A 135,923-nucleotide genomic window follows, 5' to 3' on the forward strand; every position below is an offset into this window, starting at 1 on the left:
ACTCCTCCCGCCCCAAAAAAATTTCCATTTAATTTCTTATACTGACCATCAATATGTCAAAACTGAGATGGGGAAAAATGGGATGTGGAAGGGATAACTGTACTTAGTAGGTGCTTTTAAGATGTTTATTGACTAACAGCTTTCATTTAAGAAGCCTTCTAGGATTGACTCTTCCTACTGATCTCATTTATTCTTTTCCTCTCAAGCTTATTCTGTATTATATTTACTTCTACTCCCTGGCATGTTGTTTTGGAAGAATTCTTAAACATGTGTATGTGTTTTGTCTTATAAAGTCTTTCAGGGCAGATACAATGTCTTTCATCTCATTAATCCCATCCCCTACATGGGACTCTGAAGAGAACAAGGCATTCACCAACCCAGCAACATTTACCCCATGCAGGCAAAAAAGGATAGGGTTTTCCTTAATTAAAACTTGCTATGATGAACCATGATGCCAGTGGACTGGAGAGGAAGCATGCCATCCATCTCCTGTCAGATGGACTTAAAATGCATTTAAGAATGAAACTTACATTTTGGGGCATGACCAACTTGTGTGAGAGGCGGTTTTTTGTTTGTTTCTTTGAAGGATTTTTTTAGGAAGAAAAGGAGGGAGGGAGGGAGGAAAGAATGAAGGAAAAGAGGGAGGGTGGGAGAAAAGGGAAGAAGGAAGAAATGAGGGAGGGAAGGAAAGAGGAAAAGAAGAAGGAAGGAGGGAAGGAAGGAAAAATAGGGAAAAAGGAAGGAAGAAGGAAAGAAGTAAGGAAAGAAAAAAGAGAGAGGGAGGAGGGAAGAAGAGAGGGAAGGAGGGAGGAAGAAAAGCAGAGAGGGAGAGAGGAAGAAAGGAATTGAAACTGTCCTTGAAACTTAATTGACCTAGAGCACTAAGGCTCAAACCATAAACATAGCTTCCTTTTCACCTAAATACAGGAGCCAGCTCATGAGGAGTCAAGGGTTCTTCCCACAGACCTGAAACAAGCTATTGACTGGCGCACCACCATTGCAAGAAAGTGCACCCAACTAAATCAGTGTTCAATCCTTACTAAATAGCTTTCCATTCTGTTGTTAAGTAAACTTCTTTTTGTTTCCATCCAGTCTACAAGTGTTTTATTTGTTTTCTAGTCTTGAACCTATGTCAATAAGCTAGCCCCCATCTTGCCTGGCCTAGAATATTTGGCATATGTTGGCTGGATCAAAATGGCCTTTGTGGCTGAGTGTGAGAAGGGTAATATAGAAGAAAGGGAACTCCAGATAGTGGCCACCCTGATGCCTTGGATGCTCTGCGTGTGACGCTTCTGATCATACTTTGAGCCACATACAAGGGACTCCCCATTGACTCAAAGGGATGTTGGTATTCAGCAATCAGAGATAGTTGTGAATATTCTCTGGATCCTTAAGAATCATGCCCCCAAAATGATAAACAATGTAACCTGTCATTTTTATAATTTCTGTAACTTTGCATTTAAGACTAACGGTGATCTCTAAGCACACCAGTTTGAGAAGTCCTGGGTCTTCCTTGAGGACTATTCATTTGAGGATTATCTAGGATCTGTACTGAATAGATTGCTTGGGACTTCTTCATATGGTATTTGAAGGAGTATTGAGAGCCTTTCACCTTTACTTTCTTGATACTCTTGCATGCAGAGTATTTGGAAGAACAACATTCCCCAAGACCTCAGAAACCTTTTAAGAACTGGGGAAAGTAAGCCCAATATCTCCCTATCTTTCTCTCTCTCTCTCTTCTTCTGTCCCTCTGTATATCTGTAAGTCTGTCTCTATCCCTCTCTCTCCTTCCCTCCTTCTGTGTCTGTCTGTTTCTCTCCGTATGTGTGTCTGTCACCTGTCTCTTTGTGTGTGTGTGTGTGTGTGTGTGTGTGTGTGTGTGTGTCTCTTCCTGTGAGGAAAGAAAAGGTGATTTCTTCTATCCCTTCTCCCACCTCAGCATGTATGAAGAAGACTTTAAACATAAGTGATGCTTACCTGGACCTAAGCCTAGATTTTGGGTCCCTGGCAGTCTCTTTTGATTTATTCCCACCCCCACCCCACCCCTCAATTGTAGGTAATTGAACAAAGATCACAAGATGGATATTTCCAGCCCTGGAGAAGATCTCATGAGTTTAAAACATTGGAAGTTCCCGGGCCCCTCAGTCATTCTGGGAATGACTATTATTCTGTAGGAGAAACCCCCTGCAGCTACAGTCATGACTGTCTGCCCTTCCCTGGCTTGCCCAGAAAGCATGGACCTTGAGGGAGTTGTTCTGTCAGCACATAGCCTTGGTGAAGCTAAAATGCCTATTCAGCAATCTCACTAAACAGTCCTTGTTAATGTTTTAAGTACCAACCTCCAAGAGTGTAATAATAATTATGCTACTGCTTCTTTATATTTAAGTCTTTATCAATGAGTGATGCCTTTTGGTTTTAAGCATTTCTTTCGTGTAGAAGAAATAAATAGCTGTCCTATATCTGATCTACGTTCTATATCAAATACTTCTCCTTTTTGGGAAGCCCATAAATCAGATCTATAAAGTTTAGATCTAGCAAAGGGTCCAGGGTGTGGGTATAAACATCCAAAGGATTTTAAAAAAAGAGCTTTATCTCTCTCATTAGGGCCATGCTCCTCCAGGACTAAAGCACGTCTGTGCAAGTGAATATGGAATTAGTGTTCCCTTTAGAGAAGGGAGTTTAAGAGTCACAGTAGCCTATCTATGGACTTATATATAAAAAGAGCTGATACCTGCTTACCTCCCTCACAGGATGCAAATAACACACTGGATATGCAAATGTTTTGTAGAATGTAAAAGACTATTCACAGAGGTCACAGAATCCCTCTCTTCTTTCAAAATGCAGCTCAAACTCCCACCCTTTTCGCATGAAGCACAAAGTTTTGATAAAGATGTTTTTCCTGATCTCACCAAGTTTGAGTGACCTCTCTCCCTAAACACTATTTTAAAATTTTACTTTCTTTTATTCTCTTTAAATACTTATAGAAGCAGCATCAAGTAGTGTATAAAGAGCCAGCCTTAAAGCTAGGAACACCTCGATTCATGTCGTACCACACACATTACAGTATGAGCTCCTTCAGGGACTGTCTTTCCAGTCTTTTGGTATCCCCAGTGCTTGGCACAAAACCTGGTACTTGGTTATTATTGTCCTCATTCCATTGTTTCAGTCATGTCTGACTCTTTGTGATCCCATTTGAGGTTTTCTTAGCAAAGATACTAGTAAGTGTCCGAAGCCACATTTGAACTCGTCTTCCTGACTCCAGGCCTGTGCTCTATCTACTGAGCCACCTATCTACTAAATAAATGTCTCTTAATTGATTGATTGATTGATTGATTGATTGATAGTGTGACCCTGAGCAAGTCACTTAGCCTCTCAATGCCTCAATGTTCTAGGCAACTCTCTAAAACTATAAATTGCAGAAAACTTGTTGACCATAACTGGTAGAAAGAATTTTCTCAACTAGGAGTCCTTCCTATTAATGAGATCCCCGATCTAGGATTATCAAAGGATTGAGCAGTGGATAGAGTGCCAGGTCCGGAGCCAGAAAGACTTATCTTGCTCAATTCATATCTGACCTCAGACAAAGCTGTGTGACCCTGGACAAGTCATTTATCCCTGTTGTCTGAGTTCCAAATGTGTAAAATGAGCTGGAAAAGGAAATGGCAAACCACTCCTATATCTTTTTCAAAGAAACAATAACAATTGCAAACTCTTCCTGAGATAGTTGAAAGAACAGTCTGATGTGTATATAGAAGGGTAGGATGACCTCTTGGTCACTTCCAGGCTTGAGATTTTAGGATCCTTAAGGTTCCACAAACTCTGAAATCCTAGCATTTAAGGCTTAAAAAGTCTTTCAAGGCTTTCTTCTTGTATTCACGTGCCTTTGCTCCCTCCTGTGGCCATTTGCCCTCATTACTCCTATAGTATAGAGTAGGTACCATTTTAGAGCAGAAAGAGACCAGAGAGGTCACCTACTCCCACCTACTCATCATTCAAGGGCAAAAATTGAGATCCAAAGGAAATCATTTGTCCAAGGTCACATAGCCGGAAGTTGCCAAATCTGGACTCAAATTCAAATCTCTTGTATTCAAATTCAACCTGTGCCGGAGGTATTATATCTCTCAGTATTCCCTTAACTCAGAGACTTACCGCTAGCATACCCCTGCTTCCATTCAATTTGACAAGCATTTATTAAGCACCTAGGATAAAGAAGACACTTGAGGTGCTGATAGAAAGACAAAATATGACAGACCCATGATATTTAAGAAGTTTGGTGGGGAAGGGGGATATGAAGTGTAGACCGTTAATTATAATACAAGATTATGCTATCAAAATACTTTGTGAGACACACTGTCCTTCATCAGAATTTGGGGCTTTTATTTCCTTGTATTCTTCACCTGCTCTGAGGGGAGTTGCAGGGAAGATCCCAGGTTTACTAAGAAGTAGCAAACCATGGCCCAAGTTGGACATGGATCAGGTGAAAGCTCCCTTGATAACTGGTAATGGAATCAGGCCCATAGGTAGCCACTGCCCTTCTGGCCTGGGAGAAATAGGGAGCCCCAGTCTCAAAATAATAGTCATGATAATAATATCTTCAATCAAACCCTTCTCCAGCCCCTCCCCCTCTTCCCTAGTCCCAGGCAGTTTTTTTTTCCTCTAGGCCTATTATGTCCCTGATCATCAGCACAAGCCCAGCTTTATCTCCATAGTGGTAAGCATCAAACAGAAAGATATAAAGGAATTAATCTCTAATGACACAATTCCAGTCCCTATGACAGATGGTGAGAAAGAATTTTTTTAATTTTGTGAGAGAGGAAAGGGATCTTTCTGGCACCTCTCAAATCACACCATGTAGGCTTCCGGCTACTCTGCCTTCTTGTAAAGCTGCTAGTTGTAAGTCCAGTTCCTGTCTTCTAGCATCCTCATTAGTCCAGAAATGAGAAGGGTGAATAATTGGCAGTGAAACAGTACAATGCATGCCTGAGGAGAAGGAGAGATCCGAGAGGTGCCCGCCCCTCTGCCTCCACTCTCTCTGTCCTCCTGGCTCTCTGAACAGCTGAAGCCAGCCAGTATCCTGCCAACATATACCAATCCTGCCAGCTTTCAGTGAACCTCCAAGGAAAGAGTCTCATTTTCATTGTTACGTGATATCATAAAAGTATGATCTCTTTGAAGGCAGAAACCATTTTGTTAAAATCCCAGACAGGGCCTAGAGCCATTTCTAGCCATGAAATAGGTGCTTGGTAATTGTACAACTTTGAGAGACTTAGGAACTCTTATGGATACAATAACCAACCACAATTCCAAAGGACTCATGATGAAACATGCTACCCACCTCCAGAGAGAAACATAATGTTCAGAGTGTAGACAAATAGATACGGGGTGGGTGGGGGAGGGGGGGAGAGAGATGGCATTGTTAATGTGGGATTTGCTTTGCTTGACTACATTTTTGTATCAGGTTTCATTTTTTTTTTTTTTTGCTTTCTCAATGAGGAGAGAAGGGGAAGGGGAGAGAGAGGGAATTCAGACCTGAAAATGAAATAAAATAAACGACTTTTTAAAAAGAAAGGAGCGTACAATATGATGATTTGACTTGATTGGCAAGAGAGTAGCCATGCAAAGAACAACAAGCCGTGTCTGTACTAGCCGGGGCAAAGTTAAGGAGTGTTTTGTTTTTTGCTGGACTTTGAACAAGTCATCTCCCTTCCGTGATCCCCAGCTTCCTTCTCTGTTGGAGCAGATGCTTTCTTGTGTTTTTCCCAGTTCTAAAGTTCTCTGTGGTTTCCCAGTTGATATATTCTGGGGTCAGTTCAACTCCATCTCTCTAATGTTCATTAGCATCTGCTTACTATTACCAATACTGATAACTATTAATAATTAATTAATAATTTCTTAATTATTCACTTAAGCTATAGGTTTGTAAAGTACATATAAATTGCCTTTGGACTTCCTTTCTACTGTGAATTGGAGCACCAGATAAGAAGTGCACAAGGCATCTTCAAATTGAACAGTGAACTAAGATGTCTTCTCTTTACTTTCCTTCCCAACAGCCTTCTCCTTTTCCCCCTCAGAGGGATCATGAACGTGTAGCAAGTATTCTTGATGGTCTCCTTTCAAAAGTTTTACAGAGAGAAATAAATTACTTGAGACAGTAGGGAAGGTAGAAAAATATTTGTGGGGAAGGAAGGGAAGGAACAGAGTAAAGTGTAATGAGATCTGAAAGGTAGGAAGGGACCAGTTTATGAAGGGCTTGAAAAGCCAAACTAAAGATTTTATATTTGATCCTGGAGACAACAGGGAGCCACTGAACCACCAGAAGGTGATACGGTCAGACTCATGTTTTAGAAAGATCAATTTGACAGCTAAGTGGAGGTTGGACAGAGATACTTAAGGCAGGAAGACCAGTCAGCAGGCTATTGCAATCGTCCAGTTGAAATGATGAGGGCCTGCACCAAAGTGGTGTCAATGTTAGAGGAGAGAAGGGGGCATGCTAGTGATGATATAAAAGTAGAATCAATTGGAGTTGGCAACAGATTGGATATGGGGGTGGGATGGGAGGCAAGAGAATGAAGAGTCAAGGATTATGCCTAGACTGAGAGCCAGGGTGACTAGGAGGATAATGGTACATTTAACAGTAATGGGGAACTTAGGAAAAGGGAAGGGTTTTACAGGAAAGATGATAAATTCAGTTTTGAACCTATTGAGTTTAAGATATCTCTGAGACGTATAGTTTGAAAGAACTGGAACAGAGATGTGAGCTGCACACAGAGACTACTGAACTAGAGGAGTCCATGTTGGCAAGATAAGTCAGGTTTGGTACAGAGACAGATTTTGGGATGCTGGGACTAGAAGCTTCTGAGAGCCATTACCTTCAGTAACACAGAAGGAAGACAAATTCCCCTCCTACATTATCTTGCCCTCAAGTTGATATAGGCCCCTAATGTTTTAAAAAGGGATTCCAGACACAAAATTGTTTCCCTTAATCCTTTCACTACCTGGGGAAAGCAGGAAGGGCTAAAGAAGATGGGTGATCAGGCTAACATATAGCTTTCTGGGAAAGCTAGGTAATATAGTGCATAGAGTATGAGTCAGGAAGACCTGAGTTCAAATGTGGCTTCAGAGACTTACTATGTAATCCTGGACAAGTCATTTAATCTGCATTGCCTCCAAAAAGAAAAAAAAGTATAGCTTTTGAAAAGCTCTTAATCATTTTCTTTGTATGGTAAAATATGTGAGGCCACAGTATGGATTACTTACATTCTAGTATATACTACTACCATAACCACTATTACAATAACTACTTCTACTATTACCACCACCACCACCACTACTACTACTACTTCCTGCTTTCTGTTCCTTTGAACTATCTCTTTATCTGAAGCATACTTCTGTCTGTTCTGACCTCCCAACTCTTTCCCTCTCTCTTCTACTTCATATACAATTGTCTCAAAAACACTCTCCTGCTCTTTCTCACTTTCTTTCCTCCTTTCTTTCTTCTAACTCTCTCATCTCCCTTTGTTCCATTTGCAATCCAAAAGTTAACCCTAATCAAGCCCCATTTGGTCGTTGCTTGGACCCTGATTGGCTCAGAGTGACCGTTAAACAGCAATTGTTTCTGTTTTGGCCAGAAACCCTAAGGATCTTCTCCTCCCAGACTGATTTTTTTGGGGGGCTAGGTAAAAGAGCCCATTCTCAGTCTCATTTCTTACCTAGCCTTAATCACTGAATGGATGTTGCCTCAGTCAGACTGAGACTTGGGAAAGGTCAAGGTCTCCCGCAGCATCCGGGGCCATCTCCAGTCGTCCTGATCTATATCTGGCCACTGGACCCAGATGACTCCAGAGCAAAGAGTGAGGCTGGTGACTTTGCACAGCCCTGCCTCATTTATATCCAATTCACTTGCATGTCATGACATCACCTCCCTGATGTCATGGTCTTCTTCAAGAACGAATGACAAACGACAAGAAGATTAGTGTTATCAGCACATACATCAAGAAAATAAAGCCACAGAATTTCCGACCCAGGGTTATGAAGGATTTCCAGTACCTGCACTTACCTTCTATAACATCCTCCCAAATATCCCCCCGCGCCCCCAGCATCTCGTTGGAAGTCTCCAAGGATGAGGAATCCATTACCATCCCAAGTAGTTCATTCACTTTTTGACATCTCTAATTGTTAGAAGGATATTTCCACTCAAAGAGCTGAAAATCTCCCTCTCCAGAACCTCAACTCATTGCTCTGTTTGGCCCACTGGGACCAAGCAAAACAAGTCTAATCTCTCTTCCACATGACAGCTTTCAAATACTCAAACACAGATATCTTGCCCCCTAATATTATCTCTTTAATCTGACACAATAAAGTGTCAAGGCTGTCAGTCTCTAAAGACCTTGGCCATTCCCCAAAGTCTCCTTCAGGATTTTAATCAGCAAACATTTAGCCTACTATGTGTCAAGTTGTTGTCCAGTGAGACTAGTGATATCATGGGATGATGTCTTGACACTTTCTTGAATTGGATTTAAGTGAGGTAGAGTTGCACAAAGTCATCAGTGTCAATCTCTCTTCCTGAGTCATCAAAGTCCAGCCAAGATGATGTCCTGGAATGCCATGGATAACTTTGGATATCTTTGATATCTGACCAAGCTCTAAGTACTCCACAGCACCTGCTTCAGACACTTTCACGACTGTTGAAAGAAAGTGTTCTCATCTGCCTATTCTTCCAGGGGAAGTCATCATAACCTTGGGGTAGACACCACTTTAACTCACTGACAAGTCTAAGGCCCTCAACCTGGATTAGCCCATCTGCTGAAACACTTTACTGAGGGGTGGCACCTGCCGTGCTACAGTTCCTGGAGCCACAGGTGAGAGTTGGATGAAGTTGAACACCAAAAGCAGATGAGCATCCCTGAAAAGGACTCAGCAAGCCCTCACACAAGAGGTGCTAGTCCTCCTTGAACACCCCATATACCCCTTGCATGTCAAATACTATACTAACCTCTACAGTTCTTGCCCTCAAGGAGCTTATATCCATATATGTAGACAGATAGATAAATAGACAGACAGATAGAAATACATAGATAGAAATATAGACATAGATATTTTGCAATGACATATAAAAATACTTTTTAAACATTTTTTAACATTTTTAAAAATTTCGAGTTTCAAATGCTCCCTCTCCCTCACCCTCTTATTGAGAACACAAGCAATTTTTAAAAGTTATACAGGTTCCATAATGCAAAATATATTTCTATATTAGTCATGTTGTGAAAGAAAACACAAATAAAAAAATAAAGTTTTTAAAAAGTATGCTTTGATCTTCAGTCAGACGAGGGGTTATAATCTAATGAAGAAAGAAAAAATGGACATATTTAGGTATGTACAAAATACATACAAGCAGAAATAAGGTAACCTTGATAATGGAAGGCACTAGGAACTGTGGGGGCCAAGACTGGTGTCTCTCTAAAGATGATTGTTAGAGTATTAGAGGAAGCACAGATTCAAGAAGGCAGAGGAGGGGTGGAAGAGCATTCTAGGAATGGGGGAGAGCCAGTACAAAGGTCCAGAGATGAGAGATGAAGTGTCATCCATGAGAAACAGCAAGTATACCAGTATGGCTGAAATTCAGAGAGAATGGAGAGAAGTAAAGGAAGGAAGGGGATAAATTGTGAAGATCATTAAATGCCTCAAAATGGAGTTTATATCTGATCATACAGGTAATAGGGAGCCATTAGAATTTATTGGGTAGCAAGGGAACGTGATCATACCTGTCTTTTATGAAATTATTTGGCAGCTATGGGGCAAATGGACTGGAGAGGAGAGAGGTTTGAGGCAAGGAGCACCAAATAGGAAGATACTGCAGTAATTTAGATAAAAGGAAATGAGTGAAGAGAAAGGGGTGCATTTGAAAGAGGTTATAGAGGAAGAAATGACAAGATTTAGCAACTGATTGCATATGTGGGATGAGGAAGAGTATTACGGATGACATTAAAGTCACAAATCTGGGTGACTGGAAGGGTGGTGAGAATGTCATGTGTTCCCATATGGAGACCTCTAAGATTGACTGTCTCCCCCAAAACAAGAGGCAAGGCATGTACTGATTATGTGATGATTAATTGAGATAATATATGCTAAATGTTTTGCAAACCTCAACAGAAATGTCAGTTATTAATAACTGGTTGTTGTCTGCCTTTCTTAATACAACTTCCTGGTCATAAAAAGTCCCAATCACAAGTCCAGACCTCTCAGATTTAGTAAGGACTTCAAAACCACGTGAGTCTACCATATCCTACCAATCGGACCAGATACATTTTCATAAGGAGGCAAAAAAGGCTGAGTAACATTGTATCCTTGCTGATAAGCTATGTTATAGTAGTTCAGTAAACCCCTTTTGTTAACTTGTGACCTATGAGTATCTCATTTCATTCCAACAGTCAAACCTTAACAGGGTACCACCAGTCTTGTGTTCCTCCTTCGTTCCTGGAGAGATCATGCCATCAGAGAAATGATGACACGACTTGCACTTGACTGTGTTTTGAGTCTACCTTTGCCCTCGAGGCTATACGCAAAGGAGTTCAGCTGGGTGGGAAATGAAGAGTTGACTAGCCTGGGCAGAAACTTAAAGGAAGGATCTGGGAGTAACTCTCCTTTCAGTCTCCATTCAGAGGCACTTCACAGGCAGAGGGTGCTGGTGAGGTGTTAATTCTAAGACTGATAGGATCCTGCAGGAGGAAAAGGTCCCTGTGTGACATGATGGAGAAGTTAAAAAAAATACAGCTGAGTGGGAAATGAAAAGGGATCCTAGTCCATGGGATTCTGTCTATCTTTCTTCTGGACATTTTGAAATCTCCTTTCTGAAAATCTAGGGTGTGTGTTAGACCGTGCTTAGACTTCCTCTACACTTACAAACTCTAAAATGGAATAGTCTTTTCTCCCAAGAAAATCACCAAGCATTTACCAAATGCCTGCTTTGTGCTAGGGATCGCACTAAGTAGTGAAATCACAAAGCTATGGAGTTCACTCTCCCCTTTACCCAAAGGTCTCTGGCCCCCAACTCACACAAGTTGGTGGCAGAGCTAGAATAAGAACCCGGGTGTCTCCACTTCATATCAGTGGTCTTTCCACTACTCAGTAATCAGGCAGTAGAAAATAGAATAGATGAAAAGGGGGAATTACATTAAACTCTGTTGTTTGTTTGTAAGTGCACACTCGTTTCAACACGGGTAAATCTGAATTCCCTTTAGAATTCTGGAGCACGCCGGATCTAGACAGACTGAGGGGAGGAAGGGAAACGCAAGTCTATAATGTTTGACCCATCGCGGATACCGTACCGCCGGGTTACTATGGGCGGTCTTAACTGGCCGGAAGTGGGAGCTCATCCTTTTCCGTCTTCTTCGGCCTCTTGGCAGTTGTGAGGATCTATCCCGTGGTAAGAATCCGGTGCCATCCTCCGGGCGTGGGGTGCCGGGGCTGCCCGGGTCTTCTCCGGAGGATGGGGTGGGGGTAACTGGGTTGTAAGCAGGGACTTTATTCCCGGAGCGGTTCGGGGATTCGGACTGGGGACGCAGGGAGGGCCCCGGCCCCCGGCGCGCTGACTTCATGTTCTCCTCCTCTCTTGCAGGCGCGATCTCTCCAGCCCCACGCCGCTCCTCCTCCCTCCGCAATGGTGAGTTCTGGGGTTCGCGGCCCCCTAAGCGTAAATAGCCCCCTCCTTTTAGAGCTGAGAAAACGGAGGTGGAGTGACTGAGGAGTAAAAGTAACCGTTTCCAGAACGCTTCACAAAGATGCCATTCTCGCAACCCCCCTGGGGGACGGGGGGTTATTATACCCGTTTACAGACGAAGAAACTGAGGCTAGTAGTCACCTGCTGTTAACTGCACGAGGCTACATTTTAACTCCCACTTTCTGACTCCCACCTGCCCCCTGACCTGCTGTGTGACCCACGCAGCGAGGGACTATCTGGGGTGGGGTTTGAACCCCAAGTCCTTGTTCCCTTGCCCAGCACAGGCTCTGTTTGGAGCCAGACTGCTTCCTTCCGTTTTTGCCATAGGACCCTGGGTTCAAAACTTAGTTCTTGAGACTTTAGGCAGGCCACGTCTTTGAGACCTGGCTTTAACTCATCACTAAAATGAAAGTGTTGGAATAGAGCAGGGGTTTTTTAACCTGAAGTCTGTGAACCTCTATTTTAAAAACGTCTCGATCGCTACTTGAACATAATTGAATTTCTTTGGTAATTTTTGCATCATTTCGTGCATTTTTAAACCTTAATCATGAGAAGTTCTTGCTTAGCACAAGAGGTTAAGAATCTCTGAGCTAGATGCTCTCTGAAGCTTTTCCTAACACCAATTGTACAAGTAAGCTCTTAAAGATTGTTTAATTCTTTGTAGTTTATGGCCAGTGCTTGGTACTGGTACTTGAAGAAATATTTGTTGATTAATTGGTTTTGTCATTTATTATGGAGGGTGGGAGAGTCTTCACCAGCGAAGAGACCTAATTAGTGTTTTGATTGCGTTGCAGCCCCGAAAAATCGAGGAAATAAAAGACTTCCTGCTCACAGCCAGGAGAAAAGATGCCAAATGTAAGTTATCCTTCCTGTTCCTTTAGATATTTGTGGGAGACTTCCCCCACCCCCAAATGTCGGGCATATTTTAGAGAAAAATTCATTTAGAAGGAATCAAATTCGGTGTATTAAGCTCTTTGTGTCATTCATGATGAAGTCTAGAACTTAGACCTGTTCACATTCCCTGGGATAAGACTCCTCTTAGTAGCATGGTTTTGTTTTGGTTTGGTTTTTAAATAAACTTTTAATTGTTTAGTACTCATACATAGTCAGCCTGGATCAAGGGTTCTTAAGCTAGGATCAGAAAATTGGGGTGGGAGGGCTGGCAATATAATGGCTTTCCTATGTAGTTCAGTATGGTCTATCTGTGTGTATTTACCAATATTCTGAGAATGGGGTCCATTAGGTATCCATAACAAAAAAATGTTAACCGATTGTTTAGAGCTATAAAACTAAGAAGTTTTAAGGGAGACCTCCCTTGTTAATGGCAGAATAGGGACTAAAGAATTTCAGGGCCATTGTCAAGACTAAACAGTGACTTAAAGCAATACTAACTAGGAATAAGAGAAAAAGTGAATGTGGAGGAGGAATTACTGTGTTTGAGCTAGAACGTACTTCAGGTCATCTAGTCCAGCCTCCTTAATTTTACACAGGGTAAAACAGAGCCAGTGGGAGGGGGAAAAATAACCTACCTAAGGTCTCACTATTTCAAGTAGCCACTAAAATCTGAACCTAGGTCCTTTGTTTCTAAATCCATCATGTTTCACTATAGGCATGTTATAAGATTGCTTACCATGTATCAGCTCTCACTTGATCCTGCCAGGAAAAGAGAGGAAACTGAGGCCCATAGAAGGGGAGACATCACACATAGGGTGGGGGGTAGCCAGGGTTTGGAACCAGTAATGGGCCCAAATATTAGCTTCTAGCCATCAGATTCTTTGTCTTCTTTCTTGCTTTTCACTCCTATCCTCTTCTCTCTGTCTCTTATCATCCTTTGTTAGCACAGCCTCTTTTGAGTTTTGGTCCAAAGGAAAGCCATGCACACTTAGCCCAATGTGGACCTTCCTGTTTTGTCCGTATGTCAGCATCCCCCATAAGTATGCTCAGACTGTACCTGTGAAGGGGGAGAATTAACTAGGGAACAAGGAGTTGATTGATAGTGGTAGTTGTGGGGAGGGGAGGTCAATAAAACAAATTTTTATAGAAGGAGTTTCAGAAGAGACTCAGACATATCTTTCCTTGGAAAAATTACTGGATCTGTAGTTAGAGGAACTAGGTTCAGATCCTGAATGGGAATTTCTGCCTGTTATCTTAGACAGGTTTTTAGACTGAGTTTTTCAGGTCTTCATTTTCAGAAGAGAGTTTGACTTCATGATCTTTCCAGCTTTAAGTGCTATCTGTGATTGCAGTTTTGTAATACTTGATACTTAGATTACTTCTTAAACATATCCGGTTTTAATTAAAAATATAATAAAATCTAAAAATGGAATTATTGTTCTGTCCAACACTGTGACTCCATTTGGGATTTTCTTGGCAAAGATAACTGGAGTTGCTTGCCATTTCCTTCTCTAGCTCATTTTTTTTACAGATGAGGAAACAGGCAAACAGGGTTGAGTGAGTTGCCCAGGATCACACAGCTAGTAATTACCTGAAGTGGGATTTGAACTCTGGTCTGCTTAACTCCAGGCCTCTCATTCTATGCACTGTGCCACCTAGGTGGCCTAGAAAATGGAACTAGAGAATGGTGTATTGCAAGATAGCAAATAATGACATGTGGGGCCATATGTGGTACTATTCAGTGGAAGGGGTAAAGGAAGTATGGATAAATAGGTTTGGGATATGGAGATGAAGAAGCTGTGGTTGTCATTTTTTCCCAGAATCACAAGGCCGAAAAGTGAAAGAACCTGTTTTCTAATTTTTAACCCAGTACTCAACTTGCAAAAGTAGTAAATTATGTTACCTGCCTACCAATGGGTACTTTTGAATTCTCTAGTTCATATACAAGCTATTTTGCAGAAATTCATTTGGCATCCAGATTTTTATGAGTACATCTGTTATGCAAAGTAGAATGTTTAGTAGAGATGTTGGGACATAAGAATTTGCTCATTTGAATGGAAATCTAGATTACTGAGTTTATGTGAAGTTTTGGTTGTGGTCTCAAATTACTGGAATGCTACTTCTTGTAGCGTGCCAGCACTTAACATCCATATCCCCTAAAAGTGTTGAAATAAATGGAGTTGCAGATTTTGATGTTGAGTTAATTTAATTGTGAGTCTACTTTCCTCTGGAATTTTTTGTGTGGCTTTTTCTCTTCATTCATTGTGCTTGAGTACTTTGACACAAGTACCTAAATTCAGTACTTAACCACCTGCTTCTTACTTGTTAGCATTCTAACAGCTTTTGTAATGATAAGCTCTTGGGGTTTTCTGTATGCTGTTTTTAAAGTGCAAAACAAGGAGTTTGAAGATTCTGATGGAATTACTATAACTTGATCCTAAGAAGCAGATGTGTTCTACCGATCTTAAGTACCTCTAGAATGTGTGGAAATATGCTGACACTTTTCTCATTAGTCTCACCATTATGTAGATGTAAGATTATGTAGTTGTAAGATGTAAGGCAAACAGATTAGTCTTTAATTTGAGATTTTGTCTTAAAACTTCATGTATGGTTTTATCAAAAGCTTTGCTCTTGGGGGGAAAGACCTACGAATATTAGAAAAATCTGACCTGCTTTTTGGTGAAGGCCGGGAAAATGATAAATCTTGAAAAGTGACTAGTAGGCAATGTAGCTTCCTTCCTATCCCCCAAATTGCTGCCTCCACTACTTTTAATATTGTCATGTGTCTTTCTCTTAATAATTTTAGAGCCTTTTTCTTATAGCTGTCAAGATCAAGAAAAACAAGGACAATGTGAAATTTAAGGTTCGCTGCAGCAGGTACCTGTACACATTGGTCATCACAGACAAAGAGAAGGCAGAGAAACTTAAACAGTCCCTACCTCCTGGTGAGTTAGTCTAAAAGTCTCGGGCACTAAGTCTGAAAAGGGAACCTGTTTTCTAAAAACAGAAAACATGAGAGAATCCTAGATTATGTTTTGATAGTAAATTATATTTATAAAATGAGTGCTTCCAAGATACCTGCTATTAAGGGTCTGTCACTTGGATTTATCTGTAAACTTTTGTGCTTTAACTCCTGCCTACCTCGTAGTTTGGTGGTGGTGGGAAGTGCTTTATGAACCTGAAAGAGATGCATACATGTGGCCATTTGCCTACTTGAATGTTTCACATAAAGCACTAATACTTTTCAGTGTAAGGGCTCACAACCTATTTTAACTTAGTATCTGAGTCTGCCCATAGTTACAGAAGTGGGGTTTGAATCCAAGTCCAGCACTCTATCCATGACGTTGCATGGTAGGTTGATCCGTTATCATCATATGTAGTGATTAGTGTTCTGGATGATTCTCCTTTGGATATTCTTTCATTTTACCTGAAATGCTTGCCTTGGCAAAGGCATGAAGTCTTCTGTTATCAGTTTCTTTCTGATTAACTTGAATGAATTGAGATTTTCAGCTGTGCTCATCTCAGCTATACTGTGTGATATTATTCCACTTTTTTTAAAAATGGAGTTGAATAGGAAGAAGCAAGGGTGTTTGCCTTATCTGCAAAATGGGTGTCATAGTACTTGACACAGGATTATGAAGAAAGTCTTTTGTTAACTGTAAACTACTAGGGATCTATTGGTAGATCTTCTTGGTTGTATTGGACCTGCCCAATCTGTGGCATCCAGATTTTACATTACCTGCCCAGATAATAGAAAACACCTAACAAAAGTAACTGTTCTAGTATTCGCCAAATGAGAAGAGCAGTTTGTGAAATCGGCTGTAACTAAGCTAAACTGAAGCTTTTGGAACCCTATTTCCCTTTGGGGTGGGGGGAGGGTGTTAGACGGTGTAGCATTGGATTTGTGTGACTTAATTGGAATCTCACTGTCTGGGTGTGTGGGCCCATTTCCATTGTTTCAGTACAGTCAGTCTTAATGCTTGTTTAAACTAAATCTCTTTGGGGACTAATGATGTTTTCTAAGCTTTGCCAACTCTTCCCTTAGCTATGCTACAAATGTTAAAAGTGTTTTTAGACAGGCAGTGGTAATTGGAGTGAAAGTCTGTCTTCTGGGTGACTCATCTTTCTGTCTACTTCCCTCTAGGTTTGGCTGTGAAGGAGCTGAAGTGAAACAATCATTCAATGTTCCACCAGTATTAAAATGTAGGGAAAAAAGAATTCTTGGGTGTCTTGTCTTTTCTTGGGGGTAGGGGTGCTGCTTGTGTTGCTGCTTCTGAAGAATTCATGCATAGAGATGGTTTGGCATCCTCCCCCACTCCTTTTCTTTTGGACAGCCTTACTATAATCAGATTTTCCATTGTTGGATAGGACATTTTTTTTCATTCTGATTCTGAACATGAATCACAGGAACCAAATATATTGACTTTATAGTGTTGTGTTAACCCAGTCTAGGCATTTGAGAAGACTAAGGGAAAGAGTATCTTGGACTGATACTTGGTGGTTGGGGGAGCTATTTTACTATGAAAGCAGGTTCATGCTTGTCAAATAATAAACACTGGTTTTAGTGCACCGAAAGAGATGCTGTAAATGAAATAGGTACTCATTTTCACAGTTTTCTATAAGAGAAGACAGCATGTGTATATGAGTATGTATAGAGTAAATACAAGATTGTTAGGGTGAGCATTTGAGAAGTCAGATTCTGACAAATAGAAACCAGTTTGGCTGAACTGCAGAGTTTGCAAAAGAGGGCAATATATAAGGCTGGAAAGATAGGATCAGGTCCAGTTGTGAGCTTTAAAAGCTAAATAATTTAAATGATCTTCCACAATATTTACTGTAACCACCTTCCTCCCAGTCTCACAACTTCATTGGTACCCTCAGTTCTTCACTCCTTCCATTCCCCGTATCCAATCAGTTGCCAGGCCTGTGGATTTCACTTTGTAACATGAATGCACCATACCCCCTTCTCAGTGGTGCTGGCACCCTGGTGCAGACCCTCACCCCTACACGCACATCTTTAGTGACTACCCTTAAACAAGGCATTCACAACTCAGCATTTTCATTGGCTGCCACTGTGCCTGAAATGTGTTCTCCCTTATCTCTAGCTCCTGGAACCTTCCAAGTCTAAGCCAAAATCCCACTTCCAGGAAGCCAATCTTAAACTCTCAATTCTAATGCCCCTGTTGATTTTTACCCATTCTGTATATATAGCTTGTTTGCAGAAAAAGTTTTGCATGTTGTCTCCCCCATTACACTGGGACTCCATCAGAGGAGGGACTGTCTTTTACCTTTGTATCTATCCCCAGGACTTAGGACAGTTCCTAGCATATAGTAGGTGCTTAATAAAGGTTTATGGACTGAGTCACAGTCAGATATGTACTTAAATAGGCAGGCTGCCATGGGGAAAATAGAGAAGTTGAAGATAACATTGAGGTTATGATTCCGGAAATCAGAAGAATGCTGGTGTTTTTAGCAGGCATAGTAAGGTTTAGAAGAATGAATTGGGGTAAGGGGAAAATCAGTTGTTTTGGCTACATTGAGATGTGTCTCAAACATCAGTTTGAATTGTCTAATATTTTTACTGGTAATGTGAGGCTGATTTATAGGAGAGACCAGGGCTATACATAATTATGTATTTGATTAATGCATATAGGTAATTAAAACCATTGAAGTTAATTCAAGGTTACCACAAAAGAAGGGAAGAGAGCTCAAGAAAGAATTTTGGGGAATACCCACAAAGGAAATGGTAATGGATGAACAGTCACAGAAAATCAGGAAAGAGTCCTTAAATTTTAAGTTGTGATCTCAAAATTCCTTTAGGATTTAGTAGCATTTTAATAATCTGAATGGAAAAAGAATTAAGTGTCTCAGGGTATCTATAATTGCATTCTTAGGAGTCAATAACATCCACAGATTCTCCCCTCTGCATCAGTGTGTTCAGAGCAGGGACTGGTATTGACCCCAAGGTGGGTGTGATTGATATGAGTGTGGGGATGATCATTGCATCTGACTCTGTACATTTGACTTGTCTTCAACTGATAGCTTGGATCAATATTCACTATCTCCTTCCCATGGTTATCCCTTACCCCTCACTACGTGACAAGCCCATATCCTTTTCCAGTAATCTCCTTCAACGTAGGAACAGCTTAGGTTTTTTTTGTCTGTCTCCAGTGTCTAGCACATAGCTGCATAACATCTGTTGATTTTTTTTTAAGTCATTGATGATATGCTGCAACTTACGCAAACTTATCTTTGCCTTTTGGATTACCTGTGATTTTTTTTTTTAATATGTTTTGAGGTCACAGTGACTATTCACAGCTATGTGTTTTTGATAGTTAAAAATTGGTCATTCTCAAGTGGGATCCCACTTGAACCCTCCTCAATTCTGGACCTAGTGTGTTTTCTGTTTGCAACATTTGTCCATGTTGACTAACTCTGGGCTCCCAATCAGGTCTCTTAATCTAGGCAATACGTGCTCTTCATATGATTTTTTTCCTGAATGTGTATAGTTGAACTGTTCAAAAAATTTTTGTGTTTTACATCATTCTGAGTTTCTGGTTACATACCCTCCCATAACCAGGGGAACCATCCCTTGTGGGAAAACCAATTAAAACAACCAATAAGTACCCTGTTTGAATACCATTCTCCACCCTCACATCTTTCTCACCCTCCCTTTCCAAGGAAAGGAGGGGAATACATTTCCTCATCTCTTCTCCAATGCCGAGATTGTTCATAGATTGTACAATATTCAAGTTCATTGTAGTGTCATTTTCATTTATTTTAGTCGAGTATATTATTTTCCTGGCTTTCCTTGCTTTTCTCTATCATTTCAAAGAATTTCCCATGTTTCTTTGAATTCTTCATGTTCCCCAAATTCTTTTGACACAATATTTGATTAATCACATACTATAATTTGTTTATTTTCTAATCAACAGGTTTCCACTTTGTTTCTGGATTTTTTGCTACCACAAAAAGTGCTGTTTGTGAATATTTTGGCATATATGATCCCTTTCCAAAAAAAAAAACTTGAAAATAAGTGTTGCAGTTTTGATAACTAAGATCCTCAGTGCCTGTCATGGAGGCTGAAAAATAAGATTGTTACTTTGATATGTGTTCCATAAGAAAAGCCAACAAAATAACATCTAAACAGATATGTGACCATAGTTTCTGCTTTTATTACCTAGGTTTGGGCATTTGATATGATATGGTATAATAGTCTTAAAAACTGTTTTTGATCATACACCATTAAAAACATTTTTAACATGCACCTCTAATATTTATAAATTTATTATATATACCATTGCACATTGTACAGTATTGAAAAACAAAATAGAAATTTTAAAAGGTGAAAATTTTAAAATAATCTTGGCCGATGGTAGATCCTTTCAGTCTTGTTAAAATATTAGCATTGTTTTTATTAAGAGCAGAGTGATTGGGTACGTTTTGGTTTTTTTAAATCTAACACTTTAATAGCAATTCAAAGATCCAATTCTAAATTTATTTTGATACTTGGTTTTAATGATTGTCAGTAACTGAAGACACATAGATCTAAATGGAAGAAATGCACCATTGACTGCATTTACTAAATCACAGTATTTGTTTTTCACTAATTAAGGCAAAAGTTCTTGAAATTCAGCTAGTAAATTTCCATCTTTCCTGTCAATGAGTTCATGCAAAACAAAAGTGTTGCATTTTTATATTTTTTAACAAATTAGTTCAAAATGCACTGTGCCTTGGGAATGACACTTATTTTGCATAGATTTGGTTGCCCCTTTTAAAGTTCTAATATTTTCTTACATCCCAGTGGATCACCCTTGGCATCCAACTTCGGGGACACTGATCTAGAAGACCACCCCATCCTCTATTTGACAGCAAGAGAAGCGTAAGCGTTTGGAAGGTCACTAGGTGGAGCTGTATCACAATGAATGAAAAGCAACCCATGGTTTGAATTTAAAGTAGAATTGTCTAGAAATTAACTTCATCCAAAATAAAAACTCTGTAGTTGAAAGCCAATCAGAAAAGTTTATTATAGAACCAATGGAATTTATTAAATATGAAGAGTAACTTGGTCAAACTTGTACTTTAGGAAGATCACTTGGGCAGTTGTATTAGGGAAACTCAAGTAGTCTTGAGGCTCTTATACTGTTATCCCTTACACATCATGATTTTATCTATTGCAGTTTCGATATATTGTGGGGTGGCATAAGAAATTAAATGGGAATTTTGCAGAAGCTGTAGATGACACATGAAGGCCAGCAGATGACACAGAGTCTATCATCAGATACTCCAAATTTTACAACAAAGTACTATGAGCACCACATAAAAGAAAATTCAGACTTCTCATATGTGAAGGAAGAGCCAAAAAGTTTTATGTGGATTTTCCAGATCATGCAGATTGTTGTGTTTGTCCTTCGTTAGTGAAGAAGACCATGCCATCAGAGAAATGATGACATGACTTGTACTTGACTTTGTTTTGCATGAGGGAGGGCTGTGCCCTTAACCCCAACAATGTGGCAGGGATAACTGTAGAAGTAAAGGCAGGAGGTGATGAAAACCTTGACTAGGTTTAATGACCTTGTCAGTAGAAGATAAATGTGAAAGATTTGGAGGTATTGATCACATGGAGATTTGGCAACTTATTGAATATGTGGAGTGAAGGAGAATGAGTAATCTGGGATAAAAATGAGTTTGTAAAAGCTGAGTGACTGAAAAGGATGGTGGTTCCCACGACAGAAATAGGGACCTTCAGAAGAGAGGTAGGTTTGAGGGGAAGATGAATCCAGTTTTGGACATACTGAATTGGAGAAGTATAACTGGCAAGGGAGAGAGTAGGACTAGATAGATTATAAATAGATTTAGGTGTCATCTGCATAGAAATAATTAAACTCAAGAGAGCTGATAAGATCATCATATGAGAGAAAATAGAAGAGAGCCCAGGCAGAACCCTAGGGTATATATACAGTGAGCTTGATATGTATAGGTGATAATCTAGTAGGAACAGACAGGACAACCAAGAGAGACAGCATTGGCAGTGTCAAATGCTACAGAAAGATCAACTGGAATGAGTTTGAGAAAAGGCCATTATGTTTGGCAATTAGATCACTGGTTACTTTGGAGATTATTGAAAGATGATGGGTAAGGGATATAACCACTTTAGGAGTTTGGAAGAAAAGATTTGCAATAATAACTTGAGGAAATGGTAATGGTCTAGTGAAGGGTTTTTTGTTTTTTAGGATGGGGTAGGTAGAATGTTTGTAGGCAACTGGGAAGGAACCAGTAAATAGGGAGAGTCTGAAAAATAAAGGAGAAAATGATTACGGAGGCAGTCTACTGGAGAAGATGGGAGGGGCAGGACCAAGGGTACATGTAAAGAGACTGATGTTGGTAAGGAGAAGGGTCACATTTTCCTCAGAAACTGGAGTCAAGGGAAGTATAAGCAATGATAACAGGGTAAAGAAGGGGGACTTCACAGTCTCTCTTTTCTCAGTAACTTATTAGCCCAAGTTCTTAGCTAAGATAATCAGGATAGGGAAGGGTTTGGGAGTCTTAAAAAAAGAAGCCATTTGGGGAGTAGAATAAAGAACCAGTGGAGGAGATATAAAAAGACTGGTGAAGACTCAGTTGAGGGTAGTTAACATAAACTTGTAATGACCCATTTGACTGGCTACATAGATAGTAGAAAGTTGACTTAGTTAACTAGAGGGTTAAAATTGGGAATTGAGGAAAATGAGGTAAGATCAGGGAAAAAAAACTGATTCTAACCTCACTTCAGCTTCTTATAATCTTCATTTCCTCCAAAACTATTCAAGTACTGTCTTCTAAATAAAGTCTTTTCTGATTTCTTCCCTCCAGCTTTAGTGTACTCTCTCCACCCCCCAAAAAAATGTTTCATTGCATTTTGAATGTATTCCATATATACTTAAAGGCATATTGTCTCCCCAAGTAGAGAATGTGAGCTCTTTGAGGACAGGAATTGTTTCTTTTAGCCTTTATATCCTCCACATCCAGCCTTGAACAAGTCATTTAACTTTTCTAGGCCTCAATTTCATCATTTGTAAAATGCAGGTGTTGGAGTAGCTGGGCCTCTAATGGCCCTTCTTCCTGGAGAATGATGTCTTTTATTTCTTTGGTTTTATCTCCCAAACAGCCAGTACAGAGTAAGCATTTTAGGGCCTCAATCAGTGTTGAATGAAGTCACTATGAGGTCTCTGGAAAAGACCTGAGGGAAGAAGTAGAATGAAGATCCCGAGGATTTCTCTCATTCCTTCAACAAAAAGTTGGAGAGACATGGGGCATTGGATTTATTGTACACACCTCTTTTATTTAAAACTGCCCAATACTTTGTCTGGAATCTTCAGTCAACAGATATATTAATAATACTAATAGAACTTTTGGAATTTTTCTGAATGCCACATTATAAAACAATGACAAATGACTTCAGAAAGAGGTCGAGGCAGCTAGGTGGCACAGTGGCAAGAATGCCAGGCCTAGAATCAGGAAGACTCATCTTCCTGAGTTCAAATCTGACCTCAGACACTTCCTAACTGTGTGACCCTGGGCAAGTCACTTAACTCTATCTATCCTTATCTATAAAATGAGCTGGAGGAAAAAAAAAACAGCAAATCACTCTTATATCTTTGTTGAGAAAACCCCAAATGGGATCACAAAGATTCAGATGGGACACCGACAAGGATGCAAATGGAAAGTGGAATCTTAGGAATGGGGAAGAGCTAGCAGGTCAGTCTGCCTGGAAATGAGCATGTGGAGGTGAATAATATGAGACTGAGCTAGAAAAGTAGGTGGGAGCTAGGTGGTGGAGATCTTTAAATGTCAGGCTGAAGAGTTTGCATTTCACCATAAAGACAATTGGATATTGAAGATTTCTGAGCAGGGGATTGACATGCTTGAATATGTGTTTTTAGAATGTGAGTTAAGTAAGAGAAGGGACAGCAGTTAATAGATAGTGACTTACTCCCTCCAGAGGTGATGAGGGCATGAACTAGGGTATGGACTGTGTGAATAGGAAGGGGAGTCACAGGATGTGGAAGAAGGAAGGACAAGATTAGAAATGGGGAAGTAGAAAAGGAGGTCATAAAGACTTGTTCTGTATTAATGTATTTAAGTTCTCAAGACATTCCATCTTTTGACTAGGAATTTTTACTGGTTGTCCGTCATACCCAGAATGCTTTTCTTTCTCAGCTCTGCCTCCTAGATTCCCTGACTTCCTTCAAGTCCCAGCTAAAATCTTGCCGTCTATAGGAAATCTATACAGATCCCCCTTAATTCTGGTGCTTTTTCTATGATTATTTCCTTTTTTTCTCCAAACCCTTCATTTTATTTAATTTTGGTTTTACCTTTTTTACATTTTTAAAAAAATTTTTAGTTCCAAATTCTCCATCCCCTGCCTTGAGAAGGCTAGCAATTTGATATAGATTATACATGACATGATGCAAAACATTTCCATATTAGCCATGTTACAAAAAAAAAAAAAGTAAAAAAAGCATGCTTCAATCTACATCCAGACTCCATCAGTTCTTTCTCTGGAGGTGGATAGTATTTTTCATCATAAGTCCTTCAGAATTGTCTTGGACTATATCAATTATTTCCAATTTGTCCTCTTTATATCTTGTTTGGGCATAGTTGTTTCCATGTCGTTTCCTCCATTAGCTTGGGAGCTCCTTGAAAGCAGGGAGTATCTTTTATCTTTCTTTATATTCCCCAGCACTTAGTACATGCTTAATAAATATTTATTGGTGAGGAAAAAAAAAACTAGTTCTGTTACATTCTTTTTCTTCTACCACCAGCCCCTACACCCTGTTTCGCATATGCAAATACCCTTGGTGGGAGGTTTAGGAAGGGGAGAGAGATTTTATTCTACTTATCATGGTGATTGTATTGATAAAACTTATGGATTCCACCAGATTTGGATGTACTTATGCGCTGGGGAGACTTAGGAAGAAGCTAGAGAAACCACCAGCACACTGTTCTCTGGGAAATAAATTTCTGTTTTCTTTGGGCAGGGCTGTCATTAATCACTGCCAAAGCCCCTCTGTAGCATAGAACTCTGAGACCCTGCTTAACTGGTGCTGCAGAGAAAGCCAGATACCATTTCCTCATTCTTGCTCCTTCCCTAGACTTGCCGACCCTGGAATATTGACAGCAATCATACGGAAGGGTTGGACCCTGGGACCCTTCTAAGGCAAACCGGTGGAACAAGGAAGGAATCTTTGGGAAACCACAGATACCTGTTATTCCTATTTTCCCCCAAACTAATCTCCCCCCACCAGCCATCTAATATTTATCGACTAGGCGGTACTTTTGCAAGGGATTCCATCAAAGCCAGCCAGCTGATAGCTGATCTTAAATTGTCTCTTCTGCTTCTACAAGGCTGGCCAGGACAGAGATGTATATATAAAATAATGTAATCTTAGAGGTGGTTGGGGTCCCTTTTTTAAATCTATCCTTCACACAGCTGGCAAATTGATATCCCTAAAAAACACAGGTTTAACCATGTGACTGCCCTAAATCAAAGATCTTTGTTTCTTTATTGCCTCTAGGATAAGATACAAACTCCTCAACCTAGCATTTAAAGACTTGCACAATTTGGCTGCCACTTAACTTTCAAGTCATTTCACATTTTTCATCTTCATACCCTCTGTCTTAGTCTACCTGATCTATTAGCTTTTCCCTGCATGATGTTTTTCCTCCCATCTCTTTTCCTTTGAATAGATAGTTTTCCATGCCTACAATTTAATCCTAGTGCTCTAGCCAGCGAGCTACCTAGCTGCCTCACTTACATGCCTTTGTACAAATGGTCAGCCATGCCTAGAAGGTCCTTTCTCATGTTGGTTCTTAGATCCTCCAGCTTCCTTCCATACATGACTCAGGTGGGGCCTATAGAGGAAGCCTTTTGGGATGCTCCCAGTTGTTAGCCCTCTCACTTTAAGTTACTTTCTTTAAAATGTGTTCATTTGGAACATGTATTCTCCAAATAGATTGTAAACCTTGAAAAGAAACTGCTTCCTTTGTATCTCTGATGCTCCAACACCTAACATAGGGCCTTCCATAGAGTAGACACTTAGTAAATATTTGTTGAATTTTATCATAGACTCACAGGCTAGCTGGAAGGGTCTTAGAGGTGATCCTAATTAAACCTCCTCATTTTTTGGAGAAGAAACTGAGAAGTTACAGAGAGGTTAAGTCATTTGTGCAAGGCCACCCAGCTAGTAAGGGCAGCTAGGTGATGGAGTGCATCAAGCGCCAGGCCTGAAGTCGAGAAGACCTGAGTTCAAATCTAGCCTCAGATACTAACTATGTGACCTTGGGCAAGGCATTTAACCCTATTTACCTCAGTTTCCTCAACTGTCAAATGAGCTGGAGAAGGAAATGGCAAACCAGTCCAGTATCTTTGCCAAGAAAAGTCCAAATGGTATCAGACATGACTGAACAACAACATATTTAGTAATTGGCAGACCCAAGATCCAGAATGAGGTACTTTGATTTCAAATCCATATCCTACCACTGTTTCATGTGGGATGCACTGAAGTGAATTTCTGGCGTACCCTCCAGTGTCTATGGAATTCTGTTTCCAATATGTCCTGATAAAATGACAAATGCCTTTGATTCACCCTTCCCCACCTGGTCCCTAATCCAGTTAGTGGCCAAGTCCTACCTGGTCTGTCTCTACACCATATTTCAAATCCATCCCTTCTCTCTCTGCCTACTGGCTACCACCACAGAGTGTTATTGCCTGCCCTAATCTCACTCCAGAATTTTTGCAATAGCTTATTAAATGCCTCCAATCTTTTCCCTTTCTAGTCTATTCTTCACCAGGCTATCAAAATAGTTTTCCTAACGTAGGGGTCCTGCTACATCAGTCCCCTGTTCAAAATCCTTCCCTGGCTTCTTTGTGGCTTGAGGATAAAATACAAACTCAGCCTGGCATTTAAGGTTTTTCACAGTCTGGTGCCAATCTGTCTTTGCAACTTTATTATACTTCCCTCCAGTCAAACTGGACTCCTAACCATTAAAAAAATTTCCTAAATTCACCAAGAACTCTTCTGCTTCTTTACTTCTCAAGGAATATCCCACATTCCTGGAATATATTCTCTTCTGGTGTCAGCTGGTAGAGATCTTTTTCTACCTTCAAACCTCAACTTAAGTTACTATTCAATTCAACATTTATTAAACCCTTATATAAAAACAAAACAGATCCTCCCATCAAGAAGTATAGATTCTACTTTTTCTTTCCCTCCCCTCACCCCAACCACCAAACTCCAAAGAAAGTGAACTTTCCTTTCTCAAATGTTTAGAACACCTTGTTTGAATTTCTTCTTTGTCTAGCATTACACTTAATTGGTGTTCATATAATACTCCCCCCTGACCCCGTAGGTCCAGGGCAGAATTTTGGTGTTTTTCTTATATATAGGTCTAGCATCTAGCACAGAGCCTTGTACGCAGTAGGTGTTTATTAAATACTCTTTGACCCCATTTGGAATTTTCTTGGCAAAGATACTACAGTGGTTTGCCATTTCCTTCTCCCGCTCATTTGATAGATGAGGAAACTGAGGCAAACAGGGTTACGTGACTTGCCCAGTATCACACAGCTAGTAAGTGTCTGAGATCAGATTTGAATTGAAGATGAGTCTTCCTGACTCCAAGCCCAGCACTCTATGCACTATGCCACCTAGCTGCCCTAGTAAATATTATCTGAATTGAATTAAGCTCTCCCTGATTCCTACCTCACCCTGCCTCTAATTACTAGTTCAATTTCTTCTTCTTCAAAGCATTATGTACTTTTGTGTATTTAAAATGTAAACTAATTGAGGGCAGGTATTTCACAGAATTCACTATTTCACAGAATCTTGTCCTTGCCTTTGTATTTCCAACAGTGCTTTGGGCCTAGCTGACACTTGTTAAAATGTTTTATTGACTTGGTTGGAGGTATATTGTCCCCTTCTCCCACTAACCCCCTGCTGTTAGATTACTAAAATAGGGGCTAAAAAGTGAGGTATTCCTGAATGCCTGCTGTGGAACACAAACTGGCTTTTCCAGGAGAAAAAGGAGGGGGAGGGGAAGGAGAGGGAGTAGAGGAGAGAGTAGGGACCAGAGAAAAGACTTCTACCCTTAACCAGCCCTCTGAAAGGAGATAGGAAAGTCCTGAGAAGGATTAAGCTTTGCTCTTAATCCAGCTGGCCAGAAGGCGCAGAAAGGATTGAGTGTCCTCAGGCTGCTCATTCTACACTCCTCTATTTCAGCTACCCCAAAGGGTAAGGACATGGATTCCATCCTGGCCCTGAAACTATTTGGGTGAATTGAGGCAAATTATGCACTACTTAATCCACAGTTTTATTATGAGGAAGGTGCATTATAAACTTAAAGTGAGATAAAAAATGTGAATGCAAGTTATTATTGCTAATCAAGAAGGAAATTGACTTGAGGTTGAGGAATGGGAGTAGAGGGTCTGTAGACTGCAAGAGTTAGCAGCCTATTAAGCACTAAACAACACCCTCAGGTGGCTAAGAGCCTAAGAAGAAATAGGGGGAGAGAATCAGGCTGCAATACTTTGCCATGGTTCACATGTACTGCTTTTTGTCCACAAGGAAAAAAAAAGGAGTGAAGCAGTTGGGAGTGGGGGAATGGGGAAAGCAACATACTATACAACCTTTGTGGTAGAGAGTGATTCACTGTCATGGAATCTTCTCCATAACATTCCTGGATGGGAAGATGGTGTCTGGACAGAGAGGAGGGCAGAGAATGAAAGAAGGGAGAAGAGTCTATGTGATGAATTTTTTATTTCTGCCTGTTCATACCTTAATCTGTTAGTCCTTCAGTCTCCCATCCTTGTAGGATCACTCATAATATGGAGGAAGTATCATGGATTAGTAGTTTGGAGCTCCAATTCCAGTTTTAGAATTTAATAACTGTGATAACAGTAATATCCACTCCTCATAGGCTATGCGAACTTTTCCCTAAAAAGTGAAAGTATCTTCAAAACTTAATTGATCATGGAACTAAGGCTCAAACCAGAGGTTCCAAATTTATTTGACCTACCACCCCTTTTAAAAAAAATTATTCAGTGCCCCCTGAAATCTATTTTCTTTAACCCTTTAATGGTTTTCTTTTTTTGAAATTTGCATCATTTCAAAAAATAGATAACATTTTTTAAAATGACACATCGTAAATTTAATAACTAATTGTAAATTTGTGGAGTTTTTGATGATGCAATATTGTGTCATGTAACCATATAGTATCGTATTGTAAACAAGTCATTATATGCACATATTCCTGTGGACCATCTGCCAACACTTGCTTGTTACGACCTGTTGGCAGATTTGACCACTGATCTGTTATAACTTGCATTTTGTGGGTTTATTTGGAAAATAATGTAATCACTATGATTTTAACTGTTACATAACAAATGAAACATGTATGAATGGTTTTTCAAATTTTTCTTCTTTTCTTTCCTTATGCTTCCACCATCCCCTTATTTTTATTCAACACACGCCTCCCCCCCCCCCCCCCCCCCATTGTACCCAAGGCTACTACTACTCCCCTGGATTGTTTCAGTGCCCTTTAGGGGGCAGTATTGCCCACTTTGGGAACCTATGGTTCAAAGCAAAGTGTCCCACTCACTAAAGGCATGAATTGCCCTGTGGAAGTAGCCCCTCAGGTTGGATGGACTACAACCCACCTACCTCCTGTAGTGTATGCCCTCCTGATAAGGCTAATCCCCATATGTAAAGGAAGGGAGCAGCATCCTCCTGAATTAACACTGTATCTTTGCTGAACGTCTTCTCAGCTACTTTATTTAAGCAGCTTCCTTTAGTCAGATGTTATCTAGCCTAGGAATGTCTCCTGATTTTGGTCTCCAGTTTGAACCATCTGACTGTCGCGTCTCGCCCAGAGTAATAGCTATGCAGCTCTGGCCATCACTTCATCTTCAAATCTCAGTCCCCTCATCTGTAAAATGGAGATAAATAAACCACGCATTACGTACCTCACAGGGTTGTGAGAGAAGATGCTATTACCGTGGTTAACACTGACTGGATGCTCACCATGTGTTAACGCTCCTTCTGGACGCCATCCCTGTCCCCGGGGCCGAAGGGCAGTCGGTCCCTCCTGGGTCTGGCTAGCTAATAAGTATAATCTACAGTATAAAATAATGGTGAGTAAGAATGGAAGGAACGACAAATGTCTGCTAGCAAACCCTGGGAGCGGACGCACTGATGACTAGGGGGCGATAAGGCTTTGGAGGAGTCAGCGTGGCTCAGAGTGAACCCGGCATGGGCTTGGAGTGAGGCAGTCATGAGCATGAGTCCTGCTGAGCCAGGAGGGCAAGTCACGTACGCGCTCCGTGCCTCAGTGTCCCCATCTGTCACTGGCTCGTGCCTCTGCACACTGGCGGCGGAGCCTCCCGCGTCTGACCCTCGGGCCCTGTACAGACCGGACAGTCCAGCCCGCGATCTCAGACCCGCATTCCTTCCCAGAGGCGGGGGCGGGGCAGGCGGCCCGGGGGACTCCTCTTGGCTCCCATCCCCTCCCTCCCGGAGCCGCGCGGGAGAGCCGAGGGGCGAGGCGGGGCCGGGGGCGGGATCGCAGGGCCTGCGGGGGACGGTGTCGGGAGCGCGCCCCGGGCCGCGGGCTCGGCGGGCTGGGCTGCCGCGGCTGCTGTGCTGGCCGGCGGGACGCGCGGACCGACGGGCGGAGGGGCCGGAGCCATGCCGGCCGCGAGGGTGGACTACATCGCGCCCTGGTGGGCCGTCTGGCTGCACAGCTTCCCGCACCTGAGCCTGCGCCTGCAGCCCGTGGACAGCGCCTTCAGCCCGCAGGACGCCAGGTACCAGGAGGTCAGTGAGTGCGCCCCAGCCCCCGCCTGCCTGCCTGTGCCATCCCCGCCGCTGCCTCCCTCCCGTCCTGCCGCTGCCCCGTCTCGGGTCTTCCTCAGCCCCCTCCACCTCCCTTACCTCCCTCTCTCCCCCGACTTGCTCCCCTACTTCCTCTCGGCTTCCCCCTTCCCACCTCCCCTCCTGCTGGGAATCTTCCTGAAGTGGGGAAATAGGAAATAGCGCCCGGGAGCCTGAGGGGACGGCGTTCCGAGAGGCACGGCATTTTAGAACTCAGCTTCTCTCCGCGGGCTTCTTGGCGATCAGTTTAGAAGTGGGGGGTGCGGGAGGGCTAGAATGTGAGTAGAGAGGGGCCTGGGGAATATGAAGGAGCCGGCTACCCCAGCGTAGTTTTAAACAGCCGCTCCGGGCTGGAGATCAATGACTGGGAGGTCTTTGAGAGTTTATTTTCCTTCCTGCTATCTGGCCAGCTTGGGTGGGAGTAGGCTGGGCTTTTAGAGATTAGATGGCCCTCTGGGCTCCTCAGTTCCCTCCTGTAGTCCTACTACCTCCTTATCTTCCCCACCTTCCTTCTTGAGGTCCCACCACCCCCTAATCTTCCCCATCTCTCTTGCGGTCCCGATCCCCTAATCTTCCCCACCCTTCCCCTATCTTCTATCCTCTAACTTTCCCATCCTCCCTCTTGTAGTCCTACTCCTCCCCCTTTTATCTTTTCCATCCCTAGCTTTCTGAAAAAGGAACTTGCTGTCCTTGACCTTCTTCCCAAATCCCTGTTTGGATTGATGCTTGCTTCTTTGGGCATTATTTGAATTGAAGGCTCTTCTAATGAAAGATATATAGTAATAAGCCTGTCCATCCAACAAGCATTTATTAAGCTCCTACTACGTCCCATGCTCTGTGCTTGGCACTGGGGGTCCAGAGACAAATAAGGAAGGACATTACAGTGATAAGATTATCAAACAACACTCATTTATTAAGCTCCTACTCTGTGCCATGCTCTGTGCTTGGCACTAGGAGTACAACGACAAAAGTGATGCAGTCCCGCCTTGCTCCTCAGAAACTTCAGTACTGTTGGGGAAGAAACAGCTTGGCCAGCTACCACGATATACAGAAGAAATACAGTGTCGTTTTGAAAGGGCCCTGGGAGCTGAGAGAGTTAGAAAAAGACTTTTTTCTATGCAGAAGGTGGAGCTTGAGCTGAGTTTTCAGGGAAGTAAGGGGTTCTAGGAAGTGAACATGAAAAAGAGAGTTTATTCCAAGTATTGGAGCCATGCATTGCAAAGCCTGGAAGATGGAGGGGTGTCCCATGTCGTGAACAGAAAGGAGGCCAATTTGGCTGAACTGTTGAATGTAGAAGGGGAGTAAGGACCCTGGAAACATAGCTGTGGGCCAGGTTTCAAAGGGATTTAAAATGAGACATAGGAATTTACATTTTATCCTAGAGTCAATTGGGAGCCATTGGCATTTATTGAGGAGGGGAGGGGAGAGTGACTTTGTGCTTAAAGGAAAATCCTTTTGACTACTGTGTGAAAGTTGGATTATCGTAGGAAGAGATTAGGGGCCAGGAGACCAATTAGGAGGCTGTTGTATTTGTTTTGGACGTGTGGAGAGGAGGAGAGGTGATGCTAAGCCTAGCTGACCTTAATGGAGTTTCAGGTATGGTACCTGTTATAGGAGAGCTATAGGTAATAAATTCCTAAACCTAACCATGATCTTTAGCCTTTATGGTCATCCTGCAACTCACTTCCTTATCTATACAGGAGTTAGCTCTGGGAAACTGCTTGGGACTGCTTCTCCTTTCATTAACATAGTCACTTCCTCCTCTTCTCGCTGTCCTCTTTTATTTCAGGCCTTGGATCAGAAAGCATTAAAGTTGGCTGGAGGCTAATGACACTTAAAGTTCTATCCCCAAGATCCTTATCCCCGTGGACAGCTGGTGTTACCCATCCTTTTTTCTACCTGTTTTCCTATTAATTTCCTTTTATATGTAATGTTTATTTTTTTTCCCCAATTACATGTTTAAAACAATTTTTTTTGACATTTAAAAAAAGTTTTGAGTTTGAAATCCTATACCTTCCTTCCCTCTTCTCCTCCCTCCCTGAGACTCTAAGCAATCCAATGCAGCTTATACATGTGGAATCATGTAAAACATTTCCATGTTAGTCATTTTGTACAAGAAGACACAAATCACCACCCCCACCCCTCAACATCCTTTCCTCTCCCTGTACTTCCCCACCACCATCAACATCTTTTTCCCAAAAGAGAGGCTGATGTTTAAAAATACTAATCCACAGCCCCCTTTTGTCAAAGAATCCTGTATCTAGTCAGTCAACAAGCACTTATTAAGTGCTAACTATACCTTAAGCTCTGGGGATGCAAAGAGTCTGTAAGACAGCCCCAGCTCTCAGGGAGTTTGCTTTCTAATGTATGCATGGAAGCTATGTACTGTGTGAGTGAAAGGCAATCCCAGCTGAGAGGCACCAGCATTTGGGATGGGGGTGGGGAGTAAGGAAAGACCATCTGAAAAAAATGGAATTTGAGCAGTCTTGAAAGAAAACTGGGAAACCAGGAGGTGGAGGTGAGGGAGAACATTCCAGGAATGAGAGACAGACAGTAAAAAAATATAGGGGAGATCGAGTGTTGTATGTGAGAAACATGTGGAGGGAAGCAACGTGGGAAAAGGTTGGAAAGAGGCCAGGTTATTTAGGGCTTTAAGAGCCTAACAGGATTTTATATTTCATCCTAGAAGTAACAGGGAGCCGTTGGAGTTTATTGCATGGGGGGGGAGGGTGAGTGATGTCAGACCTGAGTTTTTTAAGATCACTTTGGTTTGGTTTTTTCATAGATTTCATACATTTATTTCTTAAATATTTGTAATATTTTTTCATAAATAAATCCATGCTTTTCTAATTTTTAAGCACATCTTCTATCCTATATGGGTGGTACAGCCATTTAAAAAGTCTTTAATCTTTAAGATCCACTCAGGTAGCTAGTGGAGGATAACCTGGAGTGAGAGCCTCCAGGCAGAGAAACCAACCGAAAGACACTTGCAGTAGTTTAGGTGGAGGTGATGAGGCCCTTGCCTGAGGAAGCTGTCATGTGACTGGAGAGAAGGAGACATGGAGTGAAGATGTGGCAAACAGCAAACAGCAGATTGGCCATGTAGAGTGACTTCATGTGAGAAACTGAGGATGACAGCAGGGTTGTGAGCCTATCTTACTAGAAGGGTGGTGGTTTCCTCAACAGGAATAGGGAATCTGGAAAGAGGGGAGGACTTGGGAGGAAAGATAATGAGTTCTTTTTGGACTTGTTGAGTTGGAGATGTCCAAGATACAGTTGGGGATGAAAGTCTGGGAGTCTCAGAGAGATTACAGAGCTAGATAAATTGCTTGGAGGAATCATTTGCATGGAGATGATGATTGGATCGATTGGAACTGATGAGATCACCAAGTTAAATAATCTAGAGAACAGGGCCTAGGACAACCTTTTGGAGATAGCTTATTAGTGTGTGTAACCAGGATGAAGATATAGCAAAGGAGACTGAGAAACATTTTTTTTTTCTTTAACCATCTTGAACTGACTCAGATAGTGTTTCTCCTGCCTCTTGGGACTAGGCTGAATCTGTTCCTTTAGTTGGACTAGTCTTATAGGGATGGGAGGGAGGAGGGAGGAGCAATAAGGTGGAGCTTTTGATTTAGCCTTAATCTCTTTAATCAGTGCTTTCTTACCCCTCTAATATGCCAGGGACTTTGTCCTCAAGAATTGCTTCCTCTCCGAGGGACAGTGTGAGCTGCTGGCATTGAGAGGGTACTGGAAAAAGCCTGGGTCTTCCTTTAGAGACTGAACCAGAAGTTAGATAACTCTACTTCCTCCACTGACCCCCATGCAAGGCCTGTCCCTTTCTCTTCCATGGTTGCAGGGAATGTATATGCGTATATATGTGTGCCTGCACACTTGCTCACCTTTCCTTCCCCCACACCCTTGGTTTGGCTTAGCCCTGTGAAAAGAGAGTTTTGGCATCCTCTGGACCCCTGAAAGTGGGGAGAAATGTGTTCTTCCCTCTTTTAGAGGAAAAGAGGAGGAAAGAAATCTTTGGGTGACTGAGTGGGAAACTGAGGCAGAGAGCAGAAACTGGTTTAGGTTCACTGGCCAAACTCTCAACCTGCTGTTCCAAGAACCAGTTCACAAAGATGTCTCTCCCTTCTCTCCTCCTCCCCCAGCTCAGTCTGTATTCAATCTCTTCTCTTCTACAAGAGTCCTAATCCGGTCCCTCATCATGACACAGAGGTTATCTTCAGTTCTTGGAGGCTCTGTCTACAGACTGTGAGCTCCTAAGCTTTGAGCAAAAGCCTAGTGACAGGGAGGAAGGAACTCATTACCAAAAGATTGATTACTATTCTGCCAGTTTCATGAAAACCAGTATATGCAAATTGTAACCCCTTTCTGTCAGGGTAGGGATTTCACACTGATGAAATCAGAGATCCTTGAATTATTCGCTCAGGAACCTTCCGTCTGGGGAGAGCTCCAGGGAATCTCCTGCTCTCTGTTTATGGATGAAAAAAGGCAGCTCTGGTGATCAAAAGTGATTTCCCAGATCAGAAGAGAAACCCTTCCTGGCAGACTTTTCCATGTATGCCCAAGAGAGAAGCCAACCACTGGACTCGGTCAAATAGCACTTAGCTGTTTGCCTTGGTTTTAGGAGAGAGGATGACAGAAGAGTGGCAGCCGGACATTGGCCTCCACTTGCCTCTACCCAATTTACTAGCACCAAAATACAGCCTTTGTCTGGCCAGCACCTGTTACTATCAGTATTGAGGCCACCCCATTCCCTATGGCCAGTTGTTCACCTTTGACTACAGATCCAAGGCTGTGATAACATAAGACTTCCCAGAAAGTTAGGCAGTGTCTCTCATAGTCAGACTTCCTTACTTTGCCCTCTGCCTTCCCATGTTCCTCCATTGACTGAAATTTCCTCATGCACATTTGTGCTTGGTGATTGGATAATTCTAGTATGAATCTACTACTGGTTTAGTCTGTGCATCATTATCTAGACCTCCCCTCTCCCCTTCCCTGGCCTTCCTCCTACCCTTCAAAACATAAACATACGTATGCTATAAAAGTCTAGACCACACCAGTAGTGCAACCTCTGGCTATCAGTGCTGATGTGAAGTTTGGGATAGCCTGTCCCCTCTGGTCCCAGAGCCTCCTGAGGATCTTGTGGCTCGATAGCTGTGAAGTGGATAGAGTGCCTGAACTGGAGTCAGGAATGACCAGAGTTCAGATCTGGCCTCAGACACTTACTAACTCTGTGATCCTGGACAAGTCACTTAGCTCCATTTGTCTTAGTTCCTCATCTGTAAAAGGAGCTGGAGAAAGAAATAGAAAACCACTCCAGTATCTCTGCCAAGAAAACCCCAAGGGGGTCACGAAGAGTCAGACACAACTGAAATAACAGAACAGCAGGAAAGAAGAGTGGTAGCTTTGATGTGTTCATACCTTAAGTTGTTAGCAATTGATTGTTAGCCTGTCCCTATACTGGTCATTCTTCAACAATTTGGTCTAATTTGTCAGGATGGGACATAGGATCGTAGGTCTAGAAGTGAGAGACCTCAGAGGCCATCTATTTGAACCCCGTTTTTTGGAAACTGAAGCCCTGGGAGGGTTGATTATTTAACCAAGAGGATGCAGGTCATGAGTAGCAGAGGCAACACGAACCCAGGATTCTCCATTACCTCAGAATCTGTGCTAAAACACCTGAACAACGAAATAGCAAATTATTATTACTGTCATTAAGTGGTTGTTTCACATAAAAGACCGAACATCCCCTTCTTTTTTTAAAATTAATTTTTTATTTTTAGTTTTCAACATTTACTTCCATAAATTTTACATTTTCTTTACCTTCTTCCTTTCCGTCCTCCTCAAGATGGCGGAGCACCCCCTTCTCGTAGAGTGCTATAGACAGGGTGTTTTAGAAAGTAATTGAGAAGGGGTAGCTAGGGGGCACAGTAAATAACATTGGGCCTGGAGTCAGGAGGACCTGAGTTGAAATCTTAGGCCTCAGACACTAATTGTGTGACCCTGGTCAAGTCACTTAACCCAGATTACTTCCCCAAAACAAAAAGAAACTAATTGGAAAGACAGGAAACACTTGATTTCATTACTATATATATTCTTTTGACTTGGGTGGGAAGAGGGGAGACCTCTGTCTTCAAGTAGAAAAAGGGTTATATTTGTTCTTTTTTTGGCCACCAGGGCAAAATGAGGAGCAGGTTGGGGGGAGCTGTAAAGAGGCAGATTTCAGCATCCCAACACAACAGCATCGAGAGTGGTAGCCTCCCATCACAGAAGAGCTTTAGGTTATATAGGCACCTGTTGGGAATGTCCTAGAAGAACATCCTTCCTTAGTTAGGCAATAGTTGGACTACATGACCTCCAAGGCCTCTTTTAATTCTGAAATTCCAGTATCTGGATCCCCTCCACTCACACAGATTTAATACCCTTCCATATTCTAGTACCTGGGTTCTAAGCCTGCATTCCAAGGAACTTTTAAAAAACATATTTTGGGAACTCCAGTATAATTGAAATTTTCCTTTATAATTTCATGTGTTTTACTTTATACATTCAAAAACATCATTCTGAGGAGTCTGTGTTGTTCAGTATTTTTTCAGTTGTGTCTGATTCTTTGCAATCCCATTTGGGGTTTTCTTGGCAAAGATACTTGTGTGGCTTGTCATTTCCTTCTCCAGTTCATTTGACAGAAGAGGAAATTGGGGCAAACAGAATTAAGTGACTTGCCCAGGGTCACACAGCTGGTAAGTGTCTGAGGCCAGATTTGAGCTCAGGTCTTCCTGACCGTAGACCCAGTGCTCTGTCCACTGTACCACCTAGCTGCCCACAGGTCCATGGTCTTCTCCAAACTGTCAAAGAGGGCCATGACACAAAAGATTAAGGGAACCCTTGCTCCGGTAGATTATCATTATGAGTTGCTATGGCCCCAAAATTTGAACCTCTCTAAATTAAGGTCAAAAAAAGACATAGAGATTAATTTAAGGACACTTACAAATTAACTTATAAGTATGTGCAGATAACTGCAGCACAAGCTGTTTCTCCTTGATAATTTATATACACAAAACAAAGATGGATCAAAATGGAAGGAAAAAAGCAAGCATTATGTATTAAGTTCCTAGTATTTGCCAGGCACATATTATTTCCATTTTATCTTCATAATAACCTCAGAGTTAAATGCTATTTTTACCTCCATTTCACAATGGAGGAAAATGAGGCAAACAAGTTGAGTGACTTGCCCAGGGTCACAGAGCTAGTAGGTATCTGTGGTCAGATTTGAGACAGGTCTTCTTGCCTCTAGCCCCAGCACTATACCCACTCTGGTGTGTAGGGTGTGTTCAGGGAAGACTGGTACCTCAAGTGTGATGGCTGCTGAGCCCTTTTCAGGACTGCTTTCCACCTCTGGTGTCCACTTGTTCTACCCAACTCTCACCTGTGGCTACAAGAAGCTGCAGCATGTACAGCGGCCACACCCCAGTAAACAGTTTTGGCAGACAGGCTAGACCAGGCTGAGGGTAACCAATGGATCTCAAACCTGTTGGTGAGTTAGGGGGAAGTCTACCCCAAGCATGTGAAGGCTTCTCCTGGTGGAATGCATGGATGAGAACAATTTGTTCCATCAGGCATGAAGGCAGCTGAAGCTGGTGATGTGGAGTGCTTAGAGCATGTTCAGACATCGAAGATGCCAAGGTTACCCACGGCATCCTGAGCCATCACCAGTGATCTTGATTCTGTCCTGTCACTGGACTGTGTGACTCTGGAGGAGAGAGTGAGGCCGAGGACTTCGTGCAACTCTGCCTCACTAAAATCCAGTTTACACAGGAATCAGATGATATCACCCATATCATTTACCATTATACCCCCTCTAGCTTTCTCTAAAGTCGTGCTCATTGGGGAAGGTTTTCTAGGGGATATAATATTTGAATAGGGTCTTAAAGAAAAATGGGGGCTTAGATTGGTGGTGGAAAAGGCCATGGGAGGTTATTTCAAGTTCTGTGGCCTAGGCAGTCAGAGGAGTGTGAATACCACCAACCTTACTAGGGTCTTTGTCCTCTCCTTCAAACTTAGGAGAATGGATCATTCCTTCTTGATGCTGTGTTGAAGCATCCAAGTCCTGAAAATTCCCTCCCCATGGGAGCTGATATCTAGTTATGACCTGGACAGTTAATGGTAGGGCCTTGTGATAGCATCCTTTTAGAGAAAAGAAGCCTGAATCTAGGCTAGCTCCCCTGGTTTTTGGAACCATAAGGGTGCTCAATCTAGGGAATATGCTCAGAATCCAATAGGTACTTGACCTGAGGACTGACAGTCACTTGTCATAGACCCTAAGGTTCTTAAGGTGACAGGAATATAGGGACAGGGCCTGTGATTTCCTTGAGACAGGGAGCTCTCAAAAAGGAATTTCCTCTACCTTCTGTGCAACGAACAAACATTTTTATAGTCTTTTAAGGTTTACAGAGTACTTTAGATATATTATCTCATTTTATCCTCACAACAGTCCTGGGAAGTAGGTGTTATTATTATCCCTATCTTATAGATGAGGAACTGAGGCAGAAGATATTGCTTTGGAGCAGTGTGTGTGTGTGTGTGTGTGTATCTTAGAGAATTGCTAGAGCACAGAGTCACAGAGCCAGTATGTATCAGAGTTAGCACTGAGGTCTTTCTGGCTCTCAGCTCTGCCTGCTACACCACACTGTCTCACTTCATAGGACCATAGATTTTAGAACTGAAAGGGACTTTAAGGATCACCAAATTCAACCCTTTCCCCAGTTTTACAGATGAGAAAACTGAGGCACAAAGATTTCAAGTGACATGCCCAGGGTCACATGCTAAGTGAACTCAGTTGTTGAGAATTTGAGCTCTTATTTCTGATGCCAAGCTCAACATCCTGTCTACTTTTCATCTATCGAAGGCCCACCATATTTGAGGCCACTGTGGAAGGATACAAAGAAATTTGACCCCTCCTTCAGAGTGAAAAGATGTATATATATAACTTACATTATATAGAATTTTAAGGCTTGCAAAGTTCTTTGCTTATAACCATCTTGTGGTATAATAGGTCAGATATTATGATGCACAGTTTATAAACAAGGAAAATGAAGCCTAGAGAGGATCTAACTTTTAAATATAGTCACAAAGTTTTGGATTCGAGTCCAGATTTTCTGAGTCCAGATTTAGCATTTAAAAACAACTACTGTATATACCTTGCTGCCTGCACGTTAGTATAACACAAACTGGCGTTTTTGGTTTTGTTCCTTCCTTCCAGTCATGTCCAGCACTTTGTGACTCCGTTTGGGGTTTTCTAGGCAAAGAAGTAGTTTGCCATTTCCTTCTCCAGCTTATTTTACAAATGAAGGACTGAGGCAAACAGGGTTAAGTGACTTACCCAGGGTCACAGAGTCGTAAGTATCTGAGGCCAGATTTGAACTCAAGTCGTTCGGACTTCAGGCCCAGTGCTTTATCCACTTGTGACTCCTAGGTGCCCAAAGTAAGAGTATGAATGTACATAAGAGGGCTTTAGCTATAGAAACAGAGTATCTTCAGATTCCCAAGACTAGAGCAACTAGGTGGCACAGTAGATAGAGCACTGGTCCTAGAGTCAGGAAGACCTGAGTTCTTATTTGGCCTCAGACGTTTATTGACTGTGTGACCCTGGGCAAGTCACTTAACCCTAGTTGCCTCAAAGAAAAAAAAAAGCACAGAATCCCAAGGCCCTTCTCACTTATTCTTATTTCACAAACTATTTCTTTAGGACATGGCAAAAAGAGTTTTATTGCTCATGTTTACTGGCTGACATTATACTTCAAGAGGCAGAAATCTGAACCAAGTGTATAATTACCACCACCCACTGCCCCCATCCCAAGATCCCAGAAGAAGTCAGAGGGAGCCAAAACTGAGACCTACTTGCTGACAAGCCAAAGGACTTTGGATCCTAGGTTTAGACCTAGAAGGATCATGTAGTGCTACCTTCTCATGTTACAGAGCCCCAGAAAAGTTGTGACTGTCCACAGTCCCAACAGTGGTAAGTGTCTGACAGTCAGAATTTGAAGCCAGGCTCTGACTCCAGATCACCACTCTTCACATTGTACCATGATGTCCAGTTACCTAGAGAGAGAAGGCATCTTCCTTGGGCCCCATGCCCAGCACAGCTGAGATCAGGAAGGACCTGGAGTCATAATGAGGAAATGGCATTCATCCCCAGCATGAAGTCAGAGTCACTAGACTGTCACACTGAGCCCTCTCTGGAGTAGAGAAAGCATGTCAACCCTCTCGGAGCCAAAGGCCAGGGACAGTTCCCTTCCCCTGCCTTCTCAATGCCCCATTTCTGTCCACCAGAGTCAATTCTGTATTGTGCATTTCTCCTGCAGGCCCTCCCAAGAAGGACTTTGAGTGGTTCCCCCTTCCAGGTTATCATGCCCCAATGAAGACAGGGAGTCCTTTGTGCTATGATCAGGCTGGTGCCTTGGTCACACCTGGTTCTCAAGCACTATTACTGTGATGCTTTCTTGCTCTGAAGTGTACCTCACTTTGGAAATATTTCCAGACCTGGGTTTCTTTGTTAAAAAATGAAAAAAACTAAAAACAAAGCAAAACCTTCCTAAAATTGGTGAATAAGGAGGTTAAGGCTGTATTTGTGGAGGGATGGGTTTTAGGAATTTGGGACATGGTGTTGGATATACGTATGAAGGCAATGTGGTATAATAGATTTGGATTTGGAACTAAGGCAGTAGTTGGTATAGTGGATAGAGTGTTGGACTTGGAGCCAGGAAGATCAGCGTTCACATCCTGCCACAGATACTGATTAGCTGTATCAACGTTGGAAAATTGCTTGAGTTCTCTGAGCCTCAGTTTCCTCGTCTGTGAAATAGGGTTAATAACAATAGCACAGGGCACATTTGCCCTGGAGTCCTGAGTTCAAATCCAGCCTCAGACATTTACTAGCTGTGTAACCCTGGGCAAGTCACTTAAACTCTGATTCCCTCCAAAAAACCAAAATAACAATAGTTCTTACTTCCCAGGGTTGTTCTGAGAATCAAATGAGATGAAATACATAGAGTGCTTTGCAAATTTCAAAGAATTATATAAATATTGCTTATTATTGGTGAGGGTCCCTGGGAGGATATAAGTATTACGATCTGTGGTTTGGGGTGGGTATCAATGTGGGGAAAGGTAGGAATCCTAATGAGTGATGCACAGGGAATCAGGAGACTTGGCTTCTTACCCACCACTACCCCTTTACTTGCTTAAACATTAAGCAAGTCATTTTATGCCTTTAAGCGTCAAGTTCTTTTAATCAATAAAATGAGTGGGTTAGACTAGCTAATTTAGCTAATGTTCTATGGTTCTGTGATTCCCTGCCTCTAGGGCTGGTAGTCAATCATTCTGTTGGGATAGGCCAAGGGGAGATGGTTAAATAACTCTCTGCCAACTAGCTTGTAGCAGCAGAACAATACGGTTCTTGGCTTCCACTTAGGGTATACCCCTCAAAATACATACACACACATATAAAAATATTCACATGCACACATAAACACCCCTCTCCCAACACACATACACACACGCACACACACACACACACACACACACACACACACACACACACACACACACCCAGAGGACTTGCTTTGTTAATTACGTATATGAAAATATATGTAACATATATAGGTAGCTATTCCTGAGAATTGGTTGACACTTTACAGGGATCTATGAGAACATGGTTTGTCAAGTTAAATGCTTCTTTACCCTCCAGAGACCTTCCCGCCCATGTCTTTCTCTCCCTCTGATGCTGCTACATATTCTCTCCAAGGAGGAGGGATTTTGAGGTGAAAAATCCTAACAAAGGACTTCAGAGCATGTGTTTCCTGAGGGTGGATTGCACTTTCTGAAACCTGTCTGTAGCCAGTTTCTGTGTTAGACTGATGGACTTGGAGTGTGTGATATTAGGGTATCCCATAGGCTATTTGTTTATGTTAGAGGAGCAATACAGGAGAAACTGAAATAGTTCTGAAATCCCTTCCCATCTCCATGAAATATAATTCAGTCCTCAGCCTCCCTGAAAGAACAGGAAAACTTGTCTTCCCAGTGCTGAGGTGGCAGATTCATTTCTTACCACTTTGAGTCCCTTTTCTTCCCCCATCCACCCCTGTCAGCTCTTCTGTGGTTTCCCAAAGACCAGTGTTCACAGCCCACCTTTTCCTCTAGCTAGTGTGACCAAATCGTTTCTCCTTACTGGGCTGACTTTTCCATCTGTTACTAAGGGGGTTGGGCCAGAAACCTAAAGCACCTTCCAGCTCAGAAAAATCTAAGATTCTAGAGCTGTAGGAGCTAAGATTCGTCCAGAGTGGGCTGCTTCTCTGTGAAGTATTATGGGAGAGGGGCAGAAGAGCCTTGACTATTACAAAGGCGGTCTCTGTGAGGAGATCTTCTGTACTTCTGGTCCTAGAGTCTTTGCCTCAGAGGACAGATGCCTGGTAGCATAGGTTTAGAAGAATCACATTGTAGTTCCTGGGTTCCTAAGAGAGATGGAACATTAAATTTGGAGAAAGGGTTTGACATTTTTTTCCTTCTCTGAAGCAAATGGAGCTGGGGTTGGACATGGAATATGGCCAGTTGCATTCTCTCATGTCTGACCTCAAGCCAGGAGAAATCTACTGACAGACAGTTATAGCTCTGACAGGCCAACTGACTGTGCCCCATGCCTGGAATGCGCTGTCCCCTTAACTCCTGCTTTTAGCTTCCCAGGCTTCCTTCTGTACAACGCCTTTCCCAGCCTCCCTGCCTACTGTCATTTCTTCACCTCACAGATTCCCTTCCAAAAGAGAGAGAGAATATATGTATATATATATATATATATATATATATATATATATATATATATATATATATACATACAGCTGTATCTTATATGACACCTATTTATTTATAAGGTGGGCAGGTAGTATAGTGGATTGAGCACCAAAAGTCAGGAAAACTCATTTTCCTGGTTTCAGATTTGGTCTCAGATACTTGCTTGTTGTGTGACCCTGGGCAAGTCACATCATCCTGTTTACTTAAGTTTCCTCATCTGTAAAATGAACAGGAGAAGGAAATGGCAAACCATTAAAATCTTATTATATTTGCCAAGAAAACACCAAATGGAGTCATGGAGAGTCAGATATGACTGAAGTGACTAAACAGCAAAAATCATTTACATGTTGTCTCTCCCATTGGAAAACGTAGTCCCTGAGGGCAGAAACCATGATTTTTATCCTTCTTTGCATCCCCAGCACTTAGTATACTGCCTGGCACATAATTTTAATACATATTTGTTGACTGACTGACCCTCTCTAAGGCCCAAGACTCACCAGTCACTGGAAGATTAGTGGTATATATGGGTCCCATCTCAACTACACATTGAAGATGGCAGCAAGGATATGAGTCTTCTGAATTTGTTTCTCCTTCCCCTCCTTCCAGTACCTAATTTTCTACTTTGGGAAATAGGATATCATATTGGAGCTGCGGGGATACTCCCTCTCTGTACCAGTCACATAGTACTTTTGCCTCCTGGACATTATTAATGGCACCTCAACCTGCCCCTCTCCCCAGGACCATTTCCCTGTTCTCTCTGGTCCTTTACCTGTTTCTCTAGCACTTTTCCTCCAAAAGACTCCAAAAGGATATCCCAGCATTCTTTCTCATTCTTCCTAGAGAGTGGTCCCCACGCTACCCCTTAGTCAGACCAGGGTGTGAGTGAGGACAACCCCAGAGCATTGTCCTGCAGCTATTCTGCTTGAGTATTGTCTAAGAGTTACAGCATCCTCCAAGTGGAAAATGAGAAAAGACCATCTAGAGAGATGTAATTTTTCTCCCTGATCCAAACTCATGAATCTCCTGATTTTGCAGAAAGAATAGGGGTAGAGGGCTTCCAGGGGTATCCTTTTTTGTTGAGGATGCCTTATCCGTGGGAGGAGAAGGAGTTTCTGTTGGGATCCTACGGACCTTTTGGCCATTTAGAGTACAGAGAGGCTGATATTTCTGTTATTTGTATTTTAGTGTTGATGTGTTGTTTTTTCTCATAAGTGTGCCCATCTTCCTTCCCGCATTAAACTAGGAGATCGCTGAGAATAAGGAGAGTACCTGCTGGCTCTTTTTATCTGTCCCCAATAATACTACAGTTTCCAATGGGCAAAATATGCCCAGGATAGAAATGCAGTATGTACTATTGGTTTATTGAGCAGCATCTGATCTGCCTTTCCCCCGTATGCATTCTTCCCTGAAGCTGGACTAGCTCAGGCCTCAGAATGGAAGGCTGCAGGTGTTGTTGGACCAAACAGTGTTGCTAGGCATATGGTGAGCCCTCAGGTCCAAGTAGCCAATTGGAGACTAGCCCAGTTCTGGCTGGTAGGTACTTAAACCTGATTCCAGATGGTGTCCATCTGGTAGTGTTTGGAATTGGAAATGGCTGGAGGTAGTAGTGAAGAGGAGGACTTATTCAGGGGTCTTCATCATGGTAACAACCCTAAATAGAGTATTTGGGTGCTGAGCAGGTCAGAGGAAGTGATCTGTTGCTGAGATAACCAGGTCATACCTCCTGCCCAGAAGGGCAAGAATTCATTTAACTGCTGATATAGTCTGCTATCCTTCCTTGGTGACTTCGTTGTGTCAGGGTTCCATGTGCTGTAAGAGATTGTGTTTGTCCTTCATTCTCAGAGAGGACCATGACGTCAAAATGATGATATGACTTGCAGTTGACTTTGATTTGAGTGAGGGAGGGCTGTGCTAGGTCATCAACCTCACTTTCTTCTCCTGAGCCATCTGGGTTCAGTGGCCTGATATTCATCAGGAGGACTGGAAATGGCCCAGGTGGCAATGAGAGACCCTGACCCTTTCAGACTAAGGTCCTATCACAATCTTACTTTGAGTGAGATACACTCATTCAATGAATAGGCTTCTTTAAGTTACTCAAGGGATTGCCCCTTTAATAAAAAAAAAAAAATCAAACTGAGAGGGGAAGACCCTTAGGGTTCCTGGGTAAAAAAGAAACAATTACTGTTTAGTTGTTACATCCACTCTGTGCTAGGTGGGTGGGGACTTGTCCAGTCTACGAGCTCCAGAGTGAATTGGGTTTAAGGCTTGATCTTTGAGCAAATAAAGGATGTATGAAGAAAGATACTGGCTGCATCTAGAGAAAGAACTAATAAATAGAAATATGTATAGTATAATTTTACATATATATCTATATACATACATATTTGTATACGCATATATATGCCTACACAAACACATATACATACATTGAAGGGGGGGAGGTTTAGAGGGAAGGAAAAAATTTACATGATAACTTTGTATATTTGGAGAAAATACCAAGTTGTACATGATAGAGTCGCAGTTTCATGTACAATCATCTTTTTTATTGCACCATTATGAAAATGTTTTTGTTCTGTAAATTAAAAATAAAATAATTTTTAAAAAAAAGTTAAAAGCATGTTAGTAGAAATTAGACCCCTTAAATCCTACTGCCTATCCTGCCACTGTATGACTGTGAGGAAATCGTTGTGTGTGGGAGCGAACAGCAAGCCAAGATAATGAAACTTGCCTGAGCTCTCACAAACTCCTCTCCAAGCAACTTTAAGATAATGTTTCAAAATGAATTCTGCAGTGGCAAAACCAACACAGGGACAAGGTGAAACAATTTTCTAGCAGAATAGAATTTAGAATGTCAGCAGGAAAGGTCTGTCTCACTGGGGCAAGAGTGGAATGCAAGTAAAGACCCAGCAAGCCAGCAGCAGGCCTTGGTAAGTAACTGAATTGACTTTTGGAGTTCTCAGCCCATAGATACTAAGTGGGTCAGACAGCTGGTCAGAAGGACATTACAGGGGACTTCTTGCTGGCACTGGGAGTAGGACTCTATTGCATTACTTATATATGGTTCCAGATTACAGTCCCAGGGTGCGGAGCCTGGCAGAAGCAGTGACTCTGATTACAGGTCCAGGGTGGAAAAGAGTTTATTTATGGTCACTCACAAACCAGACCAAGGGTCAGGCAGGAGAGCAGTGACCATATCTCTCCTTAGGTCATACCACTTTGGAAGAACTGAAAACTTACAGACCCCACAACTAGACCTGTAAACAGCAACATGAAAAAATCCGAAGCTTGAGATAGTGCACCCTCCACCCCAGGAGCAGAGCTTTACTTTAATATAAAGTTGAAAATCAAGAAATAAGCTGGGGAAATGAGCAAAAAAACAGCAACAAAGAACCTGCCCATATAAAATTATTATGGGGACAGAGGAGATCAAAACAAACTCAGAAGAAAACAACAATGTCAAAACAGCTATATACGAATCCTCAAAGACAAATTTGAATTAATCTCAGGCCCAAAAAGAGATCCTTGGAGAGCTCAGAAAGGGTTTAGAAAATCAAATAGAACAGATAGAGGAAAAATTGGGGGGGGAAGTGAGAGTGATGCAAGAAAATGATGAAAAAAAGTAACAGGCACACACAAATACTGAAGACAATAACATCTTAGAAAAATAGAATAGGCCAAATGGAAAAAGAGGCATGAAAATCCACTAAAGAGAAGAATGCCTTGAAAAGCAGAATTGGACCAATGAAAAAGAGGTATAGAAGCTCACTGAAGCAATTCCTTAAAAATTAAAATTGGGCAAGTAGAAGCTTATGACTCCATGGATTGATGCAAAGTAAAATGAGGAGAACCAGGAGAACAACGGACACAGTAACAATAAAATTGTACAATGACCAACTGTGAATGACTTAGCTATTCCCAGCAGCAAGACAAAGATCCAAGACAACTCTGAAGGACTTAGGATGAAAAATGCTATCCACCTCCAGAGAAAGGCCCGATGGAGTCTGAATGCAGATCAAAGCATACAGACTTTTAAAATTTTTTTCTATGGTTGTTTTTGTTGTCTGGAATATGATTAATATGGAAATATATTTTGCATGAGAGCATACGTATAACCTATATCAAATTGGTTGCCATCTCAATGAGGAGTTTGGAGAGGGAGGGAGAGAATTTGGACCTCAAAAATTTTTTAAATGAATGTTAAAAATTGTTTTTACAGGTAGTTGGCAGAAAATAAAATATTAAGGTTGTTAAAAAAATAAAAATTTTTAAAAAGCAAGTCAGTTCCTTTCTCTGGACCTCAGTTTCCTCCTCTATAAATGGAGTTAGACTAGGTGGTTTCTCCATCCCCAGTGTCTACTACAGAGTCAGGTCTGTAGCAGTCACTCAATAAATGCTTATTGAATTACATGCTATGACACTATTCCAAGCCTCCCAGCTGGACCATGCGTGCACCCCATGGGGTCAAGGACTGCCTTCTGCTATTTCTGTATCAACCCACAGCCTAAGAGTTTTAGGTCATAGTAGGACTTGTGATAGAGTATGTCCTTATAGATGACTGGATTCTGTCAAAGAGAAGTAACACCTCTTATCCAATGATCACTCATTCAAGGGCCAGCTCATCTTCTACTTCCTCTATGAAACCTTCCATGACCGTTCCAGCTCACACTGATTTTCCGATTCTCTCAACTCCTTTATCACTTACTGTATCACACATAGAGTGACTAAGTATAGTGGCTTAAATGTTTCCTGTCTGTATCTGGCTTTCTCAATTATATACCACAAATTCCTAAGAGAAAGAACCCACCATACATTTGTGTGTGTGCGCGCACGCGCGTGCGTGTATGTGTGTGTATCAACTGCAGTGCCTAACACAGTGCTCTGTACACAGTAGGTACTCAGTAAATGCATATATGCATATCGAATACATATTAACAGTTTGATTCCCTTCCTCTCTCTGCCTCTCCCAAGGACAAAAGGACCCCTGTGTCTCTTGGATCCAGTGAGATATTTTTTGTAAGCACATAGCACAGGACCTGGCACATAGCAGGCTCTTAATACTTCTTCCCCTCCCCCTGGTGCTGTGGCAGTTTAACTGCAGTCCTGGTAGAAAGAGCTCTAGTTTTAAGAGTCAGCAAACCTCAGTTCTAGCTTTGACACTGGCTATGTATGTATCTGGTAAGGGCCTTATTTGCATATTGTCTCCCTCCTTAGATGATGACCTCCTTGAGGGTGTCAATATACTTAGACTGTCTTTTGTAAAGAGACCCACACCTTCCTTATTACCTACAGATTCTTCCCTTAAACCATGCTTTATTTTGTTCATTCCTTAAATTCTCCTTAAAAATTTCGTATATAGTGTTAATGTCATGTTTAGTATACAATGGTGTTAAACAAAATTAATGACCTTCTAAAGAATTTGATTCTTAAGGTACACATGTTGGGACAAGGGCAAGGATCATCCTAGTCTTTGTAACCTTAGCACCTACCACAGTAACTGGCACATGGTTGGTTGGTTGGTGGTTGTTCTTCATTTTCAAAGAGGATCAAAATGACATCACCATGATAAAGTAAATTTTCAGTGGGTCCGACTATGGCTGATCAGACCAATACAAGCTCGGAATGCTCTACCACAGGTTGGGCAGAGATAGTTTGATATTTGGGGTGGATGCTCCAAATTTGCGCATCCTATGTTTACTTTGTGCCATCTCAATTCTGCTTTGCTCATAGAGCACAGCATCCTTTCTGATGTGGGCACGCCATGCTGTCATGTGCCAGTGTCTCCTATGTTGCTCAGTCAAATCCAAAGTTCTTGAGAGAGACCTTGCGAATGTCACATAGTAGGTACTTAATAAATGCTTGCTGACTGACTCTGTCACCATACCTCGGGGGTTCTTAATTTTTTTATTATTTGATTATGAATCCCTCTGGCAGTCTGGTGAAACCTGTAACCTCTTTCTCAGTCAGTCATTAAACATTTATTAAGTACCTACTATGTGCCAATTACTATTGGAATTACAATTGTAGTTGGAATTACAAAGAAAGGAACTAGACAGTCCATGCTCTCAAGGAGCTCACAGTATAATGGAGGAGACAACATGAAAAAAAACCACGTACAGATAAGCTATTCAGGATAAACTGGAAATAATCATGCATTAGACAATATATAGAATTACAAAGGGTATCAGTGGAATTGAAATAGTTATCAATAAGCTCATGGACCCTTAGTTAAGTCTCTTCTCCATCCCACCCCACCCAAAATCTTCTCAGAGCCTTGTTTTCTATTGTAAAACGGACATAACAGCACCCACATCACCTTCTGCAAGCCTTGATGCCCCTCTACAAAACATGAGTTATTATTGTTATTCTTTTCCAGTCCCTGCTGTTCCTGGGGCTTGTGGCGGGCATCTGCTTGGGCCTCAACTTGATTTTTATCACCATCTACCTGATTTGCTTATGCTGCTGTCACCAAGATGAGGAGGTACAAACCAAGCAGCCCAAATCTTCCTGCATCACCTGGACTTCTGTGGTAGCTGGACTCATCTGCTGGTGAGTTTCCTGGCCCGGGAAGGGTAGGTTTAGGGAGATGCTCCTGACGGCCAATATGTCCTCTTGTGGTGCAGTGGCGGCATAGCCTTGGACAGTGCTTTTCTGTTCATTTTGGTTTTTGGTTTGGAGCCATCTGAGTCATGCAGTCATGACCTGAAAGAGCCTAATTCTCTGTCAGATTCCCTCCCCACCCATTTCTCCTGCCAGGATCCCCCATGACTGGGTTTCTTCTTGTTTAGTTGTTTTTCAGTTGTGTCTGACTCTTCGTGACCCCATTTGGGGTTTTCTTGGCAAAGATCCTGGAATGGTTTGCCATTTCCTTCTCCAACTCATTTGACAAGTGAGGAAACTGAGGCAAACAGAGTTAAGTGACTTGCTCAGAATTACATAGCTAGTAAATATCTGAAGCCAGATTTGAACTCAGAAAGAAGAGACTTCCTGAATTCCTGCCACCTAGCTGCCTTGTGACTGGGCTAGTTTAATATGAACACAGACACATTTTTCCTTAAAAAACAAACAAAACTTCAACATCTTCGCTGTCAAATTATTAAAATCCTGAGCAAATGGATTATAGAGAGTTGAATTAGATGACTTTAGAAGTCATGCAGCAAACATTTAAGTGCTTACCATGGACTGCCTCAGTGGATGGAGTGCTTGGCATAGAGTTAGGAAGACTCATCTCTGTGAGTTCAAATCTGGCCTCAGATACTTAATAGCTGTGTGACCCTGGGCAAGTCACTTACTCTTGTTTGCCTCAGTTTCCTTATCTGTCAAATGAGCTGGAGAAGGAAAGGGCAAACCCCTCTAATATCTCTGCCAAGAAAAACCCAAATAGGGTCACAAAGAGTGGAACATGAACTCAACAACAGTGACAACAGTAATAAGTGACTATAGTAATCAGGCAACAAATATTTATTAAATGCATACCTTGTGCCAGGTACAAGCCAGTCCCTGTCCTCAAGAACCTTGCATTCTGACGGAGGAAGGCAGCTGAAAAGTGGGTGGAGAGAGGGAAAGAAGTTCCAAGCTTGGTGTTGAAGCCCAGAAAGCAGTGGGGAGGGGAATGAAGGTTGGCCAGCCTGAACTCCTTCCAAAGCTGGAGGCCCCAAGAGGAGCTCACCAATGGGAGAAGGAAGAAAGCAGCTGACATAGGCAGAGAAATGTTTTGGGTTGAGAATGCCACAAGTGGAGCAGGGAAGTTTCAGGGTGAAACTGCAGCTGAGGAGAAGTGTTAAAATTGAGAAGTAGTTCAGAAAATCGGCTGGGAGTAGAATGAATATTGGTCTTCTTTAATCAAGAAAGATAGGTCATTCCACAGCTGGCTTGGGTTTTGTCAGCCCTAAGCAAAAATCACCAGGAAAGGCTCCCTCAATAATCAGTCTGGCACGACGCTGAACTGGGCAGCTATCCCAGAGCTAGGTGCTTTTCTGACCTCCACCCCACACGTTCCCCTTTCTTTCTTCTGAATGCTGTTTTTGGACAATGGGATCAAGACAAAGCCAGATTCTAGCCCAGAATCAATTCCATCTTCAGAGTGGATCAATACCTTTTAATGCATTGGTGAGTTCTTTCAAGATGCTTTGGATGAAAGGGCAGAAATTTGAGATTTTAATGCTGAATACTCTGCTTTTCCAATCCTTTTCACTTTTGGATAGTAAGAAGCCCCTCTGTATCTGTGCCTTCTGTGAGTTTTCCTTTGTGGGTCATTTAGCTTCTGCAGAGGTTTTTTCCAAAAAGTTAAAGAAGTATTTCACATTTACTAATAATGGGGAATGGCATCACCTTTCATAATTTTTAACTCCCTTTAAGAACATCTGCTGCTCTTAAATATTCATATCAGGAAATATTATCCTCTTTAACAATGATAGTAATAACTAGCGCTGATAATGAGGTTTTTGTTTCTGGAAACCTCCCAATTTCTCAGTTTACCGCTTGACTCAGGGAAGGCTTAATTCCTGGTATGAATTCATGCCAGGCAACTCTACCTCGGTGTTCTCAGGGTTCCAGCACCTCTGACTTCTTCAATATTGTGCATTAAGGTTTCCAAATAATATTTTCATTTCCTTCTTTTGCAGAAGTCTTTTAAAATAAACAGGAGTTCATTAGGGATTTCCCTAACCAGCCACACTAATTTTTTTTCATGCCTCCCTCGTTGGGATTATCCTCAATTAAAACATCACCATTGCACTTTTTAGGATTCCCATACCTTCTATCCCATATTCCCCACTGATGAAAATTTTGATACATTTCAGTATTGAAAGGGACTTTAAAGGCTGATTCCCAATTCAGGAACCCTCCCTACAACATCCCTGGGAGGTACAAATAATATCTCATTTGATCCTCACAACACCCCTGGGAGGTAGGTGCTGTTATTATCCTCATTTTACAAATGAGGAAACTGAGGCAAAATAAAAATTAAATGACTTGATCAGGGCCATATAGCCAAGTGTCTGCAGAGATTTGAACTCAGGTCTTTCTGATTCCAAGTCTAACACTATTAACTGTGCCATCTAGTTGCCCTTTGGTGAAAGCCTCAAGAAAATCGCTTTGTACAGGGAAAAGAATGTTGGACTAGGAGTCCCATGATACAGGTTTCACTTCCAGCTCTACAACCTGAAGGAACCTTTGAGATGATTCTAGTACACTCTCAGCATTTTACATGTAAGGAAACAGAGCAAGAGAAGAAGAGTGATTTTTGTCCTACAGCTACATAAGGTTTAGAGGGGATGTGGAATCTGTTTTCAAATATTTGAAGACTGCTATCTAAAAGAGAGATTAGACTTAATTCTACTTAGACCCAGAGGGCAGAACTAGAAACGGTGAGTGGAAGCTTGCAGTATGTTTCAGCTCAGTGTAGGGAAGACCATGCTAACAGAACTTGTCCAGCAATGGTGCTGGCTTATGAAAGGGCAAATTCTTCATCACTCACAGTATTCAAGCAAAGACTGACTGTCCTTCTAGGGATGTTGGAGGGAGGGTTACTGCATTGGAAATCACCCTTTAAAGTCCCTTTCAATCCTGAAATGTATCAAAATTTTGATCAGTAGGTAATATGGGATGGGAGGTACGGGAATCTTTTATAGGGCTTTAAATAGTCAACTATTGGTGGAAGTTCTAAGCCAGAAAGCACAGGCTTAAGAGGACTTTATAAAGGAGATTCCTGTGAAAGCTGCACATCTCCCGATGGACATGGCACTTAGCAGTGACTTGCCCAGAGTACTATGCCTCCATACAGCAAGTGAAGAGTTCATGAGAATTTAAGGGACTGTTGAAGGAGCATAGACAGATTCTTCAGAGACACAGGGATATAGAGAAGCAATCATTAAAGGGAAGAAGTAGCTTCTAGGAGCAGTACCTCATATGGTAGAGAAGAAAGGTGAGGTAAGCATGAGAAGAAATCAGTGTGGCTGCCTAGGGAAATCCCTAATGAACTTCTATTTATTTTAAAAGCCCTATGCAAGATAAGGAAATGGAAACTTCCAATATAGAATGTTTACTGGAGTGAGAAATAATTACTAGCCCGTAAGTTTGTGCTTCCCTTCTCCTATCTATTCAAACCTGGTCTAAACCATCACCGTTATGGGTACAGCAAGAGGGATAGACTCTCTAGCTAACACCAGAATCAGGTTCGCTTCTTTCCGCCCTCCTTCACGTTACCTCTAACTTTTTTTTTTTTGGTTCTTATCCGTAGTGCTGCAGTGGGAGTTGGTTTCTATGGAAACAGTGAAACCAATGATGGGGTATACCAATTGATCTATTCCTTGGATAATGCCAACCACACCTTCTCGGGTATTGATGAACTGGTAAGGATATTGGGATGGGCATTACCACTGTTGTGCTGTTCTGAGGACAATGAATGCAAAATGGATCCTAGAGTTAGTATGCCAAAGATTGCTTTGGGTTCCCAACATAGAGAGTGTGTATTGTGTGCCTCTTTCAATTTTTTCTTGAGTTTCCCCTTCCATGAGCATGGAATGAAGCCCTATCCCCAGGTCCAACAAAGAAGACAGGAACAGGAATGATAAGGGAACAGTTTAGTTGGGTAGAACCTATGGGGTAGAAAAGGCCCCAGATAGTGCCTAAAGAAGGATCTAATTGTGCTTATTTCCTGAAGTGCCCAGAGCCATGCCTTTACGACTCTTGTAAGGGGTTTTTGTCTATGAGTAACTTGTCACTTTCTAAACTCTTTTTTCTCTTTTCCTTCAAGTGTTAGACCTTGAAACTATGAAGAGAGCAAAGAAATTCTGGTTTTCTCACCAAAACAAGCGTGTTCTTACTCAGTTTAGAATGCTCATAGGGTCTTTAAAGAATATACATGTGAGCAGGATCTTTATATAGCATTTATGATGGCGTTTTTAACCAGAATTAATGTCCTAGTGTTAAGAAAAGATTGGGTGTAGATCGCTTAGATGAAGGAGTGAAGGGAGGTGTGATTGTGTACAAGATTGGAGAAATCTGAGAAAAGGCACAATTGGCAGTAGTGGCAGGAGCCACCAGGATGGGAGAAATTAACAAGGGTGTCCCCAAAGTGGTCGTAATAGGTTACATTTCTACAGCACTTTAGGGCTTACAAAATGCTTTACACATTTTTTTTTCATTTGTCCTCTTTCAACAATTCTGAGGTAGAAAGGAAGCATTACTGCCCCCATTTTAAAGGGGTTCATGAAGTTTATTTGTGTGTATGTGTATAAATGTAAATGTGTGTGTATATATATATAAAAAATATATATAAAAATATATATATAAATATAAAATATATTAAAAAAAAGATTAAGAACCTCTGATTTGGGGTTTCCTGGGTATATTCTTAGGTCAAGGGCCTCAGGATGACTGAGCTGAGCAGTAGGCTTCTTTAAAAAAAAAAAATTAGATTTTACTCTTATCTTTTGTTTTTACATTGCCTACTACTTTCCTTTTTATATCTCTCCTCTCACTCTTCCAGAGAACAATTTTTTATTAAAAAAACTTTTTTTTAAGAGGTAAAATCAGTAAATCTGAGCAACATAGAGAAAAAATTATATGCCGTATTCTATGTGTATGAACCCCAACTGTTGCAAAGGAAGAGAGGAGATGTCTTGTCATATTTCTTCTTTGGGGTCAAGTTTGTTCTTTATAATTTTGCAACATTGAGTTTCATTTGTTTTGTGGTGGTGGTTCTTTCTATTTACATTCTTGGTACTCCTTTTGTAAGTTTTCTTGACTGCTTATTTCATTTTGTGTCAGTTGCTGTCTTTCCAAACTTGTCGATATTCATCATGTTTCTTACAATATGGTAATAATATTATGTTCCTGAACCACAATTTACTTAGCTCCTCCAGTCAGTTCTTCTATAGGCGATATATTGTTAGCAGTAGAATTTCTGATGAAAGGGTATGGTTGTTTAGTCATTATATTTTCATAATACCAAATTATTTTCCAGAGTGTTTGTATCAATTCATGCCTCTATCCACAATGCATTGATATGCTTGCCTTTTCACAACCCTTCTGTTGACTGTACCTAGCTTTTGTCATCTTTGCCAGTTTTCTGGGTATGGGGTTAAACACTTGTCATACAACTCTCTTATTATATGTAATTTGGAACATTCTTTCATATGGTTAATAGGTTGTAAGTATTTTGAAATTTGTTAATATCACCTGACCACTTATCTTTTAGGAAATGGCTTTTGAACTTACATATTTTTATTATATTAAGTGGATGTCAAACCCTTTTCACAGTTGTTTGATACAAATATTTTTCCCAGTTGATCCCTTGCTCTCTTATCCTAGATGTTAGTTTTGCTTGTGCAAAACCATTTCCATTTTATTTAATCAAAATTATCTATTTTAGCTTATATAATTGCTGCCATTCCTTGTTTGAGCAAAAATTCTTCCCCTACCCATCCATAGCTATGAAAAATACATGATTTACTTTCCTCCTAATTTTAATGATGTGATCTTTAATATTCAGTCACATATCTATTTCGAATTTATTGTATAATACGGTGTAAGAAATTAGTCTAAGCCTAATTTCTACCAGACAAGCAGTAGGCTCTTAGGAAATAAAGAAGAGGCCGAATTTTGTTAAATGCCGACCCGGAGCATAGAGGTAACCCTTCACCTCAGTTTCAGCATTCAGGAGATGTCCCCAAATAGCTCTGAGGTTTTTGCTCTCTCAGATGTGGCAACTTATCCCATGTTATAGGATTGAGGGGAGAAGGATACAGGATAAAAAGGGAGTGGTTTGAGCTGAAGGGAAATGGGAACACTGGACATCATCTCCGCTCTGTAAGATTCCTGCAGGTTTGATCTCATTGTGACTGATAACCAATGCAATGGCAAACTCTGAGCCCCAAAAGATCCAGGAGCTCTGGCTAATGGTTAATGGCCTCCTTATTCAAATCTGTTCACTACCAAGAGTACTCTGTTGTGATCAGAGAATTTAGACTATGTCCTTGAGCTCACTGTAACAGTGTCTGACCTATATTTATTTGTATGTTCTCCTACCCCTCCTCCTATAAGCTGTTCATGGGATATAATCCCTTGGTCTCTCAGAAAGAGCTCATCTTAAAGAGGCAGCTGTTCTTTTTCCAAATTCATAGTATTACAGATTTAGAACTGAAGAGGACCTTAGGGGCCATTGAGTCAAACCCCCTCATTTCTCAGATGAGGAAACTAAGACTGAGAGAGAGGAGGAAGATCACAAATATTATTGTCCCCATTTTACAGGTGGAAAAGATGAAGTGATTTGCTTTCTCTCAAAGATGAAGTGATTTGCTCACCTCTAGATCCACAACCCCGCTGCAGGACCAGAATCAGATGGCTACCTCTAGAGAAATCTGTTTCCCTGGGACAGAGGGATAAATGTTAAACCAACAGAAAAATGAGATTGTAAACAACAGATTTGATATCTGGGGAAGGAAAATTCTCATGTGCTGATTCCCTATTCATTCTAACTTCCACTGGTACCTACTGCCAAGCCCTGGAGATTTAGGGTTAATATTCCCAGCATCAAGAAAAGATTGGGTGTAGGTCACTTAGATGAAGGGATAAAGGGAGATGTGGTTGTGTACAAGATTGGAGAAATTTGAGAAAGGGCACAGTTAGCAATAGTGGCAGGAACCACCAGGATGGGAGGAACTGGGAAGGGTGTCTCCAAAGTTCAGAGTGGCAATGGTAATTTACATTTCTATAGCACTTCAGGGCTTACAAAGTACTTTACACATTTTTTTTTCACTTGTCCTCTCACAGCAGTTCTGAGGTAAATAGCAAGCATTATTGTCCCCATTTTATAGATGGGAAAATCCAAGGCTTAGAAGTAAATGAAGTGTGAGTGTCCTGAAGTCATACAGCCAGTAAGGATTTAAATCCAGGTCTCCTGACTCCAAATTATGTGATCTTCCCCCTATATCGTGGCTGCCTCCAGAAGCAATTATGATGGCTGAATTTTATGTATCTCAAGATTTGGAGTGAGCATGAATTTCTTGGACAGCTCTACCTGTACTTCCCTCATACCATCTGCATTGCACTGAAGGAATGCCATGGGAATTCTTCTGTTGGCATTTTGAATGCTGCCCAGAAATTTGAAGAGCTAGCTCTAGTCTCCTTCCCTCTAACCCTCATTGGTGGAGCTGAGAGCAATTGTTCTAATCATTCTAGAAAGTAGTTTGTAATTATGCACAAAAGTTACTGAACTATGCATGCCATTTGGCTCAATGATACCAATGGTAGGACCATATTCTAGGATGCATTCTTGTAAATGCTTAACGACCTTCTGTCCTGAAAAAATGTGCCTGCCATGTATTTTTAAGTTTCATCTGATTTATTCACATTTTCTCCATCACTTTTAAAAGTGTAAAACAATCCACAAAACAAACCAAAGCCTGATTTGCAGTGTTTGCTGATTTCAGACATGTAAATGCTAACGGTGGAAATCTAACAATTGGCCCTTGTGAGCAGTTACAGACTAGCTTCAGCGCACCCCTGCCTGAGTCTCAAAGAAATCGAAGAAAAAGGAAATGGTCCTACATGTGCAAATATGCTTATAGTAGCTCTTTTTGTGATGATAAGAAATGGAAATAAAAGGAGATTCCCATCAACTGGGGAACAGCTGAACAAGCTATGATAGACATCGGAATGTAATGGAATATTATTGTTCTGTAAGAAATTAAGGAAAGGTCAGTTTCAAAGAGATGTGGAAAGACTTGTGTGAACTGATCCACATTACTGTTTAATATTTGTGAAGAAACTGAGGAAGGAAAGAGGAAGCACTAGCCCCCCCTGGGAAGCCCCAAAGCTATGAACTTGCATGCCTAGACATATGACTAGCATGAGGAGAATGTGCTGTCTCCTGCATTGTAGAATGGGGGAGGAGAGGGATTCCCCCCATTCATTCCCTGTGATAGGAGAAGATGAAATATCCTTTTTGTCTCCACCTTCTAGCCTAGCTTGGGAAGTGGACTTTCTGGCTCTTTAGGATTTATGGGTAAGATCCAGATATATAAAAGAAATACTGGGGTGATGCAGGGGATTTCTATGAAGAGAAGGTCATAAAACAAAACTCTCCACCTCATAGGACCCTTTGCCCAGTTGCCCTTGACCCCTGGTATAGCTCCAGGGTCTTGGGATATTTCTCCTCAGTTTCCTATAGTCTACTAGACCCTCAAAGGGTAGGACTGTGTTTGCTCTATAACTGTTCCATCTGCCTCTATCTGAACTGAATGTATTACCACTGAGAAGAGCCTTCTGTCCATAAGCTGCTACTGTGTTATTGTTTTCATCCCTTATTCTCATTCTCTCTCTGTCTCTCTGTTTCTCCCCCTCTCCTGGAGGCAAGTGTTTTAAGGGTTAAGTGACTTGCCCCGGGATGACACAGCTAGTGTCTCAGGCTGTATCTGAACTCGTGACTCCAGGGCTGGTATTCTATCCACTGTACCACCTCATCCCTTACTCTCAAACTGGGAACTGGGGGCTTTGATGAACAACTAGTAATTGGGGGCAGAAAGTACCTTGTACCTTTGTAGAAGTTTCCTACAATAGAAGGGAAAGCCTTACCCCATCCTGGAGGATGCTTTGGAACCCCAGGATATGGTGGCAAAAGTCCAAGACTGAGCCCCCTGTGGCATATTTTTCAGCTTCTGGGGATTTGTTCCAAGAATGAGTTTATTGGGCAGTTAAGTATTATGGGAAGACAGGCAGAAAAGGGGCTATTAGGACTGTGGAGGTGGTTAGGACAAGAATCCACTTTGTTGTCTGCATAGCACTCCCTCTTAAATACAGGATTGCTGTTAATAAGAAAACTGCCCTGGTGGTACTGATGGAGCAGAGAGCCAAGAACTCAGTCTTGCTTCGTCATTCCCACATATGGGGAATCATCTCTGGAGATGATTCTTGGGGCTTAGAACATGTGATCCTACCCCAAGGGTTGGATGGGAGGAAGAGTATTTAATACACACTTCAATTCATCCACTTGCCTGTTCTTTCCCTTCAAAGGAGGAAAGAACATTAAATATCTACCATTTCCAGGCACCGTGCTAAGTGTTTTACAAATATTATTTCATTTGAGCCTCAAAACAACCCTGGGAGGTACATGCTGTCCCATTTTATAGATGAGAAAATTGAGGCAGAACATAGCAATTCAATGTGAGACCAGATCTGAACTGAAGTCTTTCTGACTCCAGGCCTATTCTCTCATCTGTTTCACCAGTTGCCTGTAGCTATGACATGTGGAAAACCTATGAATGCCTCTAGACATTGATGACCTTCTGGGCTTTTTCACAGATTTTGACATGAATTAATTCTAGTTATTTCTGGTTTTTTGTTTGTTTTAGTAACAGCCAGCCCTAACTTTGGGAGAGATCATTACAGTGGCAGTGGATTCTAGTTCAAGTCATGTAACTGCCGAGCCCTTGTTTCTTCATCTCTAAAACAGGGATAATAGTAGCACCTACCTCTCAGCATGGGGAGGATTGAGAGATAATGCATGAAACTCACTTTTCAAACCTTAGCTTTAAAAAGTTGGCTAATATTATTAATAATTTGTTGAGAGAAAGAGGACTTGGGTCTGGAATGAGGAGGGAATTCCCATCTGTGGGAACAATGAAGCAAGACTGAGTCCTTGGCTCTCTGCTCCATCAGTACCCCCAGGGCAGTTTTCTTATTAATAGCAATCCTATATTTAAGAGGGGATGCTATGCAGACAACAAAGTGGATTCTCGTCCTCATCTTTGTACCCGTGATCCTCTCTCTCAGTCCTGTGACTTTTAGCTTACTTTGCTCACTGACCTCATAGTGACTCAGCTTCTTGCCAAGTCTGGAGTTTTCTAGTCATGCTGGATGACTGGTAGACCCTAGGGTGATAAAGTGGCCATAATCTGTCTCCAGTACTTTTCTTTGCCTCCCCTGTGCAAGAGGGAAATGAACTCACTGATTCTGCACATCTCTCTGACTCATTATGACTGGGCTTTATGGGAGCAGGTGAGAAAGAGCAGGTAAGCCCTGAGCTAAGCTCTGTGCCCTCTATAGAAAAGCAGTGTTGTGTAATGGAAAGTATTAGCCTGGAAGTCAGGAAATTTAGATTGTGGTTCTATCTCTGCCTCTTTCTAGCTATGTGTGTGTGTGCGTGTGTGTGTGTGCGTGTGCGTGTGCACGCACGTGCGTGCATGTGATGTCCAACTCTTTACAACCTCATTTGAGGTTTGCTTGGCAAAGATTCTGGAGTGATTTGCCAATTCCTTCTCTTGCTCATTTTACAGATGAGGAAACTGAGGCAAACAGTTGAGTGGCTTGCCCAGGGTCACTCAGCTAGTAAGTGTCTGAGATCTGATTTGGACTCTGGAAGATAAGTCTTCCTGACTCTAAGCCCAGTGCTCTATCCACTGCTCCACCTAGCTTTGTGACTTTGGGAATATCAGTTTGCCTCAGTACCTACTTCACCAGCTTTTTATGAAGAGGAAGTTCTTTGTAACCTGGAATTTACATGTCAACTAAATAATGAAAGTAATGACAATGATGATAAATTTAAAATGATAATAGATACTATATAGTACTTAAGATGTTCAAGGTACTTTGACATATATTAGCTCATATGAGTCTCTCAAACTGAGATATTATTCTCGTTGAGGAAAGTGAGACTTAGCAGTGTTAAGACATGTCCAGGGTTATATAACTAGTAAGTATCTGAAGCAGGATTCACCCTCAACCTGACTCCAAATTCAACATTCTAACCAGTACATACACCCTGCTATCTCTCTCTTCTGTGACTGCTGTGGGAAAGTAACTTTTCTCTGAGCCTTAGTTTCCTCATCTGTAAGATGAAAGAGGTTGGCTTACCTGGCTTCTTTGGCATCTTAGCTAAAAGTTCACTTTCTGTAAGAAGTTTTGCTCATTTCTCTTAAATACCAGTGCCTTTCTTCTGTGATTATCTCCAGTTTATCACACACACACACACACACACACACACACACACACACACACACACTTGTTTGCACCTGGTTGTTTGTAACCATCTCTCTTGATTAGAATAAGCTTCTTGAAGACATGAGTTGGTTTTACTTTTTCTCATATCCCCAATGTTTAGCATAGTGCTTGGCACACATTAATAAATGCATCAGTACGCTGACCATGTTTGACATCATATGCCTCATTCTGTACCCGTAGTTCCCCACCTGCCAAAAGAAAGGAGAAATATTTTACTGTGAACCCTCAAAAGTCCTAAGTTGTCACTGAATTGATCAGAGTTCTGATGCCTTTCAGAACTGTTTTAATTTACATTATTGCAGCATAAACGGTTCTCCTGGTTTTGTCAAACATATCATATGCAGGTGTTTTTCTTACCAGTTTTTATGATAGACCTCATTGACTTAGAAAACCACAAATTAGCATTATCTATGTTGCATTGTGTTTGTTTTTTAATTTATTTGGCTAAACATTTTCCAGTTTAATCTGGTTCTGACTGGCCATATGTTCAGTGCCTCGGATGTAGAGTGTTAGACCTGTCCATTCCTCACTGATGCCACACTACTAATCCACCATTTTTTCTGGTAGTTCATTTCTCTGATGACTTCCATCATACCATTTCGCAAGGATAGTTTTTAATTAGTTGCCATTACGCAAATGATGGCATATTTATAATTACAGATTGGCAAGGAATTGCATTTGTTGGTGAAAGTTTTTCTGTGTTTTTTTCAAATGCATTTATAAGCTACTAAACTATGAGGTGTAGCATACAACAGAACTGAGTACAGATGTCAAAAGACCTGGACTTGGTACTGGGCAAGTCTGTGAACCCGGTATCTCTTAGTTTCCTCAAACAATAAGCATTATTAAGCACCTTCTATGTGCCAGACACTGTGCTAATCACTGGAGATCTAAAAACCAAAGTGAAATAGTCTTTGCCTTCAAGTAACTTATAATTTTTTTAAAAATTGATTTTTTTTCAACAAGGAACTTTTAATTTAGTAGGATAAACAGCATATACACATATCAGTAAATATAGGGCATATATTAGTCAATATAGAATGTGTACAAAATGAGTATAAGATAATTTGTGAAAGGAGGTCACTAACAACTAGGAGGGATTAGGAAAGACTTTATGTGGAAGCTGGCAGTTAAGATGAGTTTTGAAGGAATCCATCAATTCCAAGAAGGGTTGAGGAAAGAGCACATTCCATGCATGAGACACAGCCAGGACAAAGCCACAGAGACCCAAGATGGAGCATCATGTTCAAGGAATTAGCAAATTAACTGGCTAGGAGGTGCCATAGTGCATCGATTTTCTGGCCTGGAGTCAGGAGGACTCTTCTTTCTGAAATCAAATATGGCCCCAGGCACTAGTTGTGTGACCTTGGACAAGGCACTTGACCCTGTTTGCCTCAGTTTCCTCATCTGCAAAATGAGCTGGAGAAGGAAAGGGCAAATGACTCCAGTAGCTTTGCCAAGAAAACCCCAAATGGGGTCTGAAGAGTTGGACACAACTGAAAACCAACTGAACAACACCAAAATGGATCAGTATGACTGGACTTTGGAGTGCATGGGAGGGGATTGATGTAAAAAAAGACTTGGGAGTATTGGTAGGCAAGGGGGATGACCTAGAAAAACCCCAGGATGAAGAAGGATTGAAGGTTGTGGTAAAGATGAAAGTAAGTTTAGGGAAAGATAAAGGGATTTCAGAGTTCTTAATCATAGAAGTGAAATACTCATGGACAGCAGCAAGGTAAGGATGTGACCAAACTTTTGTGTAGTTAAGTCAAAGTAATAGGGATTGAGAGATTGGGATGTTACAGCATTTGAGGGAGTCTGCATACATATGTTGAAATTCCCTACGATGAAGAAAGAAGTTGGAATAGAGAGAAACTGTGAGCTAGACACCAAATTCATTGAAAAAGGCTGGAGATTATCCTGGGAAGCAGTGGAGAAAAGCCACCAGACTCTGGACTGGATGATAAATTTGGATAGGGTACAACTTGTAATATAAAGAATGGCTAAGGAACAGTGTCATCCAAGTCTCAAAGAGGGCCAGAAAATGAAAAGAGGAGGAGGAGAAAAATCTAAAATGTAAGTTAATTAATTACAGAATGGGGTGGGGCATGGAACATAGTATAAAGAGTGAGCACATAGGGAGTATCGGTGGGAGTAGGTTCATAGGATGACAAGAGAGGGCAACAAGGTTTGAGGAGGCAGGGTTTAGCTCTTTGGCAGTAACACAGTGTTTGGGGGAATGAGGACTGGGAGTTTGTTAGCCATTAGGGAATGAGCCCAGATAGAGGATCAGTGGATGAGAGGAAGCAGGTGTATAGAATGTTCAAGGCTTGGCAAAGCCTCTAGGTCTCACTCTTCCCAGTTTGTGAAAGGGAGGAAAAGCTCTGAGAAGAAAAGATACTGTCATATGATAAAACAAGCAAAGTTATTAGGTTTTCTTTTCCGTATACTCCATGGTATCATACAGATAACAAAATTATTTGTTTTTGAAACAGAAGCTAATGGAATTTTTTTTTAATCCCCAAAACTCATTAGATAACTTTGACTAGTTTCTAGGCATCTAAACTGGGACCTTATGGACCAAATGAGGCCTGCTTGACTACTGTCTGACCTGCTTAATACTTTTATCAGAAAAATTTTGCCCAAGTATCTAATTCATATAAGAGACAGCATGATATAATGTAATGGTTCTCAAAATATGGTCTGCAGACCCCTTGAAGGTTCCAGAGACTCTTCAAGGGGATCCATGAGTTTGAAATTATTTTTATATTAATACTAAGAGATTATTCGCCTATTAAAATGCTTTCTTTTCCAACTACATATCTGTGGGAGGCCAGATTTTCTTCATATATTTAAACTAAAGCAATATCGCAGTGTATTGATTACAGAAACAGATATGAATCCAACTGTCTTTTGTTAATCCAGATATTAAAGACGTTTGCAAAAATATGCAAAATAGTGCCATTCTTTCCATTAATTTTTTTTTGTTATGGAAATACATTTTTCATTAAAATATTATTCATGTTAACATGTAATGGGCATATTGTTCTTTTTAAATTAAAAATTAATAAATTAAAAATTTAAAAATATTATTAAAAATAAATATTTGTTAAATTAATTATTAATTAAATTTAAAAATACATATTTTAATTTTTTATCAATTTTAATTTCTAACGCAATAAATATCAGTAGATATGACCAATACAAGCAAAATTGGTGCTCAATAAATTTTAAGAGTATAAAGAGGAGGTGGTGCCAAGATGGTGGAGAACTGTCAGTGACCTAACTGAACTCTCCCAACATTCCCCTCTAAACAACTTCAAAATAACTCCTCAAATCAAATTTTGAAGCAACAGAGGCAACAGAAAGTCAGAGTGAGACATTTTCCAGCCTAAGGCAACTTAGGAAGTCAGGAGGAGAAGTCTGTGACCCAGCAGGGTGGGGTATGGCAGGAGCACCAGCAGAGCGGGCTGCTACAGCAGCAACCCAGAGATGGTAAGGGGGACAGACCACTGACCAGAAAGAGATTGTAGGGGACTCTGTGCTGGCCCTGGGTGCAGCTGGTGCTGATTGGCAGCTCTCTTTTCCCTATGCAATTCGGGGTCATAGTTCCAGAGGGGAGGGGAGTGCTTATGGTTGGTCACAAGGGAGCAGGGGACCTGGTCTCAGTCCCAGGCCCAAGAGGAGCCACCAGCACTTGTGGCTGCAGGGGAACAAAGAATAGAGCACAGACCAGGAGAGCAGTAAGCACACCTCTCCCTATATTACACCACCTTGGAAGTACTGAAAACTTATAAACCCCCAGAATTTCCTCTGAAAACAGCAGCACAAAAAAGTTTAAAGCTTGGAACAGATCCTCCCTGCCCCCAGGTGACCAGATTCCAACTTTAATATAAAGGTCAAAATCAAGAAATAGACTGGCTGCTATAAATATTTTTGTACATGTAGGTCCTTTTCCCATTTTTGTGATCTCTTTGGGATATAGTCCTAGAAACAGTATTTCTGGGTCAAAGGGTATGCACATTTTTGTAGCCCTTTGGGCATAGTTCCAAATTGCTCTCCAGAATGGTTAGATCAGCTCATAGTTCCACCAACAATGAATTAGTGTTCCAACTCTCCCACATCTTCTCCAACATTTATCATCTTCCTGAATTGTCATATTAGGCAGTCTGACAGGTGTGATGTGGTACCTCAGAGTTGTTTTGATTTGCATCTCTCCAGTCAAAAGTGATTTAGAACATTTTTTCATATGACTATAGATAGCTTTAATTGCTTCCTCTGAAAACTGCCTGTTCATGTCCTTTGACCATTTATCAATTGAGGAATGTCTTGTATTCTTGTAAATCTGACTCAGTTCTTAATATATTTTAGAAATGAGGCCTTTATCACAGACACTAATTGTAAAAATTCTTTCCCAGTTTCCTGCTTCCCTCCTATCTTGGTTGCATTGACTTTGTTTGTGCAAAACTTTTTCAATTTAGTGTTATCAAAATGAGCCATTTTGCATTTCATAATGTTCTTTATCTTGTTTGGCCCTAAATTCCTCCATTCTCCATAAATCTGACAAATAAACTATTCCTTGCTCCCCTAATTTGTTTATAGTATCAGACTTTATACCTCGATCATCTACCCATTTGGACTTTATTCTTGTGTATGGTGTCAGGCATTGGTCTATGCCCAGTTTCTGCCAACCTATTATCCAGTTTTCCCGGCAGAAAAAAACCAACATTTTCTTAGAGTGTAAATGGATCCTTAGATCAAAAAGTTGAGAATCACTGGTAGCGCTGGGTTCATTAGTAACAAAGTGTATCTAGAGGAGGGCCACCAGGATGGGGAAGGGTCTTAAATACAACATATGAGGATTATTTGAAGGAATTGGGGCTATTCAGCCTGAACAAGATTCAAGGAGGGATATGAGAGCTTCAAATATTCAAAGACTTAGCATGTGGAGGCGAGATTAGGAATTGCTTTAGATTGAACTTTAGATTAGTTATCAAGAAAAATTAGAACTGTCCTGAAATAGAAGGGGCAAGAGATGATAGGTTTCCTTTTTTGTTTTGTTTTGTTTTTTTGGTGGGGGGAGGCCATCCAGGTTAAATGACTTGCCCGGGGTCACACAGCTCATAAGTATCTGAGGTCATTTTTGAACTCAGGTCCTCCTGATCCCAGGGCTGATGGTCTATCTGCTGTGCCACCTATCTGCCCCGGAAGTTGCCCTTCCTTGGAGGCTTTAAGCAGAGGTTGAATCACCACTTGTTGGGTATGTTAAAGCAGGGAATCTCAGTGTCAGCACTCAACTTGGTCTGGCTGCTGTTCCCTTCCAGATCTCAGATTCTGAGATTCTGTGAAATCTTACCATGGATGGAACTCTGCTAGTTATGTGACTATGGTCAAGTTCTGTAATTTCTGAGTCTCACAGTCAGATTTCTAAAGGCTAAATTGCAGATGGGTTGTAATCTATTTGATGTAAAGAGGCTTCTTCCACTGAAATCACAAATGGAAAATTATTGTATTGTCATAATTAGGACCCACTGAAGCCAATGGGATCTCACCATATGTTCCCTGCTACAATTATGTAAGTGCTGCCTCCAATTATCATGGACTTGGGTCAGTTAGTAATTATAACTGAATTAATTAAATTCATGGGACCTACATACAGGTGGATTTCTGATTTTTGTGGCCCAATATTTAAAAAAAAAAGAATTCAGATGCCACACTCAGACCTAACTTCAAAGTTTTCTTCAGATACGTACTAGATGTGATCATGGGCAAATCATTTAACTTATCAGTCTCATTTTTCTTATCTGTAAAATGGAAATATTTAATAATATCTTATGGGATATGTAAGGATCAAATTTACATTCAGCACTTTGCAAATCTTAAAGACTCTATACAAGATGTCCCAAAAGTCTTACTGTAAATTTAATCTATTAAATGTCTGAGAAAGGCTTTTAAGCTTACAACAGCATTAGGACTTTTGGGATACCCTGAATAAATCTAAGATTGTTATTGTTAATAACTAGTTTCATTTTCTAAGCAGTTGTCATTATTAGCAGTTTTTGCTTCTAAAGATTTTTTTCATCTTCATCAACTTCGTCTGAAAGTTAAAGAGCTGTATGAATTGGGACATACTTTTCTCTATTCAGTTATGCCTTTATTTCTTCATTTCAAAATCCATACTCCTTCCTTTGACATGCTTTAGAAGGTGAAGAAGTCTAAAGCTGGCGAAAAGAAAGCAGCCAGCTGCTCTGCTGGGTGAATGCCTGGCTACCATTCTGCTGCAGAGAGGTGTTTGGCAGAATCCCAGATTGCTTCCCTAGACTGAGGAACCTTGTATCTTCTGCACTGAAAAGTGCCTTGCTAACACCGTGTCCTTAATATGCCACTCATTTGGTAATCAAGGACAGCAGCAGCACTGTCATCACTTACAATTTCTGCCTTTGCCTAAAGGGATGTTGCTGCCACTCTCGAGGACAGGAACATAGCCACCAGCCTTCAAATTAGAAATGATGGGGAGGAAGCCTGTGAGCTAAAAGGGATAGACCCCCTCCTCTTGTATGAATCTTTGTGTTCTAGAGAGACAGAGATATGTCTTGCTTTTAGACTTTCGAGTTTAGTTCTGCTTACCTTTAGTTTATATGGCAGTTTTAATGGTCTGATCTGATTAGGTTTTAGAATATGGGGTTAAGCATTAACTAAACTAATCTTAAGCATTAGATTCATTATTATAAAAATAATTTGAGAACTGGAGTGCATTCCCACCCTACTCCTAGCACAGGAAAACAGAAACAAAACTGGGGCTTGGGGCAAGGGGGAGTATCTGGTTTTAAACATTCTTCTTTGTTCTCCTTGATAAAGGTTCTCACTTCTCTTGTAAGAAGCCAGATCTAGGAGTAGCAATGTGGTTTAGGCCAGATTGAGAAGCCTCTTTTTCCACCTACTTAGACTACAACACCACCCCACCCCCCACCCCCCGCAACACAGAGCGAGACACACACACACACACACACACACACACACACACACACACACACACACACACACACACACTCCTCCCCCCCCCCCTTTTGGAAGGGGAACATAGAGAGACAACTTGGTTAGTATGTCTCCTGACAGTCTGCAGTTAAAGGAGGGGCAGGGTAAAGGCCCTTCCTGAACTCATGGGTAAGAAGGTGAGCAGCTGTGAAGTGACCTGACCCAGAAGGAGTGCCTGGAGCACCTTCTTTCTCCCAGACTCCCACTGCCAGAGGTGGGACCAGCCATTTAGGTTTCAGAGGCATTGTTTAATTACTGTACCCAGAAGTGTTTGGCATTTGCACCTTTCATGTGTTAGAAACCACCAGAGGAGGTTTTGCGTCTTTACTGTAACACATGACTCAACTGAATGCAAAATGAATACCTATGGCTATGGATAATAGAATTTTCTGGCACTGAAAATGTGTGCATTTATTTTTGTAAAAGTAATACCACATGGGCTTGAATTTAACCTTCAGTTTTCCCTCAGATCTGACTCTTACATCACTTCAGTGAAGATTTTAATTGTGTTTTTTACAGATTAGCAGCAAAAGCAGCAAAAAGGAGAATAATAATGAAAAAAAGAATGAAATACTTTTATTTGAATGAAAAGAAATAACTTCCTTGCAAAAAATACCCTTTCTCGAGGTATAGATACATGGATACGTAATTACAATAATTTGTGTAATTCAGTTTACCATGTCCTGCATATTCTTTTCATGAGAGATCTCATTCTCATTTTATGAGTGGAGGTTGTCCTGTATATACTTAGTTCAGACGTTCTTAAGCTTTTATGGATCCTCTGTCTGGGGGATGGACCCCTTTCAGTAGAACATATTAAATGCATAAGATAAAATACAGAGGATTACAAAGGAAAACAATTATATTGAAATATAGTTATTAAAATCTTTTTTTACATTCACAGACTGAAATCTATGTACAGATCTTCCTGGGGGGTCCACGGGCCCCAAATTGAGAACCTCTAACTTTGACCAATACAGGCTAAAAACTGTTTCTCCTACATGATGAGCCCTGAGTGTTTGCTGGCCTTGCATACCTCCAGCCTCTGACAGCTGTCTCCTCCCACACTAAATGACAGGTTTTTTTACACCCCTCTCTTCTTCTTGCCCCACTCCAGGTGTCAGGTACCACTCTGAAAATGAAGGTGAACCTGGAGCAGCACTTGGCCCGGCTCAATGAGATCTTTGCCGCCCGGGGAGACTATATCCAGACGTTGAAGTTCGTGCAGCAAATGTCAGGCAACATAATCCTACAACTCTCAGGCCTACCTGTGTGGAGGGAGGTCAGCATGGAGCTGACGGAGGTGGCCAACAAGACCACTTATGTGGAATATTACAGGTGAGAAAGAAGAGGTGGTGGTCAGGAAACTGTAGGTACAACTCTAGTCTCCTCTCAATCTATATCCTGAATTCCAGACAGATGTCCAGAAGAGTTAATAAGCATATGATTGAGGGCGGCTAGGTGACACAGTGGATAGAGCACCAGCCCTGGAGTCAGGAGGACCTCAGCTCAAATCCAGCCTCAGACACTAACTAGCTGTGGGGGGAAGGGAGAGAAAGACAGAGACAGAAAGAGAAAGAGAGAGAGAGAGAATAAATAGATGATTGTCAGTGGTGACAACAGTTTGGGTACTTCCTACTGGGGTGTAAAGAAGCTTCCTGACCTCAAGGCATTTACAGAAGTGTGAGACACCTATGGAAAGAATCTAGGGACAAAAAGAATGAAATTAATTTAACAAGCACTTATGCTCTTTGCATAAATTCACATCAAGTTCTGTGCTGTACAATGTTGGTTTGAAGTGCTATTAGGTAAAGAAGAGTAATTTAGACCTAGGGGTAGGGGTGTGCTGGTAAATGTTTAACATCAGAACCTCTTCCTCCTCCTACCCACCCCTACCAGATACACTTTTCACTTTAAAAATGTGTCAGATACACTTTTCAAGTTTAATCTGCATTATTACCACTTTCTCTATCATTTTCTTAATTAAGTCTAGACAATCAACAAAACAACAAATCAAGCCTGCTCACACTGAAAATTTAGCATTACCAAGTTTGAGCTCGCTCTAGCCATTCACACAGCCACCACCCTACTTTAGGCACTTACCACCTCTCGCCTGAACTATTTCTATAACCTCCCGATGGGTTTCCTTGCCTCTAGCCATTCCCCTTACCAATTTATATGCCCAACCTTGGATTTCAGGGAGGTGCATAGAAGATTTGAAATTTGAACTAGACCATGAATAATGAGTAAAATTTCAACAGGTAAGGGGGACAAGGAGCATATATAATAGCATTGTGACCAGAGTACTGGGATTATGGAGTACTATGAGATTAAATCTGAAAAAAGTAGAATGGGAGCCAAATGAGGAGGGTCTTGAGTGCCAGGCCAAAGAGTCTAGTCCCAGCCTCAAAAATCTTCAATGGCACCTTGTTGCCTAGTGAATAATCAGTGCAGTTCTAGAAAGGTTAATCTGGTAACCAAGGATAGGATGAAGATGTTGAATGAATACACAAATAGGATTAAGTATTTATATGCAGGATATAGGATTGAGGAGGGCTGTGGGGACAGGGCTCCAATATAGTCTTGGGGAGGGGTTGTTGGCAGGCAGAAAGTAGCTGGGGGAGATAGCAGATTAACCATCTAGAGGTAACCTTTCCTTTCACTGCCAAATACCCAATCCCAGACACTCCCCTAGGCACTATTCTGCTGTAATCCTGCTTTATAGAGCTCGGTAATATGGCCTTTTCCTTTCCTTTCTCCCCTCTCCCCTCTCTCTATCTTGATCTCATTCACTTTCCTACAGACTGATTCAGAAAAGCCTCTGGTCCTTAAAACATCTCACAAGACTTGTAAACACCTTCCGGTGTCCAAACTCAACTCTGTAAGAGCCTTGGCTCCTAGGAAGATGAGTACTCTGTCTCTAGTGCTGAGACGAGTGTTGCATGCTTACAGCTTAGCACAACACATCATGACCTGGAGATCTGGTAGAACATAAGCTCCTTGAGAGCAGGGAGTGGTTGTTGAGTTTTTTTCCCTCCAGTTATTGTTGTGTTTAGCACCCAGCTACAGTGGAGTTGGATTGAATAGAATTGAAAAATTATTTCTGCCTTTAGGAAGCCCCCAGTGTAGCAGGAGGACAGGACACATGTTAAGAGCACATATAACAGGACTGAGTGAACAAGAACATAACTAGTAAGAGCTGTGCACATACACTCTCCTCTCTCCTTCTCCTTCTTGAAAGCTCTCCAGCCTAATGGTCTGAAAGCATTTACCGATAAGGTTTCAGGGTTAACCCCAAATTTCAACACTGGCTACTCTCCAGCTGCTCTCCTAACTCTGGCCCCTATGTCTTTCCCATTAACACACCCAATGCATCACATACAGAAAGAAACCACTGCACTAAGCGTGAGTTCAGTCAATCAACAAGCATTTTAAAATAAATTTTCATTGATATTCCCCCTGTTTTCTGTAACCCTTTCCCTTTCTAGAGAGCCATGTATCAGAGTTTACAAAGGTAAGGGGAGGAGAGAGAAACAAAATTTGGCAAAGCCAATCAGCATATCAAAAAAATCTAATCTTACAGTCATTATTCCACCCTGTGATCTCCCATCTCCAAAAAAAAGTGATGTGTTTGTGTATCTGTATTTCTTCTTTAGTTTTGATTGATTGATTGGTGTTAGCTATTCTTTCCATTCACATTGTAGTGATTATAACATATGGCTTTCCTGGCTCTGCTTTACTTCACTTTGTATTAGTTTATACAAGTCTTACCACGCTTCTCAATATTCATTAAACAAGAATTTATTAAGCGTCTGCTACGTGTCAAGTACTACGAGGAGTACGATGAATACATACAGAAAGCTGAAACTGTCCCTGCCCTCCTTGTATTCCATGGGGAAGACAACCTGTACATATGCAGCAGGTGAACTGCTCCAAGTGAAGTGTGTGTGTGGTGACTGCCTCTCTCTTTGTCTGCTGTGGGCCCATTTTTCTTATTCATTCTTACTCTATCTTCTAATGTAATCAAGGAGTATATTCTGATATTTACAAGTTAAACACTAAAATTACAATATTTCTTTCATTAAATAGCTATGAGCTGTTAATTAGCTATTAACTCACCACAGTTTCTCTCTCCCTCTCCCCACTCTTTCCCTCCACTGCTCTCCGCCCACTTCTCTGTCTCTCCAAGGTAATGGCTATTTATTATCAGTGTAACCAACAAGATATAAAAAAGATTTCCAGTCTGTCAAATTTATGAGAAGCATCACAGCCAAAGTCACCTTTAACAATTGCTACAACGACTAACTTCTGCTTAATTCTGAAAACACAAATCTAGTCAGTCCTCTCAGGATAGTCTTTTCTCAAAAATTCCCTCTATGGGTTAAATGCAGTTCTCTCAGGAAATCAGTTCCTTTTCCTCTCTCTTCTCTTCACCTATCACAGTAATCTTTCCAGAACATCAGTCAAGCTCTCAGTCTTCTCACAGGCACTTCGTAAAATGACATCCAAACTGTTGACAGTTGAATGACACTTCAGCAGTCATTCCAAGATTCCCTGGCTTCTCAAAGATGCACCAACAAACAGTACATATATTCTTTGGGACTCTGCTTTGAGAGAAGCTAGTGTTAAATTTCTCCCCACAGTCAAAATTTTCAGTCATCAAATCCACATTAATATTCTATACAACACACATATCATAAGTCAATAATTGTCAGGCTGCTTCAAGTAGTGGCAGTACCTGGCACACAGTAGGTGCTTAATAAATATTGATTGATTTTTTTTCTTTCAAATAAGAGGGGGAAATAATATAATGCTAGCTCTTGCAATCATAATAATAGCTAAATATAACAGCAATTACAGATACTAGGCAAATCAATTAATACTGTTTGCCTCAGTTTCCTCATCTGTAAAGTGAGATGGAGAAAGAAATGGCAAACTATTCCAGTGTCTTTGCCAAGAAAACCCCAGATGGGGTCACAAAGAGTCAGGCACAACTGGACAACCACAATAAAAATACATTCATAACATTGCATATACATTTTTTAAAAACCCTAGCAACATATATAATTCAACAGTGAATTATATCTAGCTGAAAGACTAAGCATTTCTCCCACAACATTGTAATTTAGCTTATTGACAGATTGACTTTTGTATTGATTCTTTTATGACTTGTTGACCTTTCTAGATTGTACCCAATGTAGTGGCTGTCAGAGACTCACTACCAGTATTTCGTGTGTGTGTGTGTGTGTGTGTGTGTGTGTGTGTGTGTGTGTGTGTGTGTGTGTGTTATGTTTTTGTCCTTTTTTCTTGAAGAGGACCATGACATCAAGGTGATGACATGACTTGCACTTGACTTTGATTTGAGTGAGGGAGTATGGCTTCTCTGTTCAGGGAATGCTAGAGCAGAGATTCCAGGCTCTGTTTCTGGATTCAGTTCTCCCCACCTATCTGAACTGGGATCCTTCCCAGTCCTAGGCAGTTATTTAGTTTCTCTTCTCTGTGTCTGCTTTAAGCAGGATCTTTTTCAAGAACTCCCCATGCTGAGTAGATTGGAAGCTGTGGTTTATCATTCTTAAGCTGTTGTTTTAAAGTAACAGTTTTCTTTGGAACATCTTTTTTAATGTTTGTTTTGTATCATGCTGCGGAAATCAGCTGTATCTAACTGTTTCTGTGTATCTAAAATAGGAAAAGCGGGATTTATTGTATATTCGTAGGCATAGTGCCTGGCACATAATAGGTGTTTTATAAACATTTATTGATTGATTATTATAGATTATTGATGGCGTGACTTAGGCCACCTCTAGCTTGCTTTCTAAGTTCTTCTTCAGTTGAGATACTTCATGTTTCCGCCTTTCTATGTGGTCCTCAAAGCTCATCCATATTCTCTGAACAGCAGCATTTTTCAGCAAAATTTTGTCATCTTGCTTCAGATTCCTGATAACAATCTTAGATGTCATACAAATTGTTTATTTCTCATTACTGGATCCTTGAAATCCATTTCCTCCAAGCTAACTGCATTTTATTCTCAGGTGCCTTTGAAAAATATATAGCCACGTAGCTTATATTTTAACAGAAAATAGTTTTGCCTTCCTGATTATATCATCTTTAATTACATTCTTAACTTAAACACCAAAAATGAGCGTTTCTGTATGCACAGAATACAAAAAGAGGATTCTTTCTGAAGCCATGAATTTTTTTAAAAAAGTAATAAATTCTACATATTACTTTCAAAGCTTTCCTTTCTTCTGAACTCCTCTTCTGTGCACTTTTTAAAAATGCTCTAATGGCCTTTTTTTGCATCATTATTGGTAAGTGTTCCTTACCCACTTTAACCAAGAAAAAGAATAAAAAATAAGTCAGTGGAATGAATAAGCAGCGTCAGACAAAATGAATCTACACAGTGGCCATGTTCAAAAATGTATGTCTCTCTCTCTGAGCCTTATGTCCATTATCTCTCTATTGGGGCTGCTAATATGCTTCATCATAGGCACTATGGCGGTATAGGGACTCATTGAGTCGATAAGACTTCTTAAATTTTTGGAAGTTTTTTCTTTTTGCTTTGTTGTTGTCCTGACGTAAATTGTTCCCGTAGTTCTGCTCCCTTCATTCTGCACCAGTTCATGCTACCCAGGATTCTCTTAAGATTGTCTCTTATGTCATTTCATATGGTACAACAACCTTCCATTATATTGATATACCACAGTTTGTTCAGCTGTTCCCCAGTTATCTAAGAGGCGATCTAAGGTGCCTCCTTATATTGTAATGCTTTGCTTTTTTTTTCCTTCTCTGTCATTTATTACTTTCCCCTTCCTTCAGGATGAGAAAGTTTATTTTACTTGCATTTCTTTCTTTCCCAGTATTATCTTCCACGTAACCCCTTGACTTTAATATAAACTCTGTGTGTGTGCTCAGTCCTCCTTTGTCCATCTCAGATAAGTGATTTCTGATTTCATCTCTTTTTTCCCAAGTGGTAAGTTTGACTTATTAACGCAATAGCAAATGTGGCAAAACTTGTCTAGTTAATGTACCTTTAGCCACATCAAACACTGATTTAAAAAAAAGCAAACATGCTGTGCACAGTCAAGCCTTATTTTAAAAAAATTCACATTTGTTGTTCAGTCATGTTCAACTTTACATAACCCCATTTGCAGTTTTCTTGGCAAAGATCCTGGAGTGGTTTGCTATTTCCTTCTCCATCTCATTTTACAGATGAGGAAACTGAGGTAAACAGGGTTAAGTGACTTGCCCAGGGTCACACAGCTGTTATGTGTGTGAGGCCAGATTTGAGCTCAGGAAGAGGAGTCTTTCTGACTCTCGGCCTGGCACTTTATCTACTGTACCACCTTGCTGCCTTAATAGATTCACATAGTTTTGAAAAATTCACATAACCTTTTAATAATCATTTTCTTGCATCACTCTCATTTCTCCTCCCAATTTTTCTCTGTTTCTCTTACTTGATTTTCAAGATCCTTTTTGAGCTGTTCCATGGCTTAAGACTAATTCATATTTTTCTTGGAGGCTTTGGATGCAGGAGCTTTGATTTTGTTGTCTGATTTTTTTTTCCCTGTTTTTGCTCATTTCCCTAGCCAATTACTTGACTTTTGAACTCTTTGTCAAGGTAGTTCTCTGTTTCCTGTGGGGGTGGAGGAGTGAACTGTCACCCGCTTGATGCCCCCACAATCTGTGGGCCTAGAGCTCCAGAAATAGCTGCTGCCACTTCCCCTGCTGCTGTGGCTGCCATGGGTTCCTCCACCCCCTCCACCACCCTGGGGCTGGAGCTGGACCACTCTTTTCTCTCACACGGGTCCCACAGGTTTTTTCCACTGACTTTCTAATTTGGCCTCAGAGTTTTGGGGTCATGAAGTCTGGAAACTGCGATAGGTGCCGTGATTCAGTCTCCCCCTCACCTTACCCCCCAGGCCTGCTCAGGTCCTGTCTGCCAGCGCAGCCCACACTGGACTGCACTCTGCTCCCAGCCTGGCATGATAGACACTTCCCATGGACTTTCCAGGCTGTCGTGAGTTGGAGATTTGCTTCATTGCATCATTTCACTCCAAAATATGTTTAGAGTAATTTTTTACAGGTATTTGACTGGGTTTGGGGGGAGAGCTGTACCAAGTCTCTGCTTCTGCTCTGTCACCTTCGTTTTGCCCCCCCTTAAAATGCAAAAAAAAGGGGTTTTCAGCATTACTGAAAAAAAATAAAAACTCTTTAAAGCCATCAGTTTAATAAGCAGCTCCTTCCTAAATCTGTCCCAAGCCTAAATAAATCTTGGCATATTAAAAAAAAATTACAATTGTATACATAGCTGTTCAAGAAACAAAACCCCAAATATAATGATATGAAGATGCTACTTGTTTCACTGGTGAAAACCGTTCCTGCCAAGCCAAAGAGGACCATTTTTAAAAATCCCTTTTAAGACATTTTTCCTTAAATCACTTGTTGCCTTAAATTATTTGTTACCTAATCTGAGAACACAATTTTCTTTCAAATCCATATATGTCTAAAAGAAATTAAACCAGTCCAATTCATAATGTATTTTGTATTTGAGTACTTACGCATCATTATTTCATAAAGAGTTCAAGGGGGCCTCAAAATCTATTTGGTAAGCAAAACAGTTTCTTCTGCACATGCATGCATGAGTTGCAAATTACTGGTCATTTCAGCATATATAGCATATCAAAGTATATTGCAACACGTTCACCTGTCACTGAAAGCGGAGCTGCCACAAGTCCTGCTTGGAGCTGAGACAGTATTTACAAGCTAAAGACACTTGATTGGCACTTGTGTGACCTGTTCATTCAAATTCACCTTAGTTTTCTATGCTGACTGAATGATATTGTGAAAGATGAGTGAAAAGAAAAGAAACCTAAGTTCAAAGCATCCTTGTGGGTTTTTTTAAATTTTTTAAAATTAACTCATGATGGATTTTGTTTTTATGACTTTCTATGAATGACAAGAATGACTTCTGCCAAACGTCTGAAATCAATGCTTTTTGCTCACCCCCTTTTTCACATGTAGGAACATTTATTTGAAAAATGCCTTTCTGCCTCCTAAATTTCTTCACATTTTTTATGAACTTCATTACAGGATCTTCAGTGAGAGAGAGAAAGAGAGAGAGAGAGAGAGAGAGAGCTCACTTGAGGATGACTGGAGCCTATGAATGGAGCAGTGATAGTAGGCCAGGCTGAAATTAGACATAACATTGCAGAGGGATATCATAGGTTAGAATTAGGAAGCTTTTCTGGAGAACAAACTCAGGAAGTCTATGTCAACAAGGTGATAGAGTCACTCTGGAATTGGCATGCATCTGAGTTAGAAAAGATGAATAACTTAATGGAATGCCTCAGAGGGTCCACTTTTGGACTTGCACAATGCTAGAAGGATATGCAGCCTGGACTCTGGTCTGAAAAAACTAGAAAGATAATTTGATGTTGGTGGAATGCCCTGGGAAGAGCCCACTGACTTTGTAGTTGGTGTGAACATAACTTGAGACACCTACAGAGTTGAGCAACAGAACCTGAGGAAGCAGATATTAGAATGGAACAAGTATGCAGTGGTTTGATACAGATCCCAGATATAAAATGGCATCCAGCTGACATTGGTCTATATCAGCCTGAACCACTTGCAAAAAATTAATGGATGTAGTTTGTGGAATGGAATTCACAGCAGTCTTATCCTGCTAAGACCCAACATTTGTGAAGACAAAGGAACAGAGGTCACAATAATCTGATGCAAAATCAGCACCAGCACAATACAAATGAAGAAGCAGCTTTCCCTTCCTTCCCTCCTTTTTCCTCTCCTACCTTTCTTCCTTCCTCCTTTTTTCTTTCTTTCCTTCCTCCCTTTCTTTCTTCCCTCCTTTTTTCTCTTCTTCCTTCCATCCTGCTTCTTTCTTTCTTCCTCCCTTCCTTGGTCTGGATGGACCCACAAATTAATATACCCCCAAGCAGAGTTGGCATTTGACAGGTTAAAATCAACATCAGGAAATGGAGATGGGTCAGTGCATCCTGGACCCTGAAAACAATAAGGATGACTTGACCATCAGCTTCATCACAACCCGATACTAGAAGGTCAATGAGGAACAACCAGAGAAATGGAAAAGTGAAAGAAGTAGCAGGTGAGGAGCCAAGCGCTGTCCAGCTTCCTCCCATGCCCACGTTTGTGCTTAGTATGGGCTTTTCATAATTGTGGTAATGATGGTTCACTGAGAGTCAGACCTTTTGGAGAGGGGTTTATTTCAAAATGGATTTGATGTGACCTATCCATAAACTACAGAGGTGTGACTAAACAGCTGTTTATGCGGAAGAAGATCTCAGGGTTGTGGTGAAGGCCAGATTCAACATCTGTCAATAAATAATGTGATAAAGTTGTTCAGAAATCAGAATGTAATCTTTGACTGTCCTAATAGAATTATAATGCCTGCAATGAGGAAGGTGGTATTCTCTTTTATACAACTTATTTTAGCGAGGGCACTGACTTGATAAATTGTGTGACTCAAAGAGCATCCTGGTCAGAGGGAATTATTTGAACAAAGATACAGAGAGAGAAATTCAAGCAGTATATGGAGAAGAGTGAATGGTTCAGTTTATATAAAGTATAGGGTAACTGATGAAAATAATAAGAGATAAGGCTGAAAAGGAAAATAGGGACCAGATTGTGAAGGGCTTTGAATGAACCAAAACCAGTACTCAAAACTGAAACCATACCCAGTACCATTAGTTTAGGAACCTATGAGGGTTTATTGAGTTCCCCAGCAACAGAGCTCCTCCGAAGAAACAAAAGGACAAAGTGTGTGTGTGTGTGTGTGTGTGTGTGTGTGTGTGTGTGCATAAATGCACATGTATGTATACATGTGTATGTATATTTGTGTGTGTGTTGTGTATTTTTTTTTTGGAGGTAATCAGAGTTAAGTGACTTACCCAGTATCATACTGCTAGCTAGTTAAGTGTCTGAGATCACATTTGAACTCAGGTCCACCTGACTCCAGGGCCAATGCTCTATCCACTGTACCACCTATATATAACTTATTTAAAGCTTATATATGTATATACATGTATATAACTTATATATGTATGTTTATATGCATGTGTGTGTATGTATATATACATATGAGTTTCAATTTAGACAGGAAGTGAAGTGGGTGGGTATAGGGTACCTTAGGATTGGACACGACTTATTGCTGGGGGCTAGTAATAGGAAAGGTTCTTCTTCAGGTTAGCCAGCTCTTGTAACCCACAGCCCTGAGAGATCAGGCTGTGCCTACTGTTTCAGCAGAAAGAAAAGTTGAAGACAGGGTAGAGGTTATGGTATAAGCAGAGATAGGGGCAAAATAGAGAAACTGCAGACCACATGGAGGTTCTTTAGCTTTCTCTGCTACCCACAGCTTAACTTCTAAATAAATTTGACTTTTCTCTAACTCACTGTCCCCCTCTCTTAAATAGGCATTAATTTATATGTTATATTAATGATGCAGGTACGTTTATATATTGATTTATAATGTATGCAACGTATTATAGAACAATAGTAATTACACACTGTTATATACAAGGTTGTTGTGAAGAAAGCTTTTTATAAAACCATAGCATAATATAGAAACAATGATTGTTTTTGTTATTGACTGGGAGAGCGGTTTAACAAATGAGACAAGAAACACAGAGGTGTCTCCCCTCCCCACTAGTTCCTTGCACATAGTAAGCATTCAGTAAATGTTTATTGAGTGAGCCGACCTAGGTATATCATAAAGGAAGCATAGGGATCCATTACAAATATGAAATAAAAGAGGAATTGTTGTCGATACTCCTGTATAGCCATTAAGTAATCTCTAAAATACAGTGTGCCAAAAATCATACAATATTTAGAAGTCTTAGGGAAGAGAGCAGGAATTAAAAGTTAAAGGAATTCTTTTCAGGAGACTTGACTTCCTGGCAAGCAAGCAGACATACTAACCCTAAATGCCTCTAGTCCCTAGAATAAGTCACTGAGGAAACAGGCCATAGACACCAGTGTAACACTCAGTCTCTTCATCTTATTTATCTCTTATTCTGACTGGCCTGCCACCATTTCTGGGCATACAGGTCTTTGTTGATGGCATACAACTTGTACCAAGCAGTATAGAGTTGGCACCCATGGTTGGGTAGACTTCCCAGCCTATCCACCATGCCTTTTTCTGTTGCCCTTTGGGTCACCTACAGTTTTGATCTAGTTGTTGGTTATATCTAGGATTTGTTTCATGTGGGGCTTTTGGACAACCCCCAAATATAACATTTCTATAAGGAAAGGAGGAATTATTTTAACCTGAGGGCTGCTTGTGATCATTTATCTCTTCTCCAATTTATCCAGGACCTTTGATTTCATCAGCCTGAGACTTCCCTCCACCTAAGCACATTACAAATGGACTCTAACTTATCAATCAGTCAATAGGCATTTATTAAGTACCTATTGCTACGTGCCAGGAATACAAAGGCAGAAATGAAAAAGTTTATCTTCTAGCTGAGGGAAAGAACCATAGATAGAAGGTGATTGGGGAGGAGGGGCAGATTAAAAAAAGCTTTTATGTAGGCACTAAAGCTTGAGTTAAGCCTTCAAGGAAATTAGAAATCTTTTAAAATTTGACTTTTTTATTTTCAGTTTCACATTCCCTCTCTCCCTCAATATCCTCCCTTACCCAGTGAGGGGGAAAGAAATACAATACACATTGTATAAATGAAATCATGCACTACATATTTCTATATTAGCCATGTTCCTGCAAAAAAAAAAAAAAAAAAGGAAAAATGAATCTAGGAATTCTAAGAAAGGGATCTGGGGGAGAGCTCCTCATTCCAAGCATTGGACATAGCTAGTACAAAGTTACAGAGATGGAAAATGGAGTTCCAGGTATAAGGAACAATAGGAAGCCAGTTTGACTGGACCCTAGTGTGTGTGAAGGGGTTTCTGTATAATATGGTTATTACAGTAGGTTGGAGGCAGGCTGTGAGAAGGTTTAAAAGTCAAAGAAGCTTACATTGCATCCTAGGCACCATAGGAAACATAGTGACAATCAGACCAGTACTTTAGGAAAAACCTACTGTTCAACTTCCTGCTTAGATGGCTTCCTGACTCCAATATATTTACTCCAACAAAACCCTGAAATTCACAACAGACCGAAAAATGATCAGGAAAAGTCACAGTGTCAAGCTGACAGAGACCAGTTAAAGGCTATTACAATAATCCAGGCAAGAAGTGATGAGGGCCTGAGCTGGGGCAATGATTGTGTGAGTGGAGAAGAAATGAATGGGGAGAGAGATAAAGTAGAGGGGAAGCATCAAGACTGGATGAGTGGACGTTGTGGGGTGATGCAGGTGACTAGGACAGTGGTGGCTAGAGCCAAGGTGACTAGAACTTGGGTAGCTGAAGAACAATGGTGATTACAGCCAGGGTGACTAGGATGGTGGTGACAGAAATAAGGGAAGTTGGAAACAGGAATAGATTTGATGGGAAAATTAATAAATTTAGATTGTTGAGTGAGAATAGTGTTAGGGAGTTGCCTGCCTGTGACTCAGAGAGATTAAATAACTTACTCTTAGTGATACAGCTGTTAAGTGGCAAAGGGGGGATTTGAACTCAGATGTTCCAGAGACAACTAAAGGTCCGTTCCATAGTCCAACCATCTGTCCATTCACATCTTTGTGCACTCCTTCTCTCCTTTCCCTCTATTTCTCCCCTCCTTTCCTCCCTTCCTCTTTCTCTTTATCTCTTTCTCCCTCCCTCTCCTCCCCTTCCTCCCTCCCTCTCTCTCCTTTATAATGGGAGTAAAATGTTAGAACGGTTTTAGACTTTGATAAAAGTAGTGAAATGTTGATACTGGGAAACTTAATTCAAATGTAAACTCTTGTAAAGTGAATTAGAGGTATTTTAACATGAAATACTGAAAACACATCAATCTCAGGGAAGGAAGAAAAAAAACCCCAAGCGACTTTAAATTTGAAGTGTGAAAAACAACATTAAAGACAGATGTGGTACAGAAGTAGCAGAGAGAGTGTAGCAGTTTTCAGTGTGGTCTTGGTGTCCCTGGCCTCCCCAAGACTCATTCAACAGGTTCTGTGAAGTTAAAACTATTTTAAAATCCAGAGGCCCTGAGTTCAAATGCTGTCTCTGTCACTTAATTACCTATATAACCTTGGTCAACCTCTCTATCACTAAGTAACTGTGTTTTCTTCTTTAGACTTCAGTTTTTCCAGTTCTGTAAAACGCATATGATTTCAAGGGGTCCTTGCACCTTTCTATGGTGTGTGAAAAGGAGAAAGGGAAATCTAGGAAACTGGGGTCTTGTTTGAGAGGTTGGGAATGCTTGCTTCCTTTCTTTGGGAACACCAGAATGTCTTCCTTGTAAGGTCTGAACCCTCATTTCGTACTTCAAGAAGATTTTAATCGGGTCTGTAGATGGCGGCTGTGATGGGGGCTGCTTCTTTCTTCCCCTTCTGTTTTTGTGGATTCCCTCCAACCCCAACCCCACCTCTTTCATGGTTTTTGTAGTGTAAATAAAGCCAAAAATCATTGGCAGTTAAGGGGAGTGAAAAAAAACTGTTATACTTTTGCATCTAGGGAGATAAAAGGATTTGACTCTTTAAGGATCTGGAAAAATTCCCTCCCTCTTTTCTCTCACTCTTATCTTTCTCCTCCTCCCTTCTGCCATTCCCTTAGCTGTTAATTAAATGACCCTAACCTAGGGATTTTAGGAGATGATCAAATCTAATTCCCTCATTTTAAAGGTGAAGAAATTAAGGCATAGAAAGATGTTAGGATTGGCCCAATGTCCAAGAGTGACATATCAAAATAGAAATGACTGATGAAGCCAGATGAGACAATCAGGCAGAAAGCCAATTAATTTGTTTAGGATTTTCTACAACCTGGGGTCCTAGGCAGCTAGATGGTACAATAGATAGAGCCCTGGACTTAAGAGTCAGGAAGACCTGTGTTCAAATGTGGCCTCAGATACTTATTATCTCTAGTATCCTAGGCAAATCACTTAACCTTCACCTGCCTCAGTTTCCTCATCTATAAAACGGGGATAAAATTGGCACTTACTTCCCAGGGGATAATAATAGTACCTACCTCCCAGATTTGTTGTTAGGATCAAATGAGATATTTGTAAAACACTAAACACAGTGCCTGGCACTTAGTAGGTACTTAATACATGTTTGTTTGTTTTTTTAATTAGTGTAGGTCACTAATTTTACTTAGTGTAATTTAATTAGTGTAGTCACTCACTGGCCACTGATCCTTCACTTGTATTTTTATTTCCTTTAATAAGGCAAAAAGGTTTTGGTGTATGGAGTCTTTATATAACCCTGCTTTGGGCTCTGCAACATGTATATCACTGGTCTGAAAGAGAGGTTGGCTGGTCAGGTAGTTTGAGGAAGAAGTAACAAATGGATAGCCCAAGTTCTGTACTGATACCCACAGAATGTTAAAAGGCCAAGAGGAAGTCCACAGCTCTGTGGCCTGATCCGATGTGAAAGTTTCTTGAGAATACATGTGTATGAGTTTTACAAAATGAAAGGATTGGGATCTGCAGCAGTTGGGGAAATAAATTGGTGGTGAGATGTATTGAAGCAATTTGAGCTTACTTCAGTTTGTGAATGGGAGAAGGGAGAAAAAGGGAAGGGCCAAATGGGCAAACGGCCATGGTAGAGGCAAGATTTAAAAAAAAACACCATGAGGAATTCCAGCTGGAATCCAGACTCAGATACTTACTAGCTGGGTGGTCCTGGGCAAATTACTTAATTTCTGTCTGACTCAGTTTCCTCAGCTGTAAAATGGGGATAATAATGGCACCTGCCACCCAGGGTTATTGTTTTGTTTGAATAAGGGAATATTTGTAAAGTGTTTAGCACAGCATCTAGAACATAGTGCTTAATAAATGTTTCCTTCCTTCCCTCTTTCCTTCCTTCCAAGTTGGGTTTCCTATTGTGGAAGAACAATTCTGTACTCTGCATTTTAGCCAAAGTCCTTCAGAGAGAATTCTTAAGGTATTCTCTTGCTTGGAGAAAGGAGAAAAGTCCAAAAGAGCAACTGGAATTTTCTCTGATTCAAATAATGTCCACTTACAAATGCAAGAGTAATCTTGAAACAAAAGACAAAATTCCACAGCCAAGTAAAACATTGGCACATATAGTATATGTAGATCTTTTTGTTCTCAAGATCCCGTTACAACTCCTAAAAATTAAGGATCCCAAGGAACTTTTGGCCATGTGGGAGACATATTTTACAGGAGTCATGGGGAATAGATAGATATAAATATAAATTATATATAGACAAGTAAATGTAGTAATAATATATCAAATAGATGGTATATAAATAATAATATATTAGCAATATAGATTATATAATATATGATATAAATAGTTAAATATCTCTAGCAATATTTACTACATTAGAAATTTAAATGTCCTAAATCTTATTATGAAAATAACTTTGACTCCATGGACCCCCTGAAATGGTCCTTGGACCACATTTTGAGAACCTCTGGTATATAGTTTAAATTTAGTGTTTTTGATTTGCTTAAATGGTAATATTTATGCTAGTGAACTCTGGGAGAAAATGCCTTGCTGAGATTAATTACTTCCTCTAAGACCACTACTAAGGGTTCCCTTTTCAGTCTGGCCAAAGGTACACAAAAAGACACTTCTCTTAATTGAATTGAACAAGAATATATTCCCACTTTTAGTTTGGTCACCATAATTAAAACAAATTAATAATCCTAGTTTCGGGGAATCAGAATTCTTCCTTGGATTTTTTTCCCCATCCTAAAATTTATTATATCTTCTATTAGGAAGACTAATGAGATCTTTGATTTAAGTGAGACTAGGGGCTTCAGACCACTAATATTATTTCTTAATATTTTATAGCACACAAATATTTCTTAATATTTTTTTAGTCTTACTTGGTATAAAATACAGAGATAATAACAGATATAGATTTAGGCCTATATATTTCCACGTTTCCCAGTCCCAAGGGGTAAATGGGGTAAAGTTCATTTCCCAAAGACCTACCAAGCCTATGTGCCCTGAGTGCTACCTCCTGGTATTCCATCATGGAATACCATAGGAATAATCTGACATTGAATAGAGGTACACACAGCCAGAGGTAGCAGTGTGCTAGCTCTCCAGGGGGGAAAAGTACTTTTGACACATTTTGAAACTTAATCTGCATTATTATCATTTTCTCCATCACTTTCTTAAGCTTACCCAATCAAGAAAACAATACATCAAACCCTGATTTTGAGACGTTTGGCAATTTCTCATTACCACAAATTTAACGACTGGCCCTTCTGAGCTAGTCATAGATGACTCCAGTACACCCTGACCTGGCCAAAGGAGAGAGAAAAGAGGAGGAACCTAAAAATATCAAAATGGATGACTCACTGAGTTCAAAGGCATGAGACTTAAAAAGACATTGCCTCCCATCGAGGGAGAGAGAGAGTTGTCCTTATTACTCACTGTAGCCACAGACTGTGCTGTGCCCCCACTTCCGGTATGTCCTGCTGGAAAATGCACAAGTTCATGAGACAGTATCATAAGAAGCTGTCCTTTCAACTGAGGCCTTCTTTAGTGGAGTGTGCCTTCCCCTAGCTCTGCCCTTTCTAGGTCGTAGAATCATCAGTTTTAAAATCTGAAGGGAACTTAAAGGTCACCTAGTATAACACACACCTCAACCCCCATGAAAAGGAAACTGAGCTCTAGAGGCAAAGTAATTTACCCAAGGTTAAGCAGGTAATAAATAGCAGAGGTAAAATTTGAACCCAGGTTTTCTGATGCTGAACCCAGCGCCTTCCTGCTCTCTGCTATGTTTACTTTTCTAGAGCCCAGATCAAGACAAATGAAAAGGCCAAATCAGCCTTTATGCACCCTTTCATGACCACTTTCCTTCCCCTGTCTAAGGCAAGCAAGTGCTTTGAATAGTGTTCTCCTTTTTAGGTCACATCTTAATTTGTTCACTATCTTAAGCATGTTACTCAAGTCCATCAATCAGTGGGCTCCCACTTTGTTTTCAATTTTTTTTGCTACACAAAAAGTGCTGCTATAAATATTTTGAAATATATGGATGGGACATTTCTGTCTTTGATGTTGTTAAGCTCTACACTGGGATCACTGGGTCAGAGAATAGGAATGGTTCAGTGACATGGAGCACAGAATTCCAAATCACATTTCAGAACGTTTGACCCATTAACAGCTCCCCCAAGAGTATGTTAGTGTGCTTATATTATATTCCTGTATTTTCTTTCATCATCTTTGTCAATTTGATGGGTGTAAGGTGAAACTTCAGTATTATTTAATTTGCATTTCACATTTGCAACATTTTTTGCTATGACTGTTGGTAATTTCCCTTTATTCTTTTGAAAACTCAATTGTTATCTTCACTGTGTCTGGAGAAATCAGGGAAGGCCTCCAGTACATTGGATAAGGTGGATAGGATGAGGTGTGATTTGTATCACTAGAGCAAACATCCAAATTGATGAAATCAGATATATTTTAGTAAAATCTGTTATCTTTTGTGACTTCTCTGTTTATCTGGTTATAAATTCTTAGAACAGTGCCTGGTATATAGTAGGTGCTTAATAAACATTTATTAATTGATTGAATTCTCCCTGTAACCATAGACCTGAAAGACACTGCCTACTCTCTAATTATTTTATGTTTTTAGTATATTATAATATATTGCCCCTAGATTTTGGTATTCTGCCCAGCAGGGACACAAACTTAGCCCATGGTTCCGAGGTTCCCAGACTTTCTCAGTTCATAGCACTCTTAGTATCTTAGTAAATTTTTCAAGACACTTCTTGGTCAAAAGAAATAATCTAACAGTTTTGCCTACTAAGTAGTGAGATCAAAATTTCAAATCTTCTACAGAGCTCCTCTGAGTTTGCTGTGGCATAAGGGTACTGGGGCCCATAGTTTAAGCAGCAGTGATTAAAGATAAGCTTAATTCATCTTTGAGACCAAATGACCAAGCTAGGTCATCTGCCATGCTCTTCTTTCTTTATCCAGGGAGAAGGATATTTTTAGTTAGATCTGTCTTAATAAAATCTGAGCAAAGCCCCTGTCCCTCAGATCCCATTCATGTGTTAATGCTACCCTCAAGTGACCTGTGTCCAGAACAAACAGGCCCTCCCTGGGAAAATGTCAGGGTATGTACAGAAGGAACGTACAGTTTAGAGCCAAGATACCTGGTTAGTCCCAGCTCTGTCACTGAGTAGCCACATGACCTTTGGCCAGTCACTTATTCAGTTCTGGCCCTTAGTTTCCTTATCTGTATAAGGCAGGATTTGGAATCTCCTTTCATGTGAAAAAGATCCTAGAAGCAGAGGAGAAAAACATGATGGAGAGTATTTGGATGAAGGATTTTTTAAAAAATTTATTTTAAATTAAACGTGAATAAAATGGGCATTTCCATATACATGATAGAACAGAAAAAAAAAGATTGTCCATGAAACTGCAGATCTGCCACATACAGCTTGTTTTTCTTTCTAAGTATGTAATAAGTTCCAAAATAATCTTGGCAGGTAAGAGCATCTAATAATGGGGAATGTCTCTGAGATAAATGTAAAGTCTTACAAGGCAGCTTTGGAGTGCAGTTCTGAAAAAGACCTGAGTGTTTGGGGGGAATCTACAAAAATTCAATATTGTGATTTTGCTGTCCCAACAGGCAATAGGAGGTATAGCTCCTAGAAACTGGAAAGCGATAGTCCTATCAAAGTCTACCCTTATCAGACTTAATCTGAAATACTGTGTTCAGTTCTGCGAATTGCTATTTAAGAAAGATATTAATAAGCTGTAGGTTGTTGTGGGGCAGCAGGGTGGCAGAGTAAATTATGTTGAACCATGAGTTAGGAAGCTCATCATGAGTTCAAATCTAGCCTCAGATACTTATTAACTCTGTGACCTTGGGCAAATTATTTGGCCCTATTTGCCTCAATTTCCTTACCTATAAAACAAGCTGGAGAAGAAAATGGCAAACCATTCTAGTATCTTTACCAAGAAAACTCCGAATAGGGTCACAAAGAGTTGGATACAACTGAACTAAAACAATAAAAGGCTGTTATGCTGAGAATGGGGCAACCAGTATGGTAAAAGGCCTTAAAATCTATTGCAGATGAGAACTGGGTATGTTTTAGCCTAGAGAAGATTCAAGGGGAACATGTGAGTTGTCTTTAAGTATTTTAAAGCTATCATGGAGAAGGGGATATTAACTTTGTTCTATTTCATCCCAGAGACCAGAACCAGGATCACTTTCATCCCAAGAGGCCAATTTGGTCTTAAAATCAGGAAAACAAAACAAAACATCTCAGTGAACTCTCAAGTCTCTTCCAGTTTTTCATGTTGGAGTTTGCTCATGTCAGCAATGAGCATCAGCTACTTCCTTGGATCCAAAATGTGAAGCAGAAATGTATCACACTGAGGCCTGCTTTGGACTTTGGGTGGCCAGTGGCCTACAAGTCCAAAGAGACACTTGCTGGGTATTTCCAACAATTTGTCATGAGTTTATAATTGAATGACAATCCTTGTCCCTATAGCAAAATTATCCTGGAATCACTCCATGTTTGTAATGCTTATCTAATGGAAGGGAATTTGAGAACGACTAGTCTGGGGGTCCACGAACTTTACTCAGGTTGGCCCCTAGATAAGCAAACTATACACTAAAAGTGGTTCTTTGGTTGTTCAGTCATTTCAGTCACATCTGAATCTCTGTGACCCCAAGTGGTGTTTTCTTGGTAAAGATACTGTAATGGTTTGCTGTTTTCTTCTCTAGCTCATTTTACAGATGAAGACACTGAGGAAACAGGGCTAAATGACTTCCCCAGGGTCACACAGCTAGTACATGTCTGGGAGCATATTTGAACTCAGGTAGATGAGTCTTCCTGACTACAGTCCTGTTACTTTATCCACTGCGATCTTATGCCTAACAATGGTTTTTATATTTTTAAATAAAATTTTATTATATTTAAAAATGTGAAAAATTGTCCTTAGCTCATAGACTGTACAAAGCCAGATTTGATCCTCAGCTATAATTTGCCCACCAGTCCATGAACTAATCCAACTGTTTCAGGAAGGCTGGAAAGAGGAAACTGAGGTCAAGGTGGGAAATAAGCTATTCAAGTCATACAGCTAGTGAGTTGGCAGAACCAGGGCTAACACTTGCGTTTTGGATCTCCGAACAGCAGTGCTGAGCTCTTTCCACCACACCTTGATGCCTCCTTCAAGCTCGTCTTATTTCCTCATGCTTTGGGCTTTCCCATCCTCGGTAGACACCATTGGCTCAGGACAACAATGGTTATTTCACATTTTAAGGAAGGGACTGTGTTTACTGCATAATTTAACTGTAGATGATGGATATTTCATTGATGATGAAAAGGGTATGTCAGAAAATGCCCTGGACATCCTGAGAAATACAGGCTCTGCCTGTGTATCCTGCTTTGAAGTTCTCTGACCACTACCCCCCTCCTCCTTTCCCAGGTGGCTCTCTTACCTCTTACTTTTCATCTTGGACCTGGTTATCTGCCTCATCGCCTGCTTGGGGCTGGCTAAGCATTCCAAATGTCTCCTAGCTACGTGAGTATCCTTGACCCTAAGTAACATCAGAGCCTTTGATGAGGGTGTCCAATAAAATGAGGAGGTGGGAATGGTAAGATACATATGGTTGCCCCCTCCCTAAGCCAAGCCCTGACCTGACTAGTGGCAGCACTGGTGCTTCCCCCAAAGCTGCTTGTCTCCTAGCTTGCTTCTTGAGTAGAAATTAAGAATAGAACTTAGAGCTGCCATGGGCCTAAGAAATCCTCTGAGTCCAAATGATGGTATAACTAACTTTGTACCAAACCTCAAGGGTGGAATCACAATCCTCAGTTTTGAGCTGAAAGGGGAGGGATCTTACGGTCTAGCTCTTTCATTTTACAGATAAGGAAAACGAGACCCAGAGAGATAGAATGACTTGCTGGGAGGTCATCTAGGTTTTTGACAGAGAAGTGGACTTTGCCCCTGTTAACCTCTCTCCCAGCCTCCAACCCCCTGGAGAAAATGTTAATCAGTACTTTGCCAGTTGCTTCCCAACAGTAGATTCCTTGTAGCTTCCTCTCTAGCTCTGTATTAAGTAATAGGAGCTAAATTTGAATCCAAGCCCTTTTATTTATAAATATAGTATTTTTCCCACTGCACATATTGCTTTGACATATTCCTGTGCATATGCCCATAGCCAGGTTGTATCCCTGCCTGTATTCCTGTAATCCTTGTATCCTTGTAATCCTGCCGCCATTTTGAAGTATCTCATACTGAAGAAGCATGGCCACCATTTTTAATGTCTCTGGAACAGGTGCAGTAGTCTGTGGCCATGGACACACTGATAGTCTTCTTCTCAGAGCCCCAAGAGTAAATGAGACCGAGCAAACCATCAGCCTGCCAAAAGACTCTGAGCACCAGTAACTCCACAGCAAACTGAGAACACCCCCAGCCCTAGGAAAGGGAGTACATTGGCATGTCACTTAGCCATCTGAGACTAATATGTGGTCTCAGAGAAGTTAGGACCTGCTAGACTAGACCCTTTTCTCCTCCAAGTATACTGAGACACTGGGCCTTGGTTGCTCAGCACTTTCTGGCACTGTTTTGTACCAGGAGGAAAGCATAATTATCTTTTCTATTTGTACTACTTCAGGATTGTTGGTCCCTTGTATCCTCCCCAGCCTACTGTAGATTTTCCCCATGTCATGGTCACTGTAATTAATGGATTGACCTAAGTGCTGAATTGTAAGAAGCCATAAGAACTACATGGGAGGAGGCTTCCCTCAGCAGTATGCATTAGAAATAATGGGGGTCAGTGCCAAGCTTGAAGTCATGGGACCTGAGTTCCCATCTTGCCTCAGCCCCTTACTAACTGTGTGACCTTGGGCAAGTCACTTAACCTCTCTGGGTCTCAGTCTCTTCATATGAAAAATAAGGGGGTTGAACTAGATGGCTTCTAAAGACCTTGTAGATCTTAAGTCTGTGACTAAGCTCAGTTAGTTATTACCTCTGTCCATTTCTCTCCAGGATGCTTTGCTGCGGTGTCCTTACTCTTCTCCTCAGCTGGGCCTCCCTGGCTGCAGACACAGCAGCTGCAGTGGTGAGTAACATGTGTGAGTGTGTGTGTGTGTGTGTGTGTGTGTGTGTGTGTGTGTGTGTGTGTGTTATGGGTGTGAATACATGCCTGTGCTTTCGAGTGTCTCTCTGTCTCCTCATCATTTCCTCTCATCACTACAGAGCTTAGCAGGCCAAAGTACGACTGAATCTGACTTCTCCAGTTGTTCACTAGAAGTGGTCTAAAAGGGAAAATAAATGTGGCTGAAGTCCAGACACCCCGCTTCTAGGATTCTGGTTGGATCTTTGTGGTGTTAGTCTCCCCTGTCTCTGATATGGAATCCTAGAATATGAGAGCTGCATGGAACTTGAGAGGTCAGCAACTCAGATCTCTCATTTGACAGATAAGGAAACTGAGGCCTGGAGAAATTAAATAACTTACCTGGTTTCACACAGAAATTGTTGGTAGATCTGAGACTCAAACCCATGTTTCTTTACTCTGTACCTATCCTATACTACCATGTTATGTCCTGGTGATTTCTGGTTAAGTTTTGGTGACTTTTGCTGGGAAGGAGGATTGGTGGGGTAGGGAGGAAGCTAACAGCTGTGGTTACAGGGGCAGCTTGACCCTTGAGGCTTAATTGATCCCCTATTGGCTAAGTGAATAGAATGACCCACAGCTGTGTATGTAGGTGAGTCAATGAGAAGAACACTGGACTGAGTTTGAATCCCACTTCTCTGCCACTTGTGTGACCTTCATTTCTCTGGGCCTCAATTGTAAATTTGTAAAATGAGGAGACTGGACTATTTGATCCCCCAAGTTCCTTTCAACTCTATGTGCACGATCCCACCAAGATGTTCCCTGTTTCAGAAGGTGATTTTGTTGTGCCTCCTTTGTTTTCAAAGAGGAGCAGTGACATCACAAGGGTGCTGTCTTGATTTAGCCTGACTTGGATTTAAGTGAGGCAGAGCTGTGCAAAGTCATCAGCCTCAGCCTCTCTCCTCTGGAAACATCTGAGCCCAGTGGCAAGACAGAGCAGAGATAAAGGGGGTGACATGCGATCCTACCCAAAGGAGAGGTCTAAGGGGTTAGAAAGTTGAAACCTCTCGGTGACTCCATAGTGCACAGAGCACTGAACCTGCAGACAGGAAAGCCTGAGTTCAAATCCAGAATCAGATGCACATTAGCTGTAAGACCCTGGGTAAATTGTAACTTCCCATAGCTTCAGATGAGGATTTCTGTAAAATGGTTTTAGTAATAGGAGGTTAATAATAGCCTCTGCCTCCCAGGGTTGTTGTGAGGATCAAATGAGGTAATATTTTTATAAAGCTGTTTACAAACCTTAAAGATCTGTAGAAATGATGGGATGCTGTTATCTCCTGTGGACCGAGTGGAGCTGAGGTGGAGTGGGGCTTTTCCTGAGTGCCTTTACAAAGGGAGCTTCTTGGGGCAGGGGCTGTTTTTGCCTTTCTGTGCACCTTTAGCACAGTGCCTTGTACAGAGTTGGTTGTTGTCCTTCATAATGGAAGAGGACCAAAATGATATCACCACGATAAAGTGAAATTTCAGTGTGTCTGACTGTGGCTGGTCAGACCAATAGTCTTGTACTGTCTTGTATATTGGTCAAAGGAAGCACTTAATAAATGTTTATTGACTGATGCTGTTAGATATCTCCCTGGGCAGCTAGGTGGTACAATGGATAGGGCTCTGGGCCTGGAATCAAGAAGACCTGAGTTCAGATCTGGCCTCAGACACTTAACAACTGTGTGATCCTGGGCAAATCTCTTAACCCTGTTTGCCTCAGTTTTCTCATCTGTCAAGTGAGCAGGAGAAGGAAATGGCGAACCACACCAGCATCTGTGCCAAATGGGATCACAGAGAGTCAAACACAAATGAAGTCATACAACCAGTGTCTCTGAACACACTTCTATGGTGGTTTATCAGAAACTAGTTTGGAGGTCATAAAACTGAAGTTGGAGTAGAAGTGTTGGCATTTACTAACTTTGTGGCCTTAAGCAAGTCATTCATCATCTCTGAGCCTCAGTTTTCTCATTTGTAAAACAGTAATGATCATATTTGTACTAACCTGGGCTTAAATCTCATCTCTGTCATCTACAGATCCTGGGCAAATCCTTAACCTCTCTCTCTCAGCATCAGTGTCCTCATCTCTTAAGGCTGTACTTGCAGCAGGCATTTTTCCCATGGTGGTAGTGGTGGTGGTAGTGGTAGTGATAGGGAGCTAGGTAGTTCAGTGGATAGAGGTTTGGGCCCAAATTGAGGAAGGACTGAGTTTTAATTTACTAGCCATGTGATCCTGGGTAAGTCACTTAACTTCTGTCCACTTCAGAGTCAGTCAATAAATTTTAATTAGGTAGGTACCTATTATGTACTGTGCTACATATAATGTGCTAAGGATAAATAAAAGGCAGAAGACAATTTCTGCCCTCAGGGAGCTCATAATCTAATGGAAGAAGGCTACACATGAAAAGAAACTGAGGAGAGGGGAAAAGCTCCTTAAATGATGGAGGATCTGGGGGGAACTAGCCAATCACTACCCTTCACCCTCTCTAGTCAGAGAAGGGCAGTATACTGAGGAGTATAGGGTCCAAAAAAATGTCCAATCTGCAGTAAAAGAAACTGAGACAGAGCTCTAAGCTAAAAAACCGTGTATTAAAAGGACCTGACCCCCTTTGATGAATGGGATCTCATCTTTCTCATGATCTGAGACGCCTCCTTCCTCCAGGGCCTTAGTTTTATAGTGCGTGATATCCAGACAATACAGATGAAGCAGACTAAAAATAGACCCTCGTTGGTTGATAGATCTTGACCTTGTCTACACAAAATAAAGAACCCCATTGATTGACAAACCTGTATCTTAGCCTTCCAGGAGGTCCTACTGAGCTGACAAGCAGACCCATGGACTGGGCTGGTAAACAGATGTTAAAACATCCACATGGGCCAATGGACTGGGAGACAGGCAGGCCACAAGCCAGAAAACAGAGTCACTTATTGGCCATGTGCTCCCCATATCTATCTCCCCATGCTGGACAGTAGAGTTGGATGAGAGACGGAGTGGCTACAGAAGTAGTGGGGAAACTTTTCTTGTCATTGAGTCATCTCTACAGCATTGAGTTTGGTCACCTACTCAGCAGAAAGTAAAGGAGGACATCCTGTAGTTAACTTCCTGTGATTAAGCAAGTGAACTTCATAACAAGCAAGTGAATTTATAATCTCATAGTTTAAAGTTTGGGACCTATTATAAGAAAGAGGCTATCTTATTTAATTATCCCCAAATGTAAACTATGTGTTAATTTGGACTTTCTTATACTAATATTAGTTGATTAACTAAATGTATATTGTTACACAAGTATAATGCTAATAATTACTAATAATCACTACCCCCTATGGAATCATACTAAATTCTGATTGGAATAAAATAGGAGTGTAGTTAAAATCATCTATCACAAAGAGGTATGAGAGTTTCACAGCTGATTCCATCTTACAGGAGGATGATGAGTTCCCTCAGTTTCCTTAGCTGTACAGTGGGGATCATAGGAGCACCCACCTCCCAGGGCTTTAGGGAGGATCAAATAAGATATTCCCAAAGCTCTTAGCGTAGTGCCTGAGGCATGGTAAGGGACTTAATCAATGTGCATTTCCTTCCTCCTAAAACAGTTTCCTGGCACAGATATTACGATCTGTAAACTGAGAATAAGAGTTTAATTCAGTTCCCTCCCAGGGTTACTCCAGTGACCAAATGAGATGGTGTAAGCCTTAAAGAGCAATAAAAATGTCAGTTATTTGTGGTGCTGTTGGTAGTTGCTGTTGACTGACCATATACACACTGAGTCTCATGAAGCAAAGCTGGGTTGGGAGGGGCCCGTGGATGCCAGCAGAGAAGAGGGAGGCTGAGAGGGCTAGAACCAGGCTAGGCTATGGGCTAAAGCAGCAAACTCCAGCTCCCTGACTCTTATTGACATATTAGTAAATGGAGAAGCATGAGTGTGAGAGGAATTAGCAAGTTGCCAAGCTGTTCCTCTGCCCTGAAAGCCTGGTACCAGGACAGCCTGTGAGTTTCTTGCAGATTCCAGCTTGTACCAGCTCGATTCCCCTCTTTTTTGGGGGGAGGGCGGAGGCAGGAGGAGCCTTTTTCCAATTAGTTCTAAGGAAACAAGTCCTGATTTAATCGCTTGCATTCCTCTGAGAGCAAGAGAGTGAACTAGAGATGTCATTTCCCTAATGAGTTTAGTCAGGCCTTTGTGTGAGAGCTGAGCGGAGAAAGACCAGCTGAATGGGCCTTTGATAGGATTTGAAATACAGATGCATTTTAAAAGGAAGTGGTGGGAGGAGGAGATGGGGAGGGGATATGATGCTGTCAATGAGTTATTGTGTAAAGGCGCTTTTGTGTTGCCTCCTGAGCTGAAGCCTAACCCTCTCAGCCTAGTTGCTAAAGCCATGTGGCCAGAAGACTAGAATTTATGTGTACTGCATTGACCCCATCCTTAGTTCGACTCCCCCAACCCCTCATCAGCCTCACCAACAATGACACTCTGCTGTTTAGGATTGAGCCCCCATCAGTGTCTTTTCATTCTTGGTATTTAACCTGAGGTAGAGTAGTGGAAAGAACTCTGCACTTGATAGAAACCTGACACCTTGAATGGCTTACTTTTCTGTACCTCAGTTTCTCCCAACTGTGAGTGCATTCTCTGCTCTACTTTCTTCACTGGGTTGTTTTGAGGATTAAACGAAAGACAGGTTATAAAAGCTTTGTAAATTTTAATTGGGTCAGAAATTTGTTTTGCTTGACTGTGCATATGTACAAGGGTTTGTTTTTGGGGGGGAGGTGGGATTTGGGAGGGAGAGAAGGTGGATGTTTGTTCACTGAAAACATTTAATTGAGGCTAAGAGGTATTTTTAGGTGATAGGGACCAGACGTGTGATTCCATTGTTAAGGGGAATTCCAAGATGAGGAAACTCCCTCTTTTGGGTATAGGTTGTATCTTGTAGTCTTAGAGAACTGTCTTTAGCTTCGAGAAGTTAAGGGACCTACCCAGGGTCACGTAGGCAGTAGATGGTCGAGGTGGTAGTAGAATTCAAATCTCTGGCTACAAAGCTAGCTCTCGGTCAGCTATGCCAAAAGTAAAGGCAGTATGCTTCCATCTTAGAAGAATGAGATGAAAAGTTCATCATTTTAGAAATAGGTGGATTCAAGGAGATTTAGTTTGTAAAACCCTAAAGAAGAAAACATTTGTCATGTAGAAGCCAAGTCAAGCAACATTTATTAAGTACCTACTTGGGTTCTGCTGTCAGAAAATACAAAGAAAGGCCAAAAAAACAAAAAACAAACCCAGCGCCTGCCTTTGAGGAGGGTGCCATTTCCCTAAGGAGTTTAGTCAGGCCTCAAGGATGGGTGAAACAGCAGGCAAGCTGTTATATACAAACAAGCATATCCTAGGTAATTGAGTTAATCTCAGGGGAAGGTACTAGCATTTAGGAAGAATTTGTTTGGCCCCAGAGGGCCACCAAAGGAGCAGTGGATACTCCTTGCAGAGAGGCAGACCTTGACTTGACAGAAGAAAAATCGTACTAATTGGAACCCCAGGCAACACCTCAGTAAATTGGGTACTCCCTGTCACTGAAAGTTTTTAATGTGGAGACTAGATGAACACTTGCTGGGATCATGATTTAAAGGGAATTCCTGCTTAGGCATAAATTGGACTGGATGCCCTCTGAAGTTCTCTTGTAGGAGGAGGAGGAGGAGTGCTGCTGCTGCTGCTGCTGCTACTGCTACTACTACCATTTATTAAACACCTACTACATTCCAGATACTATGCTAAGCACTTTACAGTTATTATTTCATTTGATCCTTAGAACAACCCTGGGAGGTAAATAAATATTATCATCCTCATTTTACACATGAAGAAACTGAGACAGAGGTAAAGTGACTTGCCCTAGGTCACACAGCTGGTAAAAGTGTGAGGCTGGATTTGAACTCAGGTCTTCCTGACTGTAGGCCTGGTGCTGTATCCACTGTGCCTCCTTAGCTACTCTTAGAGCATCTGTGAGTCTATAGGCTCGGATGGAGAGCTGAAAATGGCCGCAGAGGTCTTGGGGTCCTTGAGAAAACTGGGATTCAGCGAGATTGAGTGACTTGCCCAGGATCACAGTTGGAGGCAGGATTTGAAGCTGTGACCTCTGACTCTGGAGCCAGGGCTCTTACCATGCTGTTTTCCAAGAGTAAAGTACAAGTCAAGCAGGGCCTTTTCATGTTTTCTGTGTCATAGATCCCTTAGCCAGTCTGGTGAAAACCCTTCTTAGAATGCTTTTATATGCCTACAATAAAGCAGGGAGGATCACAGAGGAAACCAGTGATATTGAAAGATAGTTATCAAAATATTTAAATGTTCATGGACCCTGGATTGAGAATCCTTATACAAAAGGAATCTATAACTAGCTAGTGGAGTTGCCAAGCTTGTGTCTTCCTGTAGTAAGAAACTGAGGTTATTGGAAGCAATTCCCCATCCATGTGTTGGCTCTCCCTTTCTTAGTCAACCAGTTAGAAATTTTCCAGTTTGGCTGATTATTAGGTTAATTTCTCCCATGGGCACCAGCTGTGACCTCTCTCATTTGTCTTCATTAGCGGGAGGCAGACACCTGAGGCTTCATGGTGGGGTGGGGGTGGCACACCCTGCCTCTCCGCCCCCTAATTGCACCTAGCCCTGCAGCAGGCAGCATTCTCAGGGAAGGAGGGCAAGTCAGGGATTGACTGTCATGTCTGTGGCTACTGAGAAACAGGATTGGCCTTGAAGGCAGAGCCGGGTCGTACCAAGAATATCCCAGCTGACAGCTGTGGCTGTGACGCCACTGACCCTGCTTGGATTCTAAAACGCACCCAGAAAAATGGCATGTTATTAGGCAGCTTGACAAGTTTCAGGGAACGTGCTTTGTTAGAGGTACTTTTTTGGATGTTTGCTGGGAAGCGTGTAGATAGAGAGAGAAATGTATATAGAGATGGATAGATCTACATATGCCTATATATACATACATACATACATGTATGTGTATATGTGTATATACAAATACATGTATATATACTATATATAAAAACATATTCAGCACATTTTTTTTACTTTTTAAAAAAAGAAGGAAAAGAAAAAGACAAGTTCAAAAGAGGAATGGAAACCTCTTGTACTTGATCTGATCTTTTTTTAACTAGGTATATTTTCATTCTCCCTCCCTCGTATACAACCATTCTCTACTTGTCTCTCATTCTCTATTTGTCTATTTTAATTATAAATACTAAATAAAAGGAGTATTTCCTATACACTATAGAACAAATAATAGGAGAAAATTATACATGGGACTGGACATCTATTAATTGGCATTGGCATTTCTTTTAAAGTCTCTCATACGTACAACATGTAACTCTGCTTATCTATGATTTCCTTCTGGCCTTCTGTCCTCTTCACAGTTGGAAGTGGAGGAAGGATAAAGAAAGCACCTTATCTTTAACCTTTCTTTCCTCCCGCTTCCCCTCTCTGCCCGCTGGGGGGGAAAAAAGAAATACAAAACTTTTATAATAAATAGGAATAGTCAAGCGTAACAAACTGCCCAGTCAGCCAAGTCTGAAAAATATATGTCTCATTCTGTATCCAGTCTATCACCTCTCTTGAGGTGAGTAACATGCTTCATCATTGCTACTCTTTCTTTTGCTTTGGGGAGACCATCGTAGGTAAGGGGATAGAGGGAGGAAGAAGGTCTCCATGGCGTGGCCTCTTGCCAACCTAGATTATCATGGATATTCATTATTTTAGTAATTGTGTGATAAAGTACTATTCCTTCCCTCCCCTGTAGTATTCTGAAATGCTGTGTGTGTGTGTGTGTGTGTGTGTGTGTGTGTGTGTGTGTGTGTGTGTACACACGCAGAATACAGATAGATGGCAGCTATATAGAAAACTGAATTCCTGCTGTGCCCCACTGCACTGGTATATGACATCCAATGCTTCTATATCAGGACAGAGCATGTGACAGCTAGCCTATTACACCAGTGGTGGTGGGGTAGGGATCTTGGCTGGAGAGTGTTCAGCTGTGGGTAGAAGCTAATTCCCCAAGTTGGAATGCGGCCACTGTAATAACAGGACTGGACAGAGCAGCTGCAGAAGGTCATAAACAACTCCCTCTTGCCCCAGTACTGTTCCCTTTTATCCCAAAGCCCTTACCACCCCCAGGCACCACTGTCACCCTGAACTAGACTTTCAGGGCTGTGCCTTGCAGTGGATTCTTGGAATCCTCCTTATCACCCGTGGCTTATGTTTATATGAAGATCATGGTCCAAGTCGAAAAAGCACTGGCTTTGACATCAGAGGAAAGACAGTTCACAAGATTGTAGATTTAGAACTAAGAGATCATCTAATCCACACTTTGATTTTATAGAAGAGGAAATGAAGGACCAGAAAGCCTGAATTGCTAGTACGGGGTCAAATACGTAGTATATCTTAAGGAGCCAGGATTGGGAGGCTGGTCTTCTGGCTTCAGCAATCAATGGAATTATTGTAGAATGAAATAATGGAATTATTTGCATGCTAGATCTATGCTGTGGCTCTGCTTTTGGGACCTTGGACATGTTGTTTAACTTCTCTAGGTCTCAGTATCCCTCTTTGTAAAATAAGGGGAGTGTTCTAAATGACCTCTAAGGTCCCTTCTTGGCTCTAAATCTACCATGCTGTTAAAAATTGTTTTTGCTTGTGACTGGGGAAAAATAAAATATGAAATAATAGCTTTTAAAAAATTAAGTCTAATGGTAATGTGGATTACCAAAATGCTCACTTGTGAAACTAACAAGTGTTAGTATCAGCTACTTCCAAATTATGATAACAGTAACTACAATTTACATAGCCCTTTGTTCCTTCCTCTCATTTGCTTCTCAAGACACTTTATGAAATAGGTATTATTGATATTATTATCCCCATTTCGCCGAAGAAGAAACTGAAGTATAGAAAGGTTCAGTGACTTATCCAGGGTCATATAACTAATAAGTGTCAGGAGTCTGGATATGAACCCAGATCTCCCTTTCCCCAGGGTCACAGAGTGAGTCACTGCCAAGCCAGGACCAGATTCTCACCCCCTGACACTGCAGTGGAGAGAGTGCTGGGTTTGGAGTCAGGAAGACCTGAGTTCACTTACTCAGACCCTTACTAGTTGTGTGACCCTGGGTAAGTCACTTAACCTCTGTCTGCTTCGATTTCCTCAACTATAAAATGAGGATGATAACATTACCTACTTCCCAGAGTTGTCGTGGCAATGAAATGAGATAATAACCGTAAAAGCACTTAGCACATTGCCTGGCACATAAGCACAAACACTTATTCCCTCTCCTTCCCTCACCCAGTATTTTCTTTCCCTACACACTGCCTTCTCAAGAAGTCCCTTGACTTTAAGATAAATTCTGTTTTAATTTGCCCTTCACAAAGAGGAACTAAGGAAAATAATGAGGTTCTGCATCAGGTGGTAGAGAGGATTGGTTTTAATTAAAATTTGTTTCAATCAGTGAAGATCCATCTTCTCTCTCTCCTACCTTCCCCTTCCTGTTAACAAAAAAATAAAACTCCTGTTATAAACATAGATAATTAAGCAAAACAAATTGGCCATGTCATACGTACATGAGTGTATGTATACATACATATGTATGTGTGTATATATTCATGTGTATATATGTCTCATTCTGCACTCTGAGTCAATCACCTCTTTGTCAGGAGGTGAGTGGAATGTTTTATCATGAGTCTTGGTAGAGAGGTTTTAGAAGAAATAGAGAAGACATCCTCCCTGATTCCTGAGGAATATATAGTTTGGTTGGGTACATATAATTGTCTTGTGGCAGCAGACAGAGTATTTTGTTTTGTGAGCTTTGGACCCTCTAATTTTTCCTCAAAGCCTACTTTTCCCTCACTCTCTTGGTTTCTGGGGGGATGGAGGGGATGGAACAGGAGAGCTGCCTTTAAGTATTTGAAGGGCTATCAAGTAGAAGGATTTGATTTATTTTGTTTGGCACCAGATGGCAGAACTAATCACTATGGGTAGAAGTCAGAGAAAGGTGGATTTTAGCTTGAAAAAGAGAAAAACTTTCTATTAGAATCATCCCCAAGGGCAGCGGGCTGGTTCAGAAGATAGTAGGTTCCTTATCGTTGAAAGTCTTCTGGTAAAAGCTGAAGTGTTGGGGGTATTGGGGAGGCAGATTTCTGCTCAGATACAGGTCGTACTAGGTGACTGTGGAAGCCTCCTCCTTCCAGCTCTGAGATTCTGTCCTTCTTTACCACAGGGCACTAGTGATTTCTGTGTAGCTCCGGACAAGTTCATCCTGAATGTCACCCAGGGCCAGATGAGTACAGGTAAGGGATGGGATGGGATAAATCAAAGCAAAGCCAAATTAAGTCCAGTTAGTTTAAGCTGGTGATTACCCCTTCCTTTGTATTCATTTCACACACCACCCCCACCACCTTCTGCTAGAATATGTGCTGCCTGTTTTTGTATTCTCTCCAATCAAGGTTTTCCTTCTGATGGTTGGCTCTCCCTACACCTAGGACAGAGCCCGGTGTACAATACATGGTTGTTGATTCATTTGCTTTTCTCTGATCTCTAGAAAGAGCAACCTCAGCAGTGCCCTCAGCCCCAGCAAAGGGCTATGGAAGGGAGGTACTTTGTATGGCTCTTAGGAGGAAGGCTGACTGACAAAGAGAGGGAGAGTCATTTGGGTTGTTAATGAGGACCTTAATCTCAGCCAGTGTCTTTGCTTTTCAGAGATAACCCGTTACTACCTGTACTGCAGCCAGGGCCTGAGTAACCCATTCCAACAGGTATGCACTTCCTTCCCTGCCCCTTATCCCTGTGTGACACCACAGTTTCCATTAAATCCCCCACCATCAAAACCTTGGCCAGTAACAATAAATTTGTGTAGTTTCTAGGGCTGTGTTTGCTACCATCTCACTTTTGTCCTTTGGAGAAAGAGATTTGTTCAGTTTCTTCTTGATAATGGTATGTGCATCACAGGGTTGTTGATCACATGAGATCATATCTATGAAGTACTTTGTTAACTTTTGAGTACATGTAAATGTTATAACATGCGACAGTCTGTTTAGTATTTTCTTCTGGGCAATTTGTACTCGGAAAATATGCAGTGGGTTCTCAGCACTGAAGAGAAAGAAAATCCTAGTGCTAACTGGAAGGGGGCATTCGTGATTGGAGATGCTCTGGTGAACTCGTTCTAAGGGTCAGCGTTGGCTTCATGGGGAAGGTTAAAAGGGTCTGTAATGGCAGGGTCCTTAGAATGATCCCAGTGGAGTCTTGGCTCTTCAGTGTGAGGGTGGGAAATAGCAAATGTCATCTAATGGTCTTTTCCTCTCCCTTTCAGGCATTGACCATCTTCCAGCGATCATTGACTACAATGCAGATCCAGGTCCTCGGCCTGTTACAATTTGCAGTACCTTTGTTCCCTACAGCAGAGGTGAGGATAGGAAGTGTGCATCCAGCAGGAAGTAAGGAGGGAGAGTGAGGATGGGAGGGTGGAGAGAAGAAAGGTAGTGTCCATGGCTTTCTAAAGCCATGGAGGTATGATCATTGAATCCATCTTCTTCCAGAGAGGGTCATATAGTAGAATGAGGACTGACAAAGGCCCTTTGGGTACAACACCCAGTCTAGCCTGGTAATCTCTCGTACCACAGCACCAGTTGATGTTTGAGAGGTGCTTTTTCCCCCTTTCCTTCATGCCTCCTCAAATGGTTAGGAATGGGCTGAGGATTATCTTAATCTTTATAGGCAGAATACTTCCTCTGATGCTAAACTTTCTGTGTGATCTTAGACAAATCATGCTTTGCCTGTCTGAGCTTCAGTTTCCCCATCTGGAAAATGAGGGGGCTGGACAGAATGACCTCTGAGGTCCCTTCCAATGCAAACTCACATCCTGTGATCACATCATGACCTGCTAGCTACCTGTAACCCCCCAAGAGCCTCAGTTAGAAGCGAATGCCCATTGTACCCTTTTCCCCTCCTCCCTCCCTTTCTCCATCTAATCCCTGGAGCCAGATTCCCACTTGCATGGGCCAGACTTGCTTTCCAGTATTTTTGAAAGGATGCTGAAAATGTATAATGCATTCTCTCTCCATTCCTCTTCCTTGTGGGTTGGCTCCTTCCCCCTGGTTTTAAAAGCTTCTTTGCAAAAGCAGGCTTATTGTTGCAACCCTAAACCTTGTCTCCTCCCCACTTCAGAAAGATCTGCTTGGGATACAGCTGCTACTGAACTCATCTGAGTCCAGCCTCCACCAGCTGACTGCCATGTTAGACTGCAGAGGTCTGCATAAGGTATACTAGCTGGGGAAGGGAGGAAGGGAATATTAAAGACTTTGCCCCAAGCTAGGGTGACTAATGGAGGACGGCAGGTGGGGAGCAGTTGCCTTGAGACCTAGGCTACATTTCACCATGAAGGGGCTACAGATGTAAAGGGGAGGGTGTTGGGGTTCATGAGTCTCCTGAGATTCCTTCCAGCAGCTGGGAGAAGGAGGCTCTGAGTAAATCACTGAAGCTTTCTGTTCCAAGGAATGATGAGTCACTGCTCCATATTGTAGACACACGATCTCCAGTCTGCCCAGCTGTTCTCCTGGGGAGTTAGGGTCCCAGCCTTTCTGTTGTCATCAAAAAGCATTGTTTAAAGACCTGTTTGTGCAAAGAAAACTAGAGACCCAATTCCTGCTCTCTAAAGAAACCCCATTTGTTTGGAAAGAGAACATATATGTATTTGTGTGTATATATGAGAGAGAACGAGAGCAAGCATCAGAAAAAAGATGTTATTTTGTTAGTCCAGAATATTACTAGTCTGGGAGCTTCCTCTGCAACAAAAATTTTAGATCCCTATGACTTATATAAAACCTAAGGAGTTTTCTGAGACATGAGCACATTAAGTGACTCACTCAGGTCTTTCCGACTCCAAGCCCAGGCTCTGTCCACTAAACTATACCAATGTAGGGAATGTGCAGTGGAAAGAAACCTAGGTTCAAATTTCAGGTCCTTTACTTAGTACCAGTGTGACCTTGGGCAAATCACATAACCTCTAAGGAGGGGGTCAGACTAAGATGGCCTTTAAAGTTTCTTCAGGATCTGAATATAAGACTGTTTGTTGTTTAGTCATTTTAGTTGGGTCCAACGCTTTGTGGACCCATTTGGGGTTTTCTTGGCAAAAGTACTGGAGTGGTTAGCCATTTCCTTCTATGGCTCATTTTACAGATGAGGAAACTGAGGCATACAGAGTTAAATGACTTGCCCAGGGTTACCCAGCTAGTAAATGTCTGAGGCTGGATTTAAACTCAGGAAGGTGAGTCTTCTTGACTCCAAGCCATGCCAAAAATATAAGGCGGAGATAATGAACTGGTCAATGACTACATGAAAATATTCACATCAAATGCCTGCTTTAGAGGGAAGGGCAGGAAGAAGAACTCATCAGGAATGGTACCTTGAGTTTTCGTATTCATTCCAGAATGAGTATTCTCTCCATTCTTCCTTCCCTTTCCAGGATTACCTTGATGCCCTCATTGGTGTCTGCTATGATGGCATTGAAGGGCTGCTGTATCTTGGCCTGTTCTCCCTCTTGGCTGCCATGGCCTTCTCAACCATGATCTGTGCGGGACCTCAGGCATGGAAGTATTTGGTTGTGAGGTAGGTTGGCTGGAGAAACAAGGGTGGAAGTCTCCTGTTTTTCTTCTCTGCAAAGGGATAAGAAGGAATATGACAACTACTCTGGGTCCTCTGCTCTGGGGATCTAAGCCACAAGCCTATCCTGAGTCTAGAAGAGGGTGGGAGAATGGTTGAGGCTTCAGCCTTCACTAGATAGTTGGTTTTCTACCAAAGTATCCAGGAAATTCTTGGAATGTTAATGTGGAAAGTTGATGGTGACTGTAGTAGGGTTGGGTTACATAATGCTTTTACTAAAGTTAGACCGTGGTACTTTAATCTCTGAGCTGCCCCTCCCCTTAGAGATGAATTCCTCTGATGTTCAACTTTGCAAGGTAGTTAGAAGAAACCAAGATGAAGCTAGACAACTGTCTAGGGCAGACCATCTGCTAGGAAGCTGGGCAAACAGTGTGTCCTACACAGCCCCTTTTCTATTGCCACCCTTCACTGTCTTGTATCACATGAGACCTTACATTATAGAATAGTGCACTCTTATCAATTTTATCAATTTCATTTCTCCCTGCTTTCCACTGCTGCCCACTCTCTCTGGCAGCCAAGCAAGATAATTTCTGCTGTATGCTAAGCCTAATGGAGATGCAAAGATGGAAAGATAGGTAAACTGAATATGCATTTTAAAAAATTAGAAATTCAACAAATAAACCTAAAATAAGCACAAAAGAGAAGTTACTAAAGATGAGAGGGTAAATAAATGAGAAATAGGTAATTAGAAATTATAAATAAAAATAAAAACTGTGTCTCTGAAAAGACTACCAACATTGATCAACTCCTAGCTAATGTGATTAACAAGGAGAGAATGGAAAATTAAATCAATAAAATAGCAATTGAACAAATTGAAATCACAACAAAAGAGAAGAAATAATAAGAGTAAATACAACATATTATGATCAATTATATGCTAAGAAAACTGAGAACACAAATGAAATAGAGAAATGCCTTTAAAAAGATAAAATACTCAAGCTGAAGACCAGTTAGAAATCTTAAAATAACCCAATCTCAGAAAAGGAAATAGATTTAGCTGTAAAGGAGCTACCAGAGGACCAGTCCTGATCCTGATGGATTGACATGAGAATTCTATCAAACTTTTAAAGAACAGTTAGTACACGTTATCCTCAAAAATTGAGAAAGAGAGCACCTTACCAGTATCCTTTTATGAGACAAATATGGCCCTGATACCTAAGCTAGGGAAAGATAAAACACAAAAAGAAAACTATGGGCCAGTATCATTAATGAACATTGACTCAAAAATTTTAAACAAAATCCTGTCAAACAGACTACAGCAATTTATCCAAGAAATCATTATGATCAAGTGGGATTTATACCAGAAATGCAAGAATGGTTCAACATTAGGAAAACCCTCAACATAATTAATCACATTAAAGACTAAAATGTCCAAAACCACATGGTGATTTCAATAGAAATAGAAAAAAGCCTTTGACAAGTACATTTTTTAATGCTAAAAACACTACAGATATAACCATGGCGGGACCTTTTTTTGGTATCATAAAAAACATTGATCTAAAATCAAAACCCAACTTCAAAAGCCCTGGGAATCCACTAAAACCTTTTCCAAAAAATACAGGCATGAAGCAAGGATTCCCACTCTCCTCATTAATATAGTTCAAGAAATTCTAGCAATAGCTATAAGACAAGAGAAGAGAATTAAAGGAATAAAGATAGATAAGGAGGAGAGAAAACTACCCCTTTTTACTGGTAATGTGATGGTTTATTTGGAAAATTTTAGGGAATCAGCAGATACTAATTGAGGTAATTGCTTCAGCAAAGTTGCTGGCTACAAAATATATCCTGATAATCAGCAGCATTTCTATTAATACTAACAAAACACACAAAGCAGTAATAGAAAGGAAAATCCCATTCCAAATAAACACAAATGCATAAAATATCTGGGGATCAGCCTCCCAAAGCACACAAAAGACTGGTATAAATTCAATTACAAAGTACTCCTTAAAGAAATAAAGAATATTAATAGCTAGATGAATATTCAGTGCTCATGAAAATGACAGTACAACCAAAATGGATTTATTCCTTTAATACCAAACCAATCATATTACCAGGGGAATACTTTAAAGAACTTGATAAAAAAAAAAAAACCAAAATTCCTTTTATCAAGGGGAGTGATGAAAAGAAGTGAAAATGAAAGGAGAATTGTACTTCCAGATTTCAAATTATATTTTAAAGCAGCAGTCATCAAAACCATCTGATATTGGTTAAGAAACAGAGTGAGATGAATAGAACAGACCAGATAGACAAGGAAGATTAAAAGATAATAGAACTCAGTAGCCTTTTATTTCATAAAGCAGAAAACATAAATTACCTAGGGAGAAACTCCTTATTTGATAAAAACTGCTAGGAAAATTAGAAAACAGTCTGGCAGAAATTAGACTTAGATGGACATTTTATACCATAATCTGCAAAATATTCAAAATGGATACGTGACCTCAATATTAAAGATCATACTGTTGAAAAATTAGAAGAGAAACAGATCACATATTCCTCAAAACTATAGGTAGAAAATGTATTCTTAACTAAACAAGAAATAGAAGCAAACAAAAGATAAATTAGATTACTTGAAACTGAAAAGCTCCTGCACGGACAACATTAATGCATCTAGGATAAGAAGGGAAGTGGTCAAACAGGAAAACATCTGTATCTGATTTCTCTGATTAGAGTTTAATATCCAGGATACATAAACTCTGTCTCTCTCCACACACACAGATGTGACTGATATACCTTCCCCAATAAATAAATAGTCAAAGGATATATGCAAACAGTTCTCAAAAGAACTGCCAAGTATTTACAAACACACGAAAGAATGTTCTGAAATCAGTAATAATAAGAGAAATGCAAATAAAAACAACCCTGAAGTTCTACCTCACATCTTGCAAATTGGAAAAAAATGACAAAAAGTGGCAACAGTCAATGCTGGAGTGGTTGTGGAAAGACAGGTATACTGATACATTGTTGATGGAGCTGTGAAATAGTACAACCATTTTGGAAAGCAATTTGAAACTCTGCAAATAAAGTAACTAAATGTCCAAACACTTTGATCCAGAGACCCTATTACTTGGCTTTATACTCGAAGAAAGCCATCAATAAGAAAAAATCCCCATATACTCCAAAATATTTATAGCAGCATTTTTTGTGGTAGCTGAGAATTAGAAACAAAGTAAATTCCCAACAGCTGGGGAAGAACTAAACAAATTGTGGTACATACATGTAATGGAATATTACTGTACTGTGAGAAATTACATGTGATAAATACAGAAAAGTATGGAAAGATCTATATCAGCTGGTGCAGAGCAAAGCAAACAGAAGCAGGAAAACACTATATACAGTAACTCCAGCAACTTAAATAGAAAGAATGACACACCAAAAAAAAATCAAAAGTAAATGTAACAAAATTATGAAGATCAAACCAGGACTCAAACAAGAAGTACAAGAAGATACCCTCAACCTGTCCCTTCAGAGACAGGGAGATGGGTTAGATGGTGCATGTGTTAAGTGTTCGCTGTATGCTCGATACTGTGCTAGACTCTGAGAACACAAATACGAGAAAAAGAGAACACATAGAGGAGAGCGGAGAAGCAGGGAGGGGGTGGGCAGATAAGGGAAGGTATTCACCTAGGGGAAGGTGGAGTGGAGGTCTGGGGCATCATGGGCTGGCCCAGCTTTGAAGAAAGGAGGATGACTGGCATGGGTGCTAATGGAGGCAGGACCTCACTGATGAGAGGCAGAAGCCATGGGGGTAGAGACCTTGCCACAGTGAGAAGTTCCCTGGGCGCCAGAAGTGGAAAGGTGGTCTGAATAAAATATGGACCCTGCTTTCAAGGTGCTTATAATCTAGTAGACAGAGAAGATATATACATATGGAAATAAATGTTATATAGTGTCCTATTTAGTAAAGGTAACACATGAGAAGTAGCAAAAATGGGGCATATGGATAAGCATTATTGGTATTTAGAGGCAGGGAAGGTCATTCTGGGCTGGTGGGGTCATGGAAGGCTTCAGGGAGGGGGTGAGTCTTGAGTCCTGTTTTTTTGGATAAAGGATGACAAAGGCCTGGGTATTCCAGTTGTAGAGAATAACACAAATGAAAGACCAGACTGGTTATGGTGGAGAATTCGTGTAGAGTAGCAGGCAAAATTATTTAGCAAGGTGTGTTGGAGGCCAGATCATGGAAGGCCTTGAATGCCAGGCTAAGGACACCTAGCATTCCTCCCCTCGCTCCACTCTGACATGCCATACTCTGCCTTTTGTTTCAGGGACAGGAGCTACGATGACATTGATGAAGATGACCCTTTCAACCCCCAGGCCCGGCGCATCGCTGCCCACAACCCTACCCGGGGGCAACTCCGAAGTTTTTGTAGCTACAGCAGCAGCCTCGGCAGTCAGACCAGCTTGCATCCCCCAGCCCAGACAGTCTCAAATGCTCCCGTCTCAGAATACATGTGAGGTCAACAGGAGGAGAGGGTTCAGCACCCTCAGCTTCCCCAAGTCCCACGTTAGGAAAACAAACCGTTGTACAAAATCGCTTCATAGTTCCATTTTACCTGAAGAGATGCATAGAGTTCCCCCGGTCTCATTTCCTAGGCCAAAAGGAATAGAGAAAATGAGCCTACTCTATACTCTCTGTAGAATGAAATGAGCATCCTCTGTAAAGATGGCCTAAAATAAATTGGCCCTGCTTTGGGGGAATGCTGGCCATAGATTAAAATCATAAAGATGAGATAGGGCTGCAGAGAAAGATAGTAAAGGCAACTGAAGAAAAAATGTCACGAGGCAGGAGTACTTAGCTTGTATCATAGACCCCTTTTCAGAATAATATTTTTAAATGCATAAAACAAATACATAGGATTACAAAGGAAATAATTATAATTATAAAAATTATGAAATTATTTAAAAAATTGTTTTTAGGTCCACAGCCCTCAGGTTAAGAAGTCCTAATTATAGAGAGATCCAGGGTTTGAGGCAGAGGTCTTAATGTATGCTCACTAGCCATTCCTTCTGTCCTTCTACTCTGCCGGTGATATTTAACAGCTAAGGTATTATATTATGTTATGTTATGTTATTATATTGTATTCACAAGTCTATACTGGATGACCAAAGGGCAGATCTGGGTGTTTGTTTAATAGGTATTTCTAGACACAGAGAGTGGTATGGGTGCCACACTTCCCATATCTCCCCATTTGAGCATCTTGCTCTTGAAGTGAGCCTCCCCTATACCCGATGTGTTTATTATATTTTCCTCTCCCCTTTTGTTTTCACCTTCCCCTTCCATTTTCACTTTCTCCTTCCCTCTCCTAAGCAGTCTCGTCCAACCTTGCAGGAACCAAGCGATGCTCTTTGGTGGGAATCCTCGCTATGAAAACGTTCCACTGATTGGAAGAGCCTCTCCTCCCCCTACGGTACTCTGGCCTGCTGAAGCTAAGTCATGGCAATAAATTCCCCTTTTCCCAAATTCTCCCTCCTCACTAGCCTTTCCTCTTGAAAAAAGGAGGAAAAGTGGAGGAGAAGGGGTAGAGATCCCACAGTGGCTGGGCTGGTGTTTAAATCCTCAACTATCCACCATTTGTTAGCCTTTAGAGTAGATCATATGATATGTAAAAAACTCTGAAAAATTCCGGGGACTCGTGGGTGGGGATATTTCCTCAACTAATGAAAGCTGGCACCTTATCTGTAATTTATATGTATTCTTGGGGAATTTAGTAGGTCAGAGGTGTCAAACAAGCGCTAATAACACTCTCCTCTGCAACCAGATAAAAAATATATAAACAAAATAGAAACACAGTAGAACATAGATAATGTTAACATGTGGTTTTTAAGTCTGTAAACATTATGTAAAAGGCAGCTGAGTGGCTCAGTAGATGGAACACTGAGCCTAGAGACAAGAAGACCTAAGTTCAAATCGAGCCTCAGATGCTTCCTGACTTTGTGACCCTGGGGAAGTCACTTAACCTCTATCTGCCTCAATCCCCTGGAGAAGGAAATGGCAAATGACTCCAGTATCTTTGCCAAGAAAACCCTATGGACATTGGTGTACTGTGGTCCATGGGGTCACAAAGAGTCCAAAAGGACTGAATAGCAGTAGACCAGTTTCTATTTGAGTGTGACCCTTCTGGGGTAATTAGCCCAAGGTCACACAGCGTGTGTCAGAGGTAGGGCTTCCTGGACATCTCCCTATACACAAGGCCTTATAGCAGAGTATAATAATGGATATTTTGTGGGGAGGAGAAATAAAAGGGTTAGATGGTGGATTTAGAAATAGACCTTAATAACTATTTAACCCAACTCCCAAATTTTACAGCTGAGGAAACTGAGGCACAGAGCCATTCACAGGATCATAGATGTAGGGTTGGTAGGGACCTTTGAGAGCATCCAGTCCAACTACCCTCCCATTTTTGTTGAGGTTTAGTCCTTTTTCAGTTGTGTCTGATTCTTTGTGGCCCCATTTGGAGTTTTCTCAACAGAAATATTGGAGTGGTTTGCCATTTCCTTCTGCAGCTCATTTCACAGATGAGGAAACTGAGGCAAACTGGGTTAAGTGACTTATACAGGGTCTCACATCTAGTGTCTGAGGTCAGATATGAACTCGGGAAGATGAGTCTTCCTGACTCCAGCCCTGTGATCTATCCACCACACCACCTAGTTGTCTCCCCATTTTACAGATGAGATAAAAGAGGTACAGAGAACTCAAGTGATTTATCCTAGGCCACACAGCCAATAAATAACTGGCAAAGCTAGGATTTGAATCCAGATCCAGTCAGTCCAAGTCCACTTGAGCTTTTCTTTGCCTGCAGCATGTATTGATGTGGACCACTTAATTCCCTAATGATGGTGGGTAATGGAAATATGTCAGATCTTAGCTTGGTCTTCTCCAACTGAGGATTAGCTTCTTACCCACATCCTCCACGATAGCTTGTGTGAGAGCCTGGGACTCCTGCAGGAAGTCAGAAGGAGGGAGAGCTGTAGTAGCAGTGCAGTCTGTGCTGGTCACCAGTGGAATATCCTGGGAAGGCAGAAAGCAGATCATAAATGAGTGAGCAACAAGCTGACCCCCAACCCCAGGCAGATTACTAGAGCTAGACGGGACCTTAGAGACCAATAATTAATTCTAACCCCCTTCATCTTACTGATGAGGCGACTACAAAGAGAGAGGACACTGGACTTGGGTCACCCAGCTGGTGTCTGAGATGGAATTTGAACCCATACCTTCCTGACTATGGCTAGGTCCAGGGCTTTGTCCACCATACTGCAGCTCATGCCTTGTTGGAGCAGATCTGAACTGTTTCTGAGGGCTCCCTAGAGCTGGTGGCCTTGGGGACAAGGAGAAAAACAAAAGAATGGCTGAAGGGGGTGGTAGGTTCAACCTGGGACTGGGTTGGGGTGGGCTGTACTTAGTAAACAGCCTTTCCCATGTCCAGAAGCAGGGATCCCAGGCAGCTTAGAACTCTGGCAAAGAATTCTCATTCTGCCTGCCCTTCAGCCTTGCATTCAAGGTCAGCTGTTGATTATCTCTGCTTACGAGGGAAGATAATAGGCAATCAAAAATAATTTGTTTGGCAATGTTTAATTCTATTTTGCCTCAACAGATTTTCCTTAATGAGATGCGTTAAATATTAAAATCTTCTTGCAGTCCCTAGACATATAGTGACTGACACAGGAGAGTAGCTTTTGGCATCTACAATTGATGGGGGAATATAGTATCTCCTGCCCTAGCACCAGAGGGAGCCCAGGCAGCAAACTCAAAGTGTGGTATTTTCCCTTGGAGCTAAGGAACTGTACATTGTGCTAAAACTGCCTCAAAGTAATACAGATGGTAACAAAATCATTTAAAAGCAGGGAGATTTAATCTGGGGTCAGTCACAACTTCTGAGTTAATAGGCAAAAAGAACTTAGGAGAGAAGATGGCAACATGGATAGAACACTGGACGTGAGTTCAGATTCGACCTTGGAAACTTTATAGCTGAGTGACCCTGGGCGCCTTAGTTTCCTCAGTTGCAAAATGGGGTAATGACAGGACCTTCCTCAAAAAGTTGTTGTGAGGATGAAACAAAATATTTGTAAAGCACTTAGCACAATAATGAGGATCAAGTGAAGTATCTGTAAAGCACTTAGCACAGTAAGTATGTGGTAAGACATTATATAAATGCATATTCCATTTCCAAGGCATAATAGCATAGGCTATACATTAGCAAAGTCCTCTCCAGAGCATCCCTCAGGGCCAGCAGCACCTTCCTAGGTCCACAGTACTGCCTTTTATAGGAAGACAGAGATCTTCTCTTGCATCCTTCCCATCTATATTTTAAGTCACCTGGGGCCACCTAAGGAATTGTGATCAACCTTGTTTTAAAAGACGTTGCTTCTTGTCCACTCACCTGGCCCCTCGACCATTTTCTTCTTGCACACTCATTACTAGCCTCATTCTTCTCCAGTGACTCCTGACCACTTCCCCCTCCCTGAGTCCTGGAGGTCAGCTGGCTTGTTGCAGCATGAAGAGGGCAGGCATCTGGCTGGCTATGCACTTGTGGTATAGACATGTCTCTTGGTGGTTAGGGTAACAGGTCAGGAGCTTCCATCAAGGGCAATCTGGAAGCTAGAAATAGAGAGCTCACCAGGCAGACACCTCCTAGGCGTGGGCCTATGGACCAACTCCCCTACTTCAAAAGCTGCCTCTTCAACCTTGGCTATGAGCCGTCCAGTTTAAAATGGACAGAGACTAATTTGAATCTTCTATTTCTAAGCTGGCAAAGGCAAAATAATCTGCTCTCTTCAGAAGTATATATTACATGCATCTCTTGGAGGTGATCTTAAAAAGAGCTATACTGCAGAAAGACCCACTCTCCCCCTCCTCGTTTCAAACTAGAAGCTGAGGCTGTTTTGGAGAGTAGATGATTAAGAAAGGCTTTAGGGGTGCTAGCTAACAGCGGTTCTCCTAAAAGCAGGAGTCACCACCCCCACCCCCACACCCCCGCCCCGGCAGTCTGGTGATACCTATGACCCCTTCTCAGAATGTTTGCAAATTGATAAAGTAAAATACATGGGATTATAAAGGAAACCGATGATATTTGAAAAACAGTGTTTTTTTTTTTTTAAACAAGTTTACAGACTCCAGGTTAAGTTCTAAAGCAGACTGTAACATTGAAAAGTCTGAATTTTTAGTCTCTCTTAAGCTCTTGCCTAGAAAAGTCTCATAAAGGTCACTATTCCTCTTCAGAGGTATCAGGAGTTCCCCCTAATCCCCTTTGCCCCCATCCCTTAGTCTGTGTGCTCTCTCCCACTTTAATATTTCCTGAAGAAATGCTCCTTCTGTGTTTTGACTATATGGGTTTCCTTATTCCCCTTTGCAAAAAAAAAAAGAAAAAAAAGTGTGGAGAGCACTACTGTATGAGCATCCTATTCCTTCATCTGCATTTCTGATTGTGAATGCCATACTGGGTTTCCTTTGTACAGTTGGAACTTTCTAATGTAACTTTAACTAACAAGGTACCTAATGAGAAGTGATAATGGAAATGCATTTCCTGCTCTCATTTTTTTTCTCTGTTCTCCCTCCAGTACACTCCTAGCATGAGGGCAACATACCTTTCCGTCACTGATGAGCACATGAGGCATTACGGCAATGAATTTCCAGCCCAATAGTCTTCCAATGGTTTCTTTCTTTTTTTTTTTTTCCAAAAGAAAACACAAGCTACATTTCTTGAATAGAAATTAAAGGAAACTAGAAAAATGCATGAACTAAGGGGGTGAAACTAGCTTAACCGGAGAGAAAATGAACTGTTGGAACTGATTCAAGAGAAGGCAGTCTCCGGAGCAAGGCTGGGGTGCTGGAGTATGGCAGACTGCCAGCCATAGGCAAAGGGAAGGTGGTGGAGTCTCCAGGGTGTGCATGCCTCAGTCTCCCCAGCTCTCTTCCTCTCCATGTTGGAAATACCCTGTGGTGTTCCCCGAGTTGTACTTCAGTCATTCTCTCCTTTCAAAGAAGAGGAAGAAGTTCTGGACAGGACCAGATGCTGCAGTCTTGGTGACAGAGCTATCTCTTCCTGGACCTTCATTGAGGACTTGGTCTTCTGTTACATTTTGATGGTTATTCCAAAAGCACAGGTCATCAGATCTCTTAATCTTCTTTTCCCTCTCGTTCCTAACTGCACTGATTAGGAGAGTTTGGGGTTTTTTTACCTGCCTGAAATAGAGGAAAGAGTTAGGTTTTTTTAACTTTTTTTTTTAAAGAGAAGTTAAATGTGAAATAAGTAGTTTAATACTGTCCAAATAAATAGGCCACAGGGCCACACTGACTCTTTGGTAAGACTACATGGTCTTACCATGTAGAAGTAAGTTTGTTGAATATGGAACATAGGGATGGGAAGGTGATAGAGACAGAAAAAAGGGATAGCGTTGGATAGTGCACATTGATAGTGTTCTGGGAGACTTTAGGATTGGGATTTGGGTCCGTTTTGGCCTCCTCCATTGTGTACATGCATCATGCATGTTTGCCATCAGACACCACCCTTCCCATACCTTTGACCACCTTCTTTCCTCCACAGATGGAAATTCTGCTCTGAGTTTGTATCAGATGTGGTGGGCTGGTCTCAGGTGTTCATGGAAACATTTGAAATCCCCCCCTTTTTTTTCCTCCAGTGTTTTTTAAATTGCTTATCCGAAGGAGAGAAACTTTCAGCACATTCTCCTTTTAAGGTGTGGGATTTGGGGTTCATTTCCTACATTTAAAAAAAAAATTGATATTCTTAGTACTGATCAGCTCCCCTGGGCTTAGCAAAAAAATTTTTTTAGTAAAATGCAATGATTAAATAAGAATGAGACATCCACCAATGCTTTTAGAGGGTCCTGGTTTCATCCCACTCAGGGAAAAAGTCTCTTTAATGAGAGAGGCAGCTAACCAGGATAATGAGCTGAATTTTCACACTGGGGAAGAGGTGAGAGAGACAGGTTAATTTTTCGTGTTTATTTCCATGCAAAATTTTTTCTCTTTTTCAAGGAGAAGATGTGGGGTCTTGCCAACAAGCAGGAAAATGTGTCTTCTACTGTGTCATACCTCTTCCCTACCTTTGACATATTTTCATTCATTCTTTCAAATACCATGCTACCAGCCTTCACCTCCATTGTGAAAATAGGCTCTTGAGCCAGGAGGAAATAATGACCTACCATCCTCCCTGTCCTGAGGATTAAAGGTTAGGGTCTTTGGTGCTTCCAATCTCCTGTCAACCCAAAGTGCACACACTTAAGCCCCTCCTAGAGCAGAAATAAAATTCTGCTTTAGCTTAGGATCAGGGGACTTGCTGTGATTTTGGAAAAACTTCCTTGTTGGAATAGCAATGCTGACAGTGTGGAGTATTGGCTAGCTTATGGCAGATAAAACCAGCACTGGCAAGCTTAGGCCATCCCAATCCAGGGCTCTTCCATTGGAGCTACTGGACTATCAATGACTGCTTGGGTCCCTCACTAATACTAACCTGTATATACTGCATACCATAAAAACATCCTTTGTATATCCATGACCATGGACTAAGAGCAACTAGTTACACAAGGTTTTGCTTCTTAACATTTCATTGTTGTAACTAGTCAGCTATTTTTAACGCATGTAAATGGAACATTCTTCTGGGGACTCCTGAAGGAGCAAAATGGGGAAACCTCTGCCTGAATGTGGATGTACCTGCCCAGGAGAAAGAAATAAACACTTGTACTAAAGTTTGGAGTTGGTTTCTAACTTCCTCAATCACCCAGGAATGTCAGGCCTTAAACTGACTCTTTCCAGAATATGGTAGTAGTTCCCTGGGAGTGGTAGAGACGACAAATATTTTTTTTTAAGTCAAAAGATGGGAGAGCAGTGCCGGTAAATCAGTGATATCCTGAGAGGTCAGTGGACTTACCTATTTGGGGCAAACTTTACCCAGGAAGAAAAGGTCATTGCTTTCGTTCCCATACCATCCTGTTCTCCAGTTTGCCTTGCAAGAAGATGATCTTCCTCTTACTGGGCTGGTTGTTGGCAGTTATTCAATTTGTAACAGAGGTCTTGGAGTCAGAAACCCTGGTTTTGAGTCCTGGCTCTTCCTCTCTGAATCTTCTCTGTTCCAGACCCTTCTCCTTTGTCTGTAAGAGCATTGTACTGTAGCAGTTTTAGCTGCATCCTGGTCCTGGTGAAGCCCACATCAGAACTATACGTGTCCTTGAGGTCAGTCATTCAAAGAGAATTTGTTAGTAGCAGCTTTATTCTAGTCAGTGTGCTAGGAGTAGCCATAAAGATAAAAATGAAATAGGCCCAGATTTCAAATAGCTACTTTCTCTCAGGGACGGCAGTGAGTTGTATATTTAGGGGAAGGATATTTCATATCATAGGAATCATTTGAGCAGAATTTTGAAGGAAATGATTTTCTAAGAGTATAGTTTGAGGGAGAGCGTTCTTAGTAAGACAAAGATTCAGAAATGGGAGAAATAGAGTCATGTACAAGAAAGACAAGGAGGTCAGTTTGATTGGGGGCTTGAACCAGGATGGTAGACATGAGTAGGGAGAGCATGGGAATGTGGATCTCTGAGAAAGAAGTCCTCACACAGGTCTTACATGAAGCACTCAGGAAAGTCTAGATTCTCTTGATTTGAGAGAGCACTTATACAAAAACCTGGCAGATTGGGAATGGAGCCCAGGTTTCCGGCCAGATTCTCAGTGAATCATTTTTTCTATCTGTACCAAAGCCAGGAGTAAGAAACCTGAAACCTTGAAGCCACATGTGGCCCTCTAAGTCCTCAAATATAGCCCTTTGAATCCAAACTTACAGAACAAATCCCCTTAAAAGGATTTGTTCTGTAAAACTTGAACTCAGTCAAAAGGCTGCACCCAAGGTTCCCCACCCTGTACCAGACCATCTGGGGCCTTCCAAATAAGCATGTTCTTTTGGACCTTTACTATGTAATTGGGGGGTAGGTGAAGCAGAGGCTTAGGGACTGTCTCTTGAATGACCTGCAAGGTGGGGACCTCTCGAGTATGAGCAACAGTTTTGAGGGAAGAGTGTTTGGTATGAGAAGTACAGGATTTTCCTATCACCAGGCTGGAAATTTACCAGATATGAAAGATTCCTTTACTGAAAGTCTTGTCTTTTTTTATTCCTTCACAAGAGATAGTTTGGCCCCACTCCCTTTTCCTCCCAAATGATAGGATCCTAAGGGTGATATGAAGTGATAATCAGAGCAGTGGGGCGCCTCTCTGTGCTCTAAGCATTGCTAATTTTGAGGGTAGCTACAACCCAATTCTCATGTGAGAGCAGAATGAGATTCTATTTAATTTTCTCTGGGCTCTAAAGCAAAACAATTGTCAGGTCCTAGACAAATAGAGAAGACTGTGGTATGTGGATGCTGAGGAGGTCAAGGGTTCAGGTTTGTTTCTCTTCTAGATCAGTGAGCTGTCCTCTGTTCCATGACCACAATCTGCCCCTCTAACCTGGCCAGTCATCTCCTCAAAGGAAAAGAAAGGGAGAGTAAGTAAATATCATGGGGTGCTGGCCTCAGAGTGTATAGCTGAATTAGCCCTGAAGATCCTTACTCAACTCTCACTCTAACAGATAAGTCTTAGGTCCTTGGGCAAGAGTACATTTCTTCTTGGGATCCTAGGGATGCCTCTAAGAAGGTGACTATGATTCTCCGATTGTTTGTAAATTCTCAAGGCCGGGTTATCCTAAAAGCCTATAAACTATAAAACTGCATACCCTTTAACCTGGCAGTACCTCTTAGTGTCTGTATCTCAAAGATAGTATGGGAGTAAGTAAGTAGGATTTGGATAGTTCAGAAAAATTGGGGGCACTTTTTTTTAAAGGGCAGCTAGGTGGCACAGTGAAGAGAGTGCCAGGCCTGGCATCAGGTAGACTCATCATCTCGAGTTCAAATCTGACCTTGCTAGTTGTGTGACCCCAGGTAAGTCACTTAACCCTGTTTGCCTCAGTTTCCTTATCTGTAAAATGAGCTGGAGAAGGAAAGGGCAAATGATTCCAATATCTTTACCAAGAAAACCCCAAATGGGGTCACAAACAGTTGGATACGACTGAATAACAGCCCTTTTATAATAGTATTTCCTTTCCTCAAGGTGGTATAATTGGTAGAATTCTTGACCTAGAGTCAGGAAGACCTGAGTTCACATGTGACCTCAGATATGAGCTATGTGACCTTGAGTAAGTCACTTAGCCTCAGCTTCCTCAAGTGTAAAATGGGGATAATAATAGCACCTATCAATATGGCGGACTAGAAAGACACACTTACGCAGGGTCTCCCCACACAGCCCATAAAATACCTGTAGAGATGGACTCAACAAATTCTGGAGCAGCAGAAGTGGAGAACAACAGAGTGGAGGAGATTTCCAGCCCAGCGTGACCTGAAAGGCCCATGGGAAAGGTTGGTTGCACCGGACGTGGAGTGGAGCCCAGTCCAGCCTTGGCTGCACAGCCCAGTGTGAGGAGACTCTGGGAGGAGAACACCTCGGGGGCGGAATCTCCAGTCACAACAGCGGGTCCTCAGATCCTTCAACCCACAGGCACCAAAGGTCAGTGATGGGGTATTTTCAGCTGGCCAGGAAGGGAGAAGGACCTTCCCATAGCTCCGGCACAGGCAGCGGCCACAAAAGGCTGCACAGCAGCCCAAAGGGACCGCTCTATTGTTGGAGCATAAAAACCCCTGGGGGCACTGAAGAGCTGAGTCTTACTTCAGCCCTGTGTGGAGGCCCTGGGTGAGCTGGTCTTTGTTTCACACTGAATGGCGGCCCTGCCCATCCAGCTTATCTGAAAATCAGCCCCCAGTGCTGACTTGGTGGAACTGGAGGCCAGGTGGCTGTGGAGAGGTAACTGCTAAGATTCTGGGCACAAAAATCCCTTTCTGCATCCAGACCAGTATACGCTTGATCGTGCCACCTTGGAGGAACTGAGATCTCACAGATTCCCAGAGTACACCCTACTCTTGACAAAGGACCCAAAAGTCAAGTAACTGGTTGGGAAAATGCCCAAAAAAGGGAAAAAAAATAAGACCATAGAAGGTTACTTTCTTGGTGAACAGATATCTCCTCCCATCCTTTCAGATGAGGAAGAACAATGCTTACCATCAGGGAAAAACATAAAAGTCAAGGCTTCTGTATCCCAAACATCCAAAATAAATAATTCAATGGTCTCAGGCCATGGAAGAGCTCAAAAAGGATTTTGAAAATCAAGTAAGAGAGGTGGATGAAAAATTGGGAAGAGAAATGAGAGAGATGCAAGACAAGCATGAAAAGCAGTTCAACACCTTGCTAAAGGAGACCCAAAAAAAATGCTGAAGAAAATATCACCTTTAAAAATAGGCTAACTCAATTGGCAAAAAAGGTTCAAAAAGCCAATGAGGAGAAGAATGCTTTAAAAAGCAGAATTAGCCAAATAGAAAAGGACGTTCAAAAACTCACTGAAGAAAATAGTTCTTTCAAAATTAGAATGGAACAGATGGAGGCTAATGACTTTATGAGAAACCAAGAAATCACAAAACAAAACCAAAAGAATGAAAAAATGGAAGATAATGTGAAATATCTCATTGGAAAAACAACTGACCTGGAAAATAGATCCAGGAGAGACAATTTAAAAATTATGGGCCTACCTGAAAGCCATGATCAAAAAAAGAACCTAGACATCATCTTTCATGAAATTATCAAGGAAAACTGCCCTGAGATTCTAGAACCAGAGGGCAAAATAAGTATTCAAGGAATCCACCAATCACCGCCTGAAAGACATCCAAAAAGAGAAACTCCTAGGAACATTGTGGCCAAATTCCAGAGTTCCCTGGTCAAGGAGAAAATATTACAAGCAGCTAGAAAGAAACAATTCAAGTATTGTGGAAATACAATCAGGATAACACAAGATCTAGCAGCTTCTACATTAAGGGATCGAAGGGTGTGGAATATCATATTCCAGAAGTCAAAGGAACTAGGACTAAAACCAAGAATCACCTACCCAGCAAAACTTGAGTATAATACTTCAGGGGAAAAAATGGTCTTTCAATTAAATCAAGGACTTTCAAGCATTCTTGATAAAAAGACCAGAGCTGAAAAGAAAATTTGACTTTCAAACACAAGAATGAAGAGAAGCATGAAAAGTAAACAGCAAAAAGAAGTCATAAGGGACTTACTAAAGTTGAACTGTTTACATTCCTACATGGAAAGACAGTATTTGTAACTCTAGAAACTTTACAGTATCTGGGTAGTTGGTGGGATTACACACACACACACACACACACACACACACACACACACACACACACACAAAGAGAGACAGCACAGAGTGAATTGAATAAGATGGGATCATGTCTTCAAAAAATGAAATCAAGCAGTGAGAGAAATATATTGGGAGGAGAAAGGGAGAAATGGAATGGGGCAAATTATCTCTCATAAAAGAGGCAAGCAAAAGACTTTTCAGTGGAGGGAAAAAGAGGGGAGGTGAGAGAGAAAACATGAAGCTTACTCTCATCACATTCCACTAAAGGAAGGAATAAAATGCACACTCATTTTGGTATGAAAACCTATCTTACGATACAGGAAAGTGGGGGAGAAGGGGATAAGCAGGGTGGGGGGGATGATGGAAGGGAGGGCAGTGGGAGGAGGGAGCAATTTGAAGTCAACACTCTTGGGGAGGGATAGGATCAAAAGAGAATAGAAGCAATGGGGGGCAGGATAGCATGGAGGGAAATTTAGTTAGTCTTAGACAACACGACTATTATGGAAGTCATTTGCAAAACTACACAGATATGGCCTATATTGAATTGCTTGCCTTCCCAAAGGGAATGGGTGGGGAGACAGGGTTGAAGAGAAATTGGAAGTCAAAGTTTTAGGAACAACTGTGGAGTATTGTTCTTGCTACTAGGAAATAAGAAATACAGGTAATGGGGTATAGAAAGTTATCTTGCCCTACAGGACAAAAGAGAAGATGGGGACAAGGGAAGGGAGGGATGTTAGAAGAGAGGGCAGATTGGTGATAGGGGCAATTAAAGTGCTCGGCGTTTGGGGGTGAGGGGAGGGGAGAAATGGGGAGAAAATTTGGAACTCAAAATTTTGTGAAAATGAATATTAAAAGTTAAATAAATTAATTTTAAAAAATAATAGCACCTATCTCCAGGGTTGTCGTGAGGACCAAATGAGATAATTATAAAACATTTACTTAGCACATTGCCTGCACATAGTAAGCACTATATAAAGTTAGCTATTATTATTTTACTTAGCACAAATTTGTATGAGACTGGGGAGAAGAGGATAGAGGAGATGGGAGAGGAAGACGATATTCCTAATGGTGAATGTGAGTGAACTGCAACATATAACCACCCACAAGACAAAAAGGGGTAAAATAGGTCATCAGTGTATGAAAGGAAAAGTGGGCAATGTGGTCAAATGGGTGGGGATAAGAGACAACACAGTGCAGGTTCACTGAATCCTTGAGACATGAGGCATGCTGGGTGACTCCCTATGGCGACCTAACACAAGATGAGTAATGAAGATGGGGTGTGATCTGTATCATCTGAAGAAACAGTTAAAGAAATCACAAATTCATTGGTGTACAGAGTTCTTGATCTATAGCCTCAATGTGTGGAAACTATGCACTGAAGCAAATGTAGCCCCTTCTTTTTGTTGTTGAGTTGGTGAACAGTTAGGGAGAGCTGTCAGTCAGTTTTATACCCTGCTTTGTGTGGACCAAGTGCATGGGTAGGTGTAGCCCCCATTGAAATAGCAGCAAATACATCTGGCATCAGTCCTGGTGGAATTGTATACATAATGTGCTAAAAATAACAATGACTTTTTTTTGTCTCTCTTTCTACCTATGATAGCTTGCCAGCCCCTAGTTGATGGAAATGACTTCATATTTAATCCCAGATTGTGTGCCAGAAATTTTCCAAGTACCTAATAATTGCCCTGGTCAGTTACATTTAGATGGGTACTTCAGACCTTTAATAATCATAATCACCTAAGCATACTTCATCTAATCCATGTATGCAAGGTTTGCAAAGTTTCCTAATCATAGTGTCCTGGTGGTTGGTGAGGGAGGTTGGCAGTGCAGACTACCCGCTCACTGACTGTTCCTAAGGCCCCCCCTCTTCCACTAAGTCCCTGAGACTCTGCATACATAAGAGCAGAACTCCAGAGATCTGAGCTCTTGATCAGGGTTTGTACCTGACTAAAATAAGCCTGTGAGATTGTAGGACTGGGAAGCATTCTTGAAACCTGTGACTTGTGCTTATGTTTCTTGGTGTCTCACCCATGATCTCTTCATTAAGATTTTCAGCAAGCTGTGGTTAAAACCTTCAGTACTGGGGTCCCTGTGGGCATAGTAAGTTATAGCTCTAGATTCTTATCTAGCAAAGCTAATATCTCCTAGAGTAGCTTTTGCTCAAAATCTCTGCTTTGTTTAAAATGGATCCTAGCAGGAAGCTATACAATGAGAAATACTTTCCCCAAAACACCTTTGTAACCATGGATTCTTTCTGGTTCTTGATTAGAAATGCCTGTGCACACTTTATAAAATGATCAGTTACAACCTCAATTGGGCCCTCACTGCTGCTAGGCAATCCTACTATACCTCCTTTATCAACTCATTATCCTACTCTCCACAGCAGCCCTTCCAAATTATCTCATCCCTCCTCAAATCTTCCATGACTCCTCCTCCCCCTACTCTCTCAGCAGAGAATCTTGCCTCATTTTATAAAAAAAAAAAATATCGGAGCTATTCACTGTAAGCTCCCCTTTTTCCCTTCTTCATCTCCTATAACACAGGTGCCACAATATCTTCCTTCATCCTTACCTTGAGAGAAGAGTTGGTTTTACTCCTTACCAAGTCTAACTCCTCAACCTGTTCAAGTGATCCAATTTCATCCCATCTCCTCCAGCAGATTGCCCCTTCTGTCATCCTTAGTCTTTTAATTTTCAATGTCTCCCTTTCAACTCCCCACAAAAATGTCCATCTCCCCATCCTGAAAAAACCCTCATTTGATCCTTCCATCCATGCTAATTATTGTCTTATATTGCCCCAATATTTTCCTTGGCCGTTTGTAGCTAAATGCCTTGAAAGGACTATCTACAGCAGATACCCCCGAGACTTTCTCTTCCACTTTCTTCTTTTGTGTGTGTACCATTTTGAGTGTGATTCTTTTTTAAATTTATTTTTGGTTTTCAACATTCACTTCCATAAGATTTGGAGTTCTAACTTTTCTCCCCCTCTTTTTCTTCCCCCCTCCCCAAGACAGCATGCAATCTGATATAGGCTATACATATACATTCCTATTAAACATATTTTCACATTAGTCATGTTGTAAAGAAGAATTAGAAATAATAGGAGATACCACAAGAAAAAAGAAACAGAAGGAGAGAAAGAGAGCAAATAGTATGCTTCAGTCTGCATTCAGACTCCACAGTTCTTTCTCTGAATATGGAGATACTATTTTCCATCATGAATTATCTTAGATCTTTGCATTGTTGGGAAGAGGTTAGTCTATCAAAGTTAGTCATCACACAGTGTTGCTGTTACTGGGTGCAATGTTCTCTGTGAACAATGTTCACTTCACTCAGCATCAGTTCCTGCAAGTCTTTTCAGGTTTGGTTTTGTTTTTTTGAAATCTGCCTACTCTCCATTTTTTATGGATACATTAGTATTCCATTACATTCATATACCACAACTTGTTCAGCCACTCCCCAATTGATGGACATTTCTTCAATTTTCAGTTCTTGGCCACCACAAAAAGAACTGCTATAAATATTTTTGTACATGTGGGTCCTTTTCCCATTTTTGTGATGTATTTGGTATACAGGCCTATGTAATGTTAATCAGAGAGTTAAAGATCTTAATGGGCCTGCCCATTAAGGAAAGCTTGCTTAAGGGAGGCCCACACCTTTTGTTAATTTCTAAAGCACTGGTTCTCTAAGGTTGTGATGCCCTCTGGCTCTGAAAAATATATAAATACTCTGAGGTGTGGTTTTACTTTGGGACTTACTCATTGGAAGTGTTTGTTTGGCCAGAAAAGACTCAGGGCAGCTGCTAAGGAAACCCCCAGCTTTGAAAACCCAGATGTTGGTGCTTCTCTCACTGGTAACTATGTATATATGATCACACAGTTGGATCTGTCTGTTGATCTGTGATGTATGTATTGCTTATAGTCAGACATTTGGAAACTCTCATTTCTCTTCCCAGTTTTTGCTCTACCTCTCTTATTTAATTTTCAAAATTCTTTTTGAGCTCTTCCATGGCCTGAGACAAATTCATATTTTTCTTGGAGGCTTTTGATGAAGGAGCTTTGATTTTGCTTCCTTCTGTTTTCATGCTTTGGTCCTCCTTGTCACCAAAGATTCTATAGTCTGATTCTTTTTATGGTTTTTGCTCCTTTCCCCAGTCATTTACTTGATTTTTGAGCTCTTTGTCAAGGTAGTTCTCTTCTTCCAGTGGGGGTGGGGAGTACACTGTCAGATGCTGGATCCCCCCACAATCTGTGGGCCTAGAGCTCCAGAAACAGTGGCTGAAGCTGCCCCTGCTGCTGCTGCTGTGACTGCCTCAGGTTCCTCCATCTCCTCCCTGTTCTGCTGCCCTGGGGCTGGGGCCGGACCACTCCACTCTCCTGCACTGGCTTTTCCCACTAACCTTCCAATTTATCCTCAGCATTTTGGGGTCATGAAGTCTGGAAACCAACACAGGTGTGAGAGATTCCATCTCCCCAAGGCCTGCTCAGGTCCTGTCTGTGCTGGTGCGGCCCACACTGGACTGCGCCCTGCCCCATGTATGGCGCAATGGACACTTCCCAGCGACCTTCCAGGCTGTCTTGGGCTGGAAATTTGTTTCACTCTGTCATTCTGTGGGTTCTGTAGCTCCAGAATCTGTTTAGAACCATTTTTTACAGGTATTTGGCTGGGCTTGGGGACAGCACTCTAGAAAGTGCATGCTGTTGCTGTTACTAGGCCATCTTGGCTCCGTCCTTCATTTCTTTGTATTTTCTCTGAAGTTCAGGGTGCTGACTTTTTCCCCTGAAATGATATGATATGAATAATATATGTACTTGATTAAAGTGATTGTTGACCCCTTCAAAAGTTGCTTTCCTTTTAGAAAAGCAGATCAAAGAACCTGTGATAGCAGGTCCTCCTGTATATGTCAGGATCTTGCTGTTACAAGCTAGAAGTGGTATTGTTGGGTCAAATGGTATATGCAATTTTATAGCCCCTTCTGCATAGTTCCAAAATGTTCTACAGAATGGTTGGATCAGTTCACAATTCCACCAACAATTCATTAGTGTTCCAGTTTTCCCACATCTCCAACATTTATCATTTTCCTATTTTGTCATGTTAGCCATTCTAATAGGTGTGATGTGGTACCGTAGAGTTGTTTTGATTAGTATTTCACTAATCAATAGTGATTTTGAGCATTTTTTCATATGACTACAGATAGCTTTAATTTCTTCATCTGAAAACTACCTATTCATATTCTTTGACCATTTTTCAATTGGAGAATGACTTGTAAATGTGATTCAGTTCTTTATGTATTTTAGAAATGAGATCTTTATCGGAGACACTAGTTGTAAAAATTGTTTCCCAGCTTTCTGCTTCCCTTCTAATCTTGGTTGCATAGGCTTTGTTCGTGCAAAACCTTTTCAATTTAATGTAATCAAAATTATTCATTTTGCATTTCATAATGTTCTCTATCTCTTGTTTGATCATAAATTCTTCTGTCCTCCATAAATCTGACGGATAAACTATTCCTTGCTCTCCTAATTTGCTTATAGTATCAGCCTTTATATCTAAATTGTGTACCCATTTTGACTTTATCTTGGTATCTGGTCTATGCCTAGTTTCTGCCATACTGTTTTCCAGTTTCCCCAGCAATTTGTGCTAAATAGTGAGTTCTTATCCCTTCCCACTCTTTTCTTAACCCATTACAATCTTGCTTCCAAGTTTTTCATTCACCGAAATTGCTTTCTCCAAAGTTACATGTCAAATTCAATGGCCTTTTCCTCATCCTCATTCTCCTTGACTTCTCTACAACCTTTGACACTGCTGAGCGCTCTCTTATCTCTAGTTTTTCCAGATATCACTCTCTCTTGGTTCTCCTCCTACTTATCTGACCACTTCTCAGTCTCCTTTTCTGGATCCTCACCCAGATGACATCTTTTAACCATAGGTGTCCCTCAGGGACCTCTTCTCTCCTCCTTTCCTACTTCACTTGGTGTTCTCATCTGCTCCCATTGATTTAATTACTATCTCTGTCTTCCTCCCTCTTCTCTCTCTGTCCACAGGGGGAATCCTACCCTTACCTGTGGATGCTCTGCCCAAATAAATGTAAATTTTCATCACTTATACTTCACAAGATATCTTGGGGTTTGAGGGCAATTTTTTTCTCTTTCCTACTTATTTATTCTATCTTTTTAAATAAAAAACTGGGATAATTAACTCTTTTGTTTCACATAGTTTCATTTATGATTTCTTAAAATAACACCCTGGAAAACAAGGTTTTGATAAAGGCCACCAGGATTCAAATGGAGCTACTTGACTATGTCTTAAACCCAAATCATTCTGACTGGCCAACAATAAATAGCTCAAACCTCACTTGGTCATTGTTTGGATTTTGATAGCTCTGAGTTAGTATAATTATGAGCTGTTTCTGTTTTGGTCAGAAACCCTAAGGCTCTTCCCTCCCAGAGTGATTATTTTTTTTTTTGAGTAAGCAAATTTTGAGGTCATCTTTTTCCTCATTTCTTACCTAGCCTTAAATCACTGAATGGGTGTTGCCTCCCAAACAGACATGGGAAAGATCTTCACTTAAAAAGGCCAAGGTCTGCCCACTGTGTCTGGGGTCATCTCCAGTTCTGTGTCTTGCCACTGGACTCAGATGACTCTGGAGGAGAGAGTGAAGCTGAGTAGTTCTGCCTCTCTTAAAACCAATTCACACACACACAAAAATTTTTTTAATTAAATTAAATTAAAATTAAAAAAAAAACCCACAATTCACTTGCAAGTCAAGACATCCCCCTCCTGATGTCATTTGTCTTCTTTGAGAATGAAGGACAAACAACAATTACTGTCTCTATACTTGTGGTTCTCAAATTTATTTCTCCTGCCTCAAATTCTCAACTGATCTCTAGTCTCACATCTCCAACACTCTTTCAGAAACCTTGAACTGTATATCCAGTAAACATCTTAAACACTTTATCTTTTTAACATCTCCAAATCCCCAGCAAAATAGAGCACTTCTGAAATAATATCTCAGCAATAGATTTCTCTTTATCTCTTTTATGGGGTTATTCCCTCATTCAATTGCTTCTTTCCAACTGTGTTCTCAATAAGTAAGTATAGCCCTGCCTAGCAATTACCAGTAATTACCACTGTTTATAAAGACAGAGTTAACATTGAAAACAAAAGAAAAGTCAACAAACTTTCCCATTACCCCCTCCTCCTTACCCCCAATATACCCCTCTCTACCCTGTACCCAAGGAAAACAGATTCAGGCCCCCATGAAGGATTTGATGAGGAAAAAGGAGGTACAGGATTACTGTCATGTAGTTTATAGTCTGGGGATTTCCCCCGCTAGCAGACTTCTGTCTTGGCTTCCCACACCTCATGTCCCATTGACCCAAACACCCTCCTTCCCACAGACCTGGCTCCTTTCTTTGTGGAAATTGCCTCTGCCTACACTTCTGCTCTCCCCTCTCCATGTGCCTTTTACCACTTCCCTTTTTCCAGTTCCCTGTTGCTTCTCACAACTTAGGAATTTTGTTCCTCTTTGAGTCTGTCTCTTGGACTCAGAGAACTGACTTTTAAAGGTCACCCTAAACTGTGGCCTCATCCTATTGCATTGTTTTCTTTCTGATACATTCATATATCCAATAAAAAGATCCACTGCTATGGACACATTAGCTTAACACCCTCTCATCCTCCCTTTTCTCTTATTACATCCTGGACAGTCAAGAGCCACTCTCTTATGTAAGGATTTTATGACCTACTTAGAAGAGATGAGTAACACACACAGAACAATGAACAACCCAAAGTAGTTCATTTTCCATCTGAAATCTCATCACCATGCAGATTGACTCAGCTTTTGATACTCAATACCTTCTCATTTCCTTCAGTTGCCTTTCTCGTCTGATTGAAGGGTGGGATGGTTGAGCAGTAAACTCCAATGCCTTCCTTTGTTGTTGACTCGTTTCAGTCTCCACTCTTCAGCCCCCATTTGGGGTTTTGTTGGCAAAGATTCTGGAATGATTTGTCATTTCCTTCTCCAGTTCACTTTACAGATGAGGAAACTGAGGCAAACAAGGTTAAGTGATTTGCCCAAGGTCCCACCTGAGGCTGGATTTGAGCTTATAATGTGATTCCTGATTCCAAGCCCAGTGCTCTTCTTATTCACTTCACCACCTAGCTGCCCTACCTTCCTTTACAGAGGGCTGAGCACTTCTCAGGTAACTCTTCATTTCCCATTAACCATTGTTCTTGGTTTTGACTCCATAAACATCATGCCCCCACTCCAGGTGCCTTCCCACGTACACACTTTTCAGTTTCCTTTTGTGCATAGTCTTATGTCATTAGATCATAAGTAATTTGAAGGCAGGGATTGTCCTTCCTTTTACCCAATTGTATCCATAGTGATTAGTAAATATTTATTGAATTGAAATGAATTCGTTTATATGCTCTACAACTAAAAGCAATTATAACTACAACACATAACTCCATGGTTTTTTTTGGAATCTATAATCATAACTATGTGGACACTCCTTCTACAATGATATGTTTTCTCAGCCCATGCAATTCCTATCAATATGCTTCTGTGTGTGTGTTCATCCTTCATTGCTGAAGAAGATTATGCCATCAGAGAAATGATGACATGACTTGCACTTGACTTTGTTTTGAGTGAGGGAGGGCAGGTCACCAGCCTCACTTCTCCAGAGCCATCTGAATCCAGTGACCAGATATTCATCAGGATGACTGGAGATGACCTAGGATGAGGCAATTGGGGTTAAGTGACTTGCCCAAGGTCACACAGCTAGTGAGTGTCAAGTGTCTGAGGTGAGATTTGAACTCAGGTCCTCCTGACTCCTGCACTGGTGCTCTATCCACTGCACCACCTAGCTGCCCCAATACGCTTCCATAAATCTTCCGTGGAACTACATAGACTCTTAGTGAAAGAACTTCAGCATCTGTCTAGTACAACACATACACAAAATGAATCTTTACTATAACATCCTCTATCAGGGGTTATCCTCCTTAAAGACCCTTGCAATAGATAAATTACTGGTCTTGGAATCCAATTCATACACAAAATGAGTCTTTACTATAACATCTTCTATCAAGGGTCATCCTGCTTGAAGATCCTTGCAGTGGATAAATCACTAGTCTTGGAATCATGAAGATTCCTCTCCCTGAGTTCAAATCCAGCCTCAGACAGTTACTAGTTGTGTGACCCTGGGCAAGAAACTTAGCCCTGTTTGCCTCATTTTCCTCATCTGTAAAAATGAGCTGGAGAAGGAAATGGCAAACCATTCCCATATCTTTGCCAACAAAACCCTAAAATGGGGTCGCTTAATAGTAGGACATGACTAAAATGACTAAATAACAACAAAGAAAAAATCTAGCACCTTTCAAGAAAACTCATTCTGTGTTTGGATAACTCTAACTGTGAGAAAGTTGAGGGTTTTTTCCCACCAACATCAAGTCTTTTCTGCAACTTCCAATCATTTTTCCTGGTTCTGTGCCAACAGAATAAATCTAATACCTCTTCCACAAAAGAGCTCTTCAGAGGCTTGATGACGGTGATTACATTCTCCCTTGTGTCTCCTTTTCTCTAGCTTAAACATCCCCCATTCTTTCAACTAATCCTCATATTACACAGATTGAAGGATCTTCACAATCTTGGCTGCTGCCCCTCTTCTGAACACTTTCTGCTTTATTGATGGTCTTCTTAAACTGTAGTTTCCAGAATAGAAAAAGGATCAAGATGAGGTCTGATGAGGGCAGAGTGCAGGAAAACTATCACCTTCCTCTTCCTGGAAACTATACCTCTCCTAATGCAACCCCAAATTACATTAGTTTTTTTTGGCTGCCACATCACACAATAATATGGAGCTGTCCATTAAAAACTTCAGGGGAGGTTTTTCCCTTTTGTTCTAATTCTTCCTTCACAGAATGACTAATGTAGAAATGTGTCTAATACGATTGTACATATATATATATAATAAACATATGTGTGTATTTTATATATATATATAATATTGCATGCTATATTGGGGGAGGGGAGGGAGGGAGAAAAAAATTTGGAACTAAAAATCTCATAAAAGTGAATGTTGAAAACTATCTTTACTTGGAAAAAAATAAAATACTATTAAGTGTGTGTGTGGGAGGAAACTCCAGGGGAAAAATTGTAGATAGATAGATAGATAGATAGATAGATAGATAGATAGATAGATAGATAGATAGATAGGTAGGTAGGTAGGTAATAGATGAATGAATGGATGATGGATGGATAGATGGATGATAAATAGAGAAATTGTTAATTTGACAGAAATTGTCAATACCAAATGTAATATGGACAACCACTCAAATAATTCTTCTAATGTCAGAATTTCAATGATATCCTTACATTCCTACTCTTAAAATATTTACTCTTGATTAGGTTAAGCTGAACCACACCCTAGTTCCTCCCCGCACCCCCCAGCCAGGGATGTTGCCTGTTGGGGGAGCCCAGCTCAAGCTGGATCTCAGTTTCTAGTGTCCTTGCCCCCTTCCATTGGGATTCATGGCATGAAGGACAAAACAGCCAGAACAAAGTGACTTTCCTTGCCTGGATTGCCTAGGGCCACTGGGGTCTCAGTACCAGGGCTTGTTACTTCATATTGCCTCTCCTGCCCCCAAAAGTATAGGAAGCTTTTGCATGGGTCTTGGAGTTGGGAAATCCATTAGACATCTTTCAGGGTGACAGATTTTCTAATCTGTTATCTCAACTAGAGACACTTTATTCCTCAACTCAAGGCTTTGATTTATTTCAGGACTTAACAATAGATAGATTATATATACATGTACATATATGTACATATATGTGTATATACGTACATATGTTTCACATCCATAGTTATATAGCTATGTAACAAAGTATAAAGTCTTTAAATGCCCTAGCATTTAATGAATTCCACAATCTGACCCTAGCTTACCTTTCTACTTCTCTTTTTTTCTTATTTCTTTTTTCTCTGGACTTATTTCCTATTATTCCTCTTCATGCATTTCATGGTTCAAACAAACTGGTCCCTAGACTTGGCATTCCATCTCTTGCCTCAGGGCCTTTGCATGAGCTGTGTCAGCCATACTAAGAACATTCTCCTTCCTCACTTCTGCCACTTAGAGTCCTTGGGTTTTGGGTTTTGTTTTTTTTCAGAACTAATCTGAAGTGCTGCCTCCTATGGGACATTTGTTTCTATCCCCCAAATCATCATGTTCTCTCAGTGAAGTCTCAGAGCATCTTTCTGCCCTACCTGCTGTCCTTCTGCCCTCTCTCCAGATGAATATAGAAACATACTTCTGATCCTATAGTGTCTCTACCCAGTTCTCTTGGGTGACCTTAGCCTCAGATCTCTGATTCCCTGAGAGAGTCACCTCTTTCCAGAGCTCAAAACCTGGGTGATCCTCCTTGTCTAGAGACTGACAATCTCTTGGAAGTTAGGCTATTAACATTGCCTGACTACATCCTTAAACTACTTATTAAACTCTATTTACCATGCTCAATGTTTGGTTGCTCAGGTAGCACAGTTTATTTATAACTTTAGAAAAAGAGAGAGGAAACATTGCCTCCGGACCTCTAGGTCCCTAGTAATATTGGCAGATTTGGTTGTATAAGATGACTCTGAAGATGGAAGAAAAGAGAGTTTAGAGAAGTAGTCATTAGTATCGATGCAAATAGGTCTTCCTTTCCTTTAGTAGTTAATTTGTATATTTCTGAAAAGTTATGCATGTTTTACCGTATATCAAATAATACATAAGGGCCTTTATTGTCAATGGAATCACTTTAGATGCAAGTTTGAAAATCAAAGAATTGCCCATCCCACCTTCCTTTCCTCGTCAATAATGTGCTTTGCAGATTTGGTTGGGCTTTCTTAAAATGAATATTATCAGTCAGATGAAAATGATGTAAGCTCTTTTTTTAAATTAAATCCCTATGTGGAATTAGGGCTTTCTAGGTTTGTTTCATTTTGTGATACTTCTTAAAGAGCTTGGAGTTCCTGCAAAGGATTTTGGGTAGATTAGGTATTGTTAACTGGAAAAAATATAGGAAATTGTATTTCCGTGAGAAAGCTTACTTCCTGCAAGGAGAATAATAGAAATCTTGTTGTAATTTGCTTGAGTAAATTCACTGTAACCAATATCTATTAATGTTTATCTGTTTTTCAGAAAATTTAAAGATCCACTACTGGTAGGTAGTTGAGGTGTGTGTCATACTTCCATTATAAATCTTGCATGATCTTCCAACTATAGGCCTTCAATTATCTTGGTTACCTTGTATTATTCTTACTTGATTTTGTTTCCCCAAAGATAAAAAAATAACATTTTGCTCTGCAGTATTTCAGTGGGGAGCTTCTTCATAGCCACAAGATTCTAGGGGAGTCTTGTGTTTGAAATGCCTCTTCCTTTCTGTGTTCATCCTTCGTTGCTGAAAAAGACCATGCCATCAGAGAAATGATGACATGACTTGCACTTGACTTTGCTTTGAGTGAGGGAGGGCTGTGCAGGTCACCAGCCTCACTTCTCCTCCAGAGCCATCTGAATCCAGTGACCAGATATTCATCAGGTTGACTGGAGATGACCCAGGATGAAGCAATTGGGGTTAAGTGACTTGCCCAAGGTCACACAGCTAGTGAGTGTCAACTGTCTGAGGTGAGATTTGAACTCAGGTCTTCCTGACTCCTGCACTGGTGCTCTATCCACTGCACCACCTAGCTGCCCCAGTCTCTTCCTTTACAGCTGTAATGAAGAATAAGGAATATTGTGTGATGACTGACTTTGTTCGACTTGGCTCTTCTCATTAATATAATCTTCTAAGAAAATTCCCAAAGACTCATGATGGAAAATGTTATCCACATTCAGAGAAAGAACTATGGAGTCTGAATGCAGATTAAAGCAGACTTCTCTTTTTCTTCTCTCTCGTGGTTTCTCCCTTTTGTTCTGATTCTTCTTTCACAACATGACTAATGTGGAAATATGTTTAACATGATTGTACGTGTATAGCCTATATCAGATTCCTTGCCATCTTCAGGAGTGGTGAGGGGAGGGAGGGAGAAAAACAATTGGAACTCAAAATCTTATAAAAGTGAATGTTGAAAACTATCTTTACATGTAATCGGAAAAATAAAATATTATTAAGTGGAAAAACTAAAAATAAAATAAAGTGGCAAAAAAGATGTAAACAACCCCATGACAATCATCCTTTCTATAGATACATTTCTAACAAAGCATTACTCAAAAATAAAGGAGGAATAAGAAACGTGTTGATTAAATCCCCCAAAGCAGGATACGCTGAGTCAGTTCCTGAACACCTATTGAATATAACAAGAAGGGGTGCTCCATGTGTAAGAGATGAGATAGAGTTCCACCTGTAATAACTAGTATTCCTTTAGATTAGTAACCTTGTAGGTGGAGGGGAGCTCCAGCACCCACATTTTTTGGATGCAAATGAACCTCAGTTGTAGTGGAGTTGTCTCCTCAAGGATGAGCATCCCATGGGAGGTTGATGCTGCCTGGGCTCAACTTTGCCATAAGGATCCAAGAACTTATCTCAGTTGGGTCTAGGGGGTTACAGAAATTACTACACTTTGCATAAGCTTTCCTAATTAATGGAAACTTGTGTTTGCCTACTAGGGGTATGGCGCTCTTGGTATAGTCCTCTTGCTTGTGATACTTCCAAAAGGAATCGGTGCCTGCTCTTCCCATTATACCTCAGCCACTACTTAAGCAGGAACATTTCCCATCTCTTTAAAGGACCAAAGGGATAAAAATCTTATCCCAAATCTCTACCTGTGCCAGCATCAATCACACAAAGATTAGCAGTTGCCACACTTTTATTTTATCAAGGGGAAGAACGTGATACCAGTGACAGGATGCATAGTAATGCAGATGGGGAAATGCTTCATTTGGATTAGAAGGAGGCAGAAGCTCACACTGCTAACCCTGGAAGCAGAGTCAGTCCCTCTGCACCTTCACTTTTTCCCTTCCTCATTGGAAGGGAGGGAGAGACAGAGCTTGGCTGAGTTGGGCAGGTAATGGAGGGCTGTTACCTCACCCGGTGAGTGAGGGTAGAAGAGCAGAGAGAGAAATATATCCAAGCTTCGTGCATGTACATCCTTATCAACCAACACTCTCATTTTGGGGTGCTTCTCTTGTGTCCTGCAACTTTGATCACTCCATCCTGCCACACAACCCATTGAAGTTACCAAAAGAGCCAAGTCAAGTCAACATTTATTAAGCATCTACCATGTACCAGGCACTGTGCTAAGTGTTGAGGATACAAAAAAAGCAAAAATTGTACCTGCCTTCAAGGAGCTTACAATCTAATGAAGGGCACACCATACAAACAACCATGTACATGCAAGATATAGACAGATAGATGATAGATATAGATAGATGATAGATATAGATAGATGATAGATAGATGCAGAGAGGTAGATATAGATGGGTGATAGAT

At 41.1% G+C, this 135,923-nt stretch overlaps 2 protein-coding genes across 2 annotated transcripts; both read left to right on the top strand.

The window, feature by feature from the left end:
- The first annotated feature begins 11,237 nt into the window (after positions 1–11,237).
- On the top strand, positions 11,238–16,828 carry RPL38 (ribosomal protein L38). The gene is made up of 5 exons (XM_072645579.1): positions 11,238–11,422; positions 11,615–11,659; positions 12,511–12,571; positions 15,433–15,555; positions 16,755–16,828. Exons 2-5 carry the CDS (start codon positions 11,657–11,659, stop codon positions 16,778–16,780), a joined length of 213 nt encoding a protein of 70 aa, XP_072501680.1. The 5' UTR covers positions 11,238–11,422; positions 11,615–11,656; the 3' UTR covers positions 16,781–16,828.
- Positions 16,829–30,243: 13,415 nt separating this feature from the next.
- TTYH2 (tweety family member 2) lies at positions 30,244–116,940 on the top strand. The gene is made up of 14 exons (XM_072645580.1): positions 30,244–30,459; positions 49,742–49,914; positions 53,606–53,717; positions 69,521–69,741; positions 89,898–89,993; positions 91,461–91,533; positions 101,804–101,873; positions 102,283–102,338; positions 102,893–102,985; positions 103,747–103,839; positions 105,044–105,186; positions 109,503–109,688; positions 110,567–110,645; positions 114,793–116,940. Exons 1-14 carry the CDS (start codon positions 30,331–30,333, stop codon positions 114,874–114,876), a joined length of 1,608 nt encoding a protein of 535 aa, XP_072501681.1. The 5' UTR covers positions 30,244–30,330; the 3' UTR covers positions 114,877–116,940.
- Positions 116,941–135,923: the final 18,983 nt, after the last annotated feature.

The sequence above is a fragment of the Notamacropus eugenii genome, chromosome 2 (genome assembly GCF_028372415.1).
Source record: "Notamacropus eugenii isolate mMacEug1 chromosome 2, mMacEug1.pri_v2, whole genome shotgun sequence".
Lineage (NCBI taxonomy): Eukaryota > Metazoa > Chordata > Mammalia > Diprotodontia > Macropodidae > Notamacropus > Notamacropus eugenii.

Coding starts and splice junctions, on each gene's coding strand:
- RPL38 (XM_072645579.1), top strand. Junction 12,572..15,432: donor CAGGAGAAAAGATGCCAAAT/GTAAGTTATCCT, acceptor TTTTTCTTATAG/CTGTCAAGATCAAGAAAAAC. Junction 15,556..16,754: donor TAAACAGTCCCTACCTCCTG/GTGAGTTAGTCT, acceptor ACTTCCCTCTAG/GTTTGGCTGTGAAGGAGCTG.
- TTYH2 (XM_072645580.1), top strand. CDS start 30,331: ATGCCGGCCGCGAGGGTGGACTACATCGCGCCCTGGTGGGCCGTCTGG. Junction 49,915..53,605: donor GTAGCTGGACTCATCTGCTG/GTGAGTTTCCTG, acceptor TCTTATCCGTAG/TGCTGCAGTGGGAGTTGGTT. Junction 110,646..114,792: donor GAGCCTCTCCTCCCCCTACG/GTACTCTGGCCT, acceptor TTCTCCCTCCAG/TACACTCCTAGCATGAGGGC.